Genomic DNA, 101,942 nt, shown 5'->3' with positions numbered 1-101,942 from the left:
CAAGTCTCATAGCAAAGGGTCTGAATACTTATGTAAATAAGGTAATTCTGTTTTTTAAACATTTCTAAAAACCTGTTTCTGCTTTGTCATTATGCGGTATTGTGTGTAGATTGATGAAGAATTGTTTTCTTTAATCAATTTTAGAGCAAGGCTGTAACATAACAAAATGTGGAAAAGGGGAAGGGGTCTGAATACTTTCCGAATGCACTGTATAGTGTATGTCACTTTTATATTAACTGTTTTTCTCAGGACATGAGAGACCTTGTAGCCAGCACCTCATATGATATTAATTCTGGGCTATAAATCCCAAGTGGTGTTACTCGTAATAATCCCACCTCATGAAACCTGTAATACTTTAAACAGGGGAATAATGAAGTTGATTAACTGGTCTCTGTGTCCGTGTGAATATGAATGTGTTGTTACACCATGTAGGTATTCATACTAATTTCTTCTCCTTCCAAAGGGTCTTAGAGCAGTTGTTTGAACGTCATGTGGACAAGAACAAACATTGACTAGATGAGGTGTGTCTCGACTTTACATGGGCATCTGCACTGGCAGCTTTATTGTGTTGTTGTTTTTTACACTCATGCTACATACAAAATGGCAAAAAGAAAATCAAACAAGCTGATACGTTCTGTACATGAAATTAGAGATCTGTCAGAGAATTACTCAGTCAGAGCCAGTGAACTTTTTTCAATAACTTTGTTTTTGTTATTTTTAAGGACAAAATGCGCCATCTACTGGAGACTCTGCGCAATGACTTGTAAAGTCCAGCGAACACACCTACCTGTGGTGCAGAGCCTGAGACTGGTGAAGAGACAGAGACTGACCTTCTTCATAGTCATCTGCAGTGTATGGAGTCTCTAGACAGAGGATTACCATCAGAAACCAAAGAGGACAATTACCTTTTCTCTATGCATAGTTTAGTAACAAGGACAGTGGTGGGCTGGAGAATGTCGTTCCATTGCCACCGTTACATGGTAGCCCTCCTCCTGAGAGGACTGACTCTGTGTCTGTCAGTTCATCTGATGCTGATGAAGGTACAGAGGGCCTTGATGAGCAGGGTCATGACAGGGAAAACGGCTGTTGTCTTTCACTTGGTGAAAATACCCCTCTGCCTCTTGAGGACCACAATCAACCTAGAAGACAATCGTGGTGGACTGTCCAAAGAGCTGGAAGAGTCTTTCTACGTGTCCAATGCAACTGATTTCCCAGCGCCAGGAGTCACGGAGAATATAAACACTCTAGCCTCTTTCAGTGATGATGAGTTCTGATTTTATTTGTATTTTAAGGATTAGTTTAATGAGCTTTGAAGTCAAAGGATGCTATTTTCGCTACGAGCAATTTGATATTGAGGTTTTTGAATCTCGAATGTGTTTTATAAATGGAAGCTGTATATTTCATACTTTTTGTAAATGCCCATTCCTGTTCTGGACACTGTATTGCCATGGAGATTTACGGTAAAAAGTGTTGACCAATATGTATTTCGATTATTGTTACACAATGATGAGAATGAACTAGACCAGAAATGTAGCCTAGTTAACTGTGCCCTTTGCTGTGACTGCCTAACAGTGTTGTTCATGTTTACAATAAAATGTTTTGTTATGTTGTTATGAACCGCCTCCTCTTTCATCATGCACTCTGCACAAAAGTCAACTTGTCTCAGTTTTGTCCTAGTGGGAGGGGTGTGTGCGCGTCTATTTTCATCCAGCAGTATCACACTATTTTACAGCAACCTCAGCTGGCATGAATAAATGAGTAAAGTAAACGGACAGTTCACAAATGAGTATAACATGAGCATAAATCTAGGTTTTCAGTGTACGGGGCTGAATAACGTACGTCGTAGGCAGGGTGGCAGCTGTCTCATTCTTGGCATTTTCCCTGCCTGGCATTCCAGCTGTCTGATGTCATTGCCTCTAAATCTGCTGTGTATCACGCCGCTGTTGAAGAACTACTCAAACCTTTATAAAGAAATGCAGCCGTTGAAACTCATACAGGACCTCAAGAAAATATTATATTTCATGTAAATGTTCATAGTTTTGTTTGTCTATGTAAATCAAAATAATACGAAAACGGTTGCGTAAAAAAAGAGTAGAATATAGATCCGCGGATGTAGAGATTCAAACACACTTGTTGCTCTTTCCGCAGGAAGTGAAGCACGTCGTTAGCTGAGTTGGTTTTCTGGATGCAGCTTCTAAACTAAACCTTTTCGATATTTGACATAACTATCACCTATAATGACTGGCGGCAGCTTTGGATATGCACAATTTACAAATGGACTAATTTGCTTTTGGCGGACATCAATAAGGTAAAGATGCTAATGTCAACTATCTGGCTATTTGCAGGGATTTTGTTATGGTGATGGAGATCCCATTTTGACGCTGACGACGTTAGCTATGCTAACCTGCAAGTTAATTAGCTAAAGTTAGTGTACTGCAGGCTTTCCCAAACGTTTGCCCTAGCACTACACAGCTGATTGAAATAATCAACGTTTGATGAGTTGGTTATTTGAATCAGCTGTGTGGTGCTAGGACAAAACACAAAAAGTGCAGTCGGGGGAGGGTGGCAGGACCGAGCTTGGGAAACCATGAAGTAATTTACTGGATAGTACAGTACGTTTAAAAACTGTCTTTGGTTCTATGTTTAGGCTTTTTGGGGAGCATATCTGTTTTATAACCGTATAGTTAGCTTTGTTTAAAATAGTGTTTGTTTATTTTTTATGTAACCCGAAGTAATTTGTTGCTTCAACTTGATGGCGTTAATGAGCTAACGTTAGCTAACTAAATTAACACGGTTAATTTAACTTTGCTAGTTGGACTAGTTAACTAGTTAACTAACGTAAAAACAAAAATGCTCATATCTGATGAAGACTGTCCGTCTCTACAATATATAATGTATTGAACATTGTCATCTAGTATATTGGCTATTAGCTAGTAAAAGTCGTTGTCTTTTGTAACAAACAACTTTAGTTTACTAGTTAAATCTGGACTGGAGCGCACTGCACTGTCTATCAACATCCAATTTTGATCTCTGTTATTCCAGTGTAATGGAAGTGTCCTACAGATAACTTTGGGATGGAGAACCATTAGCAAGCTACTGGTACAGAGTTATTTGCAGCTCATTCAATAATCACTCGACTGTCTGATTTGCACCAAGAAATTAGATGCTCCCTGTCTAGCTAAGTGGATTACCAATAAAATGGGTTGTTTCATAAAGGGCATCTGTTTTATGTTCTGAGATTGGTTACCTCTGCCAGTGGTCACTGGTGGTCAGGGATTGCAGGCTTTTGTTCCAGCCACGCACACTACATAACTGAATCAACTTATCAATGTTGAACATTAAAATCAGGTGTGTTAGTGCTGGGTTGGAACAAAAGCCTGCACCCACTGTTGCTCTCCAGAACCAAAGTTGGTGATTCCGAATAACATGTCATATAGTATAATACTGCTTGCTATGTTGTTTGTCATGAAAATGTTATCTGGAATGATCAAATAATTTATATAATCTCATAACAATTTGTCTCTCTGTTTTCACAGGGATATATGTATCCAACTCATGGATGGCCTCTTATCCACTACATTTTTGATGGGCAAAGTTTAGAGACAACGGGACATATATTTCTGGATCAAGGAAGTACTCCTTGCCAAAGGACTTTGAAACATGCCCTTGCCATTCGGCTTAAAACTCAAAAGAACTCGAAGGTATACTGTCTCAAGCAAGAGCTGTCTGGTCACCCGCATTCAGCTGCTCAATGGTGAATTTGTTGAGTTTACTCTTTCTGTGGAGAGCACCGGCCAGGAATGTTTGGAGGCAGTTGCACAGAGACTTGAGTTACGAGAGGTATGTATGCTCAAGATGACTGAAACACTGATGGTTGTCGTTTTGTTCGTGATTACTCTTCTCAACTGGGTGGCTGTTTAGGCTAAAGTTATCATGGCCTATGATCTGTTCTCCAACAGCCTACCTGATCGTCCTGTCATTATAAAACAATCAGAAACCTAGAACCTATCCTATTGTCTTGAGGGTATGGAAAGAATAATTTGATTCAGCCAAAGGCATTCCACATCGACCTAGTCATTCTTCAATCACGTAGGCCATGCATGCACCGCTCAAGTGGACCCACCTCTGCTGTGGACACAGTGGACACACCTGTGCTGTGATTCAGTATGCATCTGAATCAGACTCGGTAGCTAGGTTTCACTTTAATTGGCAACAGAGTTTCATGTGAATGTTCTCGAATCCGCATAAAGAAAATATTGTGTGCTTGCATATGTCTGTACTTTGTGTAGCCATTAATGATGATGCTAATGATACTCATCTTCTGGTAAGATGGAAAGGCATTCCAAAAAAACTCAATTAAATGTTAGCTATAAAGTAGCCTAAGCATACCTGGCAGAATTTATATCATGATTATTTACATAAATCCAGTGGCCATTTGTTTATGGCTGATCCCATTTAGTCGACTGGTAAATTGTTTGGTCGATAGACTCAGTGGACTAATCCATTGTGGAGGCCGCGGGGATGGCACACCACTATCACCAGTACATTTACCGTTATTTCTCATAATTTCTAATCTACAATGTTTGTTTGGTTATGGTCATTTCTGTTAATGTATTCAATTTATTATTATTATTTTGACAGTCTTTTACTGTTCTCATTGTCAGTGGACACGTTGTTTGCAGAGCTCAAAAACCTATGCTATACTTGTTAAAAACAAGGTTTTGGTTTATGTCATTCCATTTACGAGTTTTGCCAATTTATTAATTGTCTTTTGTTTGGAGTTCTCCTGTCAATGTTGAGTAAGGATGCGCACCTGATTACGCATAGAAGTAGGCATAGGCTACTTGGACTGTGTGCAAATGTAGGGCTATAAATGTGCCCATTTGGGATCTGATAGTATTTCTGATTGTCTTAACCCACCACAACTAATGAGCTGTGGAGCATCTCAAAGTAATTTTTAATTAATCTCAAACAGCAAATAAACTGTCTGTTTTTACATCCATTGACAATAGTTCCTCAGTGTAGACTATTTGAAAAATCTTTACAGCTCAATAACCACTCTGCAAAATAAAACAACAATGCTCTGATCCAGTGGAAACTTCATAAAATAGGCCTACCTGATTACTTCTTATCCCTTGCTCAAATAGCCTACAGCTGTGTCTGACCCGGAAACTCTGAGGGCCCAGAATATTTATACAGTGTTGCTAGTTTTCTAGCACCAGACCAAGTTGATAGTTGATACAATGTTTCAAGTTCCTTGCAGACAGGCCATGCTTAGCCAATGTGATTCATAGGATATTTTCTACCTGCAGTCTGCAGTGTTTTTATTTGTTGGCTTTATATATGATATTTTTACATAGTTGGCAATAGAAGTTACTTTTAGATTTGAATCATTTTCATTTAGTTCAAATTTTCATTAACAACACGACAATGGTTTTGAGATGCGAAGACGTTATTAAAAATGAAACTGTTTGAGAATGTGCATATGAAAACCAGAACTGGCACGCAGATTGGTAGAAACGGTAAGATAAATTGGCACTCGACATGAAACAGGTTTGTGTAGCCTACCTGCAACTTCAGGAGCGTAAAGGCAGAATCTGCAAAGGCCAGTAGGAGCGGGAGGAGGATGGTCGGGTACAGGTTTTTGTTCTTCTGGTTGTCTTGATCTCTGGCTCCCTCCTTGAGTCATTTGTCTTAATTATTTCATCAAACAGTGCCCTTAAAGCATCGCTCAGTGCATATAATTGATTTTATTAATGTCTATAAATGGAAAATACACAACAACAAAAAACGTAGACCAGTCGATTGATTGGAAGAATAGACGACTTTGCAATCACATGAGCGCTACAGAAACTTCTCTCGGCAACTACAACCAAAAAGTCTAAATTTCTTTATATTTTTCCCAGACCTCAAAAGTAGTCTCGTTGTTTAAGCATTGTTGTGGACTTTGAACATCCAATTTTGTTTTTCTATTCTAAAAGTGTGATTTCTTTTTTAGAGCTTAAACCTGAGAAGAAAAAACAGAAACCTGGAAAACAAAACAGAACTGAATTTAGGGAAAAACTAAATGGATCAGGCCTAAAAATTAGATTTTATAGGGCCTTATATAGGAAAGGACACTGAAATAAATCTATGGTCACATGGTTGAAGGATCTGTTACCATGCAATATATAAAAGGAAGATAGAAATGCTTTCAAAATCTGTAGGCTAGTAGCCTATGTTTTGGTCGGACTATTTTGCCATCAGAGAATCTCTAGAATATTCTCTTTGTTGGAATGTCTTGATTCTCTCACAGACGTTGATGATCTTTACCATGAACTTTGTGAATTGTTAGCAATGGGGGAGGGTTTAAATTGCCTAGTGGTGAATTCTGATATAAATTCCAACACTTCAAAGAGACAATTCAGACGTTGTAAATGGGTTAGCAATGGTATAATTGTAGTCAGAGCAATCACACTGTGACTCCCTTCACCATAAACGATACAGGTCAACTCCAGAACCACTGTTCATTGTGTGATACACACTGCTCCACCCCAGCAGACAGTCACAAGACTGGACAGGGAGTGGCAGCAGCACAGCAGCCTTTAACTTTATTTTGGGCTTGTGGGTCAAGATTAATGTTTCAAATGAATACAAGCTTTGTGTAGTAGTATCGCCATGGTAATGAAGGAAGCACAAACATATGAACTATTCTATAATTTAGCATAGGAAATTTAACCTAAGCTATTGTCATTGTAAACCAAAATACCATATTACTGTTATTTCATTAACAAGTAACGATTTCACAATCGCCTCATCTTTCAATAGTCTGCTTCCAGTTTCCCCGATTTAAAGCCCCATATTTCCTTTCCTCCCCCCACCAGATAACGTACTTCAGCCTATGGTACTTCAACAAGCAGAACCAGCAGCGATGGATCGATCTGGAGAAGCCCCTGAAGAAGCAGCTGGACAAGTACGGCCTGGAGCCCACCGTCTACTTCGGAGTGGTCTTCTACGTGCCCTCCGTAGGCCAGCTGCAGCAGGAGATCACTAGGTCAGATATCCGCTTAACACAGAGGGACACTAGACACTCATTCAGGTTGCTTCTCATGCCAAAATGTTGTCTCCATGTATTTCTTGGGTAACTCTGAGCCACACAGTTCCCACCATATTGATTTCATCTATCCATTCCTATTGGATCAGTCAAAAGTAGTGGAATGTAATGCATGTGTGTCCTAGATGCCAGAGGATTTGCCATACTCTGTATGCCATAACACTTACTGAGCATTGAGCAACTCAGTCCAGTAAGCACTTTTTTTCCCCTGTGTTGGCACCCACTACAGTATGACATCACATCTCACTGACCGATTTGAATGGAGGTGTCAAACCAAGTCATGTTTTTCTTCTGTCCACACCTTGAGATTAACCAACTTCCTCTACCTCCCTACAGATATCAGTATTATCTCCAGTTGAAGAAGGATGTTCTCGAAGGCCGAATCCCTTGCTCCATAGAACAGGCCATCCGCCTGGCTGGCTTGGCAGTGCAAGGTAATGTGAATACTGAACACTGGCTCTGAATGTGACAATGGGAAATTAAACTCAGTACACACTTATCTACTGATGGGGTGACTGAGGATTGCCACCTGTTCAAACTGTGGTGACAGGTCAGGTCCTGCCGTAGGTGGCCACAGCAAGTGTTTTGCACCACACTCACACACTGCTGTCATGTCCTGTTGTAAATTCCACAGCTCATGCTTTGTTGAACCTAAAGCTGGTGACGGTACACCAATGCAACAGGAGTGAAGTTGTTAGAGTAAGGTTTTGAGGATCATTACTGAATCTCAGCTCGGGACTCGTCAGAACTCTCATATGATTTCAAAGCATACCTAGGGAAAATGTGAATTTTAAACTTGAATATTTTCAGTTGCTATTCAAGAGAACATCATTGTCTCATTGTACAACGTAAGGCCATTTTCTACTATCCTAAGGAACCTTGTTTGTATAAAAGCTGAGTCGAGTACTTTATTTGGGGTTAATTGAGCTTTTCACAAGTCTGTTAATGTAGGACACTTAACAAGCACCATCAAGCCCAAACCAACCTGTAAACTTCCTTTGCATGAGTTTCCAGCTTGACATTTCTGGACTCCCACTTTTGCCCAGCCAGAAGAATCTCAAACATTACTGGCAAAGTTATATCAGGCAGTGCAAGTTACTGGCCTAGGTGTTAACATTGCACAGCAACTGAGATCACTTACTGGTGCAACCCAGGTCCAAACTATTGCTGCCCAAACTGCATAGCAAGCTAGATCAAAATAGCATCCCAGTAATACTAAAAGCTTTAAGAAACCTCAAGTGTTTGTTGACTTAAAAAAAAAAAGCCCTGCTAAATTTGTTTTTGGTTTTTGCTTGGAAGATGTTGGACATGGTCTATTTTTACCTAGCTGCTGAGGTTAGGGCTTGTAGGGGCCTGGCCGGTAGAGCCGTAGCTAGCATGGCTAATGCCTGGGATACTGAACATAGCTGTGAACATAGCTGGCGCGCAGACAGAGATTGCTGTTAACGTTGGACCACTACAGTTTCAGGCATTAAAGCAATCCTGTGTCATAACACACGGGTCCCCTGCTTTTCTAAAATAAGCGTCATACCATTCTGAAAATCCATGGACGCTTTGTCTGCCTCGCACTAACTGCAGAAATAGACACATTTGACTTTTACCTATTTAAATAAATGTTTGTCAGGTTTTCACTTGTATTCACTGCTAGGAAAAATATTACTGTAATGTTATGTATTCACCCAGTGTACTAAAATTAAGATTGTATTTTATTATTTTCTGTTTCAGCTGACTTCGGAGACTTCAATCGTTACGATTCACAGGAGTTTCTTCAGAAGTTTGTGCTCTTTCCTATCGTAAGCAGTTTCTTTCTTTTCTCTATGGCTTTGCGTCTCAAAGTTCTTGTTTTACGATCTATAGTCATCTGTTCATGAATGTGCACAATGTAATCTAGGTTTCCCCATCTATTCATAGGGCTGGATCCAGGATGAGAGAGTACTGGAAGAGGCCACTCAGAAAGTGGCTGTGCTTTACCAGAACTACAGGTGAGAAATCTTCAGATGTTACCACATCAGATTTTCCATCTGTGGAAAAGAAGACATGCCTTATATTCTCCACAGGAACCCCCTTCACATCTCCTAAGGCTGACATTCGCAGTGCCTTTTAATTGAGTCCAGGTTCGATCCATGCAGTGGGCCAGTCCATGGTGCTTCTTTCTCATCTGGCCTCAGCAGGCCGAAAATAAACCCATCTGACCAGGGGTCCTCAGCTCTAATTTACAGTCAGGCAGATGGATGAAAAGCCCCAAGCCGGCCTGGCACCAAGCCACATCCAAGGCCAGCTGGTTTTCATTCCGTCCATCCCAACCTGCAGTTTTCCAGCCTTCTGCTCACCCCCCCCCCCATATGAACTGGATAGATGGATGGAAAAAGCTGTTTTGGGCCCCAGCTACAGGGGAGGGAGGTGTCAGGTTAGGGGGGGGTGGGTTTTGTAGTTGAGGTGAGGAGTTGATGCTTGCCTCAATGTTGTTGTGTATGAAATGGTTTCACTGCTTTGTGTGTGCCAAACGAAGTGCAGTAACACAGATGAACAGAAGATGGAGGTGATGGGGGATAGCACATAGCAGCAGCTGATCTTGCTGGTGGTTGAACTAGACTGACACTTTCAGTTTGAGATAAGGGTTGTCAGGGCTCCAGACTGTGACCCATTTCGTTGCGTTTTGCTACCCTTTGACTTGGCTGTGCGAGTAAATGTTTTAATTGGTTGCATGGGTACGAGCTGCACATTCTACATTTGTATTTATTATGCGTCCCCAGTATTTCCTGCCAAGGCAGCAGCTTCTCTTCCTGGGGTCTAGCAAAACTAAAGCAATTTTAAAAACAATAGTTAGTAGTTTTCACAACACATTGTGTGACCTCAGGCACAAAATCTATGTGTACATGTGTGTATTGCGCGTATGTTATCGTGTGTGTGTATGCATGTCTGTGTGGGTGTCTCTTCACATGCCCAACTGTTCCATAAGGTGTCTTTTTATCTGTTTTTGCATGGGTGTCAGAGCTGTGTGCTAGTAGTGAAGTCAATCTCTCCTTTACTTTGAGCCAGGAGAGATTGACATGCATATTATTGTTAGCTTTATTATGGACAGACCTCTCCCGAACTTAGCTAATGTTGCATCAATATGTTTTGACCATGACAGTTTACAATCCAGGGTTACTCCAAGCAGTTTAGTCTCCTCAACTTGTTCAATTTCCACATTATTCATTACAAGAGTTAGCTGAGGTTTAGTGAAAAATTTATCACATGCAATGCTTTTTTCCCCCCCCAGGAGGCTGTCTGAGTTGACTGATCCATTGTGGAGGCCGTGGGGATGGCACAGTCCATCAGTCTAAGACATGTGCAACTGAAATTGTATATGGTTATATTATTTAAGGACAATAGTGCAAAACGAATAAAAATATTATTTTATCACCAATGCGTTTTCTCCTGCGGATAGTGGTAATTTTCCGCGGTTTTGAAACGCATTAGTGCATTGAATTAGCGCCTTTTCGTAGACCATGTTGCTATGTGCATAATAGCAAAGTTAACCAGCATATTGGTGTTGAACAATGCGGCGGAGGCAGCAACGGCGTTAGAAGGCAAGAAAACAGCCCTAAACTTTTTTTTGACACCGGTTTGTCTAAACAAGTGAGGCGAGAGGAAACCCCAATTTAATTAGGTCTATAATCAATAGCCTAACTGTTCAATTTGCCTGGCTTTATAAAATATCCATATACACTACCGTTCAAAAGTTTGGGGTCACTTAGAAATGTCCTTGTTTTTGAAAGGAAAGCAACATTTTTGTTTATTTTGAAATGACATCAAAATGATCCGAAATACAGTTTAGACATAGTTAATGTTGTAAATGACTATTGTAGCTGGAAATGGCTGATTTTATTATTTTTATTTTTCATTTATTTTTATGGAATATCTACAAAGGCCTACTGAGGAGTGGCAGGCCCCGGTGCACAACTAGAGGACATTAGTGTCTAGTTTGAGAAACAGACGCCTCACAGGTCCTCAACTGGCAGCTTCATTAAATAGGACCCGCAAAACACCAGTCTCAAGGTCAAGTCTCAACGTCAACAGTGAAGAGTTCCTCTGTCCAGTGTCTGTTCTTTTGCCCATCTTAATATTTTATTTTTATTGGCCAGACTGAGATATGGCTTTTTCTTCAACTCTGCCTAGAAGGGAAATTCATGATTTGAAATACAATCAAGCATTTTAGTTCTAAAATAACAAAGCGACCACTGAATAATTACCGTAAACAATAAATAGGCCTAAATTATTCCATTTCGGGAATTGCATTCAGTAATGAATGCGACTGTTTAGTCTTTGCTGTAATAAAGGCTTTACAAAAAAAGTGTTACAACGGACTCTTTGGTACGCTTGTAATGTATTTAGTGTTTACATTGTTCCCAACGGTCAGAAAAAGGATATTGTAATCTAACAGCACCTGTTTGGCGCACAATATGCACACAGAACTTGCGCCTTACCTCTTCTTTTTTTTTCTTGAATGCCAATATTTTCCACAACTTGAGAAATTTATTCCACACATCTGACTTCCCCTTTACTTCTGGATTAACCAGTAAACTTTCCCGGTTTCGTGTTTGTCACATCCTCTGGATCAATTGTGCTGTCACGTGTTACATATCAGAGTTTATTTATTGATGTGATTATGATATGCAATAGGTCAGGCCGTATTGGTCACGTGCATGCAATGCGTACATGTGTCACATAAATAGAGCAAGGGTTGAGGAAATGGGAATGTTTTTCCTAAACAACTTTTCAGTCAGAAATTGCTGTAATTTATGTTGCCACTTCAGCAACTAAGTCAGCCACCAACCGATTGGTCGAAAGAACAGACGACTCTTGGTCAAACAATATTGTTTTTTGTCCGGGACGGCCCTAATCCTTGTGGTTCCTGTAATGGAAGTCTCTGCCCTGTGCCTGTTCCGATGGAGCTTGCTTTGATGCTGTGTAGAGCGAGCGACTCACTCCCTCTCCGCCGGTCTCAGATTGTAGGCAATATCATTTAACTCAATTGCGGGGAAAATACAGCCTTGGAAGCAACTACTGTCATCACTGTTGAAGAGTTTCTCAGCTTTCTGTAGGCATGTTTTCTTCTTCTGCTAATGGAGCTCTATAGAAACTATTTTACAACCAAGATATTTGATATGGCTTTGAGATATGGCGCACAAGAAATGTGCATTGTCCACTGCAAGTGCATGGGACTCCATTGAGTAGTAGGCTACCACAGCAATGTTTTTATTTTATTTTTTACTTTTAGATTAATACGTGGCTACCGTCAGTGGGTATTATGTTTAGAGTTAGCGATCTAGCTAATGTGTTTGGAGTTTCCACTTATTCAGGTAGTGAATAAGCCCCAAAAAAGTGATATTAGACAAATGTAGACAAATGTATCTTTATTGAACAAAAGACATGGTTCAGCAATGGGCTCACTGTGTCACCATCAGGAATAATTGGGCACATTTCCCTAAGATGAGCTACTTCTGTACTGTTTACCACACTTGCCAAATCAGAACTCAAAATCAAACTGATCATGCAGTGTAATATCCGTTTGTATTTTGGACCATTTTTGAAGGATGTTTACAACTTTCAAATGTATTCTTCTGCAGCACCACTAGTCCGATCGATTTTTCAAGACTTTTGCTATTAGCCAATGAGCGTGCATGAATTTTAGATTTTTACTGTCCAACAGCACCACCATGGAGCCAAACTGAACCGTACTTAACAGGTTAACCAGGCTCATATCCCTGAGCATGTGTGCCAAATTTCATCACTCTGAGTCAATCCGATCAAGCGATTATAAACGTGTCCATTATAGCGCTACTGTGTGGTTGAGCTGAATGTGCTTAGATATGTTGAGTCTTGACAGTGTTTGTGACGAGTACCAAATTTTGTTACAATGCTAATATCTGTGTCGGAATTAAATGCGTTTGTGCCAGACCACACCCACGTGATTGTTTATTGGTCAGTAGCCAATGCTTGAGATGCTATCCTGGAAAAAAGTAATTTGTGAGAGCTTGCTCCATCGATGCCATGTTTTGTACAGATCAGTCATTTGGTGCCAGAGAAGTAGTGTTTTTAAGTAACTGTTTTTCACAATTCTAAATGGTAGAAAATCCATCATGGTGTACCTTATGGGTCCTTGAGGCACACTTGTTCCTTGTGAGGAGAGGGACCGATCTACTGAATTTCAGGACTCTAGCTCAAACAGGGTGAGGGGTGTGAAATGTAAGTTTGCATATTCAATCACTTGTTAGTGCCACCATATTGCATGATAGGGTGTGGCCCTCGCTCCTTTACCATCATGCAAAGTTGTAACCTGACCTCGGCCTTACCATCTCACAGGAATATGCATTTTTATCATCAATCGGCAGAAGAAGGAAAATAATAATCGACTGCAATAAATACAATAGGGTTTCACCAGCTACGATGCTGAAACCCTCAAAATGATGGGGCCCTATTTTAACAGTAATATAACGATAACCTAATTATCAGCCCAAAATTCGCTGGAATCATGCATTATTCCTGCATAGACATGTTAGATGAAAACTGTATTCTAGAAATACAATCTCAAACAGTAGTCTAGTACACCTTTTTAATAAAGCACTTTGAATTACTTTATAATATGATTCCTTATTTTTTCTATTGTGTCATGGAGCGATATCATGGGTTGGTGCCACCAGCTGAAAGAGTTAGTGGCACCAGTGCCAACAGGGGAAAATGTTAGTCTGGAGCACTGGGTGTGATGTCATGAATCCTGTTTCAGAATGTGACCTAAGTATGTGTGGGTTTGTCTGTGTACTCTGTCTGTGCTGGTTAATGGATGTTGGTGTCTCCATTTGAGTCTGTCTGCTTTGGACATGTGTATTGTTTAACTTCCATGTGTGTTGCCGTGTGTGTTTCTCTCAGGGGGTTGCCTGCCCCAGAGGCTGAGATGTTGTACATGCAGGAGGTGGAGAAGATGGAGGGCTATGGCCAGGAGAGTACCCCAGCCAAGGTAACACAGCTACACCAACCTACAGAACCTGCTCCACCAAAGCCTTACTGCACTACTACATTGCTATCCAGTCCTATTGACTTTCGGTCAATACCTCTATTTTCAACATTATATATGTGTGAAGACATGAATCAAGGGACAGATGGTTTTTCAGTTCAAAATGCAGTAGATGCAGGTGCTGATCTTCTGGAATATATTCATAGAAGGATAAATATAGCCCCCCCCCCCAGCACACAGGACAAAAAAGCTCAGTGAGGTCCACATTTTTCATTAGTTATAGTTCTTCCATTTAATCCTCTTGTCTCTTCCCATCCCCACAGGACAGCCAAGGCACTGATATCCTCCTTGGGGCCTGTCTGGATGGCATTTTTGTCAAGCACAAAAACGGCAGGCCACCCCTTGTATTCAAGTAAGACAGGAAAGAATTTAGTTTCTTTTTATATACAATTTTTACAGTAATCCCCGAGGCCTGCAATATGTTCTGCTTCTAAATATGAGCTGTCGGAATAAAAGCCTGTCTGCTATTTGTGTACATGAAGCAGTAATTGTATTAGATCCAATGACTCAGCATATTGAGTCTGGTTCAGTCCACAGCTAGCTACTATTCTTAGATGGCATGGTTGTCTCTGGCTATTTTGGATCAGATGGGATGTTCTATAGTTGGGGTCAGGGTTTTTTTCTGACCATGTGACCTGGCAAGGGGAAACTCAAGGCCTCAGATCAGGTTACATGACTTCAATTTACTAAAAACCTTCAATTTTACCCAGAGGAAGTTTCATTTTGTGTAGAATATCCCAGTCTAAATGCTACTGAGAGTGTTTAATGTAAACACTTCTCTAACTATTGACTCAGATATGGTTTCTGTTAGCGTCACTCCCCTCCCACAGCAGGCTGCAGAAATTGAGGTTTTGTGACCACTGCCTCATGCTCTCCCCCCCCTTCCTGTGTTTTAATGAACTGTGTAGGTGGAATGAAATTAACAACATGACTCACAATAAGTCCTTCTTTGCCCTGGAGCTGACCAACAAAGAGGAGAGCGTGCAGTTCCAGACCGTGAGTCTCAAACCACCACCACCACACACCGCAATTATCCTCTTCCCATTATACACGTTGTCCCCACCCATGCACTGGAGTTCTATGCTCTCACAGTGCATGCTGTGTGAATGTGTATTGCCCTTTCTAGATAAACATGTGATCTTGTGTGCTTGTATGGCGGTAACTATGCCACGTGCGTATAAGGTCAACACCCGCTGGCTAAAGCCCCATTCAGTTGTATTTGGGTCGGTGAATGAGTAGAACACCACCACTAGTCCAGTATACTGAATGTCTAACGCTGTGAATGTTTTCTTTCCCCTCTACAGGAAGACCTGGAAACCTCCAAATATGTGTGCCGGATGTGTCTGGCCAGGCACAAGTTTTATAAGATCAACAAGAGCAGCCTGTAAGTGTCACTCTTAACAATTCTAGCCCAGTTCCTGTGTGTGTGTTCTCTCATTCCTGTCCCCTCTCCTCCTCTCTCCAGAGAGGAGTCTGACCCCCCTTCGCCTTCTGAGGGCTCCCAGAAGTCCATTCTCACTCTTTCCTTTCCTCGCTTTCCTTTTCTGCCTTCTAACAAGGGGTGAGCAACGCTGTCCGCAGCCACCGCCCACAGTGCAGGTCTCTTCAGAGAGCCTCCCCTAAAAACCAACCAGAGGCCTACAAAACACCCTAGCTACATTCAAATGACACCAATCCTCTCATCACCACCTTTTTAGGTTTTCAATGTTTGGGCGAAGAAAGACGTATACAAATAAAACAAATCTTAAGAAAAGGAGTTCTCTCCTGGATATTGCTTGTATCTTTCACTGCGATAAAGGGAGATTTAATTTTACAGAGATGATCTGAGCTATTCAGCCTCCTTAAAACTACTTCCCTGAGTCCCTTTCAACTTGAAAGAAAGCCTTTTTGTTTTTACTACCTGTGTTTCGTTTTTATGTTCCTGTTCTCAGCCAAACCCAGCCTACTGCTGTGAACCCGGTGAGACGCCGATCCTCCACCAGGATGTCTCTGGTACGCTGCCAGTGAACTGCACACACACACAAAAACACAATTTTTCTCTCAAACACACACACTTTCCCTCTGAGCTATGGCCGGTGGAGCGCAGCACATGACAAACGTCAGACTCTGGCCAGTGCTTCAGCACACTTAGATTTGTGTGTAATTCCATGCTGTTGGGCTGCATGAAGATCAAGTGTGCAGTAACTAAATCGTGTTGTTGGTTGATCTCCCTCTCTCTCTCTCTGTGCAGCCAAAGCCCCCGCCCTACATGTTGCCCCCGCCACAGATGCACTACAATGGTCACTTCACTGAGCCTTACACATCCTCACAAGGTACCTATAGAGTTAGGCCTGACCTTACCAAGATCACTGGTGTTTTGTCTCTAATTTCAACCTGCACCATGCATCTATCTGAGCCCTAATGAACAAACAGAAGAAGGTGAATGTCCGCTCGCTGCCTAGTCATGCAACAATGCTTAGATTAAAGGGTTATTAAAATGGATATGTCCTTCCTATGCCTGTAGTTGTAAAATACCTTGTCTTTGTCCTTTCTCTCAGACAACCTGTACATGAACAGTCAGCACGGCTACTACTACCACTCCCAGACCAGCCTGGACCGCTCACCACTCGAATACGGCAACAGCGGCGGTGGGAACGGGCGGCTGCGTAACGGCAGCGTGTACAGTGCCCACAGCACCAGCTCCCTCACCAACCCCCAGCACTACATGCAGCCCTCGCCCATGTCCTCCAACCCCTCCATCACAGGAAGTGACATCACCCGGCCCGACTACGTGCCCTCGCACCGCCACAGCGCACTCATCCCCCCCTCCTACCGTGCCACCCCGGACTACGAGACGGTCATGAGGCAGAAGAACCGGGGAGGTGGAGGGGGCATGGTGCATGGCCACGAGCACCGCCAGAGCCACTCCATGAGGAACCTGAACATTGGGAACTCGTATGCCTACAGCAGGCCGGACCCCCTGGTCTACAGCCAGCCGGAGATCAGAGGAGAGCATGGTGGAGGAGGAGCGCACCACCACTACCCCTTCCATCTCAACTCCAGCTTCCACAGCCCCTCGCCATACCCCTACCCCACGGAGAGGAGGCCGGTGGTGGGGGCGGTTAGTGTGCCCGAGCTGACCAACGTCCAGCTGCAGCAGGCGCAGGAGTATCCTGCGGCCAATATCATGAGGACCCAAGTGTACCGCCCTCCACCCCCCTACCCATACGGCGCCCACCCACGGCCCGCCAACAGCACGCCGGACCTGTCTCGCCACCTGTATGTGAGCAGCAGCAACCCGGACCTGATCATTACGCGGCGCGTTCACCACTCGGTCCAGACCTTCCAGGAGGACAGTTTGCCTGTAGCCCATTCCCTGCAGGAGGTATCCGAGCCCCTGTTCCTGGCTGGACCCCCACAACACCACCCCCACCAACACAACGCACACAAACGCAACTCCATCGAGATTGCCGGCCTGGCTTACAGCCTGGAGGGTATGAGGGTCAAGGAAAGGACTGTATCTGCCTCGGCCGCAGACACCCCCCCTCTGGCCCCACATGGCCCCTCCTCAGGCTCCCAGCTCAACGTGTTCCTGGAGCGGACCAAGTCAGAGGACGGGGGGGAGGGGAAAGAGGACGTTCGCTACGGCCACAAGAAGTCCCTGTCAGACGCCACCATGCTGGTGCACAGCAGCGAGGAAGAGGAGTTTGAGGATGAGAGCGGACGCCACACCCCCCAATCCCACGATGCACTATTGTCCGGGCCTGACCCGCAGCAGCTTCTAACAAATCTGGGCCAGATTTCCCTGGAGCCCCCGCCCGCATATCCCATTGGCTCCTTCCTTGACCCTGTCCTGTCTGGCCTCCCGGCCTATCAGGTGCACCCACTGATCCAGGAGGCTGAGTCACTGTACCTGTTTGAGGGTGGGCAGACTGGCAGGATGGTGCCCTCGATGTCGGATAGTGACATCAGTGGGCAGAACAAACCGAAGACCAAGAAGGATTTCATCAAGAAGAGGCCTGTGTCAGACGTTCCTGCTGGGAAGAAACCCATTGATGGCCTGCCTCCTGCCGTGAGTCATACACCGTTTCCTCTGCCATAGTAGCCCCAGTCTCCACTGCCTTACTCGCTGCCCAAACATGCCTCTGTATTTAGCATTGTTTTTTAAAAGCACATTTGACTACTATGTCTGACTAGAGGTGTCAGTGTGTCTTTCATTGTTCAAGGAACAGCTGTTACCCAATCTTCATGGAGACTATTTTTAATTTCTGTCAGTTAAGATACATTTTTCCTCTCAGCTAAAATGTCTGACATTTGAATGATTGTCATTCACATCACAAACTGTCACACAACACAATAGTGGAATATACCGAAGGCCAGAAGTGGGCCATGTTCATTTCAACCTCCCGAGTGGCGCAGCGGTTTAAGGCTCTGCATCTCAGTGCTAGAGGCGTCACTACAGACCTTGGTTCGATTCCAGGATGTATCACAACCGGCTGTGATTGGGAGTCCCATAGGGCGGCGCACAATTGGCCCAGCGTCGTCCAGATTAGGGTTTGGCTGGGGTAGGCCGTCATTGTAAATAAGAATTTGTTCTTAACTGACTTGCCTAGTTAAATAAATGTAAAAAACAAACTCACTGGTCAGGTGAATAAACCTGTGACATCACAATCACTCCTAAACTCACTGACCCACCAATGCAGGGGTATTCTGGGTAGTTTCATGGAGGTTGGGGGACCGATTCACGATGACACCTTGTGCACCTGTAGCTGAAAGGAATGTTGCAAGGCGACCTCAGTAGCTGGTTCGGTCGCATTCCATGGGAAAACACGCCACCAAACCAGGCTGGGCCATAACTGCCCCTCCCCTAACTTCCTTAGACATTCGGTCAACTTGAGTCATACTCACTCTTTCTCTCTCCCCTCTACCTCTCTCTCTGTCCTCCGTCACAACAGGGCATGAAGAAGCGGGCTGAGCTGAAGAAGATGGGTCCTCTGAAGGTGGCGGCCCTCAACGGCCTGACCCTGTCCAGGCTGCCCATGCACGAGGGGGGCAAGGACCAACCTGAGAAGGCCTCCAACGACGAGAGGGTAGGCACTGGCAGTGGGCAATGCTCTAGACTAGTTTAAAGGTGCCCACCAGGGAGTAATGCGTCCCCTAGTTCGGCGTAATTCCTGTACTAGAGCAAAATAGTTATGTTTCCACCTCAGAACAATGACGCAGGCTACTTATACATATTTACGAATTGGGGGTGGGATAGAACGTTGTGGTGAATTCCACATTGAGTGGAGAAACATCAACAAATGGGGAACTGACAGCTGTCAGTGTAGCTAGCTAGTATGCTAACCTTATCTAGCTAGCTAAGGTTATCTGTTGTTGCCGTTTGTTTTTTGCTACACCATATTCAAAAGATTAGCCAGCTGGTTCTGGAGCTGGATTTGTCATAAGCATTTAGGGAAAACTTTGCCACAGACGGAAATCAGTATCTTTGACTTTGCCGTCTATTGTTATCTCAAGTTTTTGCATCTTCAATAAGAGCCATGTATTTTTCTACATTGTAATGGGCACGGTGCAACCTTTTGGTAGGTAGGCTGCTGGCAGGCTTCGGCTGCGGTACAGCAAAGCCAGTCAGCCCGTGCTCATGGTCCTCACAGGGGAAGTGAAATGATAGGCTACAGCAGTGGTCACCAACCGGTCCATCTCCGTCGTATGGTCCATCTCCTAGGCAATCCTAGTCGATCGCCAAACATTTCCATAAACACCCAACGATAAAGCCTTGCGTTCGTGTTTTTATTTATTTGTTTTGCGCTGTTGGCGGTAGGTGCACCCGATTCAGCTGCCAGACATGCCGGTAGGCGAAGTGTTCCCATTTCATGTGTCTGAAGGTACAACCTCTGCCTTCCCAGAGGGCCTGGAGAGCAAATCAAGTGCACTATAGGCCTACCACTGGCCAATCGGATGGCTCAGATTACAATGTCTGCAGTAACATAGGAGGTGTAAAAGAAAGTTAAGGCATAGTTGACTAGAGTGAAACTGTCAACAAATAAAGCAAAGAGCTGCTGTTTCTATGAGTGAGTTCATGTTTAAGTTCTTACTCAGCACTGTCAACACTTTATTCAACACTTTACTCAACACTTTTATAAGCCATAAAATGTGTGTTCTTCCTACTTCCATTGGCGCTACAACCAGCACTGCAGGTGTAATGAATGAGTAGGAAAGTGTATCGATAGGTTTGCGTTTATTATTAGCGGCTTGGGTCTTTTTAATACCTAGAAATATTTCACTTTCTCTGTTCATAGGAGTAGCAACATGAATTTGTGCATGAGGCAGAAATAATGCAGTGCGACTCAAGTTTCACCATCAGCGGGAAGACGGTGTCCCTTTTTGGTCAGTGTCAGTAGAGAAAAGGACGGACAGTGAGAGGCGGACCCTCAGTCTGCTACTCTCTCCCCTTCCGCTGAGACTGACCATCAGATGCAGGGACCATCAGCCCAGTAAAATAAAAATAAAAAGCACATTATTTAAATGTATGCTCACTCAGCTGTGCCTCAAGTAATACAAAAACAGAAAATGGTCCGAACAACAAGCAAAGCCGATATGCAGTGATAATGTATTGGGTCTATAGCCTACTGCACAACCCTCATTGCTACAGTATTGTTTTTAATAGGTTAATCTTGCATAGGCTTTAGAAAATCAGAGCAGTAGATCTCGGCTTGCATTTTGACACAGAAAGTGATTTTGACTCAGCAAAGGTTGGTGACAGCTGGGCTACAATGACTTTGATCATGATGCTCATTGCAAATGACATGTAACACCCTGAGCGCATCAGACACGAAATACAAATATAACAGCACAACAAAATAGGTAAACAAGTTCCTTTAATTTTCTTTTGCGGGTGCCTTTTCATTATAGGATCGATACTTGTGGTTTAGCTGCACCAATTTAAAGCAGTGAACATGTAGTGAAGCAAGACTTTAATGGGGGTAGGAGAACAGGGTTACAAAATGCAATCATATCAAGCTATTATTATACCATTTATAAAATAGTCATGAGTACAAAACATTAGGAACACCTTCATTTGCCCTCAGAACAGACTTAATTTGTTGGGGCATGGTGTCAAAAGCATTGCAGTTCTTGACACCTACTCCCATACCCTGTTCAAAGGCACTTCAATCTTTTGTCTTGCCCATTCACACGCTGAATGGCTCTCACACACAATCCATGTCTCAATTGTCTCTAGGCTTATCCTTCTTTAGCCTGTCTCCTCCCTTTCATCTACACTGATTGAAGTGCATTTAACACGTGACATCAATAAGGGATCATAGCTTTCACCTGGTCAGTCTGTCGTGGAAAGAGCCGGTGTTCCTAATGTTTTGTACTCTGTCTATATATTTAATACAGACTCGCGCAGAAATAAGTGAAAATTACTAATTATCCAATGGATTTCAAGTTTTCACCCCCTATAGCTCAGTGTAGGCTAAGACGGAAAGGTGTTTGGCTCAGAAAAGCTGTTTGGCTCAGTCGCAACTCTGAACTTTGCTGGTGTTTCTGATTTAATAAACAATGCCATGCTTGTAGGTGGGCACATTAGAAATGAAACCCAGCCCTTAAAGAAACAGACATGGCTCTACATTTGCATAGTTTACTTGGGACGTGTAAGTGGTTTCGATTACCAGGTGATCAAGCAGGCAGAGTAAATGTTGTCTAAAAGAATTGCTGTTGGGAATTTTCTAACATCTATTGTACATCCAGGTCACCTGTATTCAAAGGGGTGTTTTACATCATGCATTATATAAGCCTTTATTTAAGGAGATCTAAACAGTACCGTAGTTTAAACAGAACAAAGGCGTTGAATGATACTGGTGACGTAAATAAATAGGAGAGCAGGTCTACCAAGTAAATCTTGATGTTTATCTGTTTTAGTAGAAACTCCTGCATGTTTTAGTGTATCTTAAGTAATATGTACTGTAGGGCTTTTTAAGTCTTAATCACATTTCACCAGTGACTGATATGTTTCCGTCTCATGCACACCAGATACGGCTACTACATGTTTCTAACCATCAGGAAAATGTACTTTCTTCTTGCATACTTACTCACAAAACTATAGCTTTTCAACTCCATACCTGTTTCCTATCTAGAAGCTGATCAATCCGATGTGTCTTACTGTTTCTCTCAGTGTAAGGTGCTGGAGCAGCGTATGGAGCAGGGCATGGTGTTCACAGAGTACGAGCAGGTGGCCAAGCGGCGTCCGGCAGGCGACTGCAGCATCGCCCAGCTGCCGGAGAGCGGCGAGAGGAACCGCTTCCAGGACGTGCTGCCCTATGACGATACGCGTGTGGAGCTGGTGCCCACCAAGGAGAACAACACGGGCTACATCAACGCCTCGCACATCAGGGTAATGTTAGACTACATACACCATATGCTTAAATATATTCTCTAAAATGTTTATTTCAAACAGATTTTTCACCTTAATCACAATGTAATATAAACTATCTCATAAAAACAAATGTGAACGCACAAACCTAAACCATATGAATTAAGAGCAACTTGGTCGAAAAGCAAAAATTGCTTTTTAATGTCGTCAGTATTTTCCATGTAGAGTACATTACTCAGTGTTAAATCTGGAAATAGTGAATCCCATGGAGAAGGAACAGAAGCATAATCTTGAACTATGAAAACATTATCCCACTTACTGTAATAAATGAATCAATATAGAGTTTTTGTTATTAACATCCAGAAAGAAAAGGATGAATTTAGGTTAATGTAGAAAACATCCCACGTAGGTCAATATGAAAGTAGAGGTGTGAGGCCTACGGTTGGTTTTGTGCCATAGCCCTTCAGTCCTGGCTCTGGGGTAATTCTCTTATTATTATCCGTTCTTGTACCAGGTGTAGGTGGCGTTGGTAATGTCAGTCAGAGTGCAGGTGGTGCTACAGGTTAGTGTCACTATCTGACTCTTGTTCACTTTGGCAGGAGCTCTGCTCCCCAGCAGAAATGAATGAAAAAAGCTCTGACAAAGAAAACACATTGCAGCCACTTCAGGAGAGTGGAGATCTCTGTGGCGTTTTATAGCACAGTAGTAACTGTCTGTAGAGTGTGGCCTGATCTAGAGGTTGTCCGTTCTTGAACCAGGTGTAGGTGGTAATGTCAGTCAGGGTGCTGCTACAGGTCAGTGTCACCTTCCCTCCCTCTGTGGCAGGAGTCAGCTTCACCTGCTGGTCTGTGATGGACACAGAATCCAGGTTGATCTGTTATTAGTCTGAACTCATGAGTGTTACTTTTTCTCTCAGCTCTGGGATTATCAGGGTGCAGTCACTCTTGTTATCCCTACGGTTCTCCACGTGACCTGCATATGCTGAGTCCTTGCTCAAACCCTCCAGTCTATTAAACCAGAATACTCTGGTGACCTTAAGACCACTCGGATAAAGTGCATTCGGAAAGTATTCAGACCCCTTGACTTTTTCCACATGTTGTTACGTTACAGCCTTATTCTAAAATGGATTCAACTGTGTTTTTGTCCCTCATCAATCTACACACACTACCCCATAATGACGACACAAAAACAGGTTTAGGCATTTTTGCTAATTTAAATAAAATTAAAAATTACATTTACATAAGTATTCAGACCCTTTACTCAGTACTTTGTTGAAGCACCTCTGGAGTCCTCTTGGGTGTGACGGTACAAGCTTGGCACACCAGTATTTGGAGAGTTTCTCACATTTTTCTCTGCAGATCCTCTGTCTCTGTCAGGTTGGATGGGGAGCATTGCTACAGGTCTCTCCAGAGATTTTAGATCGGGTTCAAGGCTGTGCTCTGGCTGGGCCAATCAAGGACATTCAGAGAATTGTCCCAAAGCCACTCTGCGTTGTCTTGGCTGTGTGCTTAAGGTCATTGTCCTGTTGGAAGGTGAACCTTCCCCCCCCCCCGTCTGAGGTCCTGAGCGCTCTGGAGCAGGTTTTCATCAAGGATCTCTCTACTTTGTGCCATTCATCTTTCCCTTGATCCTGACCAGTCTCCCAGTCCCTGTTGCTGAAAAACATCCTCACAGCATGATGCTGCCACCAACATGCTTCCTCCAGACGTGACGCTTGGCATTCAGGCCAAAGAGTTCAATCTTGGTTTCATCAGACAGAGAATCTTTCTCATGGTCTGAGAGTCCTTTAGGTGCCTTTTTACTGAGGAGTGGCTTCCGTCTGGCCACTCTACCATAAAGGCCTGATTGGTGGAGTGCTGGAGAGATGGTTGTCCTTCTGGAAGGTTCTCCCATCTCCATAGAAGAACTCTGGAGCTCTGTCAGAGTGACCATCGGGTTCTTGGTCCCTGTTCAGTTTGGCTGGGCAGCCAGCTCTTGGAAGAGTTTTGGTGGTTCCAACCTTATTTCATTTAAGAATGATGGAGGCCATTGTGTTCTTGGGGACCTTCAATGCTGCTGAAATGTGTTGGTACCCTTCCCCAGATCTGTGCCTCGACACAATGCTGTGTCGGAGCTTATGGACAATTCCTTCGGTTTCAGCTCTGACATGCACTGTCAACGGTGGGACCTTATATAGGCAGGTGTGTGCCTTTACAAATCATGTCCAATCAATTAAATTTACCTCAGGTGGACTCCAATCAAGTTGTAGAAACATCTCAAGGATGATCAATGGAAACAGGATTTACCTGAGCTCAATTTTGAGTCTCATAGCAAAGGGTCTGAATACTTATGTAAATAAGGTATTTCTGTTTATTTTTTATACATTTGCAAAAAAATCTAAAAACCTGTTCTTTGCTTTGTCATTATGGGATGTTGTGTGTACATTGAGGAAATGTTTTTATTTAATCCATTTTAGAATAAGGCTGTAACGTAACAGTGGAAAAAGTCAAGGGGTCTGAATACTTGACGAATGCACTGTATGTGTACGTCCAAGTCAGGTCCCCTGTTGAGCCCTTCAAGGCGCATACTGTATGCTCTCATGATTGTCACACTCCAGTCGCTCTGACCTTGTATATCACTGCAACACACACAGATTATAACAACATTGAATTTAGTATTGTAAGACCTATTGGCTCATACTGACATTTGGCTTTTTTTATCCACACATTTATTAGTAGTTGCTGAGTGTGAATGACAACCACAGATAAGCATCACTCTGTGAGGTGTGAAAGATGACTACTAAAATGACAAGGCAGTTTAACAGACACTGAATACGTCAGACCAGAAGAAGATTTAGAGTAATCTTTATTTTATGCCGTTTTAATGTCTGTAGAATAGGTTGAATAACAACAAGCTACTAAAGCAATAATGCATGAGGGGGTGTGGTGTATATGGCCACTATACCACGGCTAAGGGCTGTTCTTAGGAACGATGTAAAGCGGAGTGCCTGGATACAGCCTTTAGCCGTGGTATATTGGCCATATGCCACAAACCCCCGAGGTGCCTGATTGCTATTATAAACTGGTTACCATTGTAATTAGAGCAGTAAAAATACATGTTTTGTCAAATCCAGGGCATACTACGGCTGTCAGCCAATCAGTAATCAGGGCTCAAACCACCCAGTTTATAATTGTTGTTATTCAACAAGGGCTACTGCAAAGCTAAGAATGAGACCATAGGCTACCTGCAAGAGATGAAAGATGACCAACACAGTTCCTGCTGTTCTCAAGGGCATGTTGCATCTCCCACTCTGTAGTTTTAGAAACAAAGTTGGACAACAAAAACAGTATCACTTCTGGATTCATTACTTTATTTCATGCTGACTTATGAGTCCAACCAAAGGATTTAGCCTCTTAATCAAGTCCCTTAACCTCTATGGTCTAGGTGGGACGCTAGCGTCCCCCCCGTGGTGCACTCCATCAACAGCAGGTGCATTTCAAGAGCGGCAAATTTGAATCCAAATAAATGTCAAAATTCAAATTTTTCAAAAATACAACTATGTTACACCATTTGAAAGATAAACATCTCCTTAATCTAACCACGTTTTACGATTTCAAAAAGGTTTTACGGCGAAAGCATAAATTTAGAGTATGTTAGGACAGTACATTTACAAGAGTTGTGTGTAATGTTTTGTCAAGTCAAAGACAGGGTCACCAAAACCATAAAACCAGCTAAAATGATGCACTAACCTTTTACAATCTCCATCAGATGACACTCCTAGGACATTATGTTAGACAATGCATGCATTTTTAGTTCTATCAAGTTCATATTTATATCCAAAAACAGCGTTTTACTATGGCATTGATGTTGAGGAAATCGTTTCCCTCCAATAACCGGCAGTCAAGTCAGCGTAACAAATTAAATAATTAAAATTAGAAAACATTGGTAAAATATTATATTGTCATTTAAAGAATTATAGATTTACATCTCTTGAACGCAATCAACTTGCCAGATTTAAAAATAACCTTACTGGGAAATCACACTTTGCAATAATCTGAGCACTGCGCCCAGAAAAATACGCGTTGCGATACAGACTAGACGTCATGTTGGGGAGATCTAAAATCGAAAATACTATGTAAATAATCCATTACCTTTGATTCTCTTCATCAGATGTCACTTCCAGGTATCACAGGTCCATAACGAATGTAGTTTTGTTCAAAAAAGCATCATTTATGTCCAAAAATCTCCGTCTCGTTAGCACATGATGTAAGCCAGCCGGACTTCTCGTCATGAACGAGGGGAAAAAATATATTTCCGTTAGTTCAAACATGTCAAACGTTGTATAGCATAAATCATTAGGGCCTTTTTAACCAGAACATGAATAATATTCAAGGTGGACGAATGCATACTCTTTTATAACGTATTGGAACGAGGGTACCCAACATGAACTCGCGCGCAAGGTGTCTAATGGGCCATCATCGTTCCATGGCTCTTGTTCGGTCAGATCTCCCTCCAGAAGACTCAAAACACTTTGTAAAGGCTGGTGACATCTAGTGGAAGCAATAGGAAGTGCCAAAATATTCCTAAACCCCTGTGTTTTTCAATGGGATAGGTTTAAAGTCAATACAACACATCAGGTATCCACTTCCTGTCAGAAAATGTCTCAGGGTTTTGCCTGCCAAATGAGTTCTGTTATACTCACAGACACCATTCAAACAGTTTTGGAAACTTTAGAGTGTTTTCTATCCATATATAATAAGTATATGCATATTCAAGTTACTGGGTAGGATTAGTAACCAGATTAAATCGGGTACATTTTTTTTATCCAGACGTGCAAATGCTGCCCCCTAGACCCAACAGGTTAAGACGGAAAATCGTTATTGTCTTTACCGGAGATAAACAACAAAGAACGAGCTCTCATCCACGCGCATGGAAACACTACAGCCAAAATGGGAGCCACTTAGAAAAACTTCTAATTCTAGCTCATTTTTCCAAAAACCAGCCTGAAACTCTTTCTAAAGACTGACATCTAGTGGAAGCCCTAGGAGAACTGCAATCTGGGAGGTTTTCGCCTTATAATAAAAGTGACAGCCATTGAAAACAGTGTTAGGCTGAATATTTTTTGGGGGGATGGTTTGTCCTCGGTTTTGCCTGCCATATCAGTTCTGTTATACTCACAGACATTATTTTAACAGTTCTAGAAACGTTAGTGTTTTCTATCCAAATCTACCAATTATATGCATATCCTAGCTTCTGGGCCTGAGTAACAGGCAGCTTACTTTGGGCATGCTTTTCATCCAGATGTCAAAATACTGCCCCCTAGCCCAAAGAGGTTAATCAACTGTTTTCAACAGTGCATTGTCCCATTGGAACTTCATTTGAAAAGGACCTTGAAGCCAAAACATTGATATTTAAAGAAAATATTTTATCCTTTTGCCCCAATTTTTCTACTCTTATAGCAGCACAAAACACAACGTAAAAGAGCATTACATTGAATAGCATTACTGCACCCAGTAATTTAAGTCAATATTTTCAGATGTAATCAATCATACTTAGTCAGAATGTAAGGTATTTTCAGGGTCTTGTATGTTAACTTACTGACAGTGCATGGGAACAACAAGGAGGTTATGTGGTGTAGGATTGACACATCAGGTGCCAAAATATACTGAATAAAAATATAAACTCAACGTGCAACAACTTCAAAGACTGAGGTACATTTCATATAAGGAAATCAGCCAATTGAAATAAATGAATGAGGCCCTAATCTATGGATTTTACATGACCGGGCAGGGGTGCAGTCTTGGGTGGGCCGGGGAGGGCATAGACCCACCCACTTGGCAGCTAGACCCACCCACTGGGGAGCCAGCCAATCAGAATACGGTTTTCCCCACAAGGGCTTTATTACAGACAGAAATAGTCCTCAGCACAGTAATAAGTGCTGGATGTAAAGTCACTACCTCCAACTGTTGACTGTCACATCCTAAAAAATAACATTCCTATAAATGCTCTTCATCCCAGATTACTGCTGATGGCTCGGGCATCTGTGCAGACATTGTCTCCTTGATAATCATTCCTTCCCCAGGGCTGGGTAGGGTAATGAGCAGCATGGCATGCATGCATACCTGCTGTGGCTTTAGATGGAGAACACAGATAGTGCCTTTATTGCTTAATGAGGTCACTAACCATATCTCTCCTCTGGCTTTTCCTAGATTACGGTGGGCGGAGACGAGTGGAGCTACATCGCCTCCCAGGGCCCTCTTTCTAACACCTGTCTGGACTTCTGGCAAATGGTGTGGGAACAGGGTGTGGCCATAATCGCCATGGTTACAGCTGAAGAGGGTGTGTGTGTGTGTGTGTGTTTGTTACTTCTGACAGACATAATAAAGATCAGTTTAAGTTGTTATTGAATGTCCTCAGATCTAGCAAGCTCTGACGAAGGCCGTGAGTCCGATGCGTAAGCTTATTAAATATCAGTGATACTATCAAGAGCAGTGTGCGGTTTCGTTTTTCCTTCACTCAGATCTAGCAGTAACATGACCCTTTGACCTTTCTGTAGCAGGTTTCTCAGCTCTATCCTTCTGGCTAACCTTTAACCGTTTCCTCTAACCCCCTTTGCAGGAGGGTGGCAGGGAGAAGAGTTTCCGCTACTGGCCACGGCTGGGCTCTCGCCACAACACGGTGACATACGGACGCTTTAAAATCACCACGCGCTTCAGGACGGACTCGGGCTGCTATGCCACCACGGGCCTGAAGATCAAACACCTGCTGACAGGCCAGGAACGCACCGTATGGCACCTGCAGTACACAGACTGGCCCGACCACGGCTGCCCCGAGGACTTCAAGGGCTTCCTCTGTGAGTGGATCGGTTGAATTGCAGATGTCACGTGTATTCAAACCAGGAATTCACTTTACGATTGTAAATCTATATTCCAAGGGAGAGGTCGAGAAGGCACTTCCAGTCTAATTTGAAGGGGTGATTAATTGGCACGTTGTTGTAAAATCCAATTTTTTCATTAAAAGTTTGGTTAATATAATAAATCATTTATCTATTTTTTTTACCCAGCGTACCTGGAGGAGATCCAGTCAGTGAGGAGACACACCAACAGCACCAGCGACCCAAAGAACACCAACCTACCCGTGCTGGTCCACTGTAGTGCTGGAGTGGGCCGCACCGGGGTGGTCATACTCACTGAGATTATGATCGCCTGTCTGGAACACAACGAGGTAAAAAAACAAGCTAACGTCTACATGTATATTACCATTACAGTAGTGGTCTACTGGGCTATATAGTGGGATCTGCATATTGCCATTACATTGCTGGGCTATGTAGAATGCCTAAAACATTCTGTAAAGGTTCATGCTTCTCTTTGTTTTATGTTAGGACAGCGTGAATCATGTCGCCAGGCTTGAACCCTAGTCTATTCCATCAGTAATGCAGGCATTGGTCAGTTTAGATCAGGGATGAGCAACTGCCGGCCCACGGGCCCCCCTTTTTAAGGCCCTTGGATCTATTTCCCCCAAAAACAAATAATAATTTGATTTCATAAACTTACTGTTGCGAGTTAGACTAGTAAAATACACAAAGTGCAATTTTGAAATTTGGTTGTGCGTCAGCAGTTTTTCTCTTATGTCAGCAGTCACTGATAGTCAATTGTCGGCTAACCATTTATTGATTGCTAAGTTAGTTTAGGGCCAGCTATCTAAACATTGTTATCATGGTCGAATTACCGGCCGGGGGGCCCCCATTTTGATTTTGTTAGTTTTTATTAGATCTAATTAAGACTATGGCAAAATTGATAGAATTACAGGAATTTAGCTGTAAAACAGCTAATTTTCCTCTCTGACCCATGGAAAAATGAGTAGAATTGCATTGTTAGCTATAAATTTGCTAAATCTCTCCCCCCCCCATGGCAAAATGTATAGAATTGCTGCGAACTTGCCTTAAAAGTAGTACGTGTTCTCTACAACCCATGGCAAAATAGAATTGTACAAAATTAAAATGTAAAACATTTCTCTCCACTGTCATTAAAATGTTTTGCTCGCAATGGGGCGCAACTGCGGCCCCTCATTATGAGTTCAGATTTTTTGTGGTTCCCACCCACATCAGTTGCCTATCCCTGGTTTAGCTCAATAGGCCCCTGAACAAATCCAATAACATACTCCTTTTTTAAAGTGTCTGTGTCCTGTTTCCCCCTCTTTCCTCCAGATGCTGGACGTCCCGACCGTCCTGAACATGCTCCGGCAGCAACGCATGATGATGGTGCAGACCATCTCACAATACACCTTCATTTACAAAGTTCTTATCCAGTTCCTTCGCAACTCCAGGCTAATCTAAGCGCAAACCTCAGCAGCCCCCCCCCCAAAGGTTTGTGTCGGCCACGAGGAGGCATCTGTGGCCTTTAGCTCCAAAATGGTGGTGCTGGTGGATGGTCCTTTTTCGAAGTGTTAATGGAGGCGAGACTGCGATAAAACTTGACAATGAAAGGATCGCATGACTTTGTGCGTGTCCGCCTCTTGAAGAGTATTATTAAGATTTCACTGTAGGATTTTTTTACACTACACAATTACTGACATGAAACCCAGCACTTGAAACCCAGACATGAAACCCAGCACTCTGATTATTGTATATCAATATCATTAATTACAGATATTTGTTTATCACAGATTTTAGTTTTGACGATTTGTGTGCTGTGCTGGATGATGGTCTTTATAAAGAAGGACTTGACTAATGTTTTGATTGAGAATTCCTGGAGGAAGTTAAAATCACACTTTGATTACGTTGGACTACTGTTTGTTGTCTGCTTGACCGTGGAAGATGAGAATGGCCACTTTTTTTAAATGAAGGGCATCTTTGGTGAACTGCACTTGTATCTAAGGAGTATAGATGTGTTACCATGTCTCTACTGTGGTGGTTTAGGATTTCTCCTTTGATCTTATTTGACCTAGCAATAGGCCTGACACTAACACTATGTATTGATTTATAAGAGGGGTTCATTTTATGTTGGTACCACAAACCTCACGTTGGGGAAAACTGGGTATTTGTAACCAAAGCGCTAAAGTCATTCAATAGCTACACACATCATGTTGAGTTATTCAGGTGTCTACCAAAGAATCTTTACTGTTAAACACAAACACACATTGAGGTATTTGGACATACATGGAATTGTCCACCTACCATTGCTTTTCCAAGATGTTAGACTGAACATTAGCCCCCCCCCACCCTCAATCTGTCTCTCCCATATAGCACTATACCAGATGTAATGTGCACTCCGCAGTTGAAATAATAAGTGTTTTTCCCGCCACTGTTTTGGTAAAAAGCTGAGGAATGGGGCTGGAGAAATGTAACCACTCTCAAATTCATAGACAGAGTTATGTGTGCAAGGACTGACCATCCATGATATCAAAATTATAGTTGGAACCATGTTTTGAGGCTATACAGTGTCTGTTTACATTGGCTTCAACATTTACTTTGTTTACAAACATTGGAGTAAAACAAGCTTATATTTTAAATTCTGATGGGATACGACAGTTGAACCAAGCTCATGATGCATTTATACGTTTTATATTCAAGAATCAATGGGCACATATTCATTTGTAAGTAAAAAAAAATGGATGTAGTAACTGCAGATTAACCCTTAAGTACATTCCATTCTAACTGATGTGTGCCTAAATGGTTGGTGGGATAAGACAGTTTCAATTGAAAAGGGACATGCGGTGCATTCGGAAAGTATTCAGACCCCTTGACTTTTTCCACGTTTTGTTACGTTACAGCCTTTTTCTAAAATTGATTAAATATATTTTCCCCCCTCAATCTACATACAATACTCCATAATGACAAAGCAAAAACAGGTTGACATTTTTGCAAAGTTATAAAAAAATGTAATCACATTTACATACACTAAGAAAATATTAAGATGGGCAAAAGAACACAGACATTGGACAGAGGAACTCTGCCTAGAAGGCCAGCATCCTGGAGTCGCCTCTTCACTGTTGATGTTGAGACTGATGTTTTGAGGGTACTATTTAATGAAGCTGCCAGTTGAGGACTTGTGAGGCGTCTGTTTCTCAAACTAGACACTCAAATGTACTTGTCCTCTTGTTCAGTTGTACACCGGGGCCTCCCACTCTTTCTATTCTGGTTAGAGCCAGTTTGATCTGTTCTGTAGTACACAGCATTGTAAGAGATCTTCAGTTTCTTGGCAATTTCTTGCATGGAATAGCATTCATTTCTCAGAACAAGAATAGACTGACGAGTTTCAGAAGAAAGTTCTTTGTTTCTGGCCATTTTGAGCATGTAATTGAACCCACAAATGCTGATGCTCCAGATACAACTAGTCTAAAGGCTAGTTCTATTGCTTCTTTAAGCAGAACACCAGTTTTCAGTTGTTAACATAATTGCAAAAGGGTTTTCTAATGATCAATTTGCCTTTTAAAATTATAAACCTGGATTAGCTAACACAACGTGCCATTGGAACACAGGAGTGATAGTTGCTGATAATGGGCCTCTGTACACCCATTAAAAATCAGCCGTTTCCAGCTACAATAGTAATTTACAACATTAACAATGTCTACACTGTGTTTCTGATCAATTTGATGTTATTTTAATGGACAAAAAATATATATTTTCTTTAAAAAACAAGGACATTTATAAGTGACCCCAAACTTTTGAACGGTAGTGTAACTATTTAGTCAGACCCTTTACTCAGTACTTTGTTGAAGCAGCTTTGGCAGCGATTACATCCTCGAGTCTTCTGTGATGTGACGCTACAAGCTTGGCAGAGTGACCATCAGGTTCTTGGTCACCTCCCTACGGACAATTCCTTTGACCATGGCTTGGTTTTTGCTCTGACATGCACTGTCAACTGTGGGACCTTATATAGACAGGTGTGTGCCTTTTCAAAGTCATGTCCAATCAATTGAATTTACCACAGGTGGACTCCAAGTTGTAGAACCATCTCAAGGATGAACAATGGAAATGGAGCTTAATTTCGAGTCTCATAGCAAAGGGTCTGAATACTTATTTAAATTACATATTTCTGTTTTTTATTTAATACATTTGCAAACTTTTTGAAAACACATTTTTCCGCTTTGTCATTATGGGTTATTGCGTGTAGATTGAGAGAGGAAAAAATGATTTTATCCATTTTAGAATAAGGCTGCAACAAAGGGGGGGTCTGAATACTTTCTGAATGCACTGTAGGTCAGAAAGCGGTTTGTAAGGAGGTAGGTATTGAGACATGGCCATTGATTTGATTACGTCAGTCATATTCATGTGTATGAGATGGAAAAAGGTTTGAGAAATGAGGCGGAAAGGTTTGGTTTGTAGTGGATGATTTACATATTTAGCCGTTCAGAGACTGAACGCTGCTGATCCATGCTAATTTAAACACACGGAATGTGTTTTAAAATGAGTGCCATAACTATTGAGGAAATACCCCTTTACAGCGAGCTTTCTTTTATATCTGGAAAAAAAGTGCCTACATATATATTTTTTAACTGTAGAAATCTGCATTGAAAGGGCTTTATGTATTGCATATATGAAGGAAACAACACTGATGGAATTTGTGTTGTGAATGACAATCTTTAAATTGCCATTTTTTTTCTTGCATCGTTCGTATCAGTTTCTTTTGACATATAGTACCATGAAGTAGTCTGTTCTACTCATCTTATGGAGAAATACATCTGTGACGTGTTCTATGGCCCTCTTCACGAAGGCAACATCCCAATAGTAACAAATTGCTTCCTTTCCTTGTCTCATTTCCTATGAGTGCTAAAATTGAAAACTTGATTGGGTTAAATCTTTTTAATGTCACCTATGTTCACGGCCATGATCAAAAAGAGGCAAGGAAAAAAGCAAGTATTTGATGAGAATTCAGACCTACACATTCATTGGGAAGCACTAATCATATTTTGTCATCCTGTTCACTAGTTGTGCTTGGTATGTAGAACTAAGTACCATGCTCATTAGTGTGACGAGGTGTATGTGTCAGGGCTGTATTACAGATGTGTTTAGTGGAATCTGATTGGTTCAGAGTATCACTGGCAGCAGTTATCCTGGGCACAGGGCTTGTTTTCACCCCAGTGAGACATTTGGACCACCTCTGCTACAGAGAGAGACACATCCTGTAGTTAAAACAGGCCTAACCTCTGACAACCAATACATGCTGGACCAGAGTTAAGACCCTATCCTATATATCAGGTCAAATTGGTTCCCAAATGGCACCCTATTCCCCACTGTTCCCTACATTACTATTGGCAGGGGCGCATAGAGGCTCTTTTGAAAAGTAGTGCACTAGGGAGTAGGGTGCCATTTTTGGACCGTGAGCTTTTTGCTAGCCTATAGCCACAGTACCTGTAAAGGGATAGTTTTTTTTTTTTTTTTATGAATTGCTGTCAGAATTTCAGAAAGTATTTTGACTGACATGTATATCCTTATGCGGATCATCTGGTCAAAGCAGTCTATCAGGAATGATGATTCAAAAGCAGGTTCCAACATTGCAACCAGAAGATTTTGACAAAAGAGTAGTATTCTCTTCCAGAAAGGTGGGTTTGATAAGGCTTGCTTTAGAATGAGAATGGAATTTGTTTAGGTGTGAAACTGTTTAAACGTTTACCATATTTATTAGATTGAACTGGAAAAAACTCATAACCCTGAAACTGAGTGGACATTGGTTGGCTTAGAACAGAACTGGATTTTAAAGGCCCTTGTACATGCTGCTTCAATTTTTTTTTTTTTTTTAAGATCATGCTGATTATTGATTTGAGTCTTATTACTTTGTGGAAGTTGTTACAGAATGTAACTCATTTGTGACTGAGGCTACAGTTTTGCCCATATCTGATCTCCTAAGGATGTTATATACCGGTTTGCTATGCTGTACACATTGTGAAATCCTCAGCTTTAAAGCACCATGTTGTTGTAACCAATTTAGACCTATTACCTGTATAAAATGAAGGACAAAAATGAATTATTCCATTGTAAAATATATATATATATTTAAAGGAGTCATTTCTGCTAAGATTAAGTATTTGAAAGTATTGAGACTTTTGTAAGAAACAGCTGCACTCATACGATATTTTGTTTTTGTGTTCTCTGGAACTCAGACCATGTACATCCTGCCGACTGCTGGACATATAGGAAAGTGCATTTTTTTCATCATGGTCACATCAGCACCAGATTGAAGACTACCGTCATTTACACTACACACCATTTACTTTTATGCCATATACAATACATGGAAATATAGCTACTCTGTTATTCCAAATTATATTTTATTTTACCTTTATTTAACTAGGCAAGTCAGTTAAGAACAAATTGAAAATAATAATGACGGCCTAGGAACAGTGGGTTAACTGCCTTGTTCAGGGGCAGAACGACAGATTTGTACCTTGTCAGCTCGGGGATTCGAACTTGCAACCTTATATGGGGCGGCTACGCTGCCGCCCCATATATGAATAGCCTAAGTAAATAAATCACCGTTTTCTTAGATTAAAACAATAGCTATTGATTGAACATTTAGGGAAGAGGGAGGGACAGGCCTAGTGAAATGAATTGAGACTGCATTCACGGTCAACGCTGCATATCGGCTCAATCAGAAATGACCGTTACATTTCAATCACAGAATTTGTAACGCTTCAGCTTTATAGATTGAATAGAGTTAGAGCGGTATTTGAACTAAGGCTATCGCTGCATCGAACTTAAAACATGTTTCTTTCTCTTTGAAAGAGCGGGGATAGAGTGCCATCTGAAACCATTAAATGCTCATTGTCGGACTTTTGACTATACTTCGGCACGGCAGCCACCCTTTTGCGCTCAGACGAGTAAGCGGCTAGTACGTTGCAATTAACTTTAGTTAACTATTAACACAACAATAATAATTACCTAATACATATAGGAGCAGTCATCATAGTACATCAGGATGCATAACTGCAACGCGTTTCGACAACTAATCTTTCTCAGGCAGCTTTGTGGACATGTCTCTAGAAATAGAGGTGGGGACAACCCGACAAGTAAATGTCACATGACAGGTGGACCTAAATAACTAGGCTATATACAAAATCAATATACATCACGTCAGTGTAGAGGCAACATGAAAAGTACATATTTAAAAACCAAAAAAACGGCACAGGAATGTTGTCTATACAAAGGACGTGCATAAAGCTATCAAAGCTGCGTGCAGAAAATACAGTATATGCATTGGTGCGTAAAATACGTTGTATAAAAAAACACAGAAGCAGGCACACTGGCGATTATCAAAAACTCAGAAGAATGAAATACATAAGGCTATATACTGGTAAATCTAGGAAGGACTATGTATACCAGAGTAAACAGTTTAGCTCTAGTTGTTTGTTTAATCCTTGGGTGGGCACAGGATCCTGAAGGTGGCTCCACCAATTCCAGCACTGAGCTGGCCTGCAACGTCCCTTCCTGGACTATGCTATACAAGACAAAACTATGTGGACACCCCTTCAAATTAGTGTATTTTGCTATTTCAGCCACACCCGTTGCGGACAAGTGTATAAAATCGAGGACACAGCCATGCAATATCCATAGACAAACATTGGTAGAACAGCCTTACTGAAGAGCTCAGTGACTTTAAACATGGCATCCTTCCAACGAGTAAATTCATCAAATTTCTGCCCTGCTAGAGCTGCCCCAGTCAACTGTATGTGAAGTGGAAACATCTAGGAGTAACAACTCAGTGGTAGGCCGCACAAGCTCACAGAACAGAACCGCGGAGTGCTGAAGCACATAGGGCGTAAAAATCCTCTGTCCTCGGTTGCAACACTTATTACTGAGTTCCAAACTGCCTCTGGAAGCAACATCACAAGAACTGTTTGTCTGGAGCTTCATGAAATGGGTTTCCATGGCCGAGTAAGATCACCATGTGCAATGGCAAGCGTCGGCTCCAGTGGTGTAATGCTCGCCGCCATTGGACTCTGGAGCAGTGGAAACGCCTTCTCTGGAGTAATGAATCACGCTTCACTATCTAGCAGTCCGACGGACAAATCTGGGTTTGGCGGATGCCAGGAGAATGCTACCTGCCCCAATGCATAGTGCCAACTGTTACGTTTGGTGGAGGAGGAATAATGGTCTGGGGATGTTTCTCATTGTCAGGGAATGGGGAACTAATCAGGATAGAAGAGAAAATGAAAAAAGCAATGTACGGGGAAGTCCTTGAGGAAAACCTGCTGCCCTCTGCAAGAAAGCTGAAACTGGGAAGGAAGTTCACCTTTCAGCATGACAATGAAGCACACAGCCAAAGCTACAGTGGAATGGCTAAATAATAAAAAGATAAATGTCCAATTGAAAATGTGTGGCATTTCTTGAAGATTGCTGTCCATCAACGCTCCCCAAGCAGCTTGACCTAGCTTGAACGGTTTTGTAAAGAAGAATGTTCATATTTCCAAATCTGCAGTGCATTCGGAAAGTATTCAGACCTCTTGACTTTTTACACATTTTATGTTACAGCCTAATTCTAAAATGGATTCAATTGTTTTTCCTCATCAATCTACACACTACCACATAATGACAAGGCAAAAACAGGTTTTTAGACATTTTTGCAAATGTGAAGAAAATAAATACTGAAATATCACAAAAAAATATATATATCATAAGTATTCAGACCCTTTACTCAGTACTTTGTTGAAGCACCTTTGGCAGCGATTACAGCCTTGAGTCTTCTTGGGTATGACGCAACAAGCTTGGCACACCTGTATTTGGGGAGTTTCTCCCATTCTTCTCTGCAGATCCTCTCAAGCTCCGTCAGGTTGAATGGGGAGCGTCGCTCCACAGCTATTTTCAGGTCTCTTCAGAGATGTTCAATCGGGTTCAAGTCCGGACTCTGGCTGGGCCACTCAAGCACATTCGGAGACTTGTCCCAAAGCCACTCATGCGTTGTCTTGGCTGTGTGCTTAGGGTCGTTGTCCTGTTGGAAGGTGAACCTTCAGCCCATTCTGAGGTCCTGCGTGCTCTGGAGCAGGTTTTCATCAAGGATCTCTCTGTACTTTGCTCTGTTCATCTTTCCCTCGATCCTGACTAGTCTCTGAGTTCCTGCCGCTGAAAAAAATCCCCACATGATGCTGCCGCCACCATGCTTCACCGTAGAGATGGTGCCTGGTTTCCTCCAGACGTGACGCTTGGCATTCAGGCCAAAGAGTTCAACTTGGTTTCATCAGACCAGAGAATCTTGTTTCTCATGGTCTGAGTACTTCAGGTTCCTTTTGGCAAACTCCAAGCGGGCTGTCGTGCCTTTTACTAAGGAGTGGCTTCCGTCTGGCCACTCTACCATAAAGGCCTGATTGGTGGAGTGCAGCAGAGATGGTTGTCCTGCTGGAAGGTTCTCCCATCTCCACAGAGGAACTCTGGAGCTCTGTCAGAGTGACCATTGGGTTCTTGGTCACCTCCCTGACCACAGCCCTACTCCCCCGATTGCTCAGTTTGGCCGGGCGGCCATCTCTAGGAAGAGTCTTGGTGGTTCCAAACTTCTTCCATTTAAGAATGATAGAGACCACTGGGTTCTATGGGACCTTCAATGCTACAGAAATGTTTTGGTACCCTTCCACAGACCTGTGCCTCCGCACAATCCTGTCTCTGAGCTCTACTGATAATTCCTTCAACCTCATGGCCTGGTTTCTGCTCTGACATGCACTGTCAATCTGTGGAAACTTATATAGACAGATGTGTGCCTTTCCAAATCATGTCCAATCCATTGAATTTACCACAGATGGACTCCAATCCAGTTGTAGAAACATCAAGGATGATCAATGGGAACAGGATGCACATGAGCTCAATTTTGCGTCTCATAGCAAAGGGTCTGAATACTTACTTAAGGAATTTCAGTTTTTTATTTTTAATACATTTACAAGAATTTCAAAAATTCTGTTTTCACTTTGTCATTATAGGTTATTGTGTGTAGATAGAGGTTTTTACTGAATTATTTAATGAATTTTACAATAAGGCTAACGTAACAAAATGTGGAAAAAGTCAAGAGTTCTAATTCCTTTGCGAATGCACTGTAGGTGTGCAAAGTTGGTAGACTTACAGTGAGGAAAAAAAGTATTTGATCCCCTGCTGATTTTGTACGTTTGCCCACTGACAAAGAAATTATCAGTCTATAATTTTAATGGTAGGTTTATTTGAACCGTGAGAGACAGAATAACAACAAAAAATCCTGAAAAACGCATGTCATAAATGTTATAAATTGATTTGCATTTTAATGAGGGAAATAAGTATTTGACCCCCTCTCAATCAGAAAGATTTCTGGCTCCCAGGTATCGAGCTGAGATTAGGAGCACACTCTTAAAGGGAGTGCTCCTAATCTCAGCTTGTTACCTGTATAAAAGACACCTGTCCACAGAAGCAATCAATCAATCAGATTCTGAACTCTCCACCATGGCCAAGACCAAAGAGCTCTCCAAGGGTGTCAGGGACAAGATTGTAGACCTACACAAGGCTGGAATGGGCTACAAGACCATCGCCAAGCAGCTTGGTGAGAAGGTGAGAACAGTTGGTGCGATTATTCGCAAATGGAAGAAACACAAAAGAACTGTCAATCTCCTTCGGCCTGGGGCTCCATGCAAGATCTCACCTCGTGGGGTTGCAATGATCATGAGAACAGTGAGGAATCAGCCCAGAACTACACTGGAGGATCTTGTCAATGATCTCAAGGTAGCTGGGACCATAGTCACCAAGAAAACAATTGGTAACACTACGCCGTGAAGGAGTGAAATCGTGCAGCGCTCGCAAGGTCGCCCTGCTCAAGAAAGCACATGCATGCCCGTCTGAAATTTACCAATGAACATCTGAGTGATTCAGAGGACAACTGGGTGAAAGTGTTGTGGTCAGATGAGACCAAAATGGAGCTCTTTTGGCATCAACTCAACTCGCCATGTTTGGAGGAGGAATGCTGCCTATGACCCCAAGAACGCCATCCCCACCGTCAAACATGGAGGTGGAAACATTATGCTTTGGGGGTGTTTTTCTGCTAAGGGGACAGGACAACTTCACCACATCAAAGGGACGATGGACGGGGCCATGTACCGTCAAATCTTGGGTGAGAACCTCCTTCCCTCAGCCAGGGCATTGAAAATGGGTCGTGGATGGGTATTCCAGCATGACAAGGACCCAAAACACTCGGCCAAGGCAACAAAGGAGTGGCTCAAGAAGAAGCACATTAAGGTCCTGGAGTGGCCTAGCCAGTCTCCAGACCTTAATCCCATAGAAAATGTGTGGAGGGAGCTGAGTTGCCAAACGTCAGCCTCGAAACCTTAATGACTTGGAGAAGATCTGCAAAGAGGGAGTGGGATAAAATCCCTCCTGAGATGTGTGCAAACCTGGTGGCCAACTACAAGAAACGTCTGACCTCTGATTGCCAACAAGGGTTTTGCCACCAAGTACTAAGTCATGTTTTGCGGAGGGGTCAAATACTTATTTCCCTCATTAAAATGCTAATCATTTTATAACATTTTTGACATGCGTTTTTCTGGATTTTTTTGTTGTTATTCTGTCTCTCACTGTTCAAATAAACCTACCATTTAAAATTATAGACTGATCATTTCTATTGAAATACTTTTTTCCCCTCACTGTATTTCAGCAATCACAGATGAAATTGCTGCCAAAGGTGCTTCCACCAAGTATTAAATCAGGGGGATGAAGACTTACAAAACTGAAATATCAGAACTGGATATTTTTAACATATAGTTATTTTCTCACAACAAAATGTTGAAAAAGTTCAAGGGGGTGTGGACTTTTATAGGCACTGTAATTCCAGATCAATTTTTATGATATAATCACTGAGATTAATGTTGTGGCTATGACAGACAATGTATTCCCCATAACCTTATTCTTTCAATAAAGTTATTGTTTTATTAATATTATATTACTTGTTTCCTTATCATATGTAAGACTAAATGCTATTTGTTTTGATGCAGATGTTTTTTTATTTACTATCCAGATAAGAAAATCTGATCAAGGAATATTCCATAGAATTTTTGAAAAATAACATCGGTCACAGTAAAAGGTATTTCTATTCTGATTTCAAATGTTCAACACTTATAAAACAAAGACTCAATATGCTCTCTTTCCTCATCTTCATAAAAAAATAGTGGGAATGGCAGTTTGGGAAAAGCATAGATTTTTGTATAAGAAGCTTATTTTCACAGGTTATTTCTTGACTGATTACAATTGATGGGATGCCATATAATTTCAAGGGGCTGTTTCTCAGCTTTCAAAAAGCGTATCATGTTTTTATATATGGTTTTCCACCAGCAAAGTATACCCATTAATGAACGCAGAGGTCTTGATCCAGCAAGAAATGGAACATTTCGCTCAGGCTAGAAAGGGTCAACTCTGAAAACATTATGTTCCATTGTCTTACATGGTATCTGGATATTTTCATATAACAATGTTACACATACCCAGGCAGTTAACAGAAAATCTTGCATATTGCGTCTCAAACAGCAATGCTGTAAGTGTCATAACAAAATAACATAGTATCCAGAAAATGCTACTGATATGAAAACATTGTGATGGCAAAAATAGTAAAGAAAGTCAAAGGAAGTTGGAAACATTCATCATTCAAATGACTGGAAATTAAGGCTCCCTGAGTTCAAAACTGGAATCCTGGCTTTGACACTGCCAGTCACTGACACAAATTGATTAATGGCTCGAAAAATATACTTTGGTTGGTTGAGGGCTTGTCAATGGTAGCCGTGGCGTTTCCTAGTACCAACCCAACAGTAGGACAGTGGAGAGGGAGAAGAGGAGAGAGGAGTGGGCCAGGGAAGCTCCACTGCTGCCACCAGCTGAGGTGGCAGGGGATAGGAAGGTTCCCAAATTGGCAGCCAGGAAGTTTTGGAAGTGGGAGGTTTTGGTGAAGACTTGGATAGGGGAGGTGCGGGGACCCCCGCTCCAACGTGCTTTGTTGGTGCTGTTATTGCTAGTGGTGTTGCTACTGCTGTCGACAGTCAACACAGCAGTCTGGAACCATGAGTTGCCATGCTTACACATCAAAGGACCACCGGCATTACCCTGTGAGTAGAAGTACACTAGGGTTAATATGGTTATAATGTTATGTGCTTATAACAACATGTTGCAAGCTAAATAGTAAGACAGATGTGTACTCAACCTGCAGTAGTGTCACAGCTCCGGTGCAAATGTTGTCCGTAGACGAAACATTCACACATTCCACCACAGAGGTCTGGAACTCCTGCAGAACTTCCTCAGCTAAGGAGAACGAGAGATGGGTTTATTACTTATCATACCTACACACACGGTCCCGTCTGGAAACAATACCTACACTGTAAAACATTTCCTGTAAAATGAACAAACTTAGTGGCAGCAATTGGCCAGAAAGGTACTGTACTTAATGTTACAGTACAGCGACTGTAATCCATTTAACGGTACCAAAAAGTTACTAAAATCTAATTTACAGTACCAAGTCAGTTACTAATTTACAGTACCAATTATAATTACTGCATATTACCCAGTGTTATTTGCAAGTTTTCATTTTGGTCATTTAGCAGCGCTCTTGTCCTTATCAACTTACAGTCGGTGCAGTCAACCAAGGTTGATAAAAAAACATCACAGTCATAGCATGTAAACGTTTCTATAAGCTACTACTGAAAATGTGGTTGTAGTTAAGGATATACTGGTCTTTAAAATAATTGTAATTACAACAAGATATCTTATGATGATATCTCCGGATAGTACCAATACATTACTGAGATATTCACGGTAACTTGATGCCAGCTTCCTGTAAATTACTAAAACGCCAAAGTAATGAAACACAGTACAATACTGTAAGGCACTGTAAATCAACTGTAGGAAAGTAATTTTTACAGTATTTTACTGTAATTACAAGGGATTAGAGTAAGCAGATTGGCTGCTAGGCATTTGTATATTACAGCATATTAAATGAGGCCCAGAGGCCTAAACAAAGGCTTCCAAACTGGCTGTGATTACAGGGCAAAACCGATCAAATGGACAAATATTAAATATTCAACCATTAAAGGTGACCTGCTGTCACTCTGATCTGTTCTCTATATACATTTAAATTGTTAGGGAACTACTACCACATATCACTTAAATTAGTACAGGACTCTCACTAATGGGTGAAGCAATTATAGCCACTTACAAGGCACAACCTTAAAATATGTTCATGAGATAGTGATGCATTCCCCTCCAGCAATGAATAATAATTTATTACCTTTTGTAAAGAGCTTTTCATTATACAGAATAATCTCAAATTGCCTTTAAAACAAAAAACTAAATCACAGGGCAACTAGAACAAAGAACCCAGCTGACGCTACAAGGGACAAGGACACCAAGGAGCTTCAGCTATCAACAGAATGACCTTCCTTAACAAAAGTCTTTGGACCCCTTTCAAAGGAGCTCAGAGTCTGTGGTGCCTTCAGGTGGTCCAGGAGGGTATTCTAGAGGCTCGGGATGGTCGAGCTGAAAGCCCGATTTCCCCCAAGGAGCAGAGCTTGGTCCTAGGGGCGTGGAGGAGTAGGCCATCGCTTGACCTGAGGGTGCAGGTGGGGTTATGGTATTTGAGATAAGAAGTGGGATATCCATGACTACGCTGGAAAGTCAGCTAGAGGGTTTTTAATTAAATCCGTAATGAGACTGGGAGCCAGTGCAGAGGTGCCAGGATGGGGGTGATGTTTCCGCACTCTCACCAGGATCCTGACAGTGCTGTTCTGGATGTATTGGCGCTTCTGGAGACTCCTGCCAGGGATCACAATGAAGAGTGTGTTGCAGTAGTCCAGGCTTGAGGAGATAAAGGCATTGATGAGCTTTTCTGCATCAGACTGAGTCAGGATGGGACGGAGTTTGGCAATGTTCTTGAAGTGATAGAATGACACTTTACACAGTTCTTTGACGTAGCTGCCAAAGGTCAGGGAGGAATCAAGCTTTGCACCCAGATTGGAAACTGAGGGGGAGGTTCTGTCCTGCTATTGATGAATGGGGGACCTGGTGGGGGGTGCCAACAAGCAGGGCCTCAGTTTTTCTGCTGTTCAGTTGAAGGAAGTTTTGCTTCATCCATGCCCTTATCTCCTCAACGCAGGTGTTCTGACAGGCATATGCATCAGACGGACTTGGGGTAGTTTTTACATACAGCTGGGTATCATCAGCATAGCACTGGAATGAGATTCCATTCCGGCTAATGACACGACCATGTACAGGATGAGCAGCATGGGTCCAAGAATAGATCCTTGTGGGACACTGCAAGTGACGTGGAGGGTCCAAGACCTGGATGCAACGGACCATCATTAACAGTATGCTGCATTAAATATACAGCAATACAGTAATTTATTATTGAATTGTATTGAAAAACTGCAATTGCTAATAGTGAATCCAGTGATATATTACAGCATATGAACTTACTGTACACTCACTGGCCAGTTTATTAGGTACACCCCGTTTGCTCCTTCAGACAGTAGTCACATGGCCGTGGCTTGCTATTTAAAGAAGGCAGACAGGCAGAGCTACTGTTCAATTCAACGTTAGAATGGGCAAAACGAGTGACCTAAGCGACTTTGAGTGTGGTATGATCGTTGGTGCTAGGTGCGCCGGTTCCAATATATCAGAAATGGCCGGCCTCCTTGGCTTTTCACACATGACCGTGTCTAGGGTTTATCAAGAATGGTGCGACAAACAAAAAACATCCAGTCAGCGGCAGTACTGTGGGCGAAAACAGCTTGTGGATGAGAGAGGTCGAAGGAGAATGGCAAGAATCGTGTAAGCAAACAGGCAGGCCACAAACAGGCATATAACAGTGCAGTACAACAGTAATGTGCAGAACGGTATCTCGGACTGCACAACGCGTCTGTCCTTGTCACGGATGGGCGATTGCAGCAGACGACCATACCGGGTTCCACTCCTATCAGTTAAAAACAAGAAGTGCCTCCAGTAGGCACATGATCACCAACACTGGACAATTGAGGAGTGGAAAAACATTGCCTGGTCTGACAAATCCCAGTTCCTGTTGCATCATGCTGATGGGAGAGTCAGGATTTGGCGTAAGCAACATAAGTCCATGGCCAAATCCTGCCTGGTGTCAACATTACATGCTGATGGCTCTGGTGTGGGGAATGTTTTCCTGGCACGTTAGGTTCCTTGATGCCAATTGAGCAACGTTTGAACTCCCCACCTTGTAGAATCCATTCCCCAAATAACTCAGGCTGTTCTGGAGGCAAAGAGGGGTCTGACCCGGTACTAGATTGGTATACCTAATAAACTGTCCACACTATATATTTGGTGTTTTACATCACTTGCACTTTATGCCTTAACAAAGGCTTCTATGCTGACAGTGACTACAGGGCAAAACAGATCAAAAGGACATGGCTAGCCATTCAACTATTAAAGGTTTGATTTGTCCCCTATATAAATGAAATTGTTAGGGGACCACTAACACATATAGTTAAATTCGTACAGGATTCTCCCTAATGGGTGCAACAAATATAGCTCTTACAAGACACGCCTAAAAATATGTTAGTCAGAAACACAATACCATCCACCCACTATTGTTGCAAAGGTTTTTGGCGCTCCAAAAATGCGGTATGGTACAGGATTCTGAATTACAGTAAATAACTGTCCATTTTCAGGACAAGATTTGTAAAATTCCTAAAATGTGTACAGCATTCTCACTCACAGGTGCAACAAATATGGCCTCTTACAAGGCACACCTTCAAATATATTTAGGAGCCAAAGACACTTTCCCTGCCCACAAGTTTCCCACAATGCACGATAATTACTGTGTATTATTCTACAGTGTTTTACCGTTGAAATTACAGAAACGTCTTACAGTGCAGCCAGCCCCTAACCTAGGCATTTGTGTAGATCTGAGAGGGCTGGATAGGTTGTAAGCAATATGGTGAAAAGCTCACCTATACTATCAGAAGACAGGTGGGCCTACTACCATTGCTTACCCAATTCTTTCAGATCTACACAAATGCCTTGGTGCTATAGGGTTTGTTTCTGAACAGGGAACATTTCTCACTAACACACAAAGACAGTTGTCCTTCCACTCACCCCCACCCTGACCTGTTGCCCAGCCAGCTACCCAACACAGAGTCCCTGTGCTGAAGGTTCTGGTTCCCTTGTCCACACAGATAGGCTGGATGTAGTCAGACAATGTGGGTTGGCTGGCCAGTCGGAGGATGGCCACGTTTTTGCCTGTCACATTGCTCATGGTGATGTTGATGACGTTCTGGGTTACCTCATGGGGATTGGAGCCGCTCTGCTTCAGACGACCCAGAATCACGGTCCACTCAGAGGCGTTGGCCTGGCTGGAGAGATATAATGAGTTGCATCACTGTTTAGTGAGGTCCTGTGATCAAAGGCGGTCAGTGCTCTTTAAAATGAGGGAGGGATATTTTCTTTTCATGAGCATGGCCTTATTTTTCTATTACAGCATATTGGACGACTCATTCATATTCCATTCACCCAGTTCAATGTAACAGCGACAGGTTTAGGCTACTACAGTTGAAGTCAGAAGTTTACATACACTGAGGTTGGAGTCATTAAAACTTGTTTTTCAACCACTCCACAAATTTCTTGTTAACAAACTATAGTTTTGGAAAGTAGGTTAGGACATCTACTTTGTGCATGACAAGACATTTTTCCAACAATTGTTTACAGACCGATTATTTCACTTATAATTCACTGTATCACATTTCCAGTGGGTCAGAAGCTTACATACACTAAGTTGACTGTGCCTTTAAACAGCTTGGAAAATTGCAGAAAATGATGTCATGGCTTTAGAAGCTTCTGATAGGCTAATTGACATAATTTGAGTCAATTAGAGGTGTACCTGTGGATGTATATAAAGGCCAACCTTCAAACTCAGTGCCTCTTTGCTTGACATCATTGGAAAATCAAAAGAAAATCAGCCAAGACCTCAGAAAAAAATTGTAGACCTCCATAAGTCTGGTTCATCCTTGGGAGTAATTTCAAAACACCTGAAAGTACCACGTACATCTGTACAAACAATAGTAAGCAAGTATAAAAACCTTGGGACCAAGCAGCCGTCATACCACTCAGGAAGGAGACGCGTTCTGTCTCCTAGAGATGAACGTACTTTGGTGCGAAAAGTGCAAATCAATCCCAGAACAACAGCAAAAGACCTTGTGAAGATGCTGGAGGAAACAGGTACAAAAGTATCTATATCCACAGTAAAAATAGTCATATATCGACATAACCTGAAAGGCCACTCAGCAAGGAAGAAGCCACTGCTCAAAAACCGGCATAAAAAAGCCAGACCACGGTTTGCAACTACACATGGGGACAAAGATACTTTTTGTAGAAATGTCCTCTGGTCTGATGAAACAAAAATAGAACTGTTTGGCCATAATGACCATCCGTATATTTTGAGGAAAAAGGGGGAGGCTTGCAAGACAAAGAACACCATCCTAACCGTGAAGCATGGGGGTGGCAGCATCATGTTGTGGGGGTGCTTTGCTGCAGGAGGGACTGGTGCACTTCAGAAAATAGATGGCATCATGAGGTAGGAAAGTTATGTGGATATATTGAAGCAACATCTCAAGACATCAGTCAAGAAGTTAAAGCTTTGTTGCAAATGGGTCTTCCAAATGAACAATGACCCCAAGCATACTTCCAAAGTTGTGGCAAAATGGCTTACGGACAACAAAGTCAAGGGATTGGAGTGGCCATCACAAAGCCCTGACCTCAATCCTATAGAAAATGTGTGGGCAGAACTGAAAAAGCATGTGTGAGCAAGGAGGCCTACAAACCTGACTCAGTTACACCAGCTCTGTCAGGAGGAATGGGCCAAAATTCACCCAACTTGTTGTGGAAGGCAACCCGAAACGTTTGACCCAAGTTAAACAATTTAAAAGCAATGCTACCAAATACTAATTGAGTGTATGTAAACTTCTGACCCACTGGGAATGTGATGAAATATATAAAAGCTGAAATAAATAATTATCTCTACAATTATTATGACATTTCACATTCTTAAAATAAAGTGGTCATCCTAACTGACCTAAGACAGGGAATTGTGAAAAACTGAGTTTAAATGTATTTGGCTAAGGTGTATGTAAACTTCATTCTTCAACTGCACATGATACTGGAATTTTCCCTATACCCATCATGAGGTTGCTACAACCTAGTTTATGAATGAAAGTTTACAACTTAGGTGCACACAGGTCGAGAGACAAATTTGAGGTGACAGACAGTGACATTCAATACCGCCTTTCACACTCTTGCCTGCATCTAGCTGATATTCGGTGCAATCATAAAAACCTGTTATGGCTAGACGTGGCGCTAGCGACCCACCTCGACAACATCCTGTGAAATTGCAGAGTGCGAAATTCAAATTACAGAAATAGTCATATATAACATTCATGAAAATACAAGTGTCATACATCAGAAAAAAGCTCAACTTCTTGTTAATCCAGCCGCTGTGTCAGATTTCAAAGAGGCTTTACGGCGAAAGCACACCATGCGATTATCTGAGGACAGCGCCCCGCACACAAAAGCATAAAAAAAATGTTTCAACCAGGCAGGTGCGCCACGAAAGTCAGAAATAGCGATAAAATAAATGCCTTACCTTTGAAGATCCTTTTGGCACTCCAAAAAGTCCCAGCTACATCACAAATGGTCCTTCTGTTCGATAAAGTCCTTCTTTATATCCCCAAAAACTCAGTTTAGCTGGCGCGCTTCATTCAATAATCCACCAGTTTCCCTCCTTCAAAATGCATACAAAATTAATCCCAAACGTTACCAATAAACTTCTCCAACAAGTCAAACAACGTTTATAATCAAACCTCAGGTACCCTAATACGTAAATAAACGATAAAATTTAAGACGGAGAATTGTTATTGTCTTTACCGGAGATAAACAACAAAGAACGAGCTCTCATCCACGAGCATGAAAACACTACAGCCAAAATGGGAGCCACTTAGAAAAACTACAAATTCTAGAAATTTTTTCCAAAAACAAGCCTGAAACTATTTCTAAAGACTGTTGACATCTAGTGGAAGCCCTAGGAACTGCAATCTGGGAGTTCATATTAAACATGACAGCCATTGGAAACAGTGGTGGGCAGGAAATGATTGTTTTCTGGATGGTTTGTCCTCGGGTTTTCACCTGTCATATCAGTTCTGTAATACTCACAGACATTATGTTAACAGTTCTAGAAACGTTAGAGTGTTTTCTATCCAAATCTACCAATTATATGCATATCCTAGCTTCTGGGCCTGAGTAACAGGCAGTTTACTTTGGGCATGCTTTTCATCCAGATGTCAAAATACTGCCCCCTAGCCCAAAGAGGTTCCAACAGTTGCAAACGAAAGTTTACAAGCCAAAACACTACACACTACATCGTTGTCACCATATTAGCTAAAGTAACATCATAGTTAATAGAACTAATGCGTTAGTAAACCTGCTACTATCATGCAGTGAAGTTAGTGTACAGTCAGTAAGCAGTTACACCGACAGGCCCCGGTGACAATAAATTTGTAATACCAAAAGCTTACCTTGACTTGGAAGCCTCCCTGTGGCTCAGTTGGTAGAGCATGGTGTTTGCAACGCCAGGGTTGTGGGTTTGATTCCCACGGGGGGCCAGTATGAGAATTATATCTATTCTTTTTTTAATGTATGAAATGAATTGAAATGTATGCATTCACTACTGTAAGTCGCTCTGGATAAGAGTGTCTGCTAATTGACTAAAAGGTAAATGTAAAAAATGAAGAGTTCCAGTGTTGTGTTGGATAGTCATAGCCAGCTAACATAGCATCCCTCTGTTTGAGCAGGGTGTTTCAGTAGGCTAAACTAGCTAGCTGCATTTGCTAGCTAAGTAAGTGAAACTGAAAGTGAAAAAAAGACAAAATCTCTCTCTCTTGCTTCTCCTTCATTTAGGAAGAAATTCATTTGTTAAAATAACTGTTCAACTATTGTCTTTCTCGCTATTTGAGTTAACTACTCACCACATTTTATACACTGCAGTGTTAGCAAGCTGTAGATTATGTTTTCAGTACTAGATTAATTATCTGATCCTTTGATTGGGTGGACAACATGTCAGTTCATGCTGCAAGAGCTCTGATAGGCTGGAGGACATCCTCCTGAAGTTGTCATAATTACTGTGTATATCCATGGAAGGGGGTGCGCACCATGAGCCTCCTAGGTTTTGTATTGAAGTCAATGTACCCAGTGGAGGACTGAAGCTTGCTGTCTGGCTACACCATGGTGTTACCCTACAGAGTGCTGTTGATGCTACTTTAGACCTTCTTAGCAAAATAGTGTTTTAATAAGTTATTTGGTGACGTGATTATATTTAGTATAGTTTCATCTAAAAATTATAACTTTAATGTTTTACAATTTACATTTTTATGAAATTTACTGATGAGGATGGTCCTCCCCTTCCTCCTCTGTGGAGCTTCCACTGCCTGTGATAGACTAGCGTCCTGTCCAAGGGGTGTACATCAAGCGGCCTCACCCTGCTCCTATGAGCCGTTCTGGCTTGCCAAGCCAAGGCTTGTGTAAGGCTACTTTAGTGAGGGATACTAAAGTCTTCATTCCGATTATTGTCTTCTGAAATGTTTATGTAATGCTTATGAATGTAATATGTATGGGTTGTGAATGTGTTATGCCCTAGGTAGGCACCCTTCATACTCAACTCTTCATCATTTGACATACAATTAATTATTGATTAAGTTGATATTTTCTTTGTCTTGAAGTTGTTGACGTAATTATTCATTAAGGGGAAATTCAGACCTGAATTAGTCTTGTGCTGATCTAATTTAAATTAAAGCTGCACAATATTTAAAGGGATTGCTTGAGATAAACAGACAAACTAATTGAACCAAAACTTTTTTACTTAATTACATTTATTCAGTGCGAACAAGGGAGCCACACCAGCAGAGCTCGCTACGCACCTGCACAAGTATGTGGACACCTGCTCGTCGAACACCTCGTTCAAAAAAATCATGGGCATTAACATGGAGTTGGTCCCCCCTTTGCTGCTATAACAGCCTCCACTCTTCTGGTAAGGCTTACCACTAGATGTTGGAACATTGCTGCGGGGACTTGCTACCATTCAGCAACCAGGGCATTATTGAGGTCGAGCACTAATGTTGGGTGATTAGGCCTGGCTCCCAGTCGGCTTTCCAATTCATCCCAAAGCTGTTCAATGGGGTTGAGGTCAGGTCTCTGTGCAGGTCAGTCAAGTTCTTTCATACAGATCTTGACAAACCATTTCTGTATGGAACTCGCTTTCTGCACGGGGGCATTGTCATGCTGAAACAGGAAAGGGCCTTGCCCAAACTGTTGTCACAAAGTTGTAAGTACAGAATCTCCTTGAATGTAATTTTATATTGTAGCATTAAGATTTTCCCTTCAGGCCTAGCCCGAACCATGAAAAACAGCCCAAGACCATTATTCCTCCTCCACGAAACTTTACAGTTGGCACTATGCATTCGGGCAGGTAGCGTTCTCCTGGCATCGAACACCACTCCAGCCGACGCTTGGCATTGAGCGTGGTGATCTTAGGCTTCTGTGCGGCTGCTCGGCCATGGAAACCCATTATTTGACGCTCCCGACGAACAGTTATTGTACTGATGTTGCTTCCAGAAGCAGTTTGGAACTTGGTAGTGAGTGTCGCAACTGAGGACAGATGATCTTTATGCGCTTCAGCAGTCAGAGGTCCCGTTCTGGGAGCTTGTGTGGCCTACCACTTCGTGGCTGAGCCGTTGTTGCTCCTAGACATTTCACAATAACAGCACTTACAGTTGACCGGGGCAGTTCTAGCAGGGCAGACATTTTATTAACTGACTTGTTAGAAAGGTGGCATCCTATGACGGTGCCACATTGAAAGTCACTGAGCTCTTCAGTATAGGCCATTCTACTGTCTATGGATATTGCATTGCTGTGTGATCTGTTATACACCTGTCAGTCGAATCCACATACTTTTGGCCATGTAGTGTAAGTCTGAATACCAACTACTGAGAAGTGCTTAAATCAAAACACGTAAAAAGGCATAGATTTCCTAAGTCTGAATGGGCCACTAAATTCCTTGTGAAGGTACCAAAACGTTAAACTGTCCAGCTGATCAGGATGGTAAAACAGTAGTGTGGGAGAGATGTTGGCTGGTGGCTCCCCCCTCTGGTACACTACAGTAACTACTACAGTAAGTGCCTGTTGATCCCATGGAGTCACACCCAGACACTGGTTGACATGATGATGACACCATAACCATGCTTTCTGCAGCCAAGGTTGTGTAAAACATGGGTGTTGTTTATAGACAGCTATCCCTCCTAGAATTTTCAGTAGCACAATGATTGTACAAATGTCATACGTCAGGCATATTAATCTTGGTTAACCTTTGCATTAGGGTTGAAAAGGAAACTTTTCTATGCGTCACTAACTGTTAATGTAATGGCACTGTAAAAAATCGAAATCCAATCAAAATGTAGGTTCTATGACGAGATTTCCTTAGAATCATGTAAGGAGTGACATTTTAATCCAGCTATATACTATCCCCCTTTGACATACAGGTAGAGTTAACTTACCTAGAAAAGCAGCTTGCATCACTCATGACAGAGTCTACCGCCACTAACGTGCCCCCGCAGACGTGCGCTCCGTTAGTCTGTATGCTGGCTATCCAGGGCCACAAACCTGCTGTCGCCAACGAGCTTCCGCCACCAACATGGGAGTTCAAAGAGGCGCTAGCGCTGCCACACACCACAGCTGCAGAGGGAGGGAGAGACAGATAAACATTTGAGAGACAAATAAAAGGGAGTAATCCAGTAGTCAGATTTGTTACAAAAGTAAAGATTCACATTAAGGTGTAGCCATAAGCACAAGTTAGACTATACAGTGCCTTCGGAAAGTATTCAGACCCCTTGATTTTTTCCACATTTTATGTTACAGCCTTATTCAAAATTGATGAAATACATGTTTTTCATCAGCAATCTACACACAATACCCCATAATGACAAAGTGAAAACAGGTTTTCCAAAAAAAGTATTCAGACCCTTTGCTATGAGACTCGAAATTGAGCTCAGGTGCATCCTGTTTCCAATGATCATCCTTGAGATGTTTCTACAACTTGATTGGAGCCAACTTGTGGTCAATTCAATTGATTGGACATGATTTGGAAAGGTACACACCAGTCTATATAAGGTCCCACAGTTGACAGTGCATGTAAGAGCAAAAACCAAGCCATGAGGTTGAAGGAATTGTCCTTATAGCTCCGAGACAGGATTGTGTCGAGGCAGAGATCTGGGGATGGGTACCAAAACATTTCAGCAGCATTGAAGGTCCCCAAGAACACCGTGGCCTCCATCATTCTTAAATGGAAGAAGTTTGGAACCACCAATACTCTTCCTAGAGCCGGCCGCCCGGCCAAATTGAGCTATCGGGGGAGAAGGGCCTTGATCAGGGAGGTGACCAAGAACCAGATGGTCACTCTGACAGAGCTCCAGAGTTCCTCTGTGGAACGGGAGAAACTTCCAGAAGGACAACCATTTCTGCAGCACTCCATCAATCAGGCCTTTATGGTGGAGTGGCCAGACATAAGCCACTCCTTAGTAAAGGGTATATGACAACCCTCTTGGAGTTTGCCAAATGGCACTTAAAGACTTTCAGATCATGAGAAACAAGATTCTCTGCTCTGATGAAATCAAGACTGAACTCTTTGGCCTGAATGCCAAGCATCATGTCTGGAGGAAACCTGGCACCATCCCTACGGTGAAGCATGGTGGTGGCAGCATCATGCTGTGGGGATGTTTTTCAGCGGCAGGGACTGGGAGACTTGTCAGGATCGAGGGAAAGATAAACGGAGCAAAGTACAGAGAGATCCTTGATGAAAACCTGCTCCAGAGCGCTCAGGACCTTAGACTGGGGCAAAGGTTCACCTTCCAACAGAACAATGACCCTAAGCACACAGACAAGACAACGTAGGAGTGGCTTCGGGACAAGACTCTGAATACCCTTGAGTGACCCAGCCGAGCCCGGACTTGAACCTGATCGAACATCTCTGGAGAAACCTACAAATAGCAGCAACGCTCCCCATCCAACCTGACAGAGCTTGAGAGGATCAGCAAAGAATGGGAGAAACTCCCCAAATACAGGTGTGCCAAGCTTGTAGCGTCATAACAAAGAAGACTCAAGGTTGTAATTACTGCCAAAGGTGCTTCAACAAAGTACTAAGGGTCTGAATACGTATGTAAATATGATATTTCTGTTTTATTTAAAAATGTCTAAAAACCTGTTTTTGCTTTGTCATTATGGGGTTGATTGAGGGAAAAAACAATTTAATATATTTTAGAATAAGGCTGTAACGTAACAAAATGTGGAAAATGTCAAAGGGTCTGAATACTTTCTAAAGGCACTGTAGGTATGTACATGCGGTTGTGGTTGTAGGGGCAGTTGTGGTGGTAGTGGTGGTTGTAGGGGCAGTTGTGGTGGTTGTAGGGGCAGTTGTAGTGGTAGTGGTTGTAGCGGCAGTTGTGGTGGTAGTGGTGGTTGTAGGGGCAGTTGTGGTGGTAGTGGTGGTTGTAGGGGCAGTTGTGGTGGTAGTGGTGGTTGTAGGGGCAGTTGTAGTGGTTATAGCGGTAGTTGTGGTGGTAGTGGTGGTTTTAGGGGCAGTTGTGGTGGTAGTGGTGGTTGTAGGGGCAGTTGTGGTGGTAGTGGTGGTTGTAGCGGCAGTTGTGGTGGTTGTAGGGGCAGTTGTAGTGGTAGTGGTTGTAGCGGCAGTTGTGGTGGTAGTGGTGGTTGTAGGGGCAGTTGTGGTGGTAGTGGTGGTTGTAGGGGCAGTTGTGGTGGTAGTGGTTGTAGCGGCAGTTGTGGTGGTAGTGGTGGTTGTAGGGGCAGTTGTGGTGGTAGTGGTGGTTGTAGGGGCAGTTGTAGTGGTGGTTGTAGGGGCAGTTGTGGTGGTTGTAGGGGCAGTTGTGGTGGTTGTAGGGGCAGTTGTGGTGGTTGTAGGCGCAGTTGTGGTGGTAGTGGTGGTTGTAGCGGCAGTTGTGGTGGTGGTAGTGGTGGTTGTAGGGGCAGTTGTAGTGGTGGTTGTAGGGGCAGTTGTGGTGGTTGTAGGGGCAGTTGTGGTGGTTGTAGGCGCAGTTGTGGTGGTAGTGGTGGTTGTAGCGGCAGTTGTGGTGGTGGTAGTGGTGGTTGTAGGGGCAGTTGTAGTGGTGGTTGTAGGGGCAGTTGTGGTGGTTGTAGCGGCAGTTGTGGTGGTGGTAGTGGTGGTTGTAGGGGCAGTTGTAGTGGTGGTTGTAGGGGCAGTTGTAGTGGTGGTTGTAGGGGCAGTTGTAGTGGTGGTTGTAGGGGAGGTTGTAGTGGCGGTTGTAGGGGAGGTTGTAGTGGTGGTTGTAGGGGCGGTTGTAGGGACGGTTGTAGGGGCGGTTGTAGTGGTGGTTGTAGGGGCAGTTGTAGTGGTGGTTGTAGGGGCAGTTGTAGTGGCGGATGTAGGGGCGGTTGTAGGGGCAGTTGTGGTTGTAGCGGCAGTTGTGGTGGTAGTGGTGGTTGTAGGGGCAGTTGTGGTGGTAGTGGTGGTTGTAGGGGCAGTTGTAGTGGTGGTTGTAGGGGCAGTTGTGGTGGTTGTAGGGGCAGTTGTGGTGGTTGTAGGCGCAGTTGTGGTGGTAGTGGTGGTTGTAGCGGCAGTTGTGGTGGTGGTAGTGGTGGTTGTAGGGGCAGTTGTAGTGGTGGTTGTAGGGGTAGTTGTAGTGGTGGTTGTAGGGGCAGTTGTAGTGGTGGTTGTAGGGGAGGTTGTAGTGGCGGTTGTAGTGGTGGTTGTAGGGGCGGTTGTAGTGGCGGTTGTAGTGGCGGTTGTAGTGGCGGTTGTAGGGGCGGTTGTAGTGGCGGTTGTAGTGGCGGTTGTAGGGGCGGTTGTAGTGGCGGTTGTAGTGGCGGTTGTAGTGGCGGTTGTAGTGGCGGTTGTAGGGGCGGTTGTAGTGGCGGTTGTAGTGGCGGTTGTAGGGGCGGTTGTAGTGGCGGTTGTAGGGGCGGTTGTAGGGGCGGTTGTAGTGGCGGTTGTAGGGGCGGTTGTAGGGGCGGTTGTAGGGGCAGTTGTAGTGGTGGTTGTAGGGGCAGTTGTAGGGGCAGTTGTAGTGGTGGTTGTAGTGGTGGTTGTAGTGGTGGTTGTAGGGGCTGAAAGACCAGTACAGAACACACTGAGGTCAGAGTCAGTCCCACTGGAGGAGAAGGTGACAAAGCCTGGCTGGTCACTGCTGATCTGGCTGTTGATCCAGGTCTGGTACTGGGACACTCTGGCGTACACTCCTGGGAGTTTTGCCAGGGCACAGCCTTGGCCGAAACTCACAACCCCAGACTGGATCCAGCGAGTACCCTGTTTGATTACCATCGGACCTCCGGAGTCCCCCTATGCATAGACAGATTTACAGTGTCACTGAGATTGCATTTTCACAGGATTATGAAACAATGGGTCGGTTTCCCAGATGAAGCACAGTCTCAGATGAAGAATCATTTTCAATGTGAAAACGCTTTTTAGACTAGGATTAGGTATAACCTGTGTCCGGGGAATCGGACCAATATGTAATTGACCCACACTAATAAACAAAAAGGATAACCAAGAGATTTTACCTGACAGGAATCCTTTCCTCCTGCTGCTAGACCAGCACAGATCATGTTGTCTGTGATTGAACCTACTCCATAGTTAAAGTTACACTGCCTGTTTCCCACTACTGGCACATCCACCTCCTGTAGGGTCTTTGGTGAGGGCAGGGACACTGAGGAGATGGGAAACACATTCAGACAAGTAAAGTTAGTACGACATGATTTGAAATGCATTACTTGATCGATTCATTTTGAAGGTTTATTTGAGGAAAATGTATTTTGTTACAATTGATCACTCCTATTATATTACGGATACATTTTACATATTGACTATTGCCCATGCATTAGATTGAATCTCTCCCATCAGATCTCACCTCCAATGCGGATGGTGCCCCAGCCAGTGACCCAGCTAGTAGTGCCGGCATGAAAGGAGCTGCCTGGTGCAGCTAGGCAGACTGGCCGGATGTAGTTGGTAAAAGTCACAGGGGAGGAGAGCTTGAGAAGACACATGTCGTTGTCATTAGTTCTTCTGGTGTAGTTGGGGTGGGACATGATCTGAGTGACCGCCCGGTTCACCTCGTTGGGGTTAGAGCCCTTCTGGTTCTGACGACCAACGTAGACCACCAAATTTGATGTACTGGGGCTGAGAAAATATATATATATATATAAAATATAAAGGTAATGCTGTAAAAGGAGGCTCAGTTGAGTTATGATTAGGTTTGGTGTAAGAGTTAAATGTTAGGATTCTAGCAATCCTGCAATTCCTCACCTGGAGAAGCAGTGAGCAGCAGTCAGCACCCACTCTTTGTTGATGAGGGATCCCCCACAAAAATGCCTGCCAAGTCTGTGCAGACTGGCCTGCCATGGCCAACTCCCTGCAAGAGCATCCTGACCCCCCACAATCCTAGTGTTGAGAGGGGTTCCGCATACTAACAGAGACACAAAGGTTTACGAAATGGAGCACACAAAGGAAGTGAAGAGATTGAAATCTCACTAGTTAGTGAATAGGTGCATGGCAATGTCATTCATTGAAGAAAATACTTACCATCCAACTGAGAGTGAGACCCTAAAAACAGGAGAGGAGAAATACAGTTGAACAGTTTGGTTTTGGCACACTGTGGGCAAACATGCAACTTATAACTCTTTGCACCCTACTGGTTTTACAATAGCAACCACATAATAAGGAATTAGAAGAATTGAATAGGATCTCTATGGTAGTAACATATAGTCTTAGAGCACAGCCAGCAAGCCAGTCAGTCAGTCAGTCAGTGTATTTAGTGTTGCTCCATAGTTTCCATGTGAGCGAACTTTGTATGCTGGATGCTTGTCATGAGTCTGTGGATTGTTTGACAAAACGCCATCTGTCAAAACTAGTTTCATCACTGCGTATGTTACCGAACATTACTGTACACTTAACATTATCCCGAATGTGCGTTTGTAACGTAATACACCGGGAGTCGGGAAGCAGGTGCAGAAGATATGCTTTATAATAAGTCAATGCAGAAGAACATATGAGAAGCGTACATAACGTCAGAGAAAACAATACTACCTAGTGACTGCTGTCTACTGAGGGCTAAACAAAGGGGGGGGGTAATCAAGGAGATAATGATGACCAAATGTATGTAATGTAACGATTGTTGCCAGGACCGGTGGTTAGTAAACCGGCGACGTCGCGCGCTGGAGAGAGAGAGCGGAAGGAGGCGTGACAGTGTTTAATACTAATGAGCACATTAGCTATTATTAAAACAACGTATGAGAATAGATTACTCTCAGAATTACTATGACATTTAGTATAGTTCTGAATTAACTAATACTACTTAAATAATACTAAAGAAATACGTAGACATTTGTTTTGGACAAAACCTTTATGAATAAATTGAAGAAGATGAGGAAATATACAGTGCATTCGGAAAGTATTCAGACCCCTTGACTTTTTCTACATTTTGTTACGTTACAGCCTCATTCTAAAATTGTTTTAAACATCTGTTTCCTTCATCAATATACACACAATACACCATAATGACAAAGCGAAAACAGGTTTCAAGAAATGTTTGCAAATGTATATAAAAAAAAATCCATAAATACTTTATTTACATAAGTATTCAGACCCTTTGCTATGAGACTCGAAATTGAGCTCAGGTCCATCCTGTTTCCATTGGTCATCCTTGAGATGTTTCTACAACTTGATTGGAGTCCACCTGTGGTAAATTCAATTGATTGGACATGATTTGGAAAGTCACACACCTGTCCATATAAGGTCCCACAGTTGACAGTGCAAGTCAGAGCATAAACCAAGACATGAGGTCGAAAGGATTGTCCGTAGAGCTCTGAGACAGGCTTGTGTGGAGGCACAGATCTAGGGAAGGGTACCAAAAAATGCTTCATCTCTATGGTGAAGCATGGTGGTGGCAGCATCATACTGTGGGGATGTTTTTCAGTGGCAGGGACTGGAAGACTTGTAAGGATCGAGGGAAAGATGAACAGAGCAGAGAGATCCTTGATGAAAACCTGCTCCAGAGTGCTCAGGACCCCAGCCTGGAGTGAAGGTTCACCTTCCAACAGGACAACTACCCTAAGCACACAGCCAAGACAACGCAGGAGTGGCTTCGGGACACGTCTTTGAATGTCCTTGAATGGCCCAGCCAGAGCCCGTAATTGAACCCGATCAAACATCTTTGGAGAGACCTGAAAATAGCTGTGCAGTGACATTCCCCATCCAACCTGACAGAGTTTGCGAGGATCTGCAGAGAAGAATGGGTGAAACTCCACAAATACAGGTGTGCCAAGCTTGTAGCGTCATACCCAAGACTCAAGGCTGTAATCGCTGCCAAAGGTGCTTCAAAAAGTACTGTGTAAAGGGTCTGAATACTTATGTAAATGTGATATTTCAGTTTTGTTTTTTAATACATTTGCAAAAAAAATACAAAAATGTTTTTGCTTAGTCATTATGGGGTATTGTGTGTAGATTGATGAGGGGAAAAAACACAATTTAATCAATTTTAGAATAAGGCTGTAACATAACAAAATGTGGAAAAAGTCAAAGGGTCTGAATACTTAACGAATGCACTGTATATATACTTTAGGAGGAGAAATATATATTTTTTAAAAGTGGTGTTCATGTTATGGTTAAGTTTGTGCCAAACAGTCCATTCAGGTTTTTCGTCTGGAAACATTTCTTCCAAACAAAAAAATAACAAGAAAATAAATTCACAATCATCCTACAAAGGAAGCGTTGTGGTCACAACAGAGTCATCGTGGCTGTAGGACTATATGGGAATTCACAGAAAATAATACAAAGAAGGTAACCCAAATTGCCCTTCTATTGCCTCTAATGTTTTGAATATTCTAAAGTGGCTTCCTCTCCTCAGATCTGAAAGAACTGGACAAGGTGATAGCAAGCAACCCTGGTAAACTTCTGCCTTAAAAACACTTTCAACTACTCTGTCTTTTCATACCAGTGCAACTAAAGGAGAACAGACAAGGTGAGGGATCCACTGGACTGCTGATATTGGCAACCAGAACTGTGAGAGACTAGTGGACTACTGATAAGCACCCTACTTCTGTGTGCTCTATGGGTGTGTCCGGCTGGCTGGCTTTACATTCAGTCCCCACCCACTAAATTAAAATCAGGTCATGTTTTTTTTTAATTTTTATGAATGCATACAACACACAGATGCAAACAACAATCGACAAATCAGACTTCTCTATTGCAAAATTATATATTTCTACAAATTCTTTGCATGAAATATTGCATTACATAATGAACATATTGTTATGTTCTTATTTTTCAGAGTAAATAACCCACGGACACTAGAGAAGCTTTAACCAAGTTTAATCCTTCCCAAAGGTTCTGTACAGCTGTAATCAGACAGCAAAACATTTCAGACATCACAGTTTATATACATCCTACTTAAGAAACTCCTCTTCCTTACAGTTTATGGCTCCACAGGTAAGAAGGTAACCAGATACCAACCCTGATAACTCCTTTAAGGGGAACTGACCTCACCTCTCACCTCCTAATCCACAGATATCCATCTGTCTTCCCTATGTCAACACATCGCTCTCCTCTCCTCCATCAAACACATTCCAAAGTCTTTTGGCTTTTTACAAACTCTTTCTATTCAAGGCTTTGTCGCTATCATTTATTTAATATCTCAATGTTCAAAGTTTAGCCGATCCCAACAATATCAAATATTGTATTCCATCCAACTGTTGTGTGTAAGGACAAACATTGTGATTTGAGGCACAACTTTCCTGAAGCCACCAATATTGATACACTTTGGAACCTCATTTTCCTCCCTGTACTCTGCCCTTAAGATAAAGACAGACAGACAAAAATTGATTACATTGATGACTCAAGCTAACTGTTTCCAGTAAGATGTAATTGTCAGCTGAATGTTGCATGCACACAAACACACACGCAAGCACGCACGCACGCGCGCACGCACGCACGCACGCACGCACGCACGCACACACACACACACACACACACACACACACACACACACACACACACACACACACACACACACACACACACACACACACACACACACACACACACACACACACACACACACATCAGTGAAAGACTGATAGGCCTAATGAATTAAAGGTGCCTTTTTCACATTAGTTCCAGTGGCACAAACAGGAAAAAGTGTCCATCATTTTACAGGTGCATCGGCACTGGCTTTACAGCTGTATTAGATCTAAGAACTAACCAGTTATACAGGCCACATATGTGGTGCAAGTGTCAATATACATATATGTATTTATTTAGAATGTACAGTTGAAGTCGGAAGTTTACATACACTTAGGTTGGAATCATTAAAACTCGTTTTTCAACCACTCCAAAAGTGTCTTGTTACCAAACTATAGTTTTGGCAAGTCGGTTAGGACATCTACTTTGTGCATGACAAAGTAATTTTTCCAACAATTGTTTACAGACAGATTATTTCACTTAAAATTCACTGTATCACAATTCCAGTGAGTCAGAAGTTTACATACACTAAGTTAACTGTGCCTTTAAACAGCTTGGAAAATTCCAGAAAATGATGTTATGGCTTTAGAAGCTTCTGATAGGCTAATTGACATCATTTGAGTCAGTTGGAGATGTACCTGTGGATGTATTTCAAGGCCTACCTTCAAACTCAGTGCTTCTTTGCTTGACATCATGGGAAAATCAAAAGAAATCAAAATTGTAGACCTAAACTAGTCTGGTTCATCCTTGGGAGCAAATTCCAAATGCTTGAAGATACCCCGTTCATCTGTACAAACAATAGTACGCAAGTATGAACACCATGGGACCAGGGGCGGAAATCCCGGGGGGGACGGGGGGACACGACCCCCCCATCCTGGGAAAAATATGATTTGTCCACCCCAATATATCACTGAAACATAACTATGTAATTTAAATAATATTAATAATACGCAATGAAAGCAATTGTGCTGATTATAGACACTTAATAGCGCGTTTTTAAGTTTCAAAAGATTGCGACCCCCCCACCCTTTGCCTCACAATGGTTTGATCCACTGCCAGTTCCTTAGCTTGCTAGGTAACAGAGAGGTCGTATCTACTGTCTGAAAGGCACTCAATGCACATAACTGACGTGAGGTTAATCCAGTCAATCGCGCACACACACTAGCTGAATATGCAGAGCTAGCGCGCAAATATTAACTATTAAGCTAGCTAGTACCTATTCCATTTATGTGGCGTCGTCAAAGATGGAATCTTTGCTATCGTCAATTTATTCCAAGATCAGCATGCAGATGATGTAAGTTAGTGCTTCAAAGTCCCTGTGATAAGGTTAACGATAAACTGAAATCCAAACTGAACAGAACTACACTCTCTTCTACCATTGTCTTAAATATATTTCATGGTCTCGTTGCAAAAGCTAAATTGTCGCAAGGGAACTTTTATTTATTTATTTTTATTTCACCTTTATTTAACCCGGGTAGCAAAGATTATAGCAAACACCACTGAAACTGAATTGGTGCTCGCTAGCTTTGCAAATTCAGCTATTGTTGGAAGCCAGCCAATATGAAACAAACTATTAAAATTACAAAAGGTTGCAGCATATGTTGTGTAAATGGTGAACTCATACAGCTGTCAACTCTTGTCATTTTAATCCGTTTCACATTTGCTAGCTACCTTTTAGATCGAAGCCCAAATAGAATGATTGAAGATGATAGAAGCCCATCTCCTACTGTAAATAACTTACACACTGTGTGTGTAGCCAGCCAGCCAGCCAGGTAGAAAAATGGCAGAAAAATAAAAGACGGACATCAGAGTATTTTTCAATACACCAAAACGCATAGTAAGAACCCTAGTAGCCTAATATCTCAAAGACTAGTTGATCTTCTAACCCCCCCCCCCTTAAAAGATTTAGATGCACTATTGTAAAGTGGTTGTTCCACTGGATATCATAAGGTGAATGCACCAATTTGTAAGTCGCTCTGGATAAGAGCGTCTGCTAAATGACTTAAATGTAAATGTAAATGTATAAAATGTTCATAAGAAAGAAATGAAATTCTAATGGAAATGTTTCACAATGATGTCATTAGGCAGAGCAGGCAACAGATGGCACACAGACAGCAGAGTTGGGGACAGATATGCAGGGACAGACTGGCAGAGACAGGGAGTCACAGGTAAGTTTGTTGAGTCTTTGTTTGGCAACATTATGAAAGGTTCTCAATTTTTTTTGACCTGTAAAATTGGAACATAATTGGAAAATGCCATGGATATCCCCACTCTCAACTTAAACTGGTGACTGAACTAAGATTTGTTAAAGGCAATGGTATTGCTGTTGTGATTAGTTGTGTCGTTTTGGGTACCGGTAGTTAGGAGTACGGCAAACACCTTATTTCTTTGGTTCCTCAATATACATTTACCATATTACAATGTAGGCTATGTGTTACAGCACTACTTTTGGTGTCCCCCTCAGGAATTGCTCTTGAGAAAATTTCATGTAATTGTCCCCTCCAAAGTTGATATCAGATTTTCGCCCCTGCATGGGACCACGTAGCCGTCATAGCCGTCATACAAATCAATCCCAGAGCAACAGCAAAGGACCTTGTGAAGATGCTGGAGGAAACAGGTACAAAAATATCTATATCCGCAGTAAAACAAGTCCTATATTGACAACCCGAGTGCCGCTCGGCAAGGAAGAAGCCACTGGTCAAAAAACGCCATAAAAAGCCAGACTACAGTTTGCAACTGCACATGAGGACAAAGATTGTACTTTTTGTAGAAATGTCCTCTGGTCTGAAGAAACAAAAATAGAACTGTTTGGCCATAATGACCATCATTATGCTTGGAGGAAAAAGGGGGAGGCTTGCAAGCCGAAGAACACCATTCCAACCGTGAAGCACGGGGGTGGCAGCATCATGTTGTGAGGGTGCTTTGCTGCAGAAGGGACTGGTGCACTTCACAAAATAGATGGCATCATGAGGAAAGAAAATTATGTGGATATATTGAAGACACACCTCAAGACATCAGTCAGGAAGCTAAAGCTTGGTCGCAAATGGGTCTTCCAAATAGACAATGACCCCAAGCATACTTCCAAAGTTGTGGCAAAATGGCTTAAGTACAACAAAGTCAAGGTATTAGAGTGGCCATCACAAACCCTGACCTAAATCCTACAGAACATTTGTGGGCAGAACTGAAAAAGCCTGTATGAGCAAGAATGAGGAACTTGGATGCTTTTAAAATGTTTTACTGGTGGTCTTTTTGTTTTTTTACCTTTTTTTTATCCAAGAAGTCCCATTGAAGTCAAAGTCTTCTTTTACGAGGAAGACCTGGCCAAGAGTTACTCTGTTACTCACCGGTTTGTATTTTTTTATGTCACTAACTTAAGTTCCTTGTACGATTCAACTTTCATCTCATTAAATATCTAATTCTGTCCCTTTAACTGCTTTGAAAGAAGACTTCAGCTGGTCCACTTCACACTATACACACTGAACCTTTTGCAGTGTAATTCAGTCATGTTCAAAACAATTTCTGTTGTGGTGCTATGATGCTCACACAACATACATTACAAATGTAAACGTTCTGCCTCATTGCATGCACAGCAGCACCCTCAACAGTCTAACAGGTCTCTCTCCTGTGTCACAAGGCACATGACATTGTATTGACTTTGACTGTCTTTTTTGGCTATGCTCACCACCAGCACCATTCCATAACCTGACCAACTCCTTAAAGGGATAGTGCAAGATTTTACCAAGCGTCTAATGAACTCATGGATACCGTTTTTATGTCTCTGCGTGCAGTTTGAAAGAAGTTGTGGGTCGTTTTGCAAGCCACTACGTTAGCACAATGACTGGAAATCTACAGGTAGGGGAGAGTGGGGTAAATTGAGTCAAAGCGGTAAGTTCAGCCACCTTTGTTTCTAAAAGTCTGTGAAGGAAGAAACCACATGGAAAAGGTGGTAAGCAAATTAGGTAAAAAGAAAACTGATTTTCAACAAGTCAAATCAATGTATTGTGTTCGAGGTTACATTCATTCCAATTATTTCCAGGGATACACAACATCCTGAAATATAAGTAGATATCGTTTTTAGAAAAAATAGGCCTACTATTTTTTCCATGATGGAGTGATGCTGAACAGCTAGCATGCTCTCCCCTACAACTAGCATAATCACACTATCCCTTTAACTCCAGAGTCACCTGTAGAACGGTCCATAGAAGTAAAGCAGTGGAATAATGGGAATCGTGTCTCTTACCTTTTGAAAGGAATGCAACTAGTAGATTCACCAAACAGAGTGCTTTGTAGACTTCCATTGTTTCCATGCCCACCACAACAGCCTGTTCTGTTTAGTGTTTATACTTTTGTACTCATCCCTGCCTTCACTCCTCCCATGTATGTATGTATGTATGTATGTATGTATGTATGTATGTATGTATGTATGTATGTATGTATGTATGTATGTATGTATGTATGTATGTATGTATGTATGTATGTATGTATGTATGTATGTATGTATGTATGTATGTATGTATGTATGTATGTATGTATGTATGTATGTATGTATGCATGTATGCATGTATGTATGTATGTATGTATGTAATCTCTCAAAGTACCAGTCAAAAGTTTGGACACACCTACTCATTCCAGGGTTTTTCTTTTCTTTTTCTTTTTTTTTTACAATTTTCTACATTGTAGAATAGTAGTGAAGACAACAAAACTATGAAATAACACATGGAATCACGTAGTAACCAAAAACTTTTTAACCTCTCTTGGGTAGGGGGCAGTATTTTGACGTCCGGATGAAGAAGGTGCCCAGAGTAAACTGCCTGCTACTCAGTCCCAGAAGCTAAGATATGCATATTATTAGTAGATTTGGATAGAAAACACTCTGAAGTTTCTAAAACTGTTTTTGAATGATGTCTGTGAGTATAACAGAACTCATTTGGCATGCAAAAACCTGAGAAAAAATCCAACCATGAAGTGTGGAAATCTGAGGTTTGTAGTTTTTCAAGTGATTCCCTATCCAATATATAGTGTCTGTGGGGTCATTTCACACTTCCTAAGGCTTCCACTAGATGTAAACAGTCTTTAGAACGTTGTTTCATGATTCTACTGTGAATGGGGAGAGAATAAGAGCCATTGGAATCAGATGACTGAGAAAATGACATGAGCTCAATCGCGCGCACTCACGTGAGAGTTAGCTGTGTTCCTTTTCATTTCTGAAGACAAAGGAATCGTCCGGTTGGAATATTATGGAAGATTTATGATAAAAACATCCTAAATATTGATTCTATACATCGTTTGACATGTTTCTACGAACTGTAATATAACTTTTTTCACTTTTCATCTGAACTCACTGCACGAGCACAGTGGATTTGGATTACTCGACTGAACGCGCAAACAAAATTAAGGTATTTGGACATAAATATGAACTTTATCGAACAAAACAAACATTTATTCTGGAACTGGGATTCCTGGGAGTGCATTCCGATGAAGATCATCAAAGGTAAGTGAATATTTATAACGTAATTTCTGTAATTTCTGTTGACTCCAAAATGACGGGTATCTGTATGGCTTGTTTTGATGTCTGAGCGCTGTACGCAGATTATTGCAAAGTTTGCTTTCGCCGTAAAGCTTTTTTGAAATCTGACACAGCGATTGCATTAAGGAGAAGTGTATCTCTAATTCTTTGAATAACAGTTGAATATTTTATCAACGTTTATGATGAGTATTTCTGTAAATTGATGTGCTCATTCACTGGAAGTTTTGGGAGGCAAAACATTTTCTGAACATTACACGCCAATGTAAAATGGGGTTTTTGGATATAAATATGAACTTTATCGAGCAAAACATACATGTATTGTGTAACATGAAGTCCTATGAGTGCCATCTGATGAAGATCATCAAAGGTTAGTGATTAATTTTAGCTGTATTTCTGGTTTTTGTGACACCTCTCCTTGCTTGGAAAATGGCTGTGGTTTTTCTTGTCTAGGCGCTGTCCTAACATAATCTAATGTTATACTTTCGTCGTAAAGCCTTTTTGAAATCGGACAATGTGGTTGGATTAACGAGAAGTGTATCTTTAAAATGGGATATAATAGTTGTATGTTTGAGAAATTATAATTATGAGATTTCTGTTGTTTTGAATTTGGCGCCCTGCTATTTCACTGGCTGTTGAATAGTGTGTCCTGCAGGTGGGACGCTAGCGTCCCACATACCACAGAGAGGTTAAACAAATCTAAATATTTTATATTTGAGATTGTTCAAAGTAGCCACCATTTGCCTTGATGACAGCTTTGCACACTCTTGGCATTCTCTCAACCAGCTTCATGAGGTAGTCATCTGGAATGCATTTCAATTAACAGGTGTGCCTTGTTAACTTGTTATGGATAGGGGGCAGTATTTTCACGGCCGGATAAAAAACGTACCCGATTTAATCTGGTTATTACTCCTGCCCAGAAACTAGAATATGCATATAATTAGTAGCTTTGGATAGAAAACACTCCAAAGTTTCTAAAACTGTTTGAATGGTGTCTGTGAGTATAACAGAACTCAGAAGATTCTGTACAGGAAGTACCCTGTCTGACCATTTCTTGGCCTTCTTTTTCATTTCTATCCAAAACAAAGGATCTCTGCTGTAACGTGACATTTTCTAAGGCTCCCATAGGCTCTCAGAAGGCGCCAGAACGTTGAATGATGACTTTGCAGCCCATGGCTGAAAAACAGTAGCGCATTTGGTAAGTGGTCGATCTGAGAACAATGAGACGGGTGCGCGCATGCACGTGAAGAGTCCATTTTAGATTTTGAGTCTTTGAACGGAAAGGACGTCTCCCGGTCAGAATATTATCGCTTTTTTACGAGAAAAATCGCATAAAAATTGATTTTAAACAGCGTTTGACATGCTTCGAAGTACAGTAATGGAATATTTTGAAATTTGTCACGATACGCGTTCGCGCATCACCCTTCGTTACCCTTCGGATAGTGTCTTGAACGCACGAACAAAACGCCGCTATTTGGATATAACTATGGATTATTTGGAACCAAACCAACATTTGTTATTGAAGTAGAAGTCCTGGGAGTGCATTCTGACGAAGAACAGCAAAGATAATCACATTTTTCTTATATTAAATCTGAGTTTGGTGAGTACCAAACTTTGTGGGTGTCAAAATAGCTAGTCTGTGATGGCGAGCTATCTACTCAGAATATTGCAAAATGTGCTTTCACCGAAAAGCTATTTTAAAATCGGACACCGCGATTGCATAAAGGAGTTCTGTATCTATAATTCTTAAAATAATTGTTGTGTTTTTTGTGAACGTTTATCGTGAGTAATTTAGTAAATTCACCGGAAGTGTTCGGTGGGAATGCTAGTTCTGAACGTCACATGCTAATGTAAAAAGCAGTTTTTTTATATAAATATGAACTTGATTGAACAAAACATGCATGTATTGTATAACATAATGTCCTAGGAGTGTCATCTGATGAAGATCATCAAAGGTTAGTGCTGCATTTAGCTGTGGTTTTGGTTTTTGTGACATATGCTAGCTTGAAAAATGGGTGTCTGATTATTTCTGGCTGGGTACTCTCCTGACATAATCTAATGTTTTGCTTTCGTTGTAAAGCCTGTTTGAAATCGGACAGTGTGGTTAGATAAAGGAGAGTCTTGTCTTTAAAATGCTGTAAAATAGTCATATGTTTGAAAAATTGAAGTTTTCGGATTTGAGGAGTTTGTATTTCGTGCCACGCCTTATCATTGGATATTGGAGTGGTGTTCCGCTAGCGGAACGTCTAGATGTAAGAGGTTAAAAGTTCATATGTGGAATTTCTTTCCTTCTTAATGTGTTCGAGCCAATCAGTTGTGTTGTGACAAGGTAGGGGTGGTATACAGAAGATAGCCCTATTTGGTAAAAGACCAAGTCCATATTATGGCAAGAACAGCTCAAATAAGCAAAGAGAAACAACAGTCCATCATTACTTTAAGACATGAAGGTCAGTCAATACGGAAAATTTCAATAACTTTGAAGTTTCTTCAAGTGCTGTCGCAAAAACCATCAAGCGCTATGATGAAACTGGCTCTCATGAGGACTGCCACAGGACCAGCATGGCTACCACAGCATTCTGCAGCGATACGCAATCCCATCTGGTTTACGTTTAGTAGGACTATCATTTGTTTTTCAACAGGACAATGACCCAAAACACACCTCCAGGCTGTGTAAGGGCTATTTGACCAAGGAGAGTGATGGAGTGCTGCATCAGATGACCTGGCCTCCACAATCACCCAACCTCAACCCAATTGAGATGGTTTGGGATGAGTTGGACTGCAGAGTGAAGGAAAAGCAGCCAACAAGTGCTCAGCATATGTGGGAACTCCTTTAAGACTATTGGAAAAGCATTCCTCATGAAACTAATTGAGAGAATGCCAGGAGTGTGCAAAGCTGTCATCAATGCAAAGGATGGCTACTTTGAAGAATCTAAAATATATTTTAATTTGTTTAACACTTTTGATGTCTTGATGTCTTCGTTTTGATGTCTTCACTTTTATTCTACAATGAAGAAAATAGTAAAAATAAAAAAAAACCTTGAACGAGTAGGTGTGTCCAAACTTTTGACTGGTACTGTATGTATGTATGTATGTATGTATGTATGTATGTATGTATACATACATACAGTGGGGCAAAAAAGTATTTAGTCAGCCACCAATTGTGCAAGTTCTCCCACTTAAAAAGATGAGAGAGGCCTGTAATTTTCATCATAGGTACACTTCAACTATGACAGACAAAATGAGAAAAAAAATACAGAAAATCACATTGTAGGATTTTTAATGAATTTATTTGCAAATTATGGTGGAAAATAAGTATTTGGTCAATAACAAAAGTTTATCTCAATACTTTGTTATATACCCTTTGTTGGCAATGACATAGGTCAAACGTTTTCTGTAAGTCTTCACAAGGTTTTCACACACTGTTGCTGGTATTTTGGCCCATTCCTCCATGCAGATCTCCTCTAGAGCAGTGATGTTTTGGGGCTGTCGCTGGGCAACACGGACTTTCAACTCCCTCCAAAGATTTTCTATGGGGTTGAGATCTGGAGACTGGCTAGGCCACTCCAGGACCTTGAAATGCTTCTTACGAAGCCACTCCTTCGTTGCCCGGGCGGTGTGTTTGGGATCATTGTCATGCTGAAAGACCCAGCCACGTTTCATCTTCAATGCCCTTGCTGATGGAAGGAGGTTTTCACTCAAAATCTCACGATACATGGCCCCATTCATTCTTTCCTTTACACGGATCAGTCGTCCTGGTCCCTTTGCAGAAAAACAGCCCCAAAGCATGATGTTTCCACCCCCATGCTTCACAGTAGGTATGGTGTTCTTTGGATGCAACTCAGCATTCTTTGTCCTCCAAACACGATGAGTTGAGTTTTTACCAAAAATATATATTTTGGTTTCATCTGACCATATGACATTCTCCCAATCCTCTTCTGGATCATCCAAATGCTCTCTAGCAAACTTCAGATGGGCCTGGACATGTACTGGCTTAAGCAGGGGGACACGTCTGGCACTGCAAGATTTGAGTCCCTGGCGACGTAGTGTGTTTCTGATGGTAGGCTTTGTTACTTTGTTCCCTTCTCTCTGCAGGTCATTCTAGGTCCCCCCGTGTGGTTCTGGGATTTTTGCTCACCGTTCTTGTGATCATTTTGACCCCACGGGGTGAGATCTTGCGTGGAGCCCCAGATCGAGGGAGATTATCAGTGGTCTTGTATGTCTTCCATTTCCTAATAATTGCTCCCACAGTTGATTTCTTCAAACCAAGCTGCTTACCTATTGCAGATTCAGTCTTCCCAGCCTGGTGCAGGTCTACAATTTTGTTTCTGGTGTCCTTTGACAGCTCTTTGGTCTTGGCCATAGTGGAGTTTGGAGTGTGACTGTTTGAGGTTGTGGACAGGTGTCTTTTATACTGATAACAAGTTCAAACAGGTGCCATTAATACAGGTAACGAGTGGAAGACAGAGGAGCCTCTTAAAAAAGATGTTACAGGTCTGTGAGAGCCAGAAATCTTGCTTGTTTGTAGGTGACCAAATACTTATTTTCCACCATAATTTGCAAATAAATTCATAGAAAATCCTACAATGTGATTTTCTGGATTTTTTTCTTCTCATTTTGTCTGTCATAGTTGACGTGTACCTATAATGAAAATTACAGGCCTCTCTCATCTTTTTAAGTGGGAGAACTTGCACAATTGGTGGCTGATTTAAATACTTTTTTGCCCCACTGTATATAATCTCACTCATTGAGGAAATTAGATTAATATATGGCCCGTGACGCAAAAGCAGGGAGGGACAGGCACCCTTCTCAAATCAAACAGTAATCTGTGGCGCTCGGTCATGTTGTCAACAAGGCAGCATAATGAATCATGCAGAAACATACATCTCTTTTCCATACCATGCAGCGAGGGAAAAAAGTATTTGATCCCCTGCTGATTTTGTACGTTTGCCCACTGACAAAGAAATGATCAGTCTAGAATTGTAATGGTAGGTTTATTTGAACAGTGAGGGACAGAATAACAACAAAAAAATCCAGAAAAACACATGTCAAAAATGTTATAAATTGATTTGCATTTTAATGAGGGAAATAAGTATTTGACCCCTCTGCAAAACATGACTTAGTACTTGGTGGCAAAACCCTTGTTGGCAATCACAGAGGTCAGACGTTTCTTGTAGTTGGCCATCAGGTTTGCACACATCTCAGGAGGGATTTTGTCCCACTCCTCTTTGCAGATCTTCTCCAAGTCATTAAGGTTTCGAGGCTGACATTTGGCAACTCGAACCTTCAGCTCCCTCCACAGATTTTCTATGGGATTAAGGTCTGGAGACTGGCTAGGCCACTCCAGGACCTTAATGTGCTTCTTCTTGAGCCACTCCTTTGTTGCCTTGGCCGTGTGTTTTGGGTCATTGTCATGCTGGAATACCCATCCACGACCCATTTTCAATGCCCTGGTTGAGGGAAGGAAGTTCTCACCCAAGATTTGACGCTACATGGCCCCGTCCATCGTCCCTTTGATGCGGTGAAGTTGTCCTGTCCCCTTAGCAGAAAAACACCCCCAAAGCATAATGTTTCCATCTCCATGTTTGACGGTGGGGATGGTGTTCTTGGGGTCATAGGCAGCATTCCTCCTCCTCCAAGTTGAGTTGAGTTGATGCCAAAGAGCTCCATTTTGGTCTGACCACAATACTTCAACCCAGTTGTCCTCTGAAGCATTCAGATGTTCATTGGCAAACTTCAGACGGGCATGTATATGTGCTTTCTTGAGCAGGGGGACCTTGCGGGTGCTGCAGGATTTCAGTCCTTTACGGCGTAGGGTGTTACCAATTGTTTTCTTGGTGACTATGGTCCCAGCTGTCTTGAGATCATTGTTAATTCAGCGCATTTCAGCAGTAGGCCTAGCAGTGGCGGTTCTAGACCATTTCAACTGGGGGGGCCAAGCTGGGGCCAGTTGTACTGTTAGAGGGGCCAGTTACATTAGACGTTATTGTTGTCATATCGTTTTCTTCACTGCATTGCAGGCATTAGCAGGCAAAAGACCATGTTCATAATCATTAGTGTTTCCGGGTTGCCACTGTCTAAGAACGGATGTAAAAAAAGAACGATAGCAAAGATTAGTTATGTAAAAAAAAAAAATCATACTCCACATTTAGGGGGGCCACAAGGGGGTCCAAAATTGTTGTCACAGGGGCACTGGCCCCCCTGCCCCCCCCCAGAACCGCCCCTGAGTCCTAGGCTATCTAGACACAGAGCGCCTCAGGACGAACGGAGCGCACCCAGAGTAGGCTATCACTATAGCGAATCATACAAACTTTGTAACGACAGTAAAAAAAAAAGTCAAATAACTAAAGTTGCTCAAATTGCTAGATAACCTCCAACGAGTGAGAGAATATCTCCTATTTGACTTGAGTTTATGATTATAAAGATAGCGGATCAACTCATCAATAACGGGGTTTTGAAAAAAAGAAAATTGTTTAAATATCAAGGTATTTTAACGGGAACCAACTCTGTTTAAAAAAAAATATATACCATATCTACTCTCATACAGTTTGTTGATCACTGATCACACATTCTCTACCGAAGCTCTCATATGGGCAGCAATACAAGACAGCGCAGAGAAACGGGGGAAATGTTATAGTGTATTTGTACATACATAGGCGACACGTGCTTTGATAATGTAACCTATGTATTACAGAATAAAGTTATGAATCAGGACAGGAGTCAGGATTTGGGGTTTCAGTGGGATTGGGACGATAGGAAAATAGTATAGGCTCTATATAAGGCTATAAAAGGCAACAACGTGAGTCAATATATAAATAATATACTTGATTTAGGCTACATTATTGCATGCTAAATGTTTGTGATCAGTGACAGTTGAACAAACGAATAAATTAGCTACCAGTTCCACTTGTCCAACCAGAGATTAATTAACCAAATATACAGACAGAGATTCAGTTAAACAAAATCACATTGATTAATTATCATACAAATCACGTGCTTTTGGTTGGGAGTAGGAAAGGCTACTACTACGTGAGTGAACAGCAACATCTTCTTGTATGTAGCAAAATGTTCTAGAATGAAAATGATCATTGGCACTCATCTCAATTTAGTTTACATTTCCCACATAGCTAACATTTTCCCAGACTAATTGTTACCAAATATCCAAACGGAGATTCAGTGAAAACAAAAATATGACATTGATTTATCTTGAAGAGTCCCCCACGCCTGTCCCAATCAAAATGGTTCAGATTTGGTGCGGTCTAGTCCGGCCTTGATTTCAACATCCAAGGACATAGATTTTTGGTCCATGTCATAGATGTCCATGTTTGGTTCAGATTTGGTCCTGTCTGGACTTCTATAAATTGCTTATTTTTAACAGTTTATTATTTTTTTAAAAACCTTTATTAAACTAGGCAAGTCAGTTAAGAATAAATTATTATTTACAATGATGTCTACAACGGCCAATCCTGGATGACGCTGGGCCAATTGTGTGCCGCCCTATGGGACTCCCAATCACGGCCGGATGTAATACAGCCTGAAATCGAACCAGGGACTGTAGTGACACCTCTTGCACTGTGCCTTAGATCGCTGTGCCACTCGGGAACCCTTTCATTCAGAACCGAAAATGTACCTGATTTTAACTTCCTGGAAATATGTATTTTCACCTTTCATTCAGAACCTGAATTGAACCTAACCTCAACATCTGGAAAATACATATTTTTTACATATTATTTCTGTAATTTTGCCTACTGGGACTATTCTACTCTAGTTTTGCCCAGGGTGCAATATTTTTGTATTGCCTAGGGCAGCAGAATGACCAGGACCAGCCCTGAATACAGGAGTAATATAGGCCCAGTCCACAACTTTTGTGAGAATGTTTTTCCCCTCCACTGCAAATGGCTATATCAGTCTGCTAATACAGGAGTTGTAAAAGCCCAGTGCGCTACTTTTGATGAGAGAATTCTTTTGGGGGGGGGAAATGTATTTATATTTTTTATTCAGATTTTCCAGGGGGTGCTGCAGCACCCTCAGCACCCCTACTTCCAGCAGCTATGGAGAGAAGAAATGACTTGAAGGTTGTGATGGGATGAAACCTGAAGGAGGAAAAATAAACTTGCCCTGTAACATTTCTGCGTCCATGATCTTCTCTAATGACTGAGCCACATATACACATTGTTTTTCTGTGACCCTCTTTGTTTCCCTCTTAAAGTAATTGCTGACAAATCTATTTAAAAGATTCCCCTACAGGTACCAAGGTTTTTTCCCGAGCATTAGGCGTGTGTTGGTATTGTATGAGTTTGAGACAGCCACCATTCTATGCATCCGAAGTGTACTGTACATGTTACAATACCGTACCAGGGCTGAGGCCATTTTATTCAGGGAATTATTTGGAAAATCAATCGTTATATTGAGAATATTGTCATTGGAAATAATAGGGAATTCACTGATTTCGAAATAGTGATTTAATCAGGTGAGTGAATTGAATTGCGATGCATCTTACTGTGTCACACAAATCCAGTCAACCTGAATGTGTTTCTGTATCAACCATCCCTTTTACTTGAACATAACAGCGAAGTGAATGAGGAAGGTATACAGATTAACAAATTTGCAGTGAGCCAGTACTGAACATCTTCAAGTCCACTATTCCTCTCCAGAGGTGAAGCGTTAACACACACACTACCATGCTTTCCTTTCTTGTGCTGTAGGGAGTTACAGACCCAAAATTGATATTGTAGAAAAGATAACTCCCGTACATGCGATTTTACCTCTGCACATTTACTATCAATATTTCAGTCTGAGACATTTTTGAAGGCCTTTCTTTATTTGTTCCATATTCCTGTCACGCCAGTATTTACAGTCCAACCCCTCATTTCCTCTGCTCCAATTCAAACTAAAAACAAATATGCAGTCACTAGCTAGATCAGTTAAAGAATGACCATGAAGCACCTTGAAATATGCTAGTAGCTGGTTCCACCACCACCAACAACCAAGGTACAAAAAGTTAATAGGGGCCTTTCTGGCCCTGTCACATAAGACAGAAGTTGAATGCCATGACATTCTCTGAGATGACATCTGTATTTCCTTGTTGTGACAATATAGTCAACTTTATGGAAACTGTGACAAATCTTTCTGTTGACCTAAAAAGAGGAGTGAAGCATCGTGGTGGGTACTGAGCCCTGAGGAAAGACAACAGGTGGCCTGGTCACCTTCAAGGAACAAAACGTAAAACAAACAGCGTAACCTCATTGTCTACCCTTGGCTTGTTGCATCAACTTGGATCTTATAGCCTCCACCAATCACAGCACTAACACTATAAGTGTTCATTGTGTTATATGCACACCAGACCTGGGTCAAATATGTGAAATACTTGAAAGTTGAGTACTGGGGAAACTGAAAATCAAGTGCAGCTCTAATATTTGACATATTCAGGTATAGTAGACACTCCACATCACCAAACATGATTTATTAGCCATGATTCACATTCACCGTATAAACCCTAGCACTACAATCCCGTGGCCTTTTGGCCAGGGCCAAACGGTTAACCATATCAGTCCAGAGACCCCAGAAAAATCTACTTTTTATTTATCTGACTTTTATTTATCTGCATGTCCAGCCCTTATATTTAGTCTCACAATGAAGTGTTTTACATGTACCCTGAAAGTGCAAACTCGTCCTGGCATCATTACGGAAACAAGGAAACCGAGTTTGGGCAACAGACACGCTTTGAGTGCTCTACATAATGGAATATGTGTGTTGACAAACATCTCATCAGAAAAAAATGTTGGTCTTTTCAGCATACTCAACATTTCCATGTCAACTGCACTGATATAAGTGTGTCTTCAACAAACTGTCCAAAATGGATTTTATGCATATGTAGCAGATCTGTGAAACTTAGGGCTTGATTCAATCTGTATCGCTGAAGTTCAGCATTATAGCACATTTTAAATGTAAAGCTAATTTTCGATTGAGCCGACATAAGCAGCTTTTACCGTGAATACAGCCTCCGCTAATGCAGGAACATTGCCTTCAAATGTCAATCACGCTACAACGGTGATCTTCAGCCCTACTGATTGAAACAAGCCCATACTCCTCAGCCTGAAGTGTCGCCCGTCTCGCCATTGAAATATGCCTTTTTCTGTGATGCTATGGGTTGGAAGCTTCAGGTTACGCAAGGCATAGGTCCTGAGTTTAAGCCAGGTATAAATGAATGCCGGATTGGAGGAAAGTGGTATGATGTCCTTTAGACATTAAAAAAGTTATATGTATCATTCAATATGGCAGTTTTCTTGTTCACAAAACAACTCACTGTTGCAATACACAGTTACAATACTTATTCTACTATACATCCCATTATCATGGGTGTCAGTCCAACGCTGAAAAAAACTCCACTATACATGGAGGCCCAAAGGAACCAGGACTGTCTGGCTACTTCACACCAACAGTGTTGGAAAGCCGTTATGACATGATGGAAACCAGATGGTAAAGAACTGTGACATCGCATTAACACCAGTTTATAGAGCACAGCAGACCAGTGCAGATCATGGTTTTACCTTGAGTTATCAGTGAATCTCCCATTCCTCTCAAAAAAAATTGAAAAAGCTGTTGCGCGGCAACTCACTGCCTTCCTGAAGACAAACAATGTATACGAAATGCTTCAGTCTGGTTTTAGACCCCATCATAGCACTTAGACTGCACTTGTGAAGGTGGTAAATGACCTTTTGATGGCGTCAGTCCGAGGCTCTGCATCTGTCCTTGTGCTCCTAGACCTTAGTGCTGCTTTTGATACCATCGATCACCACATTCTTTTGGAGAGATTGGAAACCCAAATTGGTCTACACGGACAAGTTCTGGCCTGGTTTAGATCTTATCTGTCGGAAAGATATCAGTTTGTCTTTGTGGATGGTTTGTCCTCTGACAAATCAACTGTAATTTTCGATGTTCCTCAAGGTTCCGTTTTAGGACCACTATTGCTTTCACTATATATTTTACCTCTTGGGGATGTCATTCGGAAACATAATGTTAACTTTTACTGCTATGCGGATGACACACAGCTGTACATTTCAATGAAACATGGTGAAGCACCAAAATTGCCCTCACTGGAAGCCTGTGTTTCAGACATAAGGAAGTGGATGGCTGCAAACTTTCTACTTTTAAACTCGGACAAAACAGAGATGCTTGTTCTAGGTCCCAAGAAACAAAGAGATCTTCTGTTGAATCTGACAATAAATCTCGATGGTTGTACAGTCGTCTCAAATAAAACTGTGAAGGACCTCGGCGTTACTCTGGACCCTGATCTCTCTTTTGACGAACATATCAAGACTGTTTTAAGGACAGCTTTTTTCCATCTACGTAACATTGCAAAAATCTGACATTTTCTGTCCAAAAAATACGCAGAAAAATCAATCCATGCTTTTGTCACTTCTAGGTTAGACTACTGCAATGCTCTACTTTCCGGCTACCCGTATAAAGCAGTAAATAAACTTCAGTTAGTGCTAAATACGGCTGCTAGAATCCTGACTAGAACCAAAGAATTTGATCATATTACTCCAGTGCAAGCCTCCCTACACTGGCTTCCTGTTAAGGCCAGGGCTGATTTCAAGGTTTTACTGCTAACCTATAAAGCATTACATAGGCTTGCTCCTACCTATCTTTCCGATTTGGTCCTGCCGCACATACCTACACGTACGCTACGGTCACAAGATGTAGGCCTCCTAATTGTCCCTAGAATTTCTAAGCAAACAGCTGGAGGCAGGGCTTTCTCCTATAGAGCTCCATTTTTATGGAATGGTCTGCCTACCCATGTGAGAGACGCAGACTCGGTCTCAACCTTTAAGTCTTTATTGAAGACTCATCTCTTCAGTAGGTCCTATGATTGAGTGTAGTCTGGCCCAGGAGTGTGAAGGTGAACGGAAATGCACTGGAGCAACGAACCACCCTTGCTGTCTCTGCCTGGCCGGTTCCCCTCTCTACACTGGGATTCTCTGCCTCTAACCCTATTACAGGGGCTGAGTCACTAGCCTACAGGTGCTCTTCCATGCCGTCCCTAGGAGGGTTGAGTCACTTGAGTGGTCTTCCTGTCTGGGTTGGCGCCCCCCCTTGGGTTGTGCCGTGGCGGAGATCTTTGTGGGCTATACCCAGTCTTGTATCAGGATAGTAAGTTGGTGGTTGAAGATATCCCTCTAGTGGTGTGGGGGCTGTGCTTTGGCAAAGTGGGTGGGGTTATATCTTGCCTGTTTGGCCCTGTCCAGGGGGTATCATTGGATGCGGCCACAGTGTCTCCTGACCCCTCCTGTCTCAGCCTCCAGTATTTATGCTGCAGTAGTTTATGTGTCGGGGGTATCTGGAGTATTTCTCCTGTCTTATCCGGTGTCCTGTGTGAATTTAAGTATGCTCTCTCTAATTCTCTCTTTCTCTCTTTCTTTCTTTCTCTCTCGCGGAGGACCTGAGCCCTAGGACCATGCCTCAGGACTACCTGGAATGATGACTCCTTGCTGTCCCCAGTCCACCTGGCCGTGCTGACCTGTTGCACCCTCGACAACCGCTGTGATTACTATTATTTGACCATGCTGGTCATTTATGAACATTTGAACATCTTGGCCATGTTCTGTTATAATCTCCACCCGGCACAGCCAGAAGAGGACTGGCCACCCCTCATAGCCTCGTTCCTCTCTAGGTTTCTTCCTAGGTTTTTCCCTTTCAAGGGAGTTTCTCCTAGCCACTGTGCTTCTACACCTGCATTGCTTGCTGTTTGGGGTTTTAAGCTGGGTTTCTGTACAGCACTTTGAGATATCAGCTGATGTAAGAAGGGCTATATAAATACATTTGATTTGATCTCAGTTGAGCCAGGCTGTAACAATGGAGAGATGGATTAGACAATTTGAGGGATTTGTGTACCATTGACTTCAGACGATTAAAACGATGATTATGACATTTCATTCATCATCTTGATTCGGGCCCTCAAACAGTTGCATAAATTTTATAACTTTGCTAACTTCTGTTTGATTAACAATATTGGGATGTTAACACATTTGTTATTTGATATAAATAAAAGTGGGACACAAAAAAAGGCAGTGTAGAAAACCGTTGCCCAAAATACATTGCTCCATTAACTTTCAAAAGATTGTTCCGAAGTTTGCCCCCCCCCCCAAAAAATGTTTTTCCTATGAATGAAGTTGCACAAAAAAAAATGGTATTTTCCTATGAATTAAATTGTACTAAAATGTGTGTATTTTCACACAAATGAAGCCACACAAAGACAAAATCTGCTGAAATACTTTTTGTACATTTTGCATGAATTGAGTTTGAGATTGTGTTGCACCAGCACAGCCTACCCACTGTACCTGCGAGCTGTTGGCTAGAGCGCACGTGCCAAGAACATAGTAGGCACATTTGCTATTTAACGCAACAGTTTTTGTGAAAGAAATATTGGTAGTTTGTTGGCTAGAGCCCACCCCTCAGTAAATTTCAAACTGTCCCTAACGCTTCCCTTTGCTCTTGGAGTCCTACCGCTCTCATGCAGTTTAACCCCGGGGCTTCATGTGTTTGGTTTCCCAAGATCAAGGTTAGCCTGCTAACTTGCCTGAATATTCTGAAATAACTTTTTAGTTTTTAGAAAGATAAGCTTGAAATGAGCATGGTCTAATTGACTTAACAACTAAACACACATACCAATGTTTAGCTTTCTTAAGGAACCAGAAAATCAACTGTTATTTCTGGTTGTTTATCAAAGTTAGCTGGCTAACTCATTGTTCCTGCATTGTAGTATACCCCTCCGGCTTTCTTGGCTCACTACAAAACTCCCTAAAGCTTACTGTATGCTTCCCAGTCTAAAAAGTTTGCACATAGGCCTATATTATGACATTTTGTGACGAATCCCATCCATAGTGTTGTCATTCAATGAGAGGACTTGTTTCCACTGCACCAAACATCTTAGATGTAAAATTGCACGACCAAGACCTCCTTGGCAAAAATGTCAAAATTACAGATTTTGAGGAAGTGTTCTGGCTATGTTGTTGCTATGGTGTCTTTCTGAACGATAAAGAGCTTTTTTCTGGCTTTTCAATCAAAGGTCTTTTAAGGGAGTATGCCAGCACAGACGTTCGCTTTCGCCTATTTGAGTTCTACTAGGAGCAGTAAGAACCTAGTCTGCAGGCGCCTTTAGCACACTTGGTCTTGGGGATTTCGGCAACTCAGCTCAATTGATGGAGAACCCTCTCTATCGAGCTAGAGAACAGTCAGTACAGTATATCATTACTCATACTGTACTTTCTGTGGTTCAAAGTAAACAAGGTAACCTTAAACATGTCATCCCCCCCCCTTCCCGGGCCAATTAGTGATATGTACAAAATGTCATGACTGTAGCTCAAACAGGACAGAAGATATGCCTGTTCAAAGTTTGGAAGTTCAGTTGATTACGACAGCACCCCCCTTGGGCCAATCAGTGTCATTTTGTAAATGCCGGATCTCTATGACAAGTTGCTTCATTCACCCAAAATCGGGCCAGCGCTGTCTGAGACATCGCGTGTGACTAACGTACAAGGACAGATCCATAGTCCCCCTACGATTTCATCCATAGTCCCCCCCCCACACACACAGGGAACCTAGACATTTCAAACTGATAAACATTTTATTTTTCAAATCAATCAGATTAAGGGCTAGATTCAATCCGTATTGCGGAAGTACAGTGCTATAGCACGATTAAAATGTAAAGGCCATGTTCCCGTGTTCGTGGAGACTGCATTCACAGTAAATGCTGCATAGGCCTACTGTATGTCAGCTCAATCTGAAATTATCTTGCAATTTCAATGACACTATAGTGCTGAACTTCTCGATATGGATTGAATCGAGCCCCAAGTCTTCAAATCAAAAAAAGAATTACCATGATTGAAATTTCCAACAATTTTAATTTGTTTAAACTACCAACATATCATCAGTATAGAAAATATGGGCAACACTTTAATTGACACCCAGCGTCATAACACGTTATGACACGGTCATAACCATGTCATAATATGTCACAACATCTGACAACTTGTCATAGCCTGTTATAGTTGGTCATAACACTGTCATGACATATATTGCGTTATTTTATGGCTGGTTATGACATCTACATAAGTGTCAAAACCCACAAAACCTACCACACCAGGCAAAACATTGCATTACACCATAGCCTATGTGTATGTAACAGTATGTTTATGTATATATTTTTATTTTATTTACCAGGTTAAATTATCATTGTAATTGCGCACATTCCATTACACCTTAGTCTACGTGTACAGTACCAGTCAAAAGTTTGGACACACCTACTCATTCCAGGGGTTTTCTTTATTTGTACTATTTTTTACATTGTAGAATAATAGTGAAGAGATCAAAACGATGAAATAACACATATGGAATCATGTAGTAACCAAAAAAGGGTTAAACAAATCAAAATATATTTTATATTTGAGATTCTTCAAAATAGCCACCCTTTGCCTTGATGATAGCTTTGCACACTCTTGGCATTCTCTCAACCAGCTTCAAGAGGTAGTCACCTGGAATGCATTTCAATAAACAGGTGTGCCTTGTTAAAAGTTCATTTGTGGAATTTCTTTCCTTTTTAATGAGTTTGGGCCAATCAGTTGTGTTGTGACAAGGTAGGGGTGGTATACAGAATATAGCCTATTTGGTAAAAGACCCAGTCCATATTATAGCAAGAACAACTCAAATAAACAAAGAGAAACGACAGTCCATCATTACTTTAAGACATGAATGTCAGTCAATACAGAACAAGAAGTTTCTTCAAGTGCAGTCGCAAAAATGGGCACTGTAATGAAACTGGCTCTCATGAGGACCGCCACAGGAAAGGAAGACCGAGTTACCTCTGCTTCATTAGTTAACTGCACCTCCGATTTCTGCCCAAATAAATGCTTCACAGTCCAAGTAACAGACATCTGAACATAAACTGTTCAGAGGAGACTGAGTGAATCAGGCCTTCATGGTCAAATTGCTGCAAAGAAACCACTACTAAAGGACACCTATAAGAAGAGACTTGCTTGGGCCAAGACACATGAGCAATGGACATTAGACCAGTGGAAATCTGTACTTTGGTCTGATGAGTCCAAATTTGAGATTTTCGTTCCAACCACTGTGTCTTTGTGAAACGCAGAGTAGGTGAACGGATGATCTCTGCATGTGTGGTTCCCACCTTGAAGCATGGAGGAGGTGTGATGGTGCTTTGCTGGTGATACGGTCTGTGATTTATTTAGAATTCAAGGCACACTTAACCAGCATGGCTACCACAACATTCTGCAGCGATACACCATCCCATCTGGTTTGCGCTTAGCGGGACTATAATTTGTTTTTCAATAGGACAATGACCCAACACACCTCCAGGCTGTGTAAGGGCTATTTGACCAAGGAGGAGAGTGATGGAGTGCTGCATCAGATGACCTGGCTACCACAATCACCTGACCTCAACCCAATTGAGATGGTTTGGGATGAGTTGGACCACAGAGTGAAGAAAAAGCAGCCAACAGGTGCTCAGCATATGTGGAAACTACTTCAAGACCATTGGAAAAGCATTACAGGTGAAGCTGGTTGAGAGATTGCCAAGAGTGTGCAAAGCTGTCATCAAGGCAAAGGGTGGCTTCTTTGAAGAATCTAAAATATATACAATTTATTTCATTACTACATGATTCCATATGTGTCATTTCATAGTTTTTGTCTTCACTATTATTGTACAATGTAGAAAATAGTAAAAAATAAAAACCCTTGAATGAGTAGGCGTGTCCAGACTTTTGACTGGTACTGTATGTAACAGTATGTTTATGATGTATATATATTTACCATGTTAAATTATCATTGTAATTGTGCACACATTGACGTCAGACATGCACCGACCCCCATGCTCGGTTGCTGATGACTGCAGGAGCAGGAATCAGGAGCAGGACAAGACACCCTTCTTTTGACTGATATAAGGGCATGTACGTGATAGGCCTATCTATCTTGTATGATGGTCATAATGCTTCTTGACAGTGTCATAAAGTGTATTTTCTTAGTCCAAGTACAATAAAACAGGATGGTCCTAATGCTTCATGACTGTCATAAAGAGTATTTTCTACAAGTTCTTAAAACATTTATTAAAAAATACATGACTAAACAAAAACAAAGGATTTAAGAGAAAGGACATTTCTTGGCAGGGAAAAAACGAATTTGAATAAATGTGGGTTTTGACACTCTTATGTAGGTGTCATAACCAGCAATAAAATAACGCAATATGTCACAACCGGTGTAAATATATGCGTCATGACTGTATAACAGGTTATGACCGTCTCATAACGTGTTAACACTGGGTGTCAAGTAAAGTGTTACCAAAATAAAAGAAAATCTATAAAAAATGGTCAGTGAGTTTGACTCGTTGCTTCTACAATGATCCTCAGCAGCACAGTTCATAACAGCATTGAAAATTAACACAAAAATGGGTGACAAATATTTTGGAGAGTTCCTACAGTAGCATTCTGTAAAATTTCAGTCAAGTCCACATCACTCCAAATAAACAATGCCTTAGTGTTGCCCTTAGCAAAGCAGATACACATGAGTAGGTTTCAGTTAACACTGTTTGGCTTTTCAGTCAAAAATAAATCATTGTTGTTAGTATTGGTAACGTCCTCTCTTTCCTCCATGACCCCAACCAAAGCCACCTCCTACTCCACCCCCTCCTCGCCAGCCACCCTTACCCCCTCCCCAACTACCACCACCTCCTCCTCGACCACCACCACCACGACCGCTAAAACCTCCGTCTTGTCTCTTCTGCCAGGCTGGCATCTCAGGGAGGGGGGCATCTATCTCAGAGGGCCGACCACCGCGATCTGGCACCCTCCCCATCAGGATCTATAGAAGTGAAATACAATGGTAGGTCAATGACAGGACAATGGCTGAGGACCATGGACCCTCATTTTGTCAGTTATAGTGCTTTGTCCTAAAGACTCAACACTTTTGTACACTCAGACATTTGCACACAATGAACATTGGGTCACATTCCACAGTACCTTATTGACGGCACAGGCAGTATTCTCTCTGCTTGAGCCACTGCTGGTCTTCACCACATTGCAGATGTCCTCCCTGGCTGCCAGCAGGTGAGCCATGCCCACAGACGACATCTGGGCCAGGGAGTGTCTCTTAGGCTGGTAGGCCCTGGCCATACAGTCAACTCTCTCCTAACAGAAAAGACAGATGGGTAGTTTGTAGGACATGCACAATGAGATTCTTCATACAGAGAGCAGAAAGGGTGTAGCCTGCCGATTAAGGACAGTATCACTAGTAGCACTGTGCCCTGATGAGGAAAGGGTGTCACTTTAGACCAGGGATGTGCAGATGGCGTCACACCCCCTTTTGTTGGCCTGAAGATCAATTCCCCCCCCTCAAAAGTTTGGACACACCTACTCATTCAAGGGTTTTTCTTTATTTTTACTATTGTCTACATTGTACAATAATAGTGAAGACGCGGAGATCATCCGTTCACCTACTCTGCGTCTCACAAAAGACACAGCGGTTGGAACGAAAAATCTCAAATTGGACTCACGAGACCAAAGGACAGATTTCCCCTGGTCTAACATCCATTGCTCATGTTTGTTGGTCCAAGAAAGTATCTTATTATTGGTGTCCTTTAGTAGTGGTTTCTTTGCAGCAATTCAACCATGAAGGCCTGATTCACGCAGTATCGTCTGAACAGTTGATGTTGAAATGTCTGCTACATGAATTTATTTCGGCTGCAATCTAAAGTGCAGTTAACTCTAATGAACTTATCCTTTGCAGCAGAGGTAACGCAGGGTCTTTCTTTCCTGTGGCGGTCCTCATGAGAACCAGTTTCATCATAGCACTTGATGGTTTTTGCGATTGCACTTGAAGAAACTTTCAAAAGCATTCCAGGTGAAGCTGGTTGAGAGAATGCTAAGAGTGTGCAAAGCTGTCATCAAGGCAAAGGTTGGCTACTTTGAAGAATCTAAAATATATTTTGATTTGTTGAACACTTTTTTGGTTACTACATGATTCCGTGTGTGTTATTTCATAGTTTTGATGTCTTCACTATTATTCTACAATGTAGAAAAAAGTACAAATAAAGTGAGTAGGTGTGTCCAAACTGTTGACTGGTAGTGCAAGTATTCAGACCCTTTACTCAGTACTTTGTTGAAGCACCTTTGGCAGTGATTGCAGCCTTGAGTCTTCTTGGGTATGACCCTACAAGCTTGACACACCTGTATTTGGGGAGTTTCTCCCATTTTTCTCTGCAGATCCTCTTAAGCACTGTCAGGTTGGAAGGGCAGTGTCGCTGCACAGCTATTTTCAGGTCTCTCCAGAGGTGTTAAATCGGTTTCAAGTCCGGGCTTTGGCTGGGCCACTCAAGGACATTCAGAGACTTGTCCCGAAGCCACTCCTGCGTTGTCTTGGCTGTGTACTTAGGGTCGTTGTCCTGATGGAAAGTGAACCTTCCATCATGCGTATAAATCTAACATTTTCTCTACACACCATGGCAAAATGTGTAAAATTACAGGAAATGAAGTGGAAAACATGCTTTGTTTTTGTTTCTTGCTGCTGTCAAGAGGGGGGCTGTTAAAAATGCTTTGCTCACAAGGCGGGGGGGGGGTAGCAACAATTTTGCCTAGGGCCCCCAATAGGCTAGGGCTGGCTCTGACTCCATGTGTGGGTATGACTTCAGATTTTGTGGTCCCCACCCCCATCAAAGTTGCCCATGCCTGCTTTAGACTATTGAGATGCACCCAAAGACTCCACCTGCCTTGGCTCTGTCTGACCAGCCGAAAGACTGCACAGTGACGTCCAGACGTTTGATCAGCAGCCTCCGCCGACACTCATACTGTGAGGACAGGACCGTGTTGATCTGCTCCAGCTTTTCCTATGGATACAGACAAGGCCCAGAGTCAATGGACACACTTGACAACCCCTCATGCTTTAGCAGGAATTATGAATTTTGCCTCCACGAAAATGGGTGAAAGTCTGAATGCAGTCTGCTTACCCACTGTTCACTGTCGAGAGTGTTCTTCAGTACTGGCTTTCCAATGTGATCCTTTGGAAGCTCTTGAAGCACTGCGTTTATCTGGAAATACAGATATACAATGCATTTGTTGAATACAAAGATAATGATACAATCAAAGGCTATGCATTCGGCACTTTCTCACAGACTTTCTATTGGGTTAATGAAGGCCATTTTTGCAGCTTTGGTATACCAGACCTGAGCCTAGGGAGGAAGTATCGGGTGTGCAAGACTAACTTAGACACACCTTTTGTTCTATCCCGGAGAACAGCTCTACTACTTCCTGCTCTCTTGGCTGTGGGAGCTTCAGTGTTTCACAGATTGCCTGGAGATCGTTTCGGTCTTTGTGTTGTTTGTCCTCAACAAGTCGGCTCTTCACTATCTGTGCAGCTTGTACCTCTGAGCTTAAAAACACTGCAGAACAAAGATATGAGCCACAGGTAAAAATCGCATTAATGTAAAATATATGTCAGAACCATGGCAGATCAGCAACACACCAAAAGGGTATCATAACATGATGGTACTAAGACCAGTTCTCTGAACGAATGGTCACTTCAGTACTTACATACTAGTTTTAGATGATCTTTTTTATTCTGCAGTCCTCCCTGTAGAATCCCGGACACAAGGCCTCGATAGGGGCACTCCAACTCCTTCAGCATATCACTCATCTCAAACTGAAGGCCATCAGTATCACCTAAACACAACGTTTCAGCATGAAATGCCCACACCAGTAGAAATCCACTTTTTCGAGCTGAAAGACGATGGCCAGAGCTTACCCATGATGTTGCACAACAATTTAAGTCAATAAGTCCGAGTTGTAGTCAAAGTATGATATATTTGAGCTTGAAGTGACAAATCTGAACTGCCCACTTCGTGCAAATCCGTGAATGTGGTGTCTTTTCCTATGATATCACATACAAATTATTTTCAGCCTATATTTCGTTTCAGGGCTGGGTTTTATTTTATTAACGGTACCACCCACCAGCATGGCATTGTTTAATAATAAGAAACAGCTGTAAAGTTATTCCTCTTTGCGACTGAGATGAGCCAAACAGCAGTGTTGTGTTGGAGACCACCTAAATCGAGACCGATTCCAGACCAAGACCGGAGCAAATCGAGTCCGAGCCAAGACCAAGAACGGAGGGGGGAGCCGAGAGCGAGACCGATTTAAGACCGAGACCGGGTGTGGTCCGAGACTAATTCAAGACCATGATTGTAATTTTGTCAAATCGCCACCATAATAAAAGTTCAAAATGTCCAGTATTTCTGTTCATATTTCAGCACATATGGATTGTTTAGACATTCAGAATGGGGGCAAATAGAGGGAAAATAGCCCAAACACAGTGGGGAACAACGAAGGCTTTCTACGCCTTCAGAGAAGAAGTAAGGATTTATAAAACAATAATAAATAACATTCTAATTATATTATTATTTTCAATCATGTTCTGATTTAATCTCTTCAGTTTTTGTTGGAAAGGAAAGGGGTAACACTGAAGCGAAAAAAGATCCAACCGGGATCTCTTTACTGGTCTCTGGGGAGATAAATCTAGCTAGCTAAGATAGAAGGCATCTGCCATTCATCTGTATTAGGGCAACATTTTGGAGTGATAGTGGAATCAACCAATCACTTTGACTTGTAATGGGTGGAACCGTACTAAAACATATGGAAACTCCTGCCTTCTTGAAGGCCAACGGGTCACTGCGCAATAGCAAACAGTAGTTTTCCTTTTGTTGAAGGCTAGTTTGCAGCGGCTGCAGCAGGTGTTTTGGAAGAGGATGTTGTTGCTGATTTGTTAGCTTCTCCCTTTTCAAGAATAATTTAACAAGAAGTTGGTGAGTGGAACTTTGTTTTTTCTTGCAGCTTGCTTGCTGTTAGTCATCTCTTTGAAAATAACTTGTGTGTTGCGTTTAAACTTTAGATCAGAGGTTACTTTGTGTGCTAAACTTGAAATGTGTTTTTGCAATGGTAAGTAATAGCTGTACATTTCAATTGGGAAATGCTTATGCATTGGTGCCTGGAGAAGTGGGTATACTCAAATCTTTGACATAAATCTCCCAAATGGCCCACCAGGCAAAGGAAAAATCAGATGTTTTCCCATGCTTTAAAAAAATTAGTTTTCTTAAAGATTTTCACTTTTATTGAGAAAAAAAAACAACACATGTTAAGTCCACAACAATGCATAAACCACCTCAGGAGACCATTTTTGAGGTCTATGGAAAAAAAAAAAAAAAAATGGCTTGCATAACCATTGTTATACATTATATGAATTTGACTTTGTTTTTACTAGTGATGCACTGATATTACATTTTTTGGCCGATACAGATTTCCAATATTTTCCTAGCCCCAAAAACACCTGATACCGATATTTAACACTTTAGCAGCCTTTTAAGCATTCTAGTACAGTTAAATAGTTAAAACACACACACACAGCGGTCTAAGGCACTGCATCTCAGTGCAAGAGGCGTTACTACAGTCCCTGGTTCGAATCCAGGCTGTATCACATCCGGCCGTGATTGGGAGTCCCATAGGGCAGTGCACAATTGACAAACGTCATTCGGACCGTCATTGTAAATAAGAATTTGTTCATAACTTACTTGCCTAGTTAAATAAAGGTTACACACACGCATACCAAAAACGTATTTTGTTGGAATTTACGTATGTTCCCATTACTAGTAAAACATAATAAAAAACTATTTCTTTCATTTACTTGCTGTGCTGTTTCGTTGCTCATTTGGTCAGTCGTTTCTTTCTCAACCAGGATTTCTATGGAACGCCGTTTGGGTATTTGAGTGTCAAATAACATGTGGTACCCTTCATGTGGTACCCTTCCTGCAGGCTCATCCTGACATGACCCTCCAGCATGACAATGACACCAGCCATACTGCTCGTTCTGTGTGTGATTTCCGCGAAGACAGGAATGTCAGTGTTCTGCCATGGCCAGCAAAGAGCCCGGATCCCAATCCCATTGAGCACGTCTGGAACCTGTTGGATCGGAGGATGAGGGCTAGAGCCATTCCCCCCAGAAATGTCCGGGAACTTGCAGGTGCCTTGGTGGAAGAGTGGGGTAACATCTCACAGTCAGAACTGGCAAATCTGGTGCAGTCCATGAGGAAGAGATGGACTGCAGTATTTAATGCAGCTGGTGGCCACACCAGATACTGACTGTTACTTTTGATTTTGACCCCCCCTTTGTTCAGGGACACATTATTCCATTTGTTAGTCGCATGTCTGTGGAACTTGTTCAGTTTATGTCTCAGTTGTTAAATCTAATGTTCATACAAATATTTACACATGTTAAGTTTGCTGAAAATATACGCAGTTGACAGTGAGAGGACCTTTCTTTTTTTGCTGAGTTTATATGGCATGGTGTCATCATCTAAAATAACCTTAATTTATAGGACAGTTCTTATTTGATTAATGGTGGTCGGACCCATCTGTGAAGCTAGTCACAATAGTGGAATTTGTGGTTAGTCTTCAAAATAATAATTCTACTATTTGTATTCATTTGCATCACTGTCAATGACATACTTTTATTTTGAAGGCAAACTGCAAATTCCACTATTGTGCCTAATCCTTATTGTGGCTAGTTTCACAACACATAACCCGGTCCGGTCGAGCCTCACTAGCCAGATGAAGCTAGCTGGCTGCTTATAACGTTAGTTTTGGGCAACAGGGTTAAGTAGCTGGCTAGGTATTAATTTTCATGAACTGTAGTTCAATTTCAATAGGCAAACAACAAGCGGCAACCTAGGTAATACTCACAGGAATTCCTAAATCATTGCTAAGAATAATGAAAATAACTGCAGTTTCTACTGGTCATTGTTTTCGGGCTGGTTGTATTGGTGATAGCTAGGTACCAAGCTAAAGCTAGCTACCCCAGAAGTTGCGGTCAAACAAATGATGCTTTATTACCAAAGCGGTATTGTAAACACATCCTTCGTGGCCGGTGTTTGCTTGTTTGCAGACTTTTTTACAGCTTTGACAGTGCTACTGTATCTTTTTTGACACACATAAACCCAAACGGCGTTCCACAGTATGCATGTCGTGAAGCTAATAGCAGTGACGCTATTACTGTGTAACTGCAGTAGGGCAACATCTGAAAAATAGCGCACAAGGTAGTGTGTACCGGTGCCCGACCAGTCAGCGAAAGCCAACATCACCCACGACAAAGAACGGTTGATTGTCAAGGGTAATGAATTCCATTATCTTGGCTTTAGTGGATTTCGCCTTTCAGTTGTCTCGCTGAAATGTTCTTACTCTTTAAAATGACTGCTCTATCCACACAGCAGACATTGTGGGCTAGGTTAGGAATGCTGTGTTGCATGTGTAGCGCAAAATTGTGTGGCGTCATTACGTCATGTACCTACGTTATATAGGTATGCACGGTAGCTTTGACAAAGGTTTTTAACATCGGCGTTAAACTAGACATCGGGTGCGATACCGATGTTGCCATTTTTAGCTAACATCGTACGATTCCAATATATCGTGTATTCATAGTATTTACCAAACGAACTACATAACATGTAAATAAATTATTACCATGGTAAATCTCTATTGATAAACTGGGTAAATCAAGTTGTAACCTAGGCCTATTCACACATGATTGCATATTTAATAGGAGTGTTTGCATACATTGAATCCATTTGGGACTTATTTTATTGAACTGATCAACAACATTTAGAGTTGAAGTCAGAAGTTTACATACACTTAGGTTGGAGTCATTAAAACTCGTTTTTCAACTACTCCACAAATTTCTTGTTACCAAACTATAGTTTTAGCAAGTCGGTTAGGACATCTACTTTGTGCATGACAAGTAACTTTTCCAACAATTGTTTACAGTGAATTATAAGTGAAATAATCTGTCTGTATCACAATTCCAGTGGGTCAGAAGATAACATACACTAAGTTGACTGTGCCTTTAAACAGCTTGGAAAATTCCAGAAAATGTAATGGCTTTAGAAGCCTCTGTTAAGCTAATTGACATAATTTGAGTCAATTGGAGATGTACCTGTGGATGTATTTCAAGGCCTACCTTCAAACTCAGTACCTCTTTGCTTGACATCATGGGAAAATCAAAAGAAATCAGCCAAGACCTCAGAAAACAATTGTAGACCTCCATAAGTCTGGTTCATCCTTGGGAGAAATTTCCAAATGCTTGAAGGTAGCATGTTCATCTGTACAAACAATAGTACGCAAGTATAAACATCATGGGGCCACGCAGCCGTCATACCGCTCAGGAAGGAGACTGTCTCCTAGAGATGAACGTACTTTGGTGCGAAAAGTGCAAATCAATCCCAGAACAACAGCAAAGGACCTTGTGAAGATGCTGGAGGAAACAGGTATAAAAGTATCGATATCCACAGTAGAACAAGTCCTATATCGACATAACCTGAAAGGCCGCTCAGCAAGGAAGAAGCCACTGCCCCAAAACCCCTATAAAAAAACCCAGACTACAGTTTGCAACTGCACATGGGGACAAAGATCGTACTTTTTGTAGAAATGTCCTCTGGTCTTATGAAACAAAAATAGAACTGTTTGGCCATAATGACCATCATTATGTTTGGAGGAAAAAGGGGGTGACTTGCAAGCTGAAGAACACCATCCCAACCGTGAAGCACGGGGGTGGCAGCATCATGTTGTGGGGGTGCTTTGCTGCAGGAGGGACTGGTGCACTTCACAAAATAGATGACATCATGAGGACGGAAAATTATGTGGATATATTGAAGCAACATCTCAAGATATCAGTCAGGAAGCTAAAGCTTGGTCGCAAATGGGTCTACCAAATGGACAATGACACCAAGCATACTTCCAAAGTTGTGACAAAATGGCTGAAGGACAACAAAGTCAAGGTATTAGAGTGGCCATCACAAAACCATGACCTCAATCCTATAGAACATTTGTGGAGAGAACTGAAAAATAGTGTGCGAGCAAGGAGGCCTACAAACCTGACTCAGTTACACCAGCTCTGTCAGGAGGAATGGGCCAAAATTCACCCAATTTATTGCGGGAAGCTTGTGGAAGGCTACCCGAAACATTTGACCCAAGTTAAACAATTTAAAGGCAATCCTACCAAATACTAATTGAATGTATGTAAACTTCTGACTCACTGGGAATGTGATGAAATAAATAAAAGCTGAAATAAATCACTCTACTATTATTCTGACATTTCACATTCTTAAAATAAAGTGATCCTAATTCATTCATGGGGCGAGAGGGGGGGGGGCGGCACGGAGTCAGTTTCCTGAGGCAATAGATAATATTTGGGAGAGAGGTCAGAGAGACTGATTAAGTTAATTAATAAAGTTTTGGTGGCAATCAGCTTTGAAAGTAGCGTATTTTGCATTAGGGTTTGCACAAAGTACCAGGGTAGTGAATTGATGATTCAAACAGCTTCAGCTGTAAGCCAACAAGAAAAGTTAGCTTGGTTATCGTCGCTGCACAGCTATTTTCAGGTCTCTCCAGAGAAGGCAAAGTGTGGCTCAAACAAAAAATCGATTTAGATGTAACACTTTTTTGGTTACTACATGATTCCATGTGTTATTTCATAGCTTTGAAGTCTTCTCTATTATTCTATAAAGTAGAAAATAGTCAAAATAAAGAAAAACCCTTGAATGAGTAGGTGCGTACAAACTTTTGACTGTTATTGTACATTCAGAGAAATCCTCATATTGACCACACAGGATTTTGTAATAATAAAATTGGTATGTAAACTCCCCATCACATTTCCCCAAGCCCAACATGTCTCCGTCCAACCCCCCCCCCCGTATATATTTTTTTGCTGCAGTGCTGCCTGCCAGCAGTAATCGTGAGAGGTTCAATAAACTGTCATTGTTAAGTAACATAGCAGATGCAGTCAACAGTTGGGAGCTGTGAGTTGATGGTTTGGATTACGGGATGCCAAGGTCATATTTTCTGATATTCCGGTCCAGTTAAAGGGTTGTTCAGATTCACTTAGATCTGTGGACCATACTTTTGGTCAGAATATGAGATTTTCAAAAGTTGTTTATATATTATAGAGATCAGTCCTTTTGGAAGCCCAGATACTTTAGTTATAAATCCCATCATTGGATGGTTTGGTAGTTGGGTTTCCCAAGGGACTCCATAGGCCAGCATAGCTGACCTAACTTTTAAATATAGAAAAAAGGAGTTGCCAGATAATGTGCATGTGTCTTTCAAATCTTGGTGTGCAAAGCTGTCATCAAGGCAAAAGGTGGCTACTTTGAAGAATCTCTCATTTAAATTATTTAGATTATTTCAACACTTTTTGGGTTACTACATGAGTGTTATGTGTTACCCCCGTCAAGACCCAGGGTCTCAAGCTTAATGAGGAGTTTGGAGGGTACTATGGTGTTGAATATTGAGCTGTAGGCAATGGACAGCATTCTTACATAGGTATTCCTCTTGTCCACTGCCCTATCCCATCTGGACAAAAGGAATTCCTATGTAAGAATGCTGTTCATTGACTACATTAGCTAGCTAGATATGGTTAGCATTATAGTTAGTTATATAAGGTTAGCATGCTAGCTACACTGACAGCGCCCTATTTGTTGGTGTTTATCAATTCCACATGGAAATTTCCACATCCAATTCGTGAAGTAGTCTTCGTCATTCTTCGGAGGTGGAGCCTAAACGTGCATTTCCTCTCTAGGACAAGAAACTACATCTAAATAGTGGTGCCAACTTCCTCTGGGGGGGGTCCTTTAACATGGCAATCACTAAAGTATGAAATAACTGGAGACGTTGGTTGTTTTCAACCTAATCTACTCATGTTCGCATAAGCTGATTCATGGACCGTCTATATCTGGGTTGCATCCGGTTAACACGGCTCAACTTCACAGGCACACTAGCACTCAGAGCGCACAGGGAGAAGCACTGACGTCCTCATGTCATCCAAAAACATGGGAGACATTGGATGAATATAAACATTGTATATCTTTGGCTTGTGAATGACGGGGGGGGGGTCTTTCTGGGTCGAACTTCAGTTCAACTGCAGTACTGAGCAAGACCGTATGGGCAGTTGAAACCATGCTTCTAGACCGTAACCCTGGCCCCTTGGTTACATTAGCTAGGTAGTATGTGATTTAACAAAACAGTGAGAGGCAGTGAGAGGTGATGATGTCTGATGGTATTTTGGCTCACCAGAACCTGATGTACTGCTCTCTTCCAGGTCACATAACGGTTTCAGACGGGACTTTAACCACATGCATAGGTTGACATACTCAGGTGATGACAGTCCACCTTCACATGCCTTGACAAGCGTCTCCTCATCCTGCAGAGGTCCGTCATACCTGCGCACCAAAAGACAAATTTAGCTCGAGAACTCAGGGCGGCATACAAACGTAATTCACGTCGTAATGCGCTAGTATTAGCATACCGAACATGCATGGATGGGAAAGCTAGCATCGAATCATGATAGCATTTGCGAACTAATGAGCATATACTTTTAATACCACTGTCTAGAACGACTACACTATATTGACAACACCCATGTACATTTGCTAGCTAGCGGTTAATCGCTGATTGAGCAGCGTAATCCGTGATGCCATCAGATGGCGGAGTGTGGTTTGCTTACCCGATTTGTTCCAGAACATCTAAAATATCACGTTCCATTGTGGCAGACAACAATATCAGCAGATTCCTTCAAAGTTATAGATGTGACCGATATAAACGTGAGTGTATTGACATTGTGAGACACAAACATACATTATTAGCTTAATTCATCGGCTAGCTAAAACCATCCCGAGAGTCAGGAGTAACGAAAATTAAATCCGTAGTGGAACATTCATGTTGGTTACTTTTGTTCCGCTCAGTGTGTTCCCTTCATAGAGATAGATAGAGGACTCTACGGTCCAAAAGCTTGCTGTAGCATGGGAAGGGGTTTGAAGTAGGCAAGTGGGACCGGTGTGTTATGAACAACATTAGCGTGACCATGAGCAACAATAGTGGAATCGCTGATTCGCCGTTAAAATAAAAGTCCCCCATTGAAACTGACGCAAACTGATACAAATAATGACAACACGCCACAATTGGAGAAGATAACGCTTAACAAGATTGGAATGTTGTTATATAAATTAAAGAAAATACAATTATAACTTCATCTGACCAAAGAAAATCTGTTTAAATCGCACTGTGGATGTATTTGGCTTCAGAATTGCATTGGAGGCTTACTTGTATGCACTGTACAGCGCAACCTATGGATTGTGCACCCATGAAATGGGATATCAGCCTACTGGTCCAACTCTCCTTGTACTTTAAAATGACCCTCCCCCTTGTACTGTAACATAAATTGAACACCCTCCCCCCTCATATAATTAACTCAAAATAATGTTAATGACCCGAAAATAGCAATAACTGTAGCAACCCTGTGTTTATAAACATGGAATTCTTCAGCATGCTTTGGTGGCACAGTTGATGCTACACAGGGATACAGGCCAGAAGGTTCAGGGTTCACGGCCACCACAGATGAGCTCACGCTCCCTGCCTCTTTCCTTATGCTTCGATCATAGCCAGCTGCAGGCATTGATCAGCTAGGGGGAAATCAGATTTTCAATATTTTGATGCCATATTTATAATTATATAAAATATATGCAATGAATTTTCCAACAACAGATTTCTGTGCCAATGCACCACACAACCAATAAACAAAGCATACCGACTTTGGGCACTTCAATGTCATGTTTTGCGTTTTCAACACAACAATAAATAGACTATGTAAATCTCGACAAACAGAAATACCCCTCTATCCCTCTATACCTTGTAGGCTTACTAAGTATCGCAGGCTTGGCATGACAATCTCCTCATCATTAAACTTGTTGGTATTTTGTAACAGATGTCTCTTTTGCACAGTTTGGATTGATTGATTGATTTTATTTGTGATTTAAAAAATGGAAGTGACCGGGATTGCACAATAAAGTCGGGGAGTTATTTCCATTGTGGTCCCTATTTTTTTACATAAATACATATACAATTACATATATACAAACACATTACAGAAATAGAGACGAAAAAAGTGGGGAAGGGTGAATTTAAGTACAATTCTAACAAGCTTGTTTGGCTGGTAGCTAATTCTTTAGATGTTTCTGGCTGCTGGTTAACCATGATGTGCAGGCATAATCAAAGAGACACTGGATTAACACACTTGCCAGTCTTTAGGGTGTTTATAGCTAGGTTTCCATCCAATTGAAGACAGATTTTCATGCAAATATTCTAAAATCTTCATAAAGACAATATGCCATTTCAGTTTCCTTTAGGAAAATTTGGCAACGGACGACATGATAGGGAAGATTTTAATTTACTGGACATTTGAGAAATTTACTGGACATCCATGTGGATTCTGATCTGACCTGTCGCAGCCAGCACCATCAATAAATGAGGGATGTTGGCCAAATGGATGTCGATTAAGGCAGCCCCCGCAACTCTCTGATTCAGAGGGGTTGGGTTAAATGCGGAAGACACATTTCCATTTCAGTTGAAGGCATTCAGTTGTACAACTGACTAGGTATCCATCTTTCCCTTTCCCTAATGAGGCTCAATTACATGTCCTTAAAAACAGCTATAACAAACTACAAAAACAATGTTCCTTGTGTTTCGATGTGTAGCATGTGCAAAACTTTATTGCCTTTTTTGAGGGGGGGGGCTACTTTTCTAAAATAATAATTTTCCACCTCATGGTTCACCTGTCTGAGATTTGAGCACAAAATGTATAGAGATAGAGAGAGATATAGATATGCCCGTGGCATGCTACAATACCGGCATGCATTTGTTTATGTCAGATGGCTACTGCATCTGCTATACAGATGTAGACATACAGAAGGAGGCATTTTCGATCAGAAAATGTCATATAAAGATAAACATTACATTGTTAGATTATAGGAGTAACTCTGGTAGGCCTGAAACAGACTCCCTCACATCAATTTCAACTGTCAACTTAACATATCATAGGCCTGCAGTAGCTAAAACTTAATAAAAGCCACACCAGACCAAACCTTCACAAACGTTTCTAAACTTTATTAGGGTAATATCAAAAGTAATGTCACAATTGTCGTAAGGAGTGGACCAAAACGCAGCGGGAAAATGTATACTAATGTTCTTTTTTTATTTGAAGAAGGAAAAACAAAATAAACACGTATACAAAACAAACGACTCCAAACAGTCCCGTCAGGTGCAACAAACACTAAACCAGGAAATAACTACCCACAAACCCCCATAGAACAAACACCCCTATAAATAGGACCTTCAATCAGAGGCAACGAGAAGCAGCTGCCTCCAAATGAAGGTCAACCCAATAAACACCACATAGAAATAGACCAACTAGAAATACACTAACATAGAACATAACCCAAACAACCCCGAAACACTCTAAACAAACACCCCCCTGCCACGCCCTGACCAAACTACAATAACAAACAGCCCCTTTACTGGTCAGGACGTGACAAGTAAGTCCAGCAATTGTTTATAGGGAAAATATGAGCAGAAGAGCGAATGTAAACCAGAGAAAAAAACGCACTACCCTTGATCTGTCCCTAATAGGCCTAATTGTCTTTTGTTGAATTTATATAGCAACATCCCAACCTTGTTTAGAACATGATCTAATCCAATTGTGGCATGTTTTCAAAATGTTTATCAGTTTGCTTCAGTTTTAACAGGGGCTTTTATTTGGAAGGCGAACTGCCGATTCCACTATTGTTGCTAATGCTAAATGTAGTTCACAACACATGTTCATCTGGGTTGAACTTCCTATGGGTTAAAGAGATTCTCTGATACTTTTGTATACTTTTTAGCCAGTAGTTCTGAAAGTAGCCTGACGATCCAAAAGTGGTGCCTGAAAATTGCATACTACATCACATATGTGCAGATATGTGCACCATGTCATTGCTCTCGAATTGGGGGCTGGCCCAAGTGGGGTAAAATGTAGGGGAAATCATGCAGCACAGCTTTCAGAAAAACAGTCTCTTTCAAACTTGGGATTTCTTGGCTAATTAAAGGTAACACAGTAAATCTGATCATAGATTATGCATGTATGAACTACACATTGACACATCAAGCCCAAAGCGGGAGGTTTAAAAAATACTTTATAGTCTAAGGGACTGTGCATTATTTATAATGAGGGATACCTGGAGAAAATCGGATCTCTCTGAAATGAAAATGGATGGCCATTGGCTATTGTTAAAAAAGAGGATAGTCTTAACAGTGCTAAAGTTGTCTATCAACTATAAAAATGTAGGCATGTCACAGCCGTCGTAGACAACAGACCAAGGTGCCGCGTGTAGAGTGCTCATTCTTAATTTATTATAGGAGAACACTTAAACAGAAAAATAACAATGACCAACAGTTCCGTAAGGTACAAAGACTATAACGGAAAACAACCACCCACAAAACCCAAAGGAAAACAGGCTGCCTAAGTATGGCTTCCAATCAGAGACAACGAAAGACACCTGCCTCTGATTGGAAACCATACACGGCCCAACATGGAAAAACAACACATAGAAATAGAAAACTAGAACACTCCCACATAGAAACAAAACCCCCAAAACCCCACACAAAACAACCCCCTGCCACGCCCTGACCATATTACTATGGCAAATGACCTCTTTACCTGGTCAGGACTTGACAAGGCAATAGAACCAGTTACAACTGAGGTATCGGATCATCAATGAATTCAAGAAAAAGACATTCATTGCTTAACACAGCAGCCACATAGAATCAGATTGGCCTACATGCACTTGTGGGGGGAAAAAAAACATTTGGGAAACCTTCATTTTGTAATTTATTCTATTTTATTCCATGATATTGTTGTTACAAAAGAGATTTGTGTTGACTGTGATTAGAGCATGTGAATATAACAGCATCTGCTCGGCTAAATTAACAAACTAGGAATGCATAGCTCTCCACATGATCCTCAAACCAAAGACCGGCCAAACCGGTGTTTCTAAAATTGACTTCAAAAGGCACTGTAGAATGACTGTATAGCCTAATAAGGCATTTTCATTTCATTATTACTTCATTCTAAGTATTTCATGTTATACAGCCTAAATGCTAAATGCATAGGCATGTTGTTGAAGTGCTGTTCTTAATGAGTTGTTGAAATGCTAAGCGCTCCTGCCGACCTGTACTGTCACAAATGCTTCACAATTGGTTTCTTAAATGGCAGACTATATCCTTGAAATAATAATAATAATTTCCTTCTTAGGTTACCTGGCTTGGTCCTGACTGATTTAGACTTAGTATGTTGTTTAGTAGCCTGTTGCGACGCTCCCGCACTTTTCTTCAAGATGAGAATAGCCGAGACCTGGGTGAATGGTCAAAGGATTTCTGTAAAATGAATTCTGGTATATTCTAAATAAATTATATTTAGGGCTAATTACCACAAAAATTCCATGAAAACGATAGAATGACAAACTAAATGAATATGTAGGCTATAGCAGCCTAGTGGTAGGTAGTAAATGGTGCTTTATTCTTTCTCTATGGCGGTGGCATGAATGATGAACTGTAGGCGTGTGTGCAGAGGCGCGTCGGTCGGTGGCGTGACTACTTTGAAGGGGCCAAATCCGACGTAGCAAGAATAGCCACAGACAGAAAACACTACCAGGGGTGGCTAAAACGGCTGTCCTCAAAACAGTCTTGTGCGACGCACTTGAATTTTCCCTACTGTCCGAGTGCTTAGCTTACAGAAACGTACCACCTCTATTGTACATGCAGACTATCTGATCCACTGCATTGACCTTACCATCACACCAACGAGATCTAGGCTCCAAATACACTCGTGTCTGCCATGATGTTCATAAAAGTCCACGGACCCCGTTACGCAGTGGAACCCAGAACGATACGTGACCACTGCTGTCCTTTCAGCACCACAATTCGAAGGGCGCTCACTTAACTCAAAATAACCATTTTAAGGTGTTGCCTATGTCTAATTAGTCCAATGCGTCACTTATTATTATTATTGTTGTTATTATAACAAATAGAAGATTATCACGTCACACAATGGTGCTCGTTAATTAATTTTTTTTATTTAACCTTTATTTTGACAGGGGGTTATTGCTGTCTCTTCTCCAGATGAGCCCTGTATAGCACCACAATACACTTTAGTTTGGAGGATATATTAGCACGGTTGTTGTTAGGCCCAAGATGAAGTCGAGGGTCGTCAAACCGTGCCAATATATCCACCAAACACCGGCTTTGAGGGCATTATCACTTTTATACAATGGGTTACCGACATATTCAAATAATGTTTTACATATTTTCAAAACGTTATTTTGATTCATGTATTCATATTTCATCCTTCCACAATATATAGTCCTGGCACAAATCTAGGGTTGCTTCCCAAGCCAGCTGGTCGGTCGTTCTATTATTCGGTTGCCAGAGACGCGACCCAGTCGTTAAGTATTTTTGTTCTGTATCTATTGACGCGACCCAGTCGTTCTTTCTAAATATTGTCTGGCAATGTTCTTATTCCTTGCTCACTAGCTAGCCAACTACGGCTAATTTACAGTCACGTCAAACAGTGCAGCCATAATAACAACAAAGTATTTGCGTTTGTATTTGTTTAAGCTGTTTTCTAGTGACATTTATTTGGTTACATCCATAACATTTTGCTAATGATGCGCAAATTCACTTGGCATAGAAAATGTGCTCTCTTGTCAGAACACTGTTGTTCATAGACGCTAGCCAACAACACAGCTAACACAATCACGTCAAACTGAAGTTGGAAAGACTCCAAACTAGCTGCACTTCGTTTCGTTTGACCTGTTTTCTATTGACATTTCTTTGTCTATATCCAGAAAAATCATGCTGATTCATGATTTCGACTGGCTGAGAAAAGCTGCCTGGCTGTCTGTCTTATCCAGACTTCCAACCCTACACATTCATTACTATGGATCAGCTGGAGAT

General features: G+C 41.9%; 3 protein-coding genes across 4 annotated transcripts; 1 reads left to right on the top strand and 2 right to left on the bottom strand.

Annotated features, from left to right (window-relative positions):
- Positions 1 to 1,924: 1,924 nt before the first annotated feature.
- On the top strand, positions 1,925 to 31,259 carry LOC106601406 (tyrosine-protein phosphatase non-receptor type 21). Of its 2 annotated transcripts, XM_045717132.1 has the most exons (20): positions 1,925 to 2,308; positions 3,537 to 3,840; positions 6,864 to 7,033; positions 7,430 to 7,527; positions 8,819 to 8,886; positions 9,005 to 9,075; positions 14,006 to 14,093; positions 14,414 to 14,502; positions 15,059 to 15,146; positions 15,455 to 15,534; positions 15,616 to 15,711; positions 16,082 to 16,142; positions 16,381 to 16,462; positions 16,688 to 18,201; positions 19,085 to 19,219; positions 22,306 to 22,524; positions 28,692 to 28,821; positions 29,102 to 29,335; positions 29,546 to 29,706; positions 30,689 to 31,259. In XM_045717132.1, exons 2-20 carry the CDS (start codon positions 3,661 to 3,663, stop codon positions 30,815 to 30,817), a joined length of 3,693 nt encoding a protein of 1,230 aa, XP_045573088.1. In that variant the 5' UTR covers positions 1,925 to 2,308; positions 3,537 to 3,660; the 3' UTR covers positions 30,818 to 31,259. The 2 variants fall into 2 exon arrangements, with proteins under 2 accessions (XP_045573088.1, XP_045573089.1); XM_045717133.1 differs by lacking the exon at positions 15,616 to 15,711 and having other exon boundaries at positions 1,928 to 2,308.
- Positions 31,260 to 41,401: 10,142 nt separating this feature from the next.
- On the bottom strand, positions 41,402 to 65,877 carry LOC106601420 (prostasin). The gene is made up of 10 exons (XM_014193631.2): positions 65,743 to 65,877; positions 58,068 to 58,088; positions 57,792 to 57,951; positions 57,397 to 57,665; positions 57,050 to 57,195; positions 56,621 to 56,828; positions 53,017 to 53,194; positions 46,520 to 46,776; positions 42,609 to 42,706; positions 41,402 to 42,511 (listed from the first exon to the last, which is right to left on the bottom strand). The coding sequence occupies exons 1-10, from the start codon at positions 65,807 to 65,809 to the stop codon at positions 42,203 to 42,205; spliced, it is 1,713 nt and encodes a 570-aa protein (XP_014049106.1). The 5' UTR covers positions 65,810 to 65,877; the 3' UTR covers positions 41,402 to 42,202.
- An 18,245-nt stretch (positions 65,878 to 84,122) lies between these two features.
- On the bottom strand, positions 84,123 to 95,869 carry fam98b (family with sequence similarity 98 member B). Its single transcript, XM_014193649.2, has 8 exons — positions 95,626 to 95,869; positions 95,193 to 95,341; positions 87,618 to 87,746; positions 87,300 to 87,466; positions 87,035 to 87,115; positions 86,798 to 86,914; positions 85,053 to 85,220; positions 84,123 to 84,894 (listed from the first exon to the last, which is right to left on the bottom strand). The coding sequence occupies exons 1-8, from the start codon at positions 95,661 to 95,663 to the stop codon at positions 84,655 to 84,657; spliced, it is 1,089 nt and encodes a 362-aa protein (XP_014049124.1). The 5' UTR covers positions 95,664 to 95,869; the 3' UTR covers positions 84,123 to 84,654.
- Between the last annotated feature and the right edge of the window lie 6,073 nt (positions 95,870 to 101,942).

The sequence above is a fragment of the Salmo salar genome, chromosome ssa01 (genome assembly GCF_905237065.1).
Source record: "Salmo salar chromosome ssa01, Ssal_v3.1, whole genome shotgun sequence".
Lineage (NCBI taxonomy): Eukaryota > Metazoa > Chordata > Actinopteri > Salmoniformes > Salmonidae > Salmo > Salmo salar.
Note: the sequence above shows the minus strand (reverse complement) of the source record. Positions and strands in the feature narration are given on the sequence as shown.

What these genes read in the sequence shown, in the direction of transcription:
- LOC106601406 (XM_045717132.1), top strand. Translation starts at nt 3,661, where the DNA reads ATGCCCTTGCCATTCGGCTTAAAACTCAAAAGAACTCGAAGGTATACT. An exon ending in AGAGACTTGAGTTACGAGAG is followed by an intron (nt 3,841 to 6,863) that starts GTATGTATGCTC and finishes TCCCCCCACCAG; the next exon opens with ATAACGTACTTCAGCCTATG. An exon ending in TTGATGGCCTGCCTCCTGCC is followed by an intron (nt 18,202 to 19,084) that starts GTGAGTCATACA and finishes CCGTCACAACAG; the next exon opens with GGCATGAAGAAGCGGGCTGA.
- LOC106601420 (XM_014193631.2), bottom strand. Translation starts at nt 65,809, where the DNA reads ATGGAAACAATGGAAGTCTACAAAGCACTCTGTTTGGTGAATCTACTA. An exon ending in AGTTGCATTCCTTTCAAAAG is followed by an intron (nt 58,089 to 65,742) that starts GTAAGAGACACG and finishes TCCTGTTTTTAG; the next exon opens with GGTCTCACTCTCAGTTGGAT. An exon ending in GAGGAAAGGATTCCTGTCAG is followed by an intron (nt 56,829 to 57,049) that starts GTAAAATCTCTT and finishes GTCTATGCATAG; the next exon opens with GGGGACTCCGGAGGTCCGAT.
- fam98b (XM_014193649.2), bottom strand. Translation starts at nt 95,663, where the DNA reads ATGGAACGTGATATTTTAGATGTTCTGGAACAAATCGG. An exon ending in GAGCAGTACATCAGGTTCTG is followed by an intron (nt 87,747 to 95,192) that starts GTGAGCCAAAAT and finishes CGTTGTGTTTAG; the next exon opens with GTGATACTGATGGCCTTCAG. An exon ending in GCTGGTCAGACAGAGCCAAG is followed by an intron (nt 85,221 to 86,797) that starts GCAGGTGGAGTC and finishes CTTTTCTGTTAG; the next exon opens with GAGAGAGTTGACTGTATGGC.